This window comes from Macaca fascicularis, chromosome 11 (assembly GCF_037993035.2).
Source record: "Macaca fascicularis isolate 582-1 chromosome 11, T2T-MFA8v1.1".
Taxonomy (NCBI): Eukaryota; Metazoa; Chordata; class Mammalia; order Primates; family Cercopithecidae; genus Macaca; species Macaca fascicularis.
The window spans coordinates 59,911,854-60,033,749 of NC_088385.1; the positions used below are offsets into that span (position 1 = coordinate 59,911,854).

At 49.4% G+C, this 121,896-nt stretch overlaps 4 protein-coding genes, 1 non-coding gene and 1 pseudogene across 67 annotated transcripts; 2 read left to right on the plus strand and 4 right to left on the minus strand.

Moving 5' to 3' along the window:
• The first annotated feature begins 6,270 nt into the window (after nt 1-6,270).
• Nucleotides 6,271-7,230, plus strand: LOC102122894 (vesicle transport through interaction with t-SNAREs homolog 1B pseudogene; annotated as a pseudogene).
• A 5,344-nt stretch (nt 7,231-12,574) lies between these two features.
• LOC123567850 (U6 spliceosomal RNA) lies at nt 12,575-12,681 on the minus strand. The gene has a single exon (XR_006690941.2). It is a non-coding gene; the product is annotated as a U6 spliceosomal RNA (small nuclear RNA).
• A 17,287-nt stretch (nt 12,682-29,968) lies between these two features.
• CSAD (cysteine sulfinic acid decarboxylase) lies at nt 29,969-63,336 on the minus strand. 44 transcript variants are annotated; one of them, XM_005570981.5, is made up of 17 exons: nt 62,526-62,726; nt 61,589-61,637; nt 46,659-46,701; nt 46,276-46,407; nt 45,462-45,588; nt 45,286-45,376; nt 44,822-44,928; nt 44,267-44,382; nt 43,378-43,457; nt 43,026-43,080; nt 33,886-34,002; nt 33,740-33,804; nt 33,378-33,459; nt 32,736-32,935; nt 32,495-32,546; nt 32,250-32,339; nt 29,969-31,315 (listed from the first exon to the last, which is right to left on the minus strand). In XM_005570981.5, exons 4-17 carry the CDS (start codon nt 46,399-46,401, stop codon nt 31,142-31,144), a joined length of 1,482 nt encoding a protein of 493 aa, XP_005571038.3. In that variant the 5' UTR covers nt 46,402-46,407; nt 46,659-46,701; nt 61,589-61,637; nt 62,526-62,726; the 3' UTR covers nt 29,969-31,141. The 44 variants fall into 44 exon arrangements, 26 of the variants coding, with proteins under 26 accessions (XP_005571038.3, XP_045221258.2, XP_073863055.1 ...); XR_012420296.1 differs by lacking the exons at nt 46,659-46,701; nt 61,589-61,637; nt 62,526-62,726 and adding exons at nt 53,767-53,802; nt 62,366-62,444 and having other exon boundaries at nt 32,846-32,935; XM_045365323.3 differs by lacking the exons at nt 46,659-46,701; nt 61,589-61,637; nt 62,526-62,726 and adding exons at nt 53,767-53,802; nt 62,366-62,444.
• On the plus strand, nt 62,494-72,741 carry ZNF740 (zinc finger protein 740). 5 transcript variants are annotated; one of them, XM_074006964.1, is made up of 7 exons: nt 62,494-62,635; nt 63,476-63,989; nt 66,900-67,049; nt 67,395-67,484; nt 67,960-68,083; nt 68,396-68,514; nt 69,505-72,741. In XM_074006964.1, the coding sequence occupies exons 2-7, from the start codon at nt 63,981-63,983 to the stop codon at nt 69,592-69,594; spliced, it is 582 nt and encodes a 193-aa protein (XP_073863065.1). In that variant the 5' UTR covers nt 62,494-62,635; nt 63,476-63,980; the 3' UTR covers nt 69,595-72,741. The 5 variants fall into 5 exon arrangements, with proteins under 5 accessions (XP_073863065.1, XP_015286455.1, XP_005571032.1 ...); XM_015430969.4 differs by having other exon boundaries at nt 70,538-72,741; XM_005570975.5 differs by having other exon boundaries at nt 63,476-63,791.
• Nucleotides 72,742-73,251: 510 nt separating this feature from the next.
• Nucleotides 73,252-91,711, minus strand: ITGB7 (integrin subunit beta 7). 14 transcript variants are annotated; one of them, XM_065524244.1, is made up of 17 exons: nt 91,662-91,711; nt 83,354-83,401; nt 82,936-82,961; nt 82,443-82,646; nt 79,947-80,148; nt 79,690-79,860; nt 78,776-79,017; nt 77,917-78,075; nt 77,514-77,609; nt 77,263-77,352; nt 76,125-76,271; nt 75,620-75,813; nt 75,056-75,279; nt 74,615-74,834; nt 74,254-74,462; nt 73,787-73,947; nt 73,252-73,567 (listed from the first exon to the last, which is right to left on the minus strand). In XM_065524244.1, exons 3-17 carry the CDS (start codon nt 82,957-82,959, stop codon nt 73,487-73,489), a joined length of 2,424 nt encoding a protein of 807 aa, XP_065380316.1. In that variant the 5' UTR covers nt 82,960-82,961; nt 83,354-83,401; nt 91,662-91,711; the 3' UTR covers nt 73,252-73,486. The 14 variants fall into 14 exon arrangements, 11 of the variants coding, with proteins under 11 accessions (XP_065380316.1, XP_065380317.1, XP_015286451.3 ...); XM_065524245.2 differs by having other exon boundaries at nt 73,252-73,662; XM_015430965.3 differs by having other exon boundaries at nt 83,325-83,401.
• A 3,569-nt stretch (nt 91,712-95,280) lies between these two features.
• RARG (retinoic acid receptor gamma) lies at nt 95,281-116,571 on the minus strand. 3 transcript variants are annotated; one of them, XM_074006962.1, is made up of 10 exons: nt 116,357-116,571; nt 115,552-115,615; nt 111,793-112,118; nt 100,338-100,486; nt 99,985-100,126; nt 99,141-99,301; nt 98,754-98,930; nt 98,191-98,395; nt 97,778-97,936; nt 95,281-96,583 (listed from the first exon to the last, which is right to left on the minus strand). In XM_074006962.1, the coding sequence occupies exons 3-10, from the start codon at nt 111,974-111,976 to the stop codon at nt 96,396-96,398; spliced, it is 1,365 nt and encodes a 454-aa protein (XP_073863063.1). In that variant the 5' UTR covers nt 111,977-112,118; nt 115,552-115,615; nt 116,357-116,571; the 3' UTR covers nt 95,281-96,395. The 3 variants fall into 3 exon arrangements, with proteins under 3 accessions (XP_073863063.1, XP_005571045.3, XP_045221263.1); XM_005570988.4 differs by having other exon boundaries at nt 115,552-115,618; XM_045365328.2 differs by lacking the exons at nt 111,793-112,118; nt 115,552-115,615; nt 116,357-116,571 and adding an exon at nt 104,585-105,017.
• Nucleotides 116,572-121,896: the final 5,325 nt, after the last annotated feature.

The following is a 121,896-nucleotide window of genomic DNA, read 5'->3' on the forward strand; positions in this document are numbered from 1 at the left end:
GACTGAAGGAGACATAAGGTCAGAATACTTCTATTCAAAGATGTTTCAGAAACCAGACTGTGTGGTCTGCCCTCCCTACACTGATTCCCTGCCTGATGTGGCTCTGGGGAGACATCTGTGTAAGAAAAGGGGGAACATTAGTGTCAGGGGAGCTGAGGACCAAAAAAACCAGGGTCCCTAAGAGAGAGAGCTGGGGTATTTTTTTTTTTTTTAACATTTCAACAGTATGCATAAGACATCTTTTTATGTCAATAAATATAGATCTATTTTGTCACTTTTATTTATTTATTTATTTATTATTTTGAGATGGAGTCTCGCTCTGTCACCCAGGCTGGAGTGCAATGGCATGATCTTGGCTCACTGCAACCTCCGCCTCCTGGGTTCAAGCGATTCTCCTGCCTCAGACTCCTGAGTAGCTAGGACTACACACCACCATGCACGGCTAATTTTTGTATTTTTAGTAGAGATGGGGTTTCCCCATGTCGGTCAGGCTGGTCTCGAACTCCTGACCTCAAGATCCACCCGCCTCAGCCTCCCAAAGTGCTGGGATTACAGGCGTGAGCCATCGCACCCAGGCTCTTTTCTCCCTCTTTTTATGCCTTCTTTTGAATAAATTATGATTCCACAAGTGGAATGAATGGTACATTTTTATTTCATTTCTGTTATCTTATTGTATGTTCTTTACCCATCCCATGATTTAACTTTTTAGCTCATGTTGCTATTCATTTCATTTTCCCTACCCCATTGTTATTTTAGATGTTCTATATTTTTCCATTCTTCTGTTAGTTACTTTCCCTTCCCAGCAATAATAATAAAACACACATTTCTTTATGATTATTTGCAAATATGCCAAATAGGTATTCCATTAAGATGTTTCATGTCCTGCACTTCTACCAATAAGAGAGACATTTAGAATCCTTTTTCTTTTTTTTTTTTTTTTTTTTGAGACGGAGTCTCGCTCTGCCGCCCAGGCTGGAGTACAGTGGCCGGATCTCAGCTCACTGCAAGCTCCGCCTCCCGGGTTCACGCCATTCTCCTGCCTCAGCCTCCCGAGTAGCTGGGACTACAGGCGCCCGCCACCTCGCCCGGCTAGTTTTTTGTATTTTTTTTTTTTTTTTAAGTAGAGACGGGGTTTCACGGTGTCAGCCAGGATGGTCTCGATCTCCTGACCTCGTGATCCGCCCGTCTCGGCCTCCCAAAGTGCTGGGATTACAGGCTTGAGCCACCGCGCCCGGCCTAGAATCCTTTTTCTTACCTCTCTCACTCTGCTTCCAACTCCTAGGTTTTTCTGAGATAGGATAGTACTTTTGGTTGTAGATATAGTTAGATGTAGGTCAAGCTCCATGAACATTTAACTGTATAATATTTTTCTTTCTAAGTTTGTTGCTCACTACTTGTTCTTTCTTCTCTTCACCTTCCTCTGTCTTGATTTCTCTGTTCTGTTACCAAACCATTCTTTCAGGTGAGGTATGAGATTGATATACTCTCTGAATCCTTTGGATCGCCAAAAAGATTTATTTTGCCCTGACAGGTGAAAGTTTTCTCAGCTGGGTATGAGATTCCTGTGTAAGGCTGGGCGTGGTGGCTCACACCTGTAATCCCAGCACTTTGGGAGGCCAAGGTGGGTGGATCACTTGAGGTCAGGAGTTCGAGACCAACCTGGCCAACATGGTGAAATCCCATCTCTACTAAAAATACAAAAATTAGCCGGGCATCATGGCAGGTGCCTGTAGTCCCAGCTACTCGGGAGGCTGAGGCAGGATAATCACTTAAACCTGGGAGGCGAAGGTTGCAGTGAGCCGAGATTGCACCACTGCACTCCAGCCTGGGCGACAGAACAAGACTCAGTCTCAAAAAAATAAAAATAAATAAAATATTCCTGGCCAGGCATAGTGGCTCACGCCTGTAATCCCAGCAGTTTGGGAGGCTGAGACAGGTGGATCACAAAGTCAGGAGTTTGAGACCAGCCTGACCAACATGGTGAAACCCTATCTCTACTAAAAATACAAAAAATTAGCCGGGAGTGGTGGCGCACACCTGTAATCCCAGCTACTCAGGAAGCTGAAGCAGGAGAATCACTTGAACCCGGGAGGCGAAGGTTGCAGTGAGCCGAGATTGCACCACCACACTCCAACCTGGGCAACAGAGCGAGACTCCATCTCAAAAAAAAAAAAAGAAAGAAAGAAAAAGAAAGATTTCTATGTAGTCATCTATTTCTCTCAGTTTTCCCACTTTGAGCTTCCAGTGTTGCAGATGAAAAGTCCTATACCAATGTGATTTGTTTCCTTTTGTAGATAACTTGCTCTTTCTGTCTAAAAACTTGAAAATGTTTTTCTTTAACCTTGAAGTTTGGGAGTTTCATGCCTGTGTGTATGTCTTTTCTTGTTGTATCTTCCTGTTTCCTTTCAGTCTTTAAGCTCAGATATTTCTTCAGGTCAGCAAAATTTTCTTCTATTCTTTATTGCCTCTCCTCCATCTATTCCTTTTCTCCCTTTTGGAACTAATATAGTTGAATTTTAGGACTACTGGATCTATTCTCCAAGAATCATATTTTCCTTGTTATTTCCATCTCTTCATATAATTTGCTCCATGCTTTGAAATATTATTTCCGTTTGTTCTTCCAAGCCACTAATTGGAGTCTCAGCAGTGACTATTCTCTCTTTCAATACGTATACTAATTCTTTTGTTGAAAATAATGTTTTTTAGTTCCAGAAAGTTGTTTCTTGTTTCTTTCTTTTTCCTTTTTTACTTTCTTTTCTTTTTCCTCTTTTTTTTTTTTTTTTCATACTAGTTGAATCTCTTCAAGTGCTCCTAATAGTTTAAGTTGTCGTATACCTCTTTCAGTGGCTGCTGTGCTTTCTGGTGGGCAGGGAAACCAGCTCTCATAACCGCATCCCTGCAGGGCCAAGGCCCTCTGAGTCACATTCTTCCAGTGTTCCCATGGTTCTGATCTCTCTGCTTTGGGTGCTTCAAAGCTGGTCTCCATGCAGTGAGAGTGAGGAAGCTCCTCACCAGGTCTGCACACCAGGACTTCCCCCCTCTAACCCTAAGTTAAGCCTTTACTTGGCACCCTGCAGCCTGGCTCCAGCAGCAACATGGCTGTTTGGAGATGAGGGTGGAAAAAAGTGGAAATTGCCTTAGAACTGTAGTTCTCAAACTCCAGCGTGCATTAGAACTACCTTCGGAGTTTGTTAATACGGAGTTTCTGATTCATTAAGTTTGGGGTCAAGCCTGAGAATGTGCATTTCTAACAAGTTTCCAGGGCAAGCCCTTGCTGCTGATCTAGGGACCACCACTGTAGCACACACCAAACCAAGCCCTCTTTCTTTTCCTCCTCTTTTCCCTTTTTCTTCTTCAAAATTATCTTTCTTTTTTTTTTTTTTTTTTTTTGAGACAGAGTCTCGCTCTGTCGCCCAGGCTACAGTGCAGTGGCCAGATCTCAGCTCACTGCAAGCTCCGCCTCCCGGGTTCATGCCGTTCTCCTGCCTCAGCCTCCCAAGTAGCTGGGACTACAGGCGCCCGCCACCTCGCCCGGCTAGTTTGTTTGTATTTTTTAGTAGAGACGGGGTCTCACCGGGTTACCCAGGATGTTCTCGATCTCCTGACCTCGTGATCCACCCGTCTTGGCCTCCCAAAGTGCTGGGATTACAGGCTTGAGCCACCGCGCCCGGCCAAAATTATCTTTCTTACTTTTCTTTTTTCTTTTCTTTTCTTTTTTTTTTTTTTTTTTTTTTTGAGACAAAATATTGCTGTCATCCAGGCTGGAGTATAGCAGTGCGATCTCAGCTCACTGCAATTTCCCCTCAAGAGATTCTCATGCCTCCGCCTCCCGAGTAGCTGGCGTTACAGGTGTGCTCCACTGCACCTGGCTAATTTTTTCTATTTTTAATAGAAATGGGATTTTGCTGTGTTGGCCAGGCTGGTCTTGAACTCCTGGACTCAAGTGATCTGCCTGCCTCAGCCTCCCAAAATTCTGGGATTACACGTGTGAGTCACTGCGCCCAGCTCAAAAATATACTTTCTTTTTATGGTAAGGAAATTAACCCAACGTCAGGGAATTATCTCTTAGTTTTATGTTTAGTCTTCCTACTAGCTCACAGTACTGAGACTTGTACATGACTGAGCTCCATCCAGGCCTCCTCCACCGAAACGCTCATGGGTCTATCCCTGATGAGCCCAGCTCTGTCTAAGCGGGAAGCACCGGCAGGGTGCCGAAGGCACTCCAGGCAGGACACCACCACTGGGCTCACCTGAAGATGAGTAAAGGTGGGTCAGACCAGAAATCACCATCTGTGCGTGGCCTCAGGACCCCTTCCTCTTTGGACGCCCTTTTATTATTAGCTTTGTGCCCACACAGCCCTCCCTTCAGGATCCTTAGGGATAAGAGGGCTGTGGGACAGGAAGTACCTAGGGTGGCGGTGGGTGGTAAGGCTGCTGCCCAACAGGACTTTCCTGCCCTGCTGGGAGCCACCTTTCTTCCTGTCTAGGATCTGCGAGTGTTGTCCCCTGTGTGTCCCCAGACTGCACCCAACTGCTTGTTCCAGCCACCTTCCCTTCACCCCTTTGATTTTGCCCAGTGTTTTCTCTTCTCCAAATCACGTTGTCTGTCCTGGGACCCTTACAGCACTCGCTCTGCTGTCCTATAGTCCCCTCCTGAATCTATGCTGGCCAGTGTCTGTGACCTCTGCAGCACCCCACACCTTACTATCCACGCTCCTCTCGTGCTTTACCATGCGGAGCCCCTCTTCCATAACACACACTCCACCGTTCTACAACACAGGCTTCAAATGGGCATTTCAGCGAAGTCCAATGACCCTAATCTTTATCTGCATGCAGGATTTCCCTTTTTTTTTTTTTTGACAGAGTCTTTCTCTGTCTCCCAGACTGGAGTGCAGTGGTGCAATCTTGGCTCACTGCAACCTCCGCCTTCTGGGTTCAAGTGATTCTCATGCCTCAGCCTCCCGAGTAGCTGGGACTACAGGTGCATGTCACCACACCCGGCTAATTTTTGTGTTTTCAGTAATGACAGGTTTTCACCACGTTGGCCAGGCTGGTCTTGAACTCTTGGCCCCAGGTGATCCACCCACCTCAGCCTCCCAAAGTGCTGGAGTTACAGGCATGAGCCACCGCGCCTGGCCAGGATTTCCTTTCCATTCTCCAAAGAAACTATTTCATTGGTTCTCTCTCCTCCCATCATCCCTCTCCAAGCCCACAGAACTCCCAGCAGTTCTCCTCTGCCCCAATTCCTTCCTGTTGACTGAAGGAATTTGCCCTCTTCCCTCTCCTCCTACCATCTCGCTCAATCATATCAGCAGCTCCAGCACCACCTCTCCATTCTCCCTTCTACTAGATCGCTCCCAACAGCAGCCAGCTATGCTCCTAATCTACTCTCCCCATGTCTAACTGTCCCTCTCCTCACCCACAGCTGCATCAGGCTGCTGTCCCACTTCTCAGCTCCCTGTCACAGCCACACTTCTCCAAAGAGGTGCCTGTCCCACTGTTGAGGGTTTTCACCTCACATTCACTCAAGTGTCGATCATGGGTCTGCAAAGGGGCCTCTCATATTTTAATATTTGCTCCAGTATCCAAACCTTCCTGTTACTTCCCTTCTCGTCAGAGGGACCCACTCTAACACGTGACAAATCTGTATGGAGTCTTGAAAATATGGTGTTTTATTGTACCTTTTAAATTTAGGTAAAGGGTTTGGTCAGCTTTATTCAAATATAATTCACATATCATGCAATTCGTCCACTTAAAGTATGCAAGTCAATAATGTTAGTATATTCAGATTTGTGCAACCATCACCACAGTTAGTACATTTTCATCACTGGCCCCCAAAATCTCATACCTACTAGTAGTCACTCTCCATGTCCCAAAAACCTCCCAGCCTTGGGCAACCACTGATTTACTTTCTGGATATTTCTTTTCTTTTTCGTTTTTCTGTTTCTTTGAGACAGGGTCTCATTCTGGCACCCAGACAGTGGTTTCTGAGTGCAATGGTGCCATGATAGCTCACTGCAACATTGAACTCCTCACACAAGCGATCCTCCTACCTCAGTCCCCTGAGCAGCTGAGACCACAAGTGCTCACCACCACACCCAGCTAGTTTTTGGACTTTAAATTTTTTTTTTTTTTTTTTTTGTAGAGATGAGTTTTGCCATGTTGCCAGGCTGGTCTCGAACTCCTGTGCTCAAGTGATTTGCCCACCTCAGCCTCCTAAAGTGCTGGGATTATAGGCATGAGCCACCATGCGTGGCCTGTTCTGGATATTTCACATCAACGAAATCAGGCATCAGTGGTGGTGATGGTTACAGGCCAGGGCTGCTGACTGCCAAGCTAGGAGCGGGCCCAGCGCCCAGAATCTTGATGGGCGCTGCTCAAGCACCGCCTGCGCCATGCCCCTCTCCACCACCTCCTCGGAGCATTTTGAGCAGCTGCACGAGATGTGCCTCTGAGGGGTGTACTAGTGGCTGCTGGATATGGCAGGGACCCAGGAGAAGTTGATCAGAGATTTTGATGAAAAGCAACAGGAAGCAAACAAAATGCTGGCACAGATGGAGGAGGAATTACATTTTGTACCCCTATCTTTCCATAACCCCATAATGTCGAAGCTTCAAGACTAACAGAAGGACCTTGCCTAACTCCACCTGGAGGCAAGAAGTGTCTTTGCAGCCATGCTTGGGGACCAAGGAGTCATGAAATATGGCACATATGCTGTAGAGATTGAGCATATGAATAGGCTACAGTCGCAAAGGGCAATGCTTCTCCAAGGCACCGAAAGCCTGGGCCGGGCCACCCAAGAGACTGACCAGATTGGCTTAGAAATGTCAGAAGAGCTGGGGAACCAACAGGACCAGCGAGAGCGTACCAAGAGTACACTGGGAAACACAAATGAAAACTTGTGCAAAAGTCAAAAGATTCTCCCTTCAAGGTCCAGAAAAGTGACAACCAACAAGCTTCTGCTTTCCATCATCATTTCACTGGAGCTAGCTGTCCCGGGAGGCCTGGTTTACTTTGCATTCCTTTGCAAGCATGGGGCTTGCAATAGGGAAGGGTTGTAGACCAGAACTTTGACCTTGGGAATACATGGTGTTAGGGATGTGGATGGAATAAGCATGTTGCTCCTGTGGGCTAACAGTTTAAGGATGCACTGTGTAGCCAGACTATGGGAGAAGGGAGGAAAGATGGAAAGCCAGTTAAATGTGAAGTGACAGCAACAAGACCAGTATGATATACCAAGGTAATAATGCTATTTATGACTTCTTTAAAAATACAAAAGCCTGGCCAACATAGCAAGAACTCATCTCTACCAAAAATAAAAAAAATTAGCCAGGTATGGCAGCCACATCTGTAGTCCCAGCTATTTAGAAGGCTGAGGCAGGAGAACTGCTTGAGACCAGGAGTTTGAGGCTGCAGTGAGCTATGATAGCGCCACTGCACTCCAGCCTGGGTGACAGAGTGAGACCTTGTCTTCAAAAACAAAATTAATTAATTAATTTTTAAGAATATGCCAAGGTCGGGCACTGTGGCTCACACCTGTAATCCCACCACTTTGGGAGGCTGAGGTGGGGAGTTCAAGACCAGCCTGGCCAACATGGCGAAACCCTGTTTTTACTAAAAATACAAAAATTAGCTGGGCATGGTGGTGCGCACCCATGATCCCAGCTACTCCAGAGGCTGAGGCAGGAGAATCGCTTGAACCCGGGAGGCAGAGGTTGTGGTGAGCTGAGATTGTGCCACTGCACTCGAGCCTGGGCGATAAAAGGAGTCTCTGTCTAACAACAACAACAAAAAAAGGCGCGGTGGCTCACACCTCTAATCCCAACACTTTGGGAGCCTGAGGTGGGCAGATCACCTAAGATTGGGAGTTTGAGACCAGCCTGACCAACATGGAGAAAACCCCGTCTCTATTGAAATTACAAAATTAGCTGGGCATGGTGGCACATGCCTGTAATCCCAACTACTCGGGAGGCTGAGGCAGGAGAATCGCTTGAACCCAGGAGGCAGAGGTTTTGGTGAGCCGAGATCGTGCAATTGCACTCTAGCCTGGGCAACAAGAGTGAAACTCTGTCTCAGAAAAAAAAAAAAAAAAAAGTGCCGCGCGTGGTGCCACATTTTGGCAGCACTTTGGGAGGCCGAGACAGAGAGATTGCTTGAGCTCAGGAGTTCAAGACCAGCCTGGCCAACATGGTGAAAATCCGTCTCTACTTAAAACAAAATTAGCTGAGCATGGTGGTACATGCCTGTGGTCCCAGCTACTCTAGAGGCTGAGTGAGGGAGAATCACCTGGGCCCAGGAGGTCGAGACTACAGTGAGTCAACATTGGGCCTTGCACTCCAGCCTGGTGACAGAGTGAGACACGGTCTCAAAACTGACAGTCAACTAATAAATGAAATCATACCTTATGTGGTCCTCTGAGATGGCCTTCTTCTTAACCTGTTTTGAAGATTCAATCATGTTTTAGCATATACCATACTTCATTTATCTTTCTGTTTTTCAAGATAAGGTCTCCCTCTGTTGCCCAGGTTGGAGTGCAATGGTCTGATCATGGCTCATTGCAACCTTGACCTCCCAGGCTCAAACTATCCTCCCACCTCAGCTTCCCAAGTCGTTGCAACTAAACGTGGGCACCACCATGTCTGGCTAACTTTTTTGTATTTTTTTTTTAATAGAAAGAGGTCTCACTATGTTGCCCAGATTCGTCTCGGACTCCCCAGCCAAGCAGTTTGCTGCCTCTGCCTTCCAGAGTGTTGAGACTACAGGTGTAAGCCTATGGAAATAAAAACCGCACCCGGTCCTTTATTTCTTTTTTCGACTCACAAGCGCTTGGATGTTCCTTCTTATTGTCAAATTCTACTCCATTGTATGGATATACCACATTTTATATACCCATTCACCAGTAATGGAATTGAGTTTTTTCCACTTTTTTGTCTATTCTGAATAAAGCTGCTATGAATGTTTGTGTATAACTCTTTGCCTCAACAAATGTTTTTTATTTCTCTTGGCTATATACCTGGAAGTGGAATTACTGGGTCATATGATAATTCTACATTTAATCATTTGAGGAACTGCTAGACCATTTTCCAAAGTGGCTGCACTGGTTTATAATCCTGCCAGCAGTGTATGAGAGTTCCAACCTCCCACATACTCACCAACACTTCGTTATTATCTCTTTTTTATTATAGCCATCTTCATGTGAAGTGATATCTCATTGTGGTTTTGATTTGCATTTCCCTCACAACTAATGATGTTAAGCATCTTGTCATGTGCTTACTGGCCATTTGTATAGCTTCTTTGGAGAAATGTCTATTTAAATCCTTAGCCCATTTTTAAATTGGATTATTTGTCTTTTTTGAAATTGTCTTGAAACTACTGTAGTTTTACAGTACATTTTGAAATCAGAAAGTGTGAGTTCTCCAAGTTTGTTCTTTTTTTTCAAGATTGTTTTGGCTATTAAGGGTGTCTTGCATTTCCATATGAATTTCGGATCAACTTGTCAATTTCTGCAAAGAAGCCAACTGGGGTGGTGATAGAGATTGTGTTCATTCTGTAGATCCACTAACATGAAATGTCCTTCCATTTATTTAGATCCTTAATTTATTTCCACAATGTGTTGTAGCTTTCAGAGTATACATTCTGGCCAGGCATGGTGGCTCACGCCTGTAATCCCAGCACTTTGGGAGGCTGAGGCAGGCGGATTACAAGGTCAGGAGATCGAGACCACCCTGGCCAAGATGGTGAAACCCTGTCTCTACTAAAAATACAAAAATTAGTTGGGTGTGGTGGCATGTGCCTGTAATCCCAGCTACTTGGGAGGCTGAGGCAGGAAAAGAGCTTGAACCAGGGAGTTGGAGGTTGCAGTGAGCCAAGATCGTGCCACTGCACTCCAGCCTGGCGACAGAACAAGACTCCGTCTCAAAACAAAACAGAACAAAAAAACAGAGTATACATTCTACATTTGTTTTGTTAAATTGATTCCTAAGTATTTTATTCTTTTTGATGCCCTTGTAAATAAAATTATTTTATTAATTTCATTTTTAGATCATTCATTTCTAATGTGTAGAAACACAACTGATTTGTATGTTGATCTGTTATTTATTTATTTATTTATTAAAAAATAGAGACAAAGTCTCACTATGCTGCCCAGGCTGGTCTTAAACTCCTGGGCTCAAGTGATCCACCCATTTCTGCCTCCCAAAGTGCTGGGATTACAGATGTGAGCCCCCATGCCCAGCTGTATATGAAATAAATTTCATTTTCTTACCTAATTGCCATGGACAGAACCTGCAGTACCGTGTTGAATAGAAGTAGGGAGAGCAGACATTCTTGTCTTGTTCCTGATCTCAGAGGGAAAACATTTAGAATTTCACCATTAGGTGTGACATTAGCAGAGGGTTTTTGTAGCTACCCTTTATCAGGTTGAGAAGAATCCCCTTCTATATCTAGTTTGTTGAGTTTTTTCTTTTCTTTTCATTTCTTTTTTTTTTTTTTTTGAGATGGAGTCTCACTCTGTCGCTCATGCTGGAGTGCAGTGGCACGATCTCAGCTCACTGCAACCTCCACCTCCCAGGTTCAAGTGATTCTCCTGCCTCAGCCTCCCGAGTAGCTGGGATTACAGGTGCTCATCACCATGCCCAGCTAATTTTTTTTTTTTTTTTTTGTATTTTTAGTAGAGACAGGGTTTCACCATCCTGGCCAGGCTGTATGTATTGAGGTCATCAACAGACCACATTGAAATGTGGTTTTTGTCCTCTATTCTATTGATATGGCATAATACATTAATTGATTTTGGATGTCAAACCAACCTTGCATTTCTGAGACAAATCCTACTTTGTCATGGTATGTAACTCTTTTTTTTTTTTTTTTTTGTTTTTTGTTTTGAGACAGACTCTTGCTCTGTTGCCAGGCTGGAGTGTAGTGGCATGATCTCGGCTCACTGCAACCTCCACCTCCTGGGTTCAAGTGATTCTCCTGCCTCAGCCTCCCTAGTAGCTGGGAGTACAGGCGTGCACCACCACACCCAGCTAATTTTTTTGTATTTTTAGTTGAGACAGGGTTTCACCATGTTGGCCAGGATGGTCTTGATCTCTTGACCTCATGATCCGCCTGCCTCAGCCTCCCAAAGTGCTGGGATTACAGGTGTAAGCCACTGTGTCTGGCCAACCCTTTTTATATGTTGCTGAATTTGGTTTGCTAGTTCAGGATTTTTGCATCTAAATTCATAAGACATATTGGTATATAGTTTTCTTCTGATGTTTTTGCCTTGTTTTGGTATCAGGATTAATACTGCCCTCATAGGATGAGTTTAGAAGAATTCTCTCTTCTGTTTTTTGGAAGAGTTTGTGAAGAATTGGTGGTAAGTCTTTAATGTTTTGTAGAATTTACCATTAAAATCTTCACTTTTCTTTGTGAAATGCTTTTAGATTACTAATCCAATTACTCTTTCTCTGTTTATTATAGGTCTATTCAGAATTTATATTTCTCCTTGAATCAATTTCAGTAGTTTGTGGTTTTCTAGGTATTTGTCTATTTCATCTAAGGTACCTAATTGGTTGGCATAGTCATTTATAGTATTCTCTTATAACCTTCCTTACTTTTGAAAGTTCAGTAGTAATGCTCCCTCTTTCATTCCTGAGTTTAGTATAATTTGAGTCTTCTCCGTTTTTTGTTTCTGTTCTTGTTTTAGAGAGACAGGATCTCATTCTGTCACTCAGGCTGGAGTGTGGTAGTGTGAGCTCACTGTAACCTCGAACTCCTGGACTCAAGCAATCCTCCTGCCTCAGCCTCCCAGGTAGCTAGGACTACAGGTACATGTCATCATAACTGGCTAATTTTTTTATTTTTCATTTTTTTGGAGCGATGGACTCTCTCTCTCTCTCTCTCTATATATATATATATATGTGTGTGTGTGTGTGTGTGTGTGCGTGTGTGTGTGTGTGTGTGTGTATTCAAGTGATCTTCCCACCTCAGCCTCCAGAGTAGCTGGGATTGCAAGCATGTGTCACCACATCCAGCTAAATTATTATTTTTTTATTATTATTATTTTTTTTTTTAAGGCAGAGTCTCGCTCTGTCGCCCAGGCTGGAGTGCAGTGGCATGATCTCGGCTCACTGCAAGCTCTGCCTCCAGGGTTCACACCATTCTTCTGCCTCAGCCTCCCAAGTAGCTGGGACTACAGGTGCCCGCCACCGCACCCGGCTAATTTTTTGTATTTTTAGTAGAGACAGGGTTTCACCATGTTAGCCAGGATGGTCTCAATCTCCTGACCTCGTGATCCACCCGCCTCAGCCTCCCAAAGTGCTGGGATTACAGGCATGAGCCACTGCGCCCAGCCTTTTTTTTTTGTATTTTTAGTAGAGACCATGTTTCACTATGTTGGCCAGGCTAGTCTCAAACTCCACCAAGAAATCCACCTGCCTTGGCCTCCCAAATATATATACATATTTTAATGTTATAATTTTTATATATATATATATATATATATATACACACACACTTTTTTACAGGTATATATGTATTTTAAATTTTATAATTTAGATATATACATATACATTTTCTTAATTTTAAAATTTCAAAAAATATGGAACACTTCAAAAGTTTACACATCATCCTTGTGCAGGGGCCATGCTAATCTTCTGTGTATTGTTCCAATTTTAGTACATGTGCTGCCAAAGAGAGCACACCCAGGCTGGTCTTGAACTCCTGGCCTCAAGTGATCTTCCCACCTCAGCCTCCCAGAGGACTGGGATTACAGATGTGAGCCACCATACCCAGCCTTTCTCTGTTTTTGTCTTAATCATTAGTCTAGCCTTGTTGATCTTTTCAAAGGACCAACTATTCATTTTGTTGATTTTCTTTAGTGTTTTTCTGTTGCCTGTTTCATTAATTTAAACTCTAATATATGTTTTTCCTTCATTCTTCTTGCTTTAGGTTTAGTTTGCTCTTTTTCCAGTGTCTTAGGGTAGAAGGTTAGTTAATTGATTTGAGATCTTTCTACTTTTCAAATACAGGTGTTTACAGTTGGAGATTATTGTTTTGTATATGCTCCCATGAGGTTGAGAAAGTTGCCTTCTACCCCCGAGTTAGCCAAACCCAGTCCTCCACAATACTGTCCTTACTTCTGAGAGCAACTGCAAGTTTGGGGTTTTCCCAAAACCACCCTCTGGTCACATAATTCACTGAAGAAGTGACAGAACTTAGGCCAGATGTGGTGACTCACGCCTGTAATCCCAGCACTTTGGGAGGCCAAGGCAGTTTTAGATTTTCCTTCTTCAGGAGTTCGAGACCAGCCTGGCCAACATGGTGAAATCCCATCTCTAATAAAAACACAAAAATTAGCCGGGCGTGGTGGCACATGCCTGTAGTCCCGGCTACTCAGGAGGCTGAGGCAGGAGAATTGCTTGAACCCAGGAGGCGGAGCAGTGAGCTGAGATCATGTCATTGCACTCTAGCCTGGGCAACAAAGTGAGACTCCATCTCAAAAAAAAAAAAAAAAAAAAAGGAGTGAGAGAACTCAGTGAAAGCTACCTATTATTCTCATGGTCACAGTTTATTCCAGGGAAAGGATACTCTAAAATCAGCCATGGGAAGGGGCACATAGAGCAGAGTCTAGGAGGATGCCAAATGCAAAGCTTTCATTGTCATCAGGAGATGTTATCCTCTCAGCATCTCGATGTGTGAAAGTACACACGGAGTGTTGCAAATCCAGGAAGCCCGTCCTAACTTCAGTGTCCAGAGTTTTTATTGGAGTTTGCATTATACAAGCATGATAATGGTTGAACTCAGTCTCCCATCTCCCTCCCCTATCCCTGGAAGTTAGGATGGTATCATGGTGAGATCCACCAAGGAGCCCATCTTGATTCACCTCATTGGCATAAACTATCAGATGTAATCTTAGGGGCCCACATGAATAACAAAGATATATATATATCTTTTTTTTTTTAAGAGACAGGGCTTCAGTCTGTCACCCAGGCTGGAGTGCAGTGATGTGATCAGAGCTTACTGCAGCCTCAAACTTCTGGGCTCAAGTGATCCTCCCACCTCAGCATCCTGAGTAGCTGGGTGCACACCACAGTGCCCAACTTGAGAGATATTCTTACCACTTTGGGAATTCCATGGGTTTAGAGGCTACCTCTCAGGAACCAGGGACAATGGCCAGGCCTTTCCTTGGGCAAGGCCAAATCCTTTATGCTTTCTATTCCTAGACAGCTGAATTTTTTTTTTTTTTTTTTTTTTTTGAAACAGAGTGCTGCTCTGTTGCCCAGACTGGAGTGCAGTAGTACAACAATAGCTCACTGTAGCCTTGACCTCCTGGGCTCAAGCAATCCTCCCATCTTAGCCCCCAGAGTAGCTGGGACTACAGACTTACACCACCACACACTGTTAATTAAAAAAAAAATTTTTGATAGAGATGAGATCTCACCACATTGTCCAGGCTGGTCTTGAACTCCTTGTCTCAAGTGATCCTCCCACCTCGGCCTCCCAAAGTGCTGGGATTACAGGTGTGAGCCACTGCCTGGCCAGCTAAATGTTTTTACATGTTTAGTATTTCTTATCCAAAATGCTTGGGACCAGAAGTGTTTTGGATTTCAGACATTTTTTGGACTTTGAAATATTTGCATTATACTTTATATGAGCATCCCTAATCAGAAAATCAGAATTCCGAAATGCTACAATAAGCATTTCGAGTCATGTCTACTCAAAAAGTTTCAGATTTTCAGACCAGTCAGCGTATGATAAGAAAAAAAATAAGTTTCAAATGTCAGAGCATTTCAGAGTTTGGATTTTGGATTAGGAATGCTCAACCTACATTAAGAATGGATACTGGGCGCAGTGGCTCAAGCCTGTAATCCCAGACTTTAGGAGGCTGAGACGGGTGGATCACAAGGTCAGGAGATCGAGACCATCCTGGCTAACACGGTGAAACCCCGTCTCTACTAAAAAATACAAAAAACTAGCCGGGCGAGGTGGCGGGTGCCTGTAGTCCCAGCTGCTCGGGAGGCTGAGGCAGGAGAATGGCGTAAACCTGGAAGGCAGAGCTTGCAGTGAGCTGAGATCCGGCCACTGCACTCCAGCCTGGGCAACAGAGGGAGACTCCCTCTCAAAAAAAAAAAAAAAAGAATGGATACTGGGGCTGGGCACAGTGGCTTACACCTGTAATCCCAGCACTTTGGGAGGCCGAGGTGGGTGGATCACCTGAAGTCAGAAGTTCGTAGACCAGCCTGGCCAACATGGTGAAACCACATCTCTACCAAAAATGCAAAAATCAGCCACGTGTGGTGGCACGTGCCTGTAACACCAGCTACTCAGGAGGCTGAAGAAGGAGAATCACTTGAACCCGGGAGGTTGCAGTGAGCCAAGATCATGACACTGCACTCAAGCCTAGGTCACAGAGCAAGACTCCACATCAAAAAAAAAAAAATGGGTATTGGATTTTATTAAATGTCTTTTCTGCATCTATTGAGAGGATAATGCAGTTTTTAGTTTTTAGTCTGTTAATATTCTGAAAGGAAAATAAATCTTAGGACACCAAACACACTACGCCAAAGGGAAAAGTCAAGCTGGGAATTGAGTCAGGCAAACTTGTCTCCCATTTTCCCATTTTGTTCCTAAATAAGATAGTTACAAAGATTTTAGAAGCTACATACTGGCCGGGCGCTGTGGCTCACGCCTGTAATCCCAGCACTTTCAGAGGTCAGGAGTTTGAGACCAGCCTGGCCAACATGGTGAAACCCCATCTCTACTAAAAATACAAACATTGGCCAGGTGTGGTGGTGGGCACCTGTAATCCCAGCTACAAAGGAGGCTGAGGCAAGAGAATCTCTTGAACCCGGGAGGTGGATGTGAGCCAAGATTGTGCCACTGCACTCCAGCCTGGGCAACAGAGCAAGACTCTTGTCTCAAAAAAAAAAAAAAACGCTGGGCGCGGTGGCTCACGCCTGTAATCCCAGCACTTTGGGAGGCCGAGGTGGGTGGATCATGAGGTCAGGAGATCAAGACTTTCCTGGCTAACACCGTGAAACCCCGTCTCTACCAAAAAAATACAAAAAATTTAGCCAGGTGTGGTGGTGGGCGCCTGTAGTACCAGCTACTCGGGAGGCTGAGGCAGGAGAATGGCGTGAACCCTGGAGGCGGAGTTTGCAGTGAGCCGAGATCGCCGAGATGGTGCCACCTGCATTCCAGCCTGGGCGACAGAGCGAGACTTTGTAGGGACATGGATGCAGCCGGAAGCCATCATTCTCGGCAAACTATCCCAAGAACAGAAAACCAAACACCACATGCTCTCACTCATAGGTGGGAACTGAACAAGGAGAACACTTGGACACAGGAAGGGGAACATCACGCACCCGGGCCTACTGTGGGTGGGGGGAGGGGGAAGGGATAGCATTAGGAGATATACCTAATGTAAATGATGAGTTAATGGGTGCAGCACACCAACATGGCACATGTATACATATGTAACAAACCCGTATGTTGTGCACATGTACCCTAGAACATAAAGTATAATTGAAAAAAATAAACAGTATTGCCAATTAAAAATCCAATTTACGGCCTGGCGTGGTGGCTCAAGCCTGTAATCCCAGCACTTTGGGAGGCCGAGACGGGCGGATCACAAGGTCAGGAGATCGAGACCATCCTGGCTAACACAGTGAAACCCCGTCTCTACTAAAAAATACAAAAAACTAGCTGGGTGCGGTGGCGGGCACCTGTAGTCCCAGCTACTCGGGAGGCTGAGGCAGGAGAATGGCCTAAACCCGGGAGGCGGAGCTTGCAATGAGCTGAGATCTGGCCACTGCACTCCGGCTTGGGCGACAGAGTGAGACTCCATCTCAAAAAAAAAAAAAAAAAGAAAGAAAAGAAGAAAAATCTAAAACCAATGTCCTCAGCTTCCACCTTAACAAACTAGAAAAGAAGAGGAGATTATACTCAAAATAAGCAGAATAAAGGAAATAGTAGATTAAAGCAGAAATCAATTAAGTAGATAACAATGAAGACAGTGAAACCAAGGCTGGTTTTTTGAGAAGATCAATTGCAATTGTATTAGTCAGGATTCTCCAGAGAAACAGAACCATTAGGATATATGTAAATATATAAGAGATTTATCGGCCGGACGCGGTGGCTCACGCCTGTAATCCCAGCACTTTGGGAGGCCGAGGCGGGCGGATCACAAGGTCAGGAGATGGAGACCACGGTGAAACCCCGTCTCTACTAAAAATACAAAAAATTAGCCGGGCGCGGTTGTGGGAGCCTGTAGTCCCAGCTACTCGGGAGGCTGAGGCAGGAGAATGGCGTGAACCCGGGAGGCGGAGCTTGCAGTGAGCCGAGATCGCGCCACTGCACTCCAGCCTGGGCGACAGAGCGAGACTCCGTCTCAAAAAAAAAAGAGATTTATCATGAGAATTGGCTTGCACAGTTATGGAGGTCAAGAATTCCCATGATATGCCATTTGTAAGCTGGAGAATCAGGAAAGCTAGGGGTGTTATTCAATCAGAGTCCAAGGGCATGAGAACTAGGGCAGCCAGTGGCATAGCTCCCAGTCTGAGGCCAAAGGCCTGAGAACCAGGGCAGGAAATAGTGTAATCCCAGAGTCCAAAGTCCTGAGAACCAGGACCTCCGGTGTCCTTGAGTGAGTGTCAAGGGCGTAAGATTGATGTCCCAGCTCATGATGAGAAAGAATGTGCCCTTTCTTCACCTTTTTGTTCTATTGAGCCCTCAGTGATTGGATGATGCCTGCACATTGATGAGGACAGATCTTCTTTCCTCAGTCCACCAATTCAAATGCAAGCTCTTCTAGAGACAGCCTCACAGACACACCCAGAAATAACATCTACCAGCTCTCTAACCTAGGCCAGTTGATATATAACATCAGCCATCACAGGCCAGACATGAGGGCTCATGTCCTTAATCCCAACACTTTGGGAAGCTGAGGCAGGAGGTTAATTTGAGCCCAGCCTGGCCAACATAGCAAAACACCATCCCAGGCCAGGCATGGTGGCTCAGGCCTGTAATCCCAGTGCTTTGGGAGGCTGAGGTGGGCAGATCACTTGAGGTCAGAAGTTCAAGACCAACCTGGCCAGCACAGTGAAACCCCGTCTCTACTAAAACAAAATACAGAAATTAGCCGGGTGTGGTGGCATGCGCCTGCAGTCCCAGCTACTTAGGAGGCAGAAGCTGGGGAATTGCTTGAACCCAGGAGGCACAGGTTGCAGTGAGCCGAGATCATGCCACTGTACTCCAGCCTGGGAAATAGACAAGACTCCATCTCCAAAAAAAAAAAAAATTTTTTTTTAAATAAATAAAACACATCATCCCTACAAAAAAAAAAATTTACCATCACAGCAATAAACCTCTCACTAGGCCGGGCGCGGTGGCTCAAGCCTGTAATCCCAGCACTTTGGGAGGCCGAGACGGGCGGATCACGAGGTCAGGAGATCGAGACCATCCTGGCTAACACGGTGAAACCCCGTCTCTACTAAAAAAATACAAAAAACTAGCCAGGCGAGGTGGCGGGCGCCTGTAGTCCCAGCTACTCCGGAGGCTGAGGCAGGAGAATGGCGTAAACCCGGGAGGCGGAGCTTGCAGTGAGCTGAGATCTGGCCACTGCACTCCAGCCCGGGCTACAGAGCAAGACTCCGTCTCAAAAAATAAAAAAAATAAAAAAATAAAAAAAAAAAAAAAATAAACCTCTCACTAAAATGAACAGGAAAAAAAAAGGGAGAAAACACAAATAATTAATATCAGAAATGAGGAAAAAGGACAATATAGGTTCTATAGAACTAAAAGCATAATAAGGAAACAAGTTTATGTCAATAAATCCTGAAACTTAGATGAAATAGACAAATTTCTGGACAGGTTTGGTGGCTCACGCCTGTAATCTCAGCTCCTGGGAGAGTTAAGGGGTAGGATCGCTTAAGGCCAGAAGTTGGAGACTGGGCAACAAAGTGAAACCCCATTTCTTTTTTTTTTTTTTTTTTTTTGAGGCGGAGTCTCGCTCTGTCGCCCAGGCTGGAGTGCAGTGGCGCGATCTCGGCTCACTGCAAGCTCCGCCTCCCGGGTTCCCGCCATTCTCCTGCCTCAGCCTCCCGAGTAGCTGGGACTACAGGCGCCGCCACCACGCCCGGCTAATTTTTTTGTATTTTTAGTGGAGACGGGGTTTCATTGTGTTAGCCAGGATGGTCTCGATCTCCTGACCTCGTGATCCGCCCGTCTCGGCCTCCCAAAGTGCTGGGATTACAGGCTTGAGCCACCGCGCCTGGCCGTGAAACCCCATTTCTAAAAAAAAAAAAAAAAAAAAGCCAGGCATGACAGCATGCTCCCGTAGTCTCAGGTACTCAGGAAGCTGAGATGGAAGAATTACCTGAGCCCAGGAGTTTGAGACCAGCCTGGGAGACAGAGTGAGACCCCATCTCAAAAAAAAAAAAAAGGAAAGAAAAGAAACAGATTTTTTTTTTAACTGCTTCTTATGGAACAGGGCTACCTCATAGGCAGTATCCCCAAAACAAATTTCTTTCTTTTTTTTTTTTTGAAACAGGATCTCATGCTGTCACCTACGCTGAAGTGCAATGATGTGATCTCAGCTCACTGCAACCTCTGTTTCCTGGGCTCAAGTGATTCTCCAGCCTCAGCCTCCCGTGTTGCTGGGATTACAGGTATAAGCCACCAAAGCCTGACTAATTATATATATATATATATATACATAAAATTTTTTTTTTTTTTTTTTGTAGAGATGACGTTTTCCCATATTGCCCAGGCTGGTCTCAAACTACTGAGCTCAAAGCAATCCACCCATCTCAGCCTCCCAAAGTTCTGGGATAACAGGCATGAGCCACCGTTCTGGGCTGCCAAAACAAATTTCTTAACAGACAAAAACTACCAAAGTTTACTCAAGAAGAAATAGTCCTAAATAGCCATTATCTTTTTTTTTTTTTTTTTTTTTCTTTGAGACAGAGTCTCGCCTTTTGGCCAGACTGGAGTGCAATGGCGCGATCTTGGCTCACTGCAAGCTCCACCTCCCGGGTTCATGCCATTCTCCTGCCTCAGCCTCCCTAGTAGCAGGGACTACAAGAGCCCACCACCACGCCCAGCTAATTTTTTTATTTTTTAGTACCATGTTAGGCAGGAAGGTCTCGATCTCCTGACGTCGTGATCCGTCTGCCTCAGCCTCCCAAAGTGCTGCCATTACAGGCGTGAGCCACCGCGCCCGGCCCTGAATAGCCATAATCTATTAAAGAAATTGAATTTGTTATTTAAAATCTTCCCCTAGAGAAAATCTCAGTGTCAATACCTGCTGTACATAATCCTCAAGTCTATTTACCTTGGTAGATGGGAACAGCACCCAAACCACCTCCATTTGACATTAAAAAACACTTCAACTCCTGAGCTAACTTAAAAATGTATGTTGTTATAAGAAAAGCTAAAAATAACATGCTACAAATTAAGAAAGTGTGCGAGCTAATTATGTTGGCACTGGAGAATTTGCTAAAAGTGAACTCCAGGAATATTTTCAAAAGTGGGTCATCAGACTGACTGGACCCTGTAACATGTAGAAACTGGATCTGAAGAGCTGTCAAAGTTGCCTAGAAAAGAAAATACAGAATGATTGCATTTGTTGGGATGAAATAAAGAAATGTTAGCTGGACCTGGTAGCATTCACCTATAGTCCTAGAGCTACCTGGGAGTCTGAGGTGGGAGGATTGCTTGAGCCCAGGAGTTGGAGGCAGCAGTGGGCTATGATTGCGTCACTGCACTCCAGCCAGGGTAACAAAGCAAGACCCTTTCTCTAAAAAAAAGCAAAAAAACCAAAAACAAAAACAAAAAGGCGGAGGGGTGTTATGACACAGAGTTTCGCTCTTGTTGCCCAGGCTGGACAATGGCATGATCTCGGCTCACCGCAACTTCTATCGTCTGGGTTCAAGCGATTCTCCTGCCTCAGCCTCCTGAGTAGCTGGGATTACAGGCATTTGCCACCACGCCCGGCTAATTTTGTATTTTTAGTAGAGATGGGGTTTCGCCATGTTCGTCAGGCTGATCTTGAACACTCTACCTCAGGTGATCCACCTACCTCTGCCTCCCAAAGGGCTGTGATTACAGGCGTGAGCCACCACACCTGGCCTAAAAGTGGTGTTTTTTGGGGTGTTTTGTCTTGATTTGTTTTGTTTTGCCACCCAGGCTGGAGCACAGTGGTACGATCTAGGCTAATTTTTGTATTTATGGTAGAGACGGGGTTTTACCATGTTGACCAGGCTGGTCTCGAACTCCTGGCTTCAAGTGATCCACCCGTTTCGGCCTCCCAAAGTGCTGCGATTACAGGCGTGAGCCACCTCGGGCTCCCAAAGTGCTGCAATTACGGACGTGAGCCACCTCGCCTGGTGGTTTATACAAACAAATCATTTTCCTCTTTGAAATAAAATACATCTTTTGCTTAAGAAACAGACACTTTTGTGACCTTGTCAAGAACCTTAGCTTTGTGCAGCCTCAGCTGCCTTACTTGTAAACTACGCGTTGAAAAGTTGCCTAAAGGCCAATATTATCCCAGAGAAGTACTTGTGCCGGCCTGTCAACTCCACAGGCCATAATTCTATGAAACTTGTAATGCTAATGCTAAATCAGGGGTGGAAAATGAAAATCATTGTGAAAACACTGCCATCTTTATACAAAACCCAACCTCCAGGCCAGTGCGGTGGCTCACACCTGAAATCCCAGCACTTTGGGAGGCTGAGGTGGGCGGGTCATCTGAGGTCGGGAGTTCGACACCAGCCTGACCAACATGGAGAAACCCCGTCTCTACTAAAAATACAAAATTAGCCAGGCGTGGTGGCACATGCCTGTAATCCCAGCTACTCAGAAAGGCTGAGGCAGGAGAATCACTTGAACCCGGGAGGCGGAGGTTGCAGTGAACCAAGGACACTGCACTCCAGCCTGGGCAACAACAGTGAAACTCGGTCTCAAAAAACAAACAAACAAACAAAAAAACCCAACCTCTAAGTTCCTCCACTTAACATTTTAAAACTCTAGAAAGGAGGGTGGGTCAGCTGGGCACAGTGGCTCATGCCTGTAATCCCAGCATTTTGGGAGGCTGAGGCGGGCAGATCACGAGGTCAGAACCATGCTGGCTAACACAGTGAAAACCCATCTCTACTAAAAATGCAAAAAATTAGCCGGGCATGGTGGCACATGCCTGTAGTCCCAGCTACTTGGGAGGCTGAGGCAAGAGAATCGCTTGAACCCAGGAGGCAGAAGTTGTAGTGAGCCAAGATCGCGCCACTGCACTCCAGCCTGGGCGACAGAGCGAGACTCCTTAAAAAAAAAAAAAGAAAGGAGGGTGGATTAATCAGGCACCGCAGCTCTGTGCCTCATCCCCCTCCCCACCCCTCTGTTATCAGCCACTCTCCTTGCGGCTCCTCTTCGAGTCCCAGGGAAACATCACTTCCTCCTTTTTAGGCTATGGCCCATCATTTCCCTTAGCATAGCTAAGATGGGTTGGGAGATCCAAAAGGATGTTAGTTTAAATTTTAAAAGTACTGAACATACTCAGTAGCAATGAACACATCTGGTGCCTAGATTGTGTTTTCTAAATACTGTTCTCTGCTAAAAGGAATCAGAGCTTTCTGAAGACCTGGTTGATCTCAAGACTGGGGCAGACAAGGAGAAAGATTAGCCTGAAACATTTTTGTTGTGCCAGGAAATAAGGCAGTGCTGGGAAAAAAAAAAAATAATGTTGGCTGGGTGCGGTGGCTCACACCTGTAATGCCTGCACTTTGGGAGGCCAAGGTGGTTGGATCACTTGAGGTCAGGAGTTTGAGACCAGCCTGGCCAACATGGTGAAGCCCCATCTGTACTAAAAAATACAAAAATTGGCCAGGTGCGGTGTCTCACACCTGTAATCCCAGCACTTTGGGAGGCCGAGGCAGGCGGATCATGAGGTCAGGAGATGGAGACCATCCTGGCTAACACGGTGAAATCCCATCTCTACTGAAAATATGAAAACAAAAAATTAGCCAGGTGTGGTGGTGGGCGCCTGTAGTCCCAGCTACTCGGGAGGCTGAGGCAGGAGAATGGCATGAACCCAGGAGGTGGAGCTTGCAGTGAGCCGAGATTGTGCCACGGCACTCCAGCCTGGGTGACAGAGTGAGACCCCGTCTCAAAAACAAACAAACAAGCAAAAAAAAAAAAAAAAAAAATTAGCCAGGCATGGTGGCGGGTACCTGTAATCCCAGCTACTCAGGAGGCTGAGGCAGGAGAACTGTTTGAACCCAGAAGGCAGAGGTTGCAGTGAGCCAAGATCGTGCCACTGCATGTCAGCCTAAGTGACAGAGCTAGACTGTGTCTCAAAAAAAGTAATAATAATAATGTCAAAAGACATGGAAGTGCCAGGTGACTCATGCCTGTAGTCACAGCACTTTGGGAGGCCAAGGTGGCAGGATCACTTAAGGCCAGGAGTTGGAGACTGGCCTGGGCAACATCATGAGATCCTGTCTTCACACACACACACACACACACACACACACAAACACACACACACACACACATTTTTTAAAAGACATGGGCCGGGCGCGGTGGCTCAAGCCTGTAATCCCAGCACTTTGGGAGGCCGAGGCGGGCGGATCACGAGGTCAGGAGATCGAGACCATCCTGGCTAACACGGTGAAACCCCGTCTCTACTAAAAATACAAAAAGAAATTAGCCGGGCGTGGTGGCGGGCGCCTGTAGTCCCAGCTACTTGGGAGGCTGAGGCAGGAGAATGGCGTGAACCCGGGAGGCGGAGCTTGCAGTGAGCCGAGATCGCGCCACTGCACTCCAGTCTGGGCGACAGAGCGAGACTCCGTCTCAAAAAAAAAAAAAAAAAAAAAAAAAAAGACATGGAAGCCAGATTAAAGGGGCTCCCTCTGGTCAAAACTGGAATAATTTGAGCATTAAAATAAGAACTGAAATTAATTATAATCTATTGAATAAAACCAGAGTCCATATTGATAATACACATGAATCAAAAAGGAGCGAGGAGGGCTCTTTTTTATAGTCTAACGCCAAATGATAAAAACAGAGGGAATGCTGGAGTTAGAAAATCACCATTGTGCAACAATTATGATAAAAATTGGCCAGGGGCCGGGTGCAGTGGCTCACACCTGTAATCCCAGCACTTTGGGAGGCCGAGGTGGGTGGATGACTTGAGGTCAAGAGTTCGAGACCAGCCTGGCCAACATGGTGAAACCCCATCTCTACTAAAAATTAGAAAAAAAAAAAAAATAGCCGGGCATGGTGGTGCACGCCCTCAGTCCCAGCTACTTCGGAGGCTGAAGCAGTAGAATCACTTGAGCCCGGGAGGCGGAGCTTACAGTGAGCCGAGACTGCGCCACTGCACTGCAGCCTGGGTGACAGAGCGAGACTCTATCTCAATAAACAAACAAACAAATACATAAATAGTTGGCTAGGGCAAAATCATGAATGGATACTGATGCAGGGCAGGCAAGTCCCATAGTAGGGCTTAGCCCATGAGGGTCTGTGGCTTCACCCAGGAAAGAGGGCAAGCTGGTGGTAGGGTAGAAGAAAACAGCCTTATTGAAGTGACAGTGTTACAGCTCTGTGACTGCTCTGCAGAGCAGGGCTACCCCATCAGCAGTGTGCTGAGAGTAGCAGCTTAGGGCAGCTCTGCAGTCATATTCACACCTACTTTTAATTACACGTAGATTAAGGAGTGGTTTATGCAGAAATTTCTAGGGAATTAGTAACTTTTGGGTCATCGGGTCGTTACCATGGGAAAGGGTGGTAACTCCTAGGTGTTGTTGCCATGGCAATGGTAAACTGACATGGCACACTTGGGGGTGTGTGTCTTATGGAAAGCTGCTTCTGCCCCATTCCTGTTTTAGCTAGTCTTCAATTTGGTCCAGTGCCCAAGCCCTGCCTCTGGAATCGAGTCCCGCTTCCTACCTCAATGCTAAATCTAGGTGGGGAAAGCTGAACTGGGCAGGGTTATTTGCATGATCTCAAAGCGTCTCCCTACAGATTATTTACAAATTGTTACAAGTTCGCAAGTTACAAAATAGTAACTATATATCATGGAGAAACCAGACAACATCATTAGCAAGTTCGACCTTGATTAAATTAACATCACCAGTAAGGAGCAGGTAGACATTGTAGGGCTTGGGTTGGGCTTTCCCTTAAAAGAACACAACACAATTTATGTCGTATTTCAGGTCAGATGCATAACTTAAACCCGGTCATGAGCAAACATCAGGAAAACACAAATTGATGAACATTCTATACAATAGCTGGCCCGTATTTTTTTTTTAATGTCAGTGTCATTAATGACAAAGAAAGGCTGAGGAAGTATTTTAGATCAAAGGAGACAAACAGCAATGACAACAAAATGCAATCCATGCTGGGGAACTGGGCCTTGTGCTGGAGGGGGAAGTGCTACCAAGGATGTTATTGGGACAGTTGACAATGGTGGAATATGAACTTTATAATGTCAATGTTAAATTTCCTGTATTTGATCATTGTACCATAATATATATTTTGTTAATTTTAGAGACAGGGTCTTGCTCTGTTGCCCAGGATGGAGTGCAGTGGCTCAATCATAGCTCACTGCAGCTTCAAACTCCTAGGCTCAAGGAATCCTCCCACCTCAGCCTCCCGAGTAGCTGGGACTATAGGAGCATGCCACCATGCTGGGCTAACTTATTTTTTATGTTTTTATAGAAATAGGGTCTTGCTGTGTTGTCCAGGCTGATTTTGAACTCCTGGAGTCAAGGGATACTCCCACCTCAGCCTCTCAAAGCGCTGGAATTGCAAGTGTGAGCCACCTTGCCTAGCCTGTACCATGATTTTTTTTTTTTTTTTGAGACAGAGTCTCACTCTGTCGCCCAGGCTGGAGTGCAGTGGCGTGATCTCGGCTCACTGCAACCTCCACCTCCAGGGTTTAAGGGATTCTCCTGCCTCAGCCTCCCAAGTACCTGGGATTACAGGAATATGCCACTACATCCGGCTAAACCTGTACCATGATTATTTAAGAGAATATTCTTGGCCGGGCACGGTGGCTCAAGCCTGTAATCCCAGCACTTTGGGAGGCTGAGGCGGGCGGATCACAAGGTCAGGATATCGAGACCACAGTGAAACCCCGTCTCTACTAAAAATACAAAAAATTAGCCGGGCGCGGTGGCGGGCACCTGTAGTCCCAGCTACTCAGGAGGCTGAGGCAGGAGAATGGCGGGAACCTGGGAGGCGGAGCTTGCAGTGAGCCGAGATCGCGCCACTGCACTCCAGCCTGGGCAACAGCATGAGACTCCGTCTCAAAAAAAAAAAAAAAAAAAAAAAAAAAAGAGAATATTCTTGCTATTGAGAAATAGGCATTATAGTATTAAGAGATAAAGGGTCATAATATATGCACTGACTCTCAAATGATTCAGAAAAAAATGAGTATAATGCATTTAGAGAAAGAATGACAAAGCAAATTTGTCAAAATGTGAGAAATGGATAAATCTGGGTAAAGAGTATATGGGAGGTATCTGTAACTAAGAATAATTACAAGAATGCAACTTTTCTATAAGTTTGAAATTATTTCAAAATAAAAAGATGTTGACTATAGTCCTCTGCTGTACCAGCTGAGCTATTGAAGGATGCTATAAAAAAGGTTTTTAAAAGGCACATAAACAGAAGAGAAAGAGCCAAATGAGGACTAGGGTGTATAAGGACAGTTCCAAGTGTCCAGTCAAATTCTGACTTTAGCTTGTTCTCTTTTATCTACTTTTTTTTTTTTTTTTGACAGAGTTTCGCACTTGTTACCCAGACTGGGTTGCAATGGTGCGATCTTGGTTCACCACAACCTCCACCTCCCAGGTTCAAGTGATTCTCCTACCTCAGCCTCCTGAGTAGCTGGGATTTATCTACTTTCTTAAAAGGGCTCTTACTCTCAACCTCAGAGAGCTGCTATGACATCATAGGTACCCCACCCAGCTTCTTACCTTCCCAGGTCCTGGCCTTCCACCCTGTGAAGGGCACCATCTTCCTTCCCCAGGCAAGGGGAGGCTGGTCCCTAGGTGCTAGAGACTAGGATACTTTGATGCCTTTGCTCTTACCGAAACCAAAATCAAAACCAAACGACAACAAAAAATAATTCTAACATTGCAACCCACTCAGGCGTTTCCAATGCCTTTATTTTCCTATTTGAGGGAAATATCATTTCCCCAGACCAAGGGCAAGATGGGTGACTAAACCTGGGAATGGCCTCAACCTTCCTGCAAGCAGTAGATCCACAGCACATGGTTAATAATTTATGCTATTAAGGTTAGGCTACTAAGGCTATTAAGGTGTACAGTCCTAACGGACACACCTATGAATTAGATACACCTGTCAACAGAAGCTGGTCAGATCCATAGTTAAGAACCAGAGCAAGATGGTCTGAGTTTAGTTTCTGACTCCACCACTTACAAGTTGTGTGAACGGTTGGGTGCAGCAGCTCTGCCGGGAATCCGGGCCCTTGGAAGGTTGAGGCTGGAGGGTTGCTTTGAGCCCAGGAGTTTGAGACCAGCCTGGGCAACATAGCCAGACCCTGTCTCAATTTTATTTTAGTTTTTAAAAAGTTGTATGACTGAGAGCAAACCAGCTAGTTTCCGAAGCTCATGAACCATTCACTCAACAAAGCAACCACCTCGTAAGCACCAGGCAGTATTTTGGGAGGTAGCAAAATGTAAGCTCTCTGCTCTCAGAGCTTACATTCCAGTTAGATGAGACAGAAACTTTAAAAATAAATAATTAAAATATAGAGTGTAACTTTATTGAATCCAGAGAGTCTGAGGCTGAATTTTGGGAAAGGAGAAAAGAAACATCAGTTTTATAAAGTTGAAAGAAAGAAAAAAAAAAAAACAAGTGATTAACTGATTTTATGTTCTGTTCTTCTGGCCTTCTCTTTAAAATATTTCTCAAATGGAGATGATTCAAGGAATTTGAAGATTTTATTTTTGTTTTTGCTTTCTGGCTTTGCTTCGAGTAAGGCTTTTTTTTTCTATATTTGAGACATTTTGCAGATACACAGAATCCTTTAAGAGTAGAGTTTGGAGTTTACATTGAAGGTGTCAAAAATTCTACTATTAGAGGAAATTAAAATACCATTCATAATGAGAATAACAACTTTATAGGGGAATTACTAGCAATTTATGAAAGGCTTTTTTTCTCCAAATGGTCAAAAGAATTGCGTCGGAGATTTGGATGTTCTTTTGCTATGGTTCGTACAGTCTGTATTTGCTCTTCAAATAACTTTGGATGACTTTTACATGGCCACATTACTGTTTCCATAAATGATATTTTTAGGAATTGGAAATAACAAAAAGTTCTGGTAGACTTGCCACTTGTCCTTAATAACTTGTGTAGCTAAATGTCTCTTTCCCAAAAAGTGATTGAGAAACAGTATCAGCTAGGATTTTAAATGTTAAATGGATGGGTTGGGCACGGTGGCTCACGCCTGTAATCCCAGCACTTTGGGAAGCCGAGGCGGATGGATCACTTGAGGTCATGAGTTTGAGACTAGCCTGGCCAACATGGTGAAACCCCATTTCTACTAAAAATACAAAAATTAGCCGGGCATGGTAGCATGCACCTGTAATCCCAGCTACTCGGTAGGCTGAGACCAGAGAATCACTTGAACCCGGGAGGCGGAGGTTGCAGTGAGCAGAGATCATGCCATTGTACTCCAGCTTGGGCAACAAGAGTGAAACTCCGTCTCAAAAAAAAAAAAAGTTGGCTGGGCTCAGTGGCTCACGCCTGTAATCCCAGCACTTTGGGAGGCCGAGGCAGGTGGATCACGAGGTCAAGAGATCGAGACCATCCTGGCTAACACGGTGAAACCCTATCTCTACTAAAAATACAAAAAATTAGCCGGGCATGGCGGCAGGCACCTGTAGTCCCAGCTACTTGGGAGGCTGAGGCAGGAGAATGGCGTGAACCTGGGAGGCGGAGCTTGCAGTGAGCCGAGATTGCGCCACTGCACTCCAGCCTGGGTGACAGAGCGAGACTCTGTCCCCTGCCCAAAAAAAAACGTTAAATGGATGTTTTTATGTAAGACAGTAAGAAAACCACAGGACATGCAGTGGTTTGGTTGCTGGTTAGTTGTCATTATCATTAACTTTTCTATTGTTTAAATTTCAGAAGAAAAATCTTTGTGTGCATGTTAAGATTTTTCGAGATTGATAATTACATAAGGCTCTGGTCTCAAGATCCAATCCGTGTCCATTTTGTTTCAATGTCACCAAAGTAAAATTGATTATAGGGTGATTCTGCTTTTTCTCTCCCATTAAAGGTTTTCAGGGGAAAAAAAATTGTTCCTCTCTTACCATCTTTTTATTTCACTTTTTTGAGATAAATTCTCACGCTGTTACTCAGGCTGGAGTGCTGATGCAATCACAGCTCACTGCAGCCTCAACCCTCTGGGCCCAAGCAATTTTACCACCTCCTCTGAAACAGCTGAGACCACAGGTGTACACCATCATGTCTGGCTAATTAAAAAAAAAAATTTTTTTTTTAGAGATGGGTCTTGCTATGTTGCCCAGGCTGGTCTTGAACTCCCGGGCTCAAGCGATTCTCCCACCTCAGCCTCACAAAGTGCTAGGATTATAGGCCTGAGCCACCATACCCGGCCATATCTTGTTTAAAAAAAAAAAATAAAGTTCTCCATTATTTGATTGAATGTTTTGTTGTGCTTCGTTTTTTGAGACAGTCTTGCTCTGTTGCCCAGGCTACGGTGCAATGGCGTGATCTCAGCTCACTGTAACCTCCATTTCCTGGGTTCAAGCAATTCTCCCACCTCAGCCTTCCAAGTAGCTGGGATTACAGGCACCCGCCATCATGCCTGGCTAATTTCTGTATTTTTAGTAGAGACAGGGTTTCATGCCTCGGCCTCCCAAAGTGCTGGGATTACAGACGTGAGCCACCGTGCTTGGCTGGTTGAATGTTCATAAATTTCAAAAACATACCAAAAGAATGCACTTGAAATTTTAACTTTATTATTTTCCCATTACAAAAGTAATGCATATTGATTACATAATAAAAGGGAGGGAGCTCAAAACATATAAAGGAGTCTATGCTTTTTTCTTTTGTTTTTTTAAAGGAGTCTGTTTTAAAATTGCCTATTACCCTATTCCAAGGAAAACTATTAACATTTTGCCATATTTCATTTTATCAGTCTTTTCCTATGTATTTTTGAACATAGCGCAAATATTACTGTATATAAAGTCTTATATTCAGCTTTTTCAACATAAATTACATTAAAGTTATTTTTTTTTTTTTTTTTTTTGAGACGGAGTCTAGCTCTGTTGCCCAGGCTGGAGTGCAATGGCCGGATCTCAGCTCACTGCAAGCCCCGCCTCCCGGGTTCACGCCATTCTCCTGCCTCAGCCTCCCGAGTAGCTGGGAGTACAGGCGCCCGCCACCTCGCCCGGCTAATTTTTTTTTTTTTGTATTTTAGTAGAGACGGGGTTTCACCGTGTTAGCCAGGATGGTCTCGATCTCCTGAACTCGTGATCCGCCCGTCTCGGCCTCCCAAAGTGCTGGGATTACAGGCTTGAGCCACCGCGCCCGGCCCATTAAAGTTATTTTTATGTCAATAAAAATTATCTTTGTAAACATAATTTTAATGGCAAAATGACATTCCATCATACAGACATACTATAATTTATTTAAACACTCTCCTAAAATCAAATATTTAGTTAGGAGAAGGAGTTAGTAGGTCAAAGCATATAAACATTGTGCAGATCACTGTGGCCTAGAAAGGCTGTTCTTTTTTTTTTTTGAGACAGAGTCTTGTTCTGTTGCCCAGCCTGGAGTGCAGGGGTGCGATCTCGGCTCACTGCAACCTCTGCCTCCTGGGTTCAAGCAATTCTGCCTCAGCCTCCCGAGTAGCTGGGATGACAGGCAAATGCCATCATGCTCGGCTAATTTTTGTATATTTAGTAGAGACAGGGTTTCACCTTATTGGCCAGGCTGGTCTCGAACTCCTGACCTCAAGTGATCCACCCGCCTCGGCCTCCCAAAATGCTGGGATTACAGGCATGAGCCACCGTGCCCGGCCTCAAAGGCTGTTCTTGAGAGCACAGGGAGGAAATGCAGCGACTCTGCGGGTGAGGGGTGGTATCAAGGCTGGCAGCAAGGAGAAGGCTCACAGGTCCTGGCCTAGTCGCTCCAGCTCGTTGAGGAGGAAGTCCATATCAGCACAGGTCAGCGCAGGGTTGGCCACAACCACACGGAAGAAGTTACCCCGGGTTCCCTGGGGCTGGTAGCCAATCATCATGGAGCCCTCCTTCACCATGCGCTCCTTGAGCACGGGGGCCACCTGTGGGAGAGTGGAGAGAGATTCCAGTTGCAGCCTGGGGTCGGCTGACAGGTAGGCTGGCTTCTTGTCCTGCCAGGCTTTCAGAGGTGCTTTCCCCTCCCACCCAGCCACCTTCTAGGGGTAGCATACATTGGTCAGACCTTGACCTTGGCCTCAGTTTACCTTTTCTGTCATATCTAACCTGCTTGACCTTCTCTATCTTCTGCTTTTCTCCCCATTTCTCCCATCTCCAACAAATCTGTCATGTGGGCCATTTTCTGCCAAATCTTGACTTTCTCTTGATTCCTAACACTGCTTTAGTCTAACTTCAAGCCTTGGTCATCTAAGGCTTAGTCAACACCTTCTTCTCCCCTCTCTTAATTCCTGTAATATTTTTGATAATATTAATCTGTGCCCTGTGATCTAGCAAGTAATTTACAAAATTGCCTTGAACACATTGCTTCCAAATAGTAACTCTTGTTTTATAATAACAACTCCATCAGGGCAAGAACATTTGTCCTTTCGGATCATCTGCAGCACCTAGTACTACTCTATCTTTAGGGACCAGGATATAACACAGCTCCTTGCCTCCAGGTGGCACTTCTAGACTGGCCTTCCCGGGTTGCTCTGTCCCCAGCACGGGTGATAAAGCTCTTCCATGATCTTTCTGCCTCATATCTGTCCTGGGCCTGAGTTCCCAGCCCAATTGCCAGCACAGGGCTCTGTGTACTGCACACTGGTAACTTCTCTGACTTCTCCTGTAACACCCCTCGCTTCTTCTTACTTACCAGAAATATACCTTCCTCCCCATCCCCAACCCTACCCCTACCCAAAAGAGCGTCCGTGCCTCAGAGCAAGAGATCAGCAAGGGGACCTGCCATGCCACTCCCAGCCAGCAGGGGGCAGAAGCGCATCAGGTCCCTAAGGGGAAAGCAGAGCGGCAGAGCACGCCTACCTTGGACAGCCTCTCGTGGTAATCTGGACTGTCCTGCTTCCCTCGCAGGCTGGGGGGTACGAACCAGAAACACACATTGACAAACTCAGGCTGAGAGGAATGAGAAAGAGGAAGGTGTATGCTGAGGAACGGGGACCGTTTTCCCTCTCCCTGCCCTTTTTCCTCCACTAGGGCTTTAGTTGGGGTTAGGGAGCTGCAAAAGAGCTGGGCGGGGGCAGGTGCCACAAAAGAGAAGGGGGTCCTACCTCCATGACTAGCTCCAACCCTTCCCGCTTCTTTATTTCCTCTACCAGGTACCTGTGAACAGTGAGAAACCATAGGCGGGGAGGAAAAGCAGAGATCCAGAGACAAAAGAGGCCTACTTAGAATGAGCCACAGAGAGACCGAGAGAAAAATAATCCCGGGGAGCAGGAAAGGGGGAGGGGCAGTGACCCAGGAGAGGGGAACAGGGACGACCCCCCACACACCCCCACTCCACCCGCCTACCGGGCAAGGGCAAAGGCCTGGTCGATGCGCCGTTCCAGCCCTTGATCGCCCTGTGCCTTCCACATGAGCCACAGCTTCAGACAGTCCACACGGCGGCCACACTGCACTACCTTGTCTCCCGTGTCCAGAGCCACATCGTAGAACTTGTCCTGCTGGAAAAGGTAGCTGGCCTGGGACCCATGGCAGCGCTTGAGCAGGTTCTGTGTAGGGGTGAGGAGACTGTCAGACCCTACCCTCTCCACCGAGGCTTTCCTCCAGGGCTGCACTGTGGGGGTCTTAGCTCAGGATACCCTTTTCTTTCCCTGGAACCAGGCGGCACTGCTGGGATGGCTGCCTGCTGGCTCCAACCTTCTTTGGGTTTCCTCTCAGTACCCAGGGTTCTTCCTAAACTCTGATGGCAACTTCAAGCTAGAAACTCCAGGATACCTCTGACTCCAACTTCAAACTGGAACCTTTTCCCTTTGAAAACAGGACCCTGGGGGAGTGAAGGAGCCTAATACAGGATAGGATGGTAGCAGAGATGCAGCTTCAGAAGGGATGGTAAGGAGAATAGAGAAAGGCCTGAACTTTATCTAAGGTAGGATAGAGAAGGCAGAGCTCCAGAGACAGGTGGGGCTGGTGCAGGGGCAGGGGCAGACCCACCGAGGTATCCTGGAGAAGAAGTGCAGAGCATTGCAGGCCTGCGGCGAGGAGCTTGTGGGGATTCCAGGCCACAGAGTCAGCCCTGGATGGGGTGGAGCAAAGGCAGGTCAGTGGCTCCTCCTCCAGCTGCCCAACCAGAGCCCCTCCTCCTTTTCCAGGACCCCAGTAAAGGTGCTTTGGTCTCACCCTCACCCCGGCATCAGGAAGAATTGCCACGTCTGACCTCCCAGCTCCAATCAATCCTCTCCAGTCCCCCTCCCCTCAGCCTCCTTCCCCAGCCATGTTAAACTCCCTAGTCCATGATGATTCTCTGGACCAATGGTTTGAAGGGTGGGATTTGGGAAGAAGGGGACTGTATGCACCTCTGGATCCCATCCAGGAGATGCCTGTGTGTCTGTGACAGCAGGACGCTCCCACCCCAGGCAGCCTGTGGAGCAGGAGGAACAACGTGGGCCTTGGCCTTGGCTCAGCCCACCCCACCGCACCCCCAAGCCCAAGTCCCACTCACATCCACATGCAGCCAGAGCCCATGACGCTGGCACACATCAGCAATTGCCTCCAGGGGGTCAAAGGCCCCTAGCACAGTGGTGCCAGAGGTGGCACTGACCAGGAACGGCACAGCACCCTGTTGCCAAAATGTAGAGGGAGAAAGATGTAAAGTCATCTCAAAAGCAACTCAGAGCCTGGTGCTGGGCCCAGCTCTAAGCTCTTTGCATGCCTAAAATGGCCCATTTCAACCTCACAACAATGTGTTACTGTCCTTTTTAATGTGCAGTCAGGGACACTGAGATTCAAAGATCCAAGCAGAAGCTCCAGAGATGGACTTTGAACCTAGGTTTTTATTTCCAAAGCTCATACTCTCAAAAAACTTGAATGTTTTACTGGCAGATCCAATGCTACTGAAAAAGGCATAGTGGCTCACACCTATAATCTCGACACTTTGGGAGGCCAAGGCAGGATTGCCTGAGGCCAGAAGTTCAAGACCAGCCTGGGCAACACAGCAAGACCCCACCTCTAAAAAAAAATTTTTTTTTTTAATTAGTCAAGTGTAGTGGCGCATACCTGTAGTCCCAGCTACTCAGGAGGCTGAGATGGCAGGATTGCTTCAGCCCAGAAGTTTGAGGTTACAGTGAGCTATGATTGTGCCACTGCACTCCAGCCTGGGCAACAGAATGAAACTCTGTCTCAAAAAATATAAACAAACAGGCCAGGCACAGTAGCTCAGGCCTGTAATCCCAGCACTTTGGGAGGTGGAAGCCGAGGCAGAGGCATGAGAATCGCTTGAACCCGGGAGGCAGAGGTTGCACTGAGCCAAGATCGCGCCATTGTACTCCAGCTTGGGCAAAAGATCACGATTCTGTCTTAAAATAAATAAATAGGCTGGGCGCGGTGGTTCACACCTGTAATCCCAGCGCTTTGGGAGGCTGAGGCAGGTGGATCATGAGGTCAGGAGTTTAAGACCAGCCTGGCCAACATCTCTACTAAAACTACAAAAATTAGCCAGGCGCAGTGGCAGGTGCCTGTAATCCCAGCTACTCAGGAGGCTGAGGCAGGAGAATCACTTGAACCCGGGCAGCAGAGGTTGCAGTGAGCCGAGATTGTGCCATTGCACTCCAGCCTGGGTAACAAAGTGAGACTCTGTCTCTAAACAAACAAACAAACAAACAAATAAATAAATAAATAAATTTGAATAGTACAAAAGTTTTTTTTTTTTTTTTTTTTGAGACAGAGTCTCGCTCTGTCGCCCAGGCTGGAGTGCAGTGGCCGGATCTCGGCTCACTGCAAACTCCGCCTCCCGGGTTCACGCCATTCTCCCGCCTCAGCCTCCCAAGTAGCTGGGACTACAGGTGTTCGCCACCTCGCCCGGCTAGTTTTTTGTACTTTTTAGTAGAGACGGGGTTTCACCGTGTTAGCCAGGATGGTCTCGATCTCCTGACCTCGTGATCCACCCGTCTCGGCCTCCCAAAGTGCTGGGATTACAGGCGTGAGCCACCGCGCCCGGCTTAGTACAAAAGTTTATGCAGAAATTGAATTAGTAATTTTTAAGACTACCACAGCTTGATGTGGTAGCTCATGCCTATAATCCCAGCACTTTGGGAGGCCAAGGCAGGAGCATTGCTTGAGCCCAGGAGTTCAAGACCAGCCTGGGCAACCTAGTGAGACCTCACCTCTACAAAAGAAAAAAAAAAAAAAAAGTCTGGGTGTGGTGGCTCACGCCTGTAATCCCAGCACTTTGGGAGGCCAAGGCAGGCGGATCACCTGAGGTCTGGAGTTCAAGACCAGCCTGACCAACATGGAGAAACCCCGTCTCTACTAAAAATACAAAATTAGCTGGGCGTGGTGGCACATGCCTGTAATCCCAGCTACTTGGGAGGCTGAGGCAGGAGAATCACTTGAACCCAGGAGGTGGTGGTTGCTGTGAGCTGAGATTGCGGCACTCCAGCCTGGGCAACAAGAGCGAAACTCCATCTCAAAAAAAAAAAAGAAAAAAAATAGGTGTATAGTGGTGCACTCCTATAGTCCCAGCTACCTGGGAGGCTGAGGTGGGAGGATCACTTAAGCCCAGGTGGTCAAGGCTGCAGTGAGCCCTGATCGTGCCACTGCACTCCAGTCTCAGCAACAGAGCAAGACCCTGTTTCAATTTTTTTTAAGTTAAAAAGAAAAGAAACGCCCAGGTCCAGATGGCTTTGCTGATAAATTCCATCGAACATTTAACAAAAATTGGTAACAGATCATAAACTCTTCCAAAAGACAGAATATACAAAAATCAATTGTATCTCTATACACATTAGCAATGAACAATCTAAAAATGAAATTAAGAAAACAATTTCATTTACAAAAACACCAAAAAGAATAAAATACTTAAGAATTGATTTAACAATAGAAGTATAAAGCATATACTCTGAAAACTACAAAACACTGTGGAAAGAAATTAAAGACCTAAATAAATGGAAAGATGTTTCACGTTGATGAATGAGCACAACTCCTATCAAAATCCCAGTTGCCCTCTTTGCAGAAATGGACAAGCTGATCTTAAATTCATATGGAAATTCATGAAACCCAGACTAGCCAAAAACAATCTTGAAAAAAAGCAAAGTTGGAGGACTCACACTTCCTGATTTCAAAACATACTACAAAGCTACAGTTGAATCAAGACAATGTAGTCTACAGGATAGACATGTAGATCAGTGGAACAGAACTGAGAACTCAGAAATAAATCCTCACATTTACAGTCAACTGATTTACAACAAGGATGCCAAGACAATTTATTGAAGAAAGAATTGTCTTTTCAACAAATGGTGCTGGAACAACTGGCTATCCACATGCAAACAATGCAGTTTGAATGCCTTTCTCATATCACACCCTCAAATTAACTCATATTGGATCATAGGCCTAAATCTCAGGGCTCAAACTATAAAACTCTTAGAAGAAAATATAGGAGTAAATCTTTGTGAGCTTGGGTTAGGTTAGATATAACACCAAAAGCAGAAGCAACCAAAGAAAAAGTAGATAAATTGGACTTCAAAATTTAAAACTTTTGTACTTCAAAGGACACTATCAAAAAAGTGAAAAGTCCAACAGCAAAGACATGGAATCAACCTAGGTGCCCACCAACAGTGGATTAGATTTTTTTAAATGTGGCATATACAAACCATGAAGTATTATGCAGCCATAAAAAAAGAATGAAATCATGTCCGTTGCAGCAACGTGGGTGCAGCTGGAGGCCAGTATCCTAAGTGAGTTAACACAGAAACAGAAAACCAAATACCACATGTTCTCGTAAGTGGGAGCTAAATACTGAGTCCACATGGACAGAAAGATGGGAATAAAAGACACTGGGGACTGTAAGAAGCGGGAGAGAGGGGAGAAAAAGTTGAAAACATACCTATTGGGTACTATGCTCACTACCTGGGTGATGGGTTCAATCGTGCTTCAAACCTCAGAATCACACAATATACCCTTAGAACAAACCTGCACATGTCCTTACTGAATCTAAAATAAAAGTTTCAGAAAAGTGAAAAATCAACCTAGAGAGTGGGAAGAACATATCTGAATATCATATATCTGATAAGGGACTTACATCTAGAATATATGAAGAACTCAGTAACAAAAAGACAACGTAATTTTTTTAATGGGCAAAGGATCTGACTAGACATTTTTTCAATAAAGATATATAAATGGCTAATAAGCACATGAAAAGATGCTCAACATCACTAATCATTAGGGAAATGCAAATCAAAACTACAATGAGTTACCACTTCATACCCATTTAGGATAACTACTATCAAAGTAACAGAAAATGGCGGGATGCAGTGGCTCACGCCTGTAATCCTAGTACTGTAAAAGGCTGAGGTGGGAGGATGGCTTGAGCCTAGGAGTTTGAGACCAGCCTGGGTGACACAGCGAAAAGGAATTTTGGTAGAAATGTGTCTCTACCAAAAATAATTTTTAAAATTGGCCACATGTCGCAGTGTGCACCTGTGGTCCCAGCTCCTTGGGAGGCTGAGGTGGGAGAATCACTTGAGCCCAGGAGGTTGAGGCTGCAGTGAACCATGATCGCACCACTGCACTCCAGCCTGGGTGACAGAGCAAGACCCTGTCTCAAAAAAACAAAACAAAGCAGAAAATAACAAGCATTGTCCGGGCGCGGTGGCTCACACCTGTAATCCCAGCACTTTGGGAGGCCAAGGCAGGCGGATCACAAGGTCGGGAGATAAAGACCATCCTGGCTAACACCCCGTCTCTACCAAAGACGTGACACTCCGTCTCCACCAAAACTACAAAAAAAAATTAGCCAGGCCTGGCGGCAGGCACCTGTAGTCCCAGCTACTCGGGAGGCTGAGGCAGGAGAATGGTGTGAACCCAGGAGGCAGAGCTTGCAGTGAGCCGAGATCGCACCACTGCACTCCAGCCTGGGCGACAGAGCAAGACTCCATCTCAAAAAAAAAAAAAAAAAAAAAAAAGAAGAAGAAGAAAATAACAAGCGTTGACAAGGATGTGAAGAAATTAGAACCCTTGTGCACTGCGGGAATGTAAACTGGTTCAGCCACTATAGAAAACAGTATGGCAGTTCCTCAAAACAATTCAATAGAATTACCATATGCTCCAGCAATTCCACTTCTGAGTACACATCCAAAATACTGAAAGCACGGTCTTGAAGAGATTCCAAACAACAACTCAAACAGATAAATGGATAAGCAAAATATGGCATATATGTACAATGAAATATTATTCAGCCTTAAAAAGGAAGAAAATTCTCACATGCTACAACATGGATGAACTTTGAGGACATTCTGCTAAGTGAAATAAGCCAACTGAAAAAGACAAATACCACCAGGCATGGTGGCTCACGCCTGTAATCTCAGCACTTTGGGAGACCGAGGCAGGCAGATCACAAGGTCGGGAGTTCGAGACCAGCCTGGCCAAAACATGGTGAAACCCTGTCTCTGCTAAAAATACAAAAAATTAGCTGGATGTGGTGGTGCGCACCTGTAACCCCAGCTACTTGGGAGGCTGAGGCAGGAGAATTGCTTGAACCCAGGAGGCGGAGGTTGCAGTGAGCCAAGCTGGCGCCATTGCATTCCAGCCTGAGCTACAAAAGTGAAACTGTGTCTCAAGAAAAAAGAAAAGAAAAGAAAAAGACAAATACCGTATGATTCCACTTATATAAGTACTTAGAGTAGTCAAAGTCATGGAGACAGAATGGTGGCTGCCAGGGGCTGGAAGAGGGGGTAATGAGTTGTTGTTTGATGAGTATGGAGTTTCAGTTTTACAAAATGAAGAGTTCTGCTGGATGCAGTGGTTCATGACTGTAATGCCAGCACTTTGAGAGACCAAGGTGGGCAGATCACTTGAGGCCAGGAGTTCGAGACCAGTCTGGCCAACATGGCAAAATCCCGTCTCTACTAAAAATACAAAAACTAGCCAGGTTTGGTGGCATGGGGCCTGTAATCCCAGCTACTCAGGAGGCTGAGGCACAAGAATCGCTTGAACCCAGGAGGCAGAGGTTGCAGTGAGCTGAGATTGTGCCACTGCCCTCTAGCCTGGGGGACACAGTGATACTCTGTCTCAAACAAAACAAAACAAAAAACAAGATGAAAAGAGTTCTGGAGACTGGTTGCACAACAATGTGAATGTATTTAACACTACTGAACTGTACATGTAAAAATGGTTAAGATGGTAAATTTTATGTTACACACACAAAAAAACAAGTAGAACTGGCAGCAGATTCTCAACAGAGACCCTTCTGGCATGTTGGGTGAGTCAGTTCTTGTTCATATAGAGCTATCCCTGTACATTGCAAAAATGTTTAGGATCCCTGTTTCCCTCTCAATAAACACAGTAATGCCCACTGGCTAGTGTCACAACACAAAGCAAAATAAAATAGTTCCACACACTTCCAAATGCCCACTTGATGACTAGGAGAGTGGGGGTGGATGGCAGCACCAGCCCCAAGCAAGTACCTATGGATGAGGAAGGCTATAGGTGGGGTGGAAACAGTCCAGGCAAAGGGGGGAAGCTGCTCCAGCCCCATATCTTCAATTCCAGAAATATCCCATGGCCTCTGCACACACACAGAATCTTCTTGTCTACCCAAAGGGGTACCACCTAGTTTATTTCCTTTCTCCCTTCCAGTCTCAGCTCAACCATCCCTTCTGAGGGAAGCCTTCCCTGACTCCTTCACCTCCTGATTAGGTCAATTCTCCTGTATTCTATGCTCAAAGAGCACAATGTATCTCACCTTCATAGCACATATATATATTTTTTTTTTACATATATTTATGAATATCAGTCTTGCTTACTGGAATAAAAGTTCTATGAAAAACAAAATGGGTGAAGGATCTGAATAGACAGTTTTCCAAAGAAGATATACAAATGGCCAATAAGTACATGACAAGATGCTTAATATCATTAGTCATCAGGGAAAATCAAATCAAAACACAATGAGATCCCACTTCACACCCACTAAATGGTATAATAAAAAAAGATATGACAAGTGCTGGTGAGTATGTAGAGCAACTGGAACCCTCATACACTGCTGTTGGGATTGCAAACTGGTGTAGCCACTTTGGAAAACAGTCTGGCAGTTTTTTAAAAGGTTAGATACAGAGTTACCATATGACCCAGCAGTTTCACTCCTAGGTATATAACCAAGATAAATGAAAACATATTTTCACACAAAAATCTGTACACAAATGTTCATAACAGTATTATTCATAAGAGTCCCAAAGTGGAAACAACCCAAATGTCCATCAACTAATGAATGGATAAATAAATGTGGTATGTCCATTTAATGGAACATGATTTGGCCATAAAAGAAGGGAAGTGCCGATACACGCTACAGCTTGGATGAACCTTGAAGACATTATGCTATGTAAAAAAAGCTCATCACAAAAGGCACGTATAATATGATTCCAGAATTCAGAACTGGCAAATATAGAGAGACTAACTAGGTTACTGGTTGCCTAGAACCGGGAGTTCTGGGAGAATTAGAGACCGATGGCTAAAGGGTATGAGGTTTCTTTTGGGGGAGATAAATGTTCTAATACTGATTGTGATGATGTTTGCACAACTCTGCAAATATGCTAAACCACTAAATAGTACCCTTTCAGTGGGTGAATTACATGTTAGGTGAATTATATGTTATGTGAATTATATATCAATAAAACTATTACCAAAAAAGTTTCTATAATAAAAAGAGAAACATCACTACTCTAATTGCGGCCCTTACTGCTACTCAGAGGTAACATCCACATATCAATAAATATATACTGTTATAAATAACAAAAATGGGCTCATAATGTCCTTTTTTTTTTTTTTTTTTTGAGACGGAGTCTCGCTCTGTCACCCAGGCTGGAGTGCAGTGGCGTGATCTCAGCTCACTGCAAGATCCACCTCCCAGGTTCACAAACATATGATGTGTATGTTCACACATCATACACATAGCCTCCCGAGTAGCTGGGACTACAGGGGCCTGCCACCACACCTGGCTAATTTTTTGTATTTTTAGTAGAGACGGGGTTTCACCATGTTAGCCAGGGTGGTCTCGATCTCCTGACCTTGTGATCTGCCTGCCTCAGCCTCCCAAAGTGCTGGGATTATAGACGTGAGCCACCGCACCTGGCTCATAATGTCCATTCTATACTGCAATTTGCAATATATATTTACTATATACAGTGGAGATACTTTCATGTTAGTATATATAGTCTCATCTATTCTTTTAAATGGCTACCCAGTACTCTAATAATAGTAATAAATAATAATAACAACAATACCAGTAGCTTGTATTTATACAGTGCATCTATGTGCCAGGCAATATTCTAAGTGCTTTACATATACTGATTCATTCAATCCTTACAATAACCCTATGTGGCAAGTTCTATATTCTGTCCATTTTACAGGGGATGGAACTAAGACACATAGATATACCATAATTTATTTTATCTACTAATGGACATTTAAATGTTTTTTTTAAACATTTGTGGCCAGGCATGGTGGTTCACGCCTATAATCCCAGCACTTTGGGAGGCCGAGGCAGGTGGATCACCTGAGGTCAAGAGTTCAAGACCAGCATGGCATTGAACCCCATCTCTACTAAAAATACAAAAATTAGCCAGACATATTGATGCACGCCTATAATCCCAGCTACTCGGGAGGCTGAGGCATGAGAATCACTCGAACCCAGGAGGTAAAAGTTGCAGTGAGCCAAGATTGTGCCATTGTACTCCAGCCAGGGTGACAGAGTGAGACTCTGTCTCAAAAAAGAAAAAAAAAAAATGGCCGGGTACAGTGGCTCACACCTGTAATCCCAACACTTTGGGAGGCTGAGGCAGGCAGATCACCTGAGGTCAGGAGTTTGAGACCAGCCTGACCAACATGGAGAAACCCCGTCTCTACTAAAAATACAAAATTAGCCAGGCCTGGTGGCACATGCCTGTAATCCCAGCTACCTGGGAGGCTGAGGCAAGAGAATCGCTTGAACCTGGGAGGTGGAGGTTGCGGTGTGCTGAGATTGCACCATTGCACTCCTGCCTGGGCAACAGGAGTGAAACTCCATCTCAAAAAAAAAAAAAAAAAAAATTTACATTTATATTTATTTATTTATTATTTTTGAAATCACACCACTGCACTCCAGCCTGGGTGACTGAGTGAGACTCTGTCTCAAAAACTATTAAAAAATAAAAATAAATAAAATTGTACAGATGGTGCCAAAATGCCCTCCAAGGTGGCTGTAGCAGTTACATACCCCTCAAAGTGGAGGAGTGTGCTAATGTCCCCTCATCCCCACTACTCACAGCCTTCACCAGTGCCTCTCCCCTCCTCAGCCTCTCCCTGCACAGACCCTTGCAGCCCACAGGAACCTTCTACACTACAGTGCAGGCCCCCAGCACCCTCCCTGTGGTGCTGCCTGGGACTCGCTCTCACTCAGTCCTGCCTCTCAGAATCCAACCCGGCATAGGTGTCTGGGCAGAGCCCCAGAAAGCAATGTAGCGTCCTCACCCCCAGGTTCCCCACAGTCACTTCAGCCCACAGGGGAAGATGGGCATGGAGATGAGAGGGATGAAGGGTGCCTTGAGCAGGGAGAGCCCCAATAACCCTCCAAGAAGGTTGGAGGCTCCATCACCCCAGCGAGCCTCACTTACTCACCTCAGCCTCAGCCATACCAATCTGCCTCTCCAGATCCTCGGGGACCATTTTCCCTCTGAAAAAGAAAATGCAGAGGGTACAGCAGGGACAGGTTGTCTGTTGAAGGCAGGGTAAGGTGGGGTTAGCAATGCAGAGATGACAGTGCTAGTTTTTCCCTCAGGGGTTGAAACAGATCTCAGGGCAGAGGTGGGGGACGCTGGCAGGCTCTGGTAGACCAGAACAGCAATTCTACTGAACAGCGAGGGGAGAGAGGTCCACCAGCGGTAAAGGGCCCGATGCCAGAGCATTCTGGCAGCAGGAAGGTACTCTGTGCCAAGCTGGGTCACAGCCATGTGGGCAGAAGGACCTTCACCTCTCATCAGCCTTGACTACTCGGACACTGTCGGTGCCAAGTCCCAGAAACGCAGCTCCCTTCTGGATGGAGTAGTGACACTGCGGGGGAAGGCAGAGGGCAGGTTAGCACAACTTGATTGGGGAGGGGAGAGAAGGTAAAAGTCAAGTGTGAGCTCCAACAGATGGGATCCTATAGACAAGGGCTTCTCAAATGTTAGCGTGCATACGAATCGCCTGGATGTCTGGTTAAAATGCAAGTTCAGGTCCACTAGGTCTGAGGTCTGGGGTGAGGCCCGAGATTCTGCATTTCTTTTTTTTTTTTTTAGACAGAGTTTCCCTCTGTTGCCCAGGCTGGAGTGCAGTCGTGCCATCTCAGCTCACTGCAACCTCCACCTCCCAGGCTCAAGAAATTCTCATGCCTCAGCCTCCTAAGCAGCTGGGAATCCAGGTGCCCACCACTATGCCTAGCTAATTTTTTGTATTTTAGTAGAGAAGGGGTTTCACCATGTTTCCCAGGGTGGTATCAAACTCCTGAGCTCAGGCAATCCGCCCACCTCAGCCTCTCAAGTGCTGGGATTATAGGCGTGAGTCACCGCGCCCAGTCAGATTCTGCATTTCTAACAAGCCCCAGGTCATACCAATGCTGCTGGTCCACAGACCACACTCTTGAGTAGGAAGAGTATGGACTGTGTCCACTGTACTCACGGCCCCTCCTCTGCCCCCAAACAGAAGGCAATGTGAACAGGAGCAGTTACTGGCCTCCTTGACTGGAAGGAAGCACATCCGCCTGGGGGCAGGCTGGCCTTGCAGGATGTGGGGAGGGCAGGGAGAAGACCTGGAAGGTCTCTACTTAGCTGGCTGGAGATTAGAATCAGGAGCCCAGGGTTGGGCCTGTGCCTCTTCCCCACCTCCTTCGATGTGAATAGTGCCAGGGGCGGCAGTGTGCGGAGGCCCCTCTGCTTGCAATCCGGGTAGCGCTGATAGCGGGCCAGATTTACAGCATACATGTTGGAGATGGAGCCACCTGTCATAGGGAGGGGGCGATGGCAAGAGGAAGGAGCACTGGGTCAAGACTGGAGCTTGCCTCCCCTTCCCTTTCCACCAGAAGAGCTCATCAAAGCAGCAGGTATGACTGGCTCCGAGGCCACAATTCCCAGGATCATGCCATCTCAGAATGGATCCAGGATCAGATCCTCTTGACCACACCCCTCCACACCTGGGGCTGCCCCCAAGAGACAGCACCCATCCAGAGACAGCAGGAACTAGACCAGTGATCCCAGGGAATAGTGACAAACATGAGCAGGAAGGGACGAGACAGCCTCCTCCCTGGTCTGGCCTGGGTCCAGCTGGAGAGGAATCAAAGAGGAATCATCCCTCCCTGCCAGATGCTTAGAGCAAGAGAACGGTGCAGAAGGAGGAACCCATAAAAAGGGCAAAGAAAGGTCCCCCTCATTCTCACAAACCAGGGCAGAAGATTCCATCCCCAGAGCTCCAGCCCACCAGGGCCCGCAGTTTCCTCAGCACCTCCTCTTCCATGAGCACAAACACGGGGGCGATTTCATATGTGTACCTGCCAGGAGAGAGAGCGACGAGAAAGGAAAGATGGGGAGGGACTGCCCAGACAGGCCCTTAAACTGCACAGGAGTCAGAAAAAGGAGGCAATGAACAGTGAGCGAAGGAAGAGTCCAAGGAGAAGAACAAGTTGGTGACAGAACCAGGGAAGCAAGAAAGAGAAAACAGAGGTCAGGAGGCCTGAGAAAGTTTGGAGAAAGGGGGTCCAAAGGATACAAGGAAAAACTCTCTGCCGATAGGGATTCCTAGAAGCAGTAGAGAGAGGGCAGAACCATTCTCCTCCCCTACCCCTCAGGCACCTCTCCAGCAAACCTAAATCCTTTGTGGGATGGTAGAGGGGCCGTGGGATGCTCACTGGCTGGTGTTGAGGCTCTCAGTGATAATGCGCCCGGCCAGAGCATGGGGATCCAACCCTGAGAAGAGCTGGTTGAAGAACCGAGGGTGACCTGGAGAAGGAGAGTACGCCAGGGAGCTCAGAGCAGAGTTCAGGGCAAACTCCCAAGTCTCCTTCCCAAAGAAGCCAGGGCCCACCAGTCTTGACACTGTAGCGAATCACAGTCCGACACCGCTCCAGGATCTGCTCCTGCGACTCGCCCTGGCACCGCAGCTCCAAATCCAGCAGCTGCTTCAGCTCCTCAGGCTCCTTCCACTCACAGACCTAGGAAGAGAGCCAGGGCTGCTGGGGGCCTGGGATGCCTGTGGACTGACTGTCAAAACACACCTCCACAGACACGAGACACGGCCAATCTGCACTAAAAACAACTTTGGGATATTTCCAAAGTAAAACTCTGAAAATGAGAAGAGTAGTGAACACAGTAAGACTCAGAATGTAAATCCCTGAGGTACCCGGGGGGACAGGGATGAATTCTGGGGAGAAACCTTATCAAAAGGAGGAAAGTTCTGAGCCAGATTTGGAAAGAAAAAGAGAAGGCTTGGGCCGGGCGTGGTGGCTTACGCCTGTAACCTCAGCACTTTGGGAGGCCTAGGCAGGCAGATTACCTGAGGTCAGGAGTTCAAGACCAGCCTGGCTAACATGGTGAAACCCCATCTCTACTAAAAATACAAAAATTAGCCGGGCGTGGTGGCACATGCCTGTAATCCCAGCTACTCGGGAGGCTGAGGCAGGAGAACTGCTTGAGCCCAGGAGACGGAGGTTGCAGTGACCTGAGATCGTGCCACTGCACTCCAGCCTGGCCGACATAGTGAGACTCTGTCAAAAAAAAAAAAAAAAAAAGACAGGAAGGAAGGAAGGAAGGAAGGAAGGAAGGAAGGAAGGAAGGAAGGAAGGAAGGAAAGAAAGAAAGGAGGCTGGCTTGATGGGAAGGAGGAGGGGGAAAGGACTCACCTTCTGGGAGGCACTGGTTCCTTTCTGAATGGCCTCATCCACAACAACCCCAAACACGGCCCGGAGCAAGGCTTCCACAGCCACTGGGTCCCCAGCAAGGGAGGGGAGTGCTTCTGAGTGAGCCATCAGGATCTGTGGCAGAGCAGAGTCATTCCCTACTCAGCCTGTGAACCCTACCTGGACCTACCCAGCAGGAGCCTCATCTTCCAAACAGACCTGAGGCCCAAGTCCTGCAGCTCAGTCTCAGCCTCCAGTGCACAGACAAGGGCAAGTGAGAGTGCCCAGGGAGAAAGCCAGTGGGAACAGGAGGGAAAGAAAACGCAGACAGTGCTGAGCAGGTGGACTCTAGTGGCCATTTCCACCTAAGGCAGAGACAAACTTACCTCTCTGCTCAGGAGAGCCAGAGGCAGGGTGCAAAGGTAGCTCCTCAGAACAGTGGGACCAAGACGGCAGAGGGAGTGGGGTGAAAACAGCAGTCACATGGCCATAATTCTCATGACCTTTGCCCCAAAGAGAACTTTGACAGATTTGGGATAGGGACAGCAGGGTGAGGTGAAGCTCCCTGAATAATCATTAGCTGACAGAAGGAGATGGGAAATCAGATGAAAGGCAAAACCCATGCTGCATTAACCCCACGGTGGCGAGAACCAGAGGGCCAGCGCAAAAGAGGGGACCCGCACTGTGCATCCCAGGGCCCAGCATGGGGGTGTCTTGAGGGCAGACAAGGGCCTGAGAAACTGCCACAGGTGACCCTGGAGACTGAGGCGGAGGGCGCCTGAGAGGCAGGGACGTAAAATCCCCCCACCTTTTTATTTTTTGAGATGGAGTCTCACTCTGTTACCCAGGCTGGAGTGCAGTGGCACAGTCCTGGCTCACTGCAACCTCTGCCTCCTAGGTTCAAGAGATTCTCCTGCCTCAGCCTTCCAAGTACCTGGGACTACAGGCGTGCACTACCACACCCGACTAATTTTAGTACTTTTAGTAGAGACAGGGTTTAGCCATGTTGGTCAGGCTGGTCTCGAACTCCTGACCTCAGGTGATCCACCCGCCTCAGCCTCCCAAAGTGCTGGGATTACAGGCGTGAGCCACCATGCAGGCCGACATAAAATCCTTTAAGCAGGCCTCAGAGGCCAACCTCTTTTGCATCCCAACCCCCAGAGTCTTTTCAGAACTGCCCTGCTTTCTAAAGCCCTCTCCTAGAGCAGGAAGGAAAGGGGTTATATTGAGGAAGCACTTGCTAAACAAGTGCGATCCTGTGCCTTCCGGGCGGGGAGTCCTGTTTGTAGTGAGCACCAACTGTGTTCACCACATGGTGCTGAGGACTGAGAACACCTCCTCACCCCACTGGGAGGACACAGACACATGTGCAACAGTTACAGACCAGGCCATGGCTGGATGCCGACCCTAGGTCTCCTCGGAATTCAGGAAAGAAGGAGATGGATGGAGGCTGAAGGCTGAGAAAGACTTGCAGTGGGAATGCAGATGGATCCTAAGAGAGGGCAAGAGAAATGGGGTGGGTGACTGGAAGGAAGAGAAGCATTCCGGGGTAAGAGGAGGAAAGCCATGAGCTTACAGTGGAAATGAATAGGACTTGTCCTGAGGTCAGTGGCAACACAGGGCTGGCGGGAGCATGGGAGTGAAGGCAGGGTGGGCAGAGTTTTCTGAGCACATGAGGAGTCATGAGTGCCAGGCAGGCCAAGGAATCAACATTTTATCCTACAGAAAATGGTAAGTCACTTAAAGATTGTGTGACAAGGAATAATGTAGTACAATGGATGCTCTCAGAAGACCAATTTGTAGCAGTAGGATGCAGAAGAATTAACAGGCTCTTGCAGTAAATAAGGCAAGAGGCGATCCACACTTGAATAAGAGTGATGATGGTAGGAAATGACAGAGAGAACAATCTGCAGGCGTGCTCATTCTCTGGATTGTGCTGAATTCAACACTTAGGGGAGCTACGTTGTAGGAGAAGGAAGACTCAAAGATGATCCTGGGATTTCAAGCCTGGAAGACTGGAAAAATAATGGCACCCCTCAAAGAAACAGGGATGCAGAAAGGGGAAACTGGATAGAAATAAACTGGTATTGCTTGGAAATACTCATCTGAGTGGAGGTCTTCTGGGACTACAGATGGCAAACTGTTTTCCATACATCCTATGGGAGGGGGTCAGGCCCACAGCTCTGATGAGATGCTAGAATGGAAAGCAGGTTTGAGAGTCAGGGTATAGCTGAAGCCTTGTGATGGGCTCCATTCCCTAAAGGAGAGAGAATTCAGAGAGATGGATGGGAGGAGGGAGCAAACACCAAGGCCTGGGGGACCCTCCAAATGACAGGGCAAGAAGATCAAGAAAATCTGGAAAGGGAGCAACCATCCTCAAAATGGGATGGTCTAATATAATCCACTGCCAACAGTCACTAGACCTCACACATGATGTGTGGTGCACACATCATGCATCACGTAACGACGTTTCAGTCAACGAGGCTGCAGTGAGCTGAGATCGCACCACTGCACTCCAGCCTGGGTGACAGAGTGAGACTCTGTCTCAAAAATAAATAAATATTAAAAAATAAAGTGGACAATTATGTGGTTTTTCATATATTCACAAAGTTGTTGCAACCATCATCACTGTCTAATGCCAGAACATTTTCAGCACCCAAAAAAAACCCTCAATAGCAGTCATTTCCCATTCTTCCCTTCCCCGACCCCTGGCAACTACTAATCTACTTTGTTTCTATAGATTTGTCTAGTCTGGCCATTTCATATAAAAGGTGTCATATAATATGTGGTCTTTTGTGACTGGCTTCTTGTGCTTAGCATAATGCCTTTAAGGTTCATCCAAGTTGCAGCACGTACCAGTATTTCTTTGTTTGGCCAAATAATATCTCATTATATGGATACACCACATTTATCTATTCATTTATCAGTTGATAGACGTTTGAGTTGTTTCCACTTTTTGGCTATTATGAATAATGCTGCTGTGAACATCTGTGTACAAGTTTTTGTGTGAACATATGTTTTCAATTCTGTTGAGTGTATACCTAGTAGTGCTGGAATTGCTGTGTCACAGGGTAACTCTATATATAACCCTTTGAGGAACTGCCAAACTGTTTTCCAAGGTGACTGGACCATTTTACACTCCCATCAGCAGTGTATAAGGGTTCCAGTTTCTCCACAACCTTGCCAACACTTATTATTGTCTTTGTTATCACAGACATCTGCGTTTTTAATTTTTATAGGGATTGCCTACATCCATAAAGGTTGTACCAATGTATGAAAGTCCCTGCATCCTCAGCCTTAGCAACAGAGTATGCTATCAAACTTTTGAAACTGGGGACTAAAAAATGGTATCTCAGGGTTTTAATTTAGTTGAATGCCTGCATTAGTCAGTTTTGCCATTATCAACAAATGCCTTCAGAATCCCACAGAGGTTTATTTCTCTTTCATGGTTTACATTGGTAGTGGTGTTGGCTACAGTTCTGATTCATGTGCCTTTATTACAAGACCTAGTCTGAAGTAACTGCCCTCATTTGGGACACATTGTTTTAACGGCAGGGCAAAAGAACAAAAGGCAGAGAAAACCACCCACTCACTCTTAAAGCTGCTGCTCAGACCTGGCATATGGCATATCTGCTTATACTCACTTGACCAAGACCACACAGCCAAGTACTAGGGAAGTGGGGTGAGGACGTATATTGCTCCCACAGAGGGCACTGCAAAGGGCATGGCAATGGGGGAAAATATAAACTTCTCTTACAAGATCATTGGGCACGAGCCCATAGTAGGATTTTTCGTTGTTGTTGAGACAGAGTCTCACTCTGTCACCTAGGCTGGAGTGCAATGGCACGATCTTGGCTCATTGCAACCTCCAACTCCTGGGTTCAAGCAATTCTTCTGCCTCAGCCTCCTGAGTAGGTGGGATTACAGGCGCAAGTCACCACGCCCAGCTAATTTTTGTAGTTGTAGTAGAGATGGGGTTTCACCATGTTGGCCAGGCTGGTCTTGAACTCCTGAGCTCAAGTGATCTGCCCACCTCGGCCTCCCAAAGGGCTGGGATTACAGGTGTGAGTCACGGTGCCCAGCCCCATAGTAGGGTTTTGCATTGTCTCACCTCAGCCTGCACCGCCCTCCTCCCTCATTTCCAGATTTCTGAGTATGAACCACTGAGTATAAACATCCTTCTCCCTCACGGATGCCCTCTTGATTATCCCTTCTCATTTTTTCAAATCTGCATCCTACCTCTTTCTCACAGCATTTTACATTGTTCAAACCTCACAACACACCCGCCTCCAGCCACCTCCTCTTCACAGCCAATCTTCTTCAAAGGGTTATCTCCAAGTAGCTTCCACCTTCAAGGTCACCAAGAATTTCCCTGCCTCCAAACCCAATGGACACACATCTCATCTTTATCCTGTTTGACACCTCTGGAGCCATCCAACATAGTTTGCCACTACATCTTGAAACATATTCTTTAACTGGCTTCCATATTACTACCCTAGTTTGTCCCCTCTCTCTGGCCATTCCTAGCTTCCCATGAATTTTCACCTTCCTCTGGCCCTCCTTTAAATGCTGGAGTTCCTCAGGGTTCTGTCCCAGGGCCTCTTTCCTCTGCATCTGTACCTACTCCTGGGCAAGCTTATCCATGCCCAGGGCTATCTGCTCGTGACCCCCTCCCTCTCAGACCTCTCCTGAGCTCCAAATCCCTGATGCCACCTGCCTGACCTGGAATTCCCACAGGCACTTCACACTCCAAAAATGAGCTCCTTATCAGCTCTCTGAAATCTGCTCTTCTTCTTGGGTTCCCCAGCTCAGTGAATCGCACAATCTTCTACTGGTTGCTCAAACCAGGGATTTTAACTGATACTGAACTGATTTTCCCATATATATATATATATACACACATATATACATGTACATATATATATATACACATATATACATGTACATATATATATATATATATATATATATATATATTTTTTTTTTTTTAAGAGACAAGGTCTTTCTCACTCTGTCATCCAGGCTGAAGTGTGGTGGCAAGATGTTGGATCACTGCAGCCTCAAACTCCTGGCCTCAAGCAATTCTCCTCAGCCTCCCTCCTGGGATTATAGGCATGAGCCACCATGCCGGGCCTTTTTATTTAACCTTTTTATTTAATCTTCAAAGGTTGTTACATTTTCTCTCTCTTCTCCAACACAACACTGAAACCTGTCAATCAACACAACACCAACACCTGGATAGCTTCACTTTTTTCCTCTGGGGCATGTTCTAATTTTTTTTCCTTAAAAATATAGTACTTTAGGCCGGGCGCGGTGGCTCAAGCCTGTAATCCCAGCACTTTGGGAGGCCGAGACGGGCGAATCACGAGGTCAGGAGATCGAGACCATCCTGGTTAACACGGTGAAACCTCGTCTCTACTAAAAATACAAAAAACTAGCCGGGCGAGGTGGCGGGCGCCTGTAGTCCCAGCTACTCGGGAGACTGAGGCAGGAGAATGGCGTAAACCTGGGAGGCAGAGCTTGCAGTGAGCTGAGATCCGGCCACTGTACTCCAACCTGGGTGGCAGAGCGAGACTCCGTCTCAAAAAAAAAAAAAAAAAAAAAATATATATATATATATATAGTACTTTAGGCCGGACGCGGTGGCTCAAGCCTGTAATCCCAGCACTTTGGGAGGCCAAGATGGGCGGGTCACGAGGTCAGGAGATCAAGACCATCCTGGCGAACACGGTGAAACCCCATCTCTACTAAAAAATACAAAAAAACTAGCCGGGCGAGGTGGCGGGTACCTGTAGTCCCAGCTACTCGGGAGGCTGAGGCAGGAGAATGGCGTAAACCCGGGAGGCGGAGCTTGCAGTGAGCTGAGATCCGGCCACTGCACTCCAGCCTGGGCGACAGAGCGAGACTCCGTCTCAAAAAAAAATAAAAATAAAAATAAATATAGTACTCTAGAGCTGGGTGCAGTGGCTTATGCCTGTAATCCCAAGACTTTCAAAGGCCAAAGCGGGCAGATCATGAGGGCAGGAGTTCGAGACCAGCCTGGCCAATATGGTAAAACCCCGTCTCTACTAAAAATATAAAAAGTTAGCCAGGTGCAATGGCACGTGCCTGTTGCCCCAGTTACTCAGGAGGCTGAGGCAGGAGAATTGCTTGAACCTGGGAGGCAGAGGATGCAGTGAGCCAAGATCACGCCACTGCACTCCAACCTGGGGGACAGAGCGAGACTCCGTCTCAAAAAAAAAAAAAGAAAGAAAAGAAAAATACAAAAATTAGCTGGGCGTAGTGGTACTCACTGTGGTTCTAGCTACTCCAGGGGCTGAGGTGGGAAGATCACTTCAGCCTCGAAAAACAGGAGGCAGAGGTTGCAGTGAGCTGAGATCTCACACCACTGCATTCAGCCTGGGTGACAGTCAGACCATGCCTCAAAACAAAACAAAACAAAACGAGCATTTTCCTTTAAAGGAAAAGTGGTAGCTTTACAGTGAGAAAACCTGGTGGACACCACTTTGCCCAAGTAATCATCACCAATAAGGCAACAGGCCGACATCATGGGCCTCCTGATATGAAACGCTCAACATCACTTATATAGTATTTCTGCCAAAAATGCAGGACCCAAATCTAATTGGGACACAAAATATATATCTAAATTGAGGGTCATTCTATAAAACATCTACTCTGTACTCTTCAAAAATTTCAATGTCATGAAAATTAAAGGGAATATGAGGAACTGCTCCAGACTGAAGGAGACTAGAGGTATTACGACCAAAAGGAATATGTAATCTTAGACTGGCTACTGGATAAGGAAGAAAAATTCCTGCTATAAAGACCATTACTAGGGCCAGGTGCAGCGGCTCACACCTGTAATCCCAGCACTTTCAGAGGCTGAGACAGGCAGATCACATGAGGTCAGGAGTTCGAGACCAGCATGGCCAACATGGTGAAACCCCATCTCTACTAAAAATAAAAAAATTAGCTGGGCATGGTGGCATGCGTCTGTAATCCCAGCTACTCGGGAGGCTGAGGCAGGAGAATCTCTTGAACCTGGGAAGTGGAGGCTGCAGTGAGTCGAGATCACAACACTGCACTCTAGCCCGGTCATCACAGCAAGACGCCATCTCAAGAAGAAAAAAAAAAAATTATTGGAACAACTGGTGGAATCTAACTATGGATGGTATTATAAATATTAGTATTCTACCAGTGTTAAATTTCTTGAATCTGATAACTGTATTGTGGTTATGTAAGAGAACGTTCTTATTCTTAGAAAACATGCTAAAAGAGCATAATGTCTGCAACTTTCAGACAGTTCAGAAAAAGACAACCCTATTTGTATATATGCATAGGCATTTATTTGTAATATGTTTATTGACATATGATTCACATACCATGAAGTTCACCCTTTAAAAGTAATTCAGTGGTTTTTAGTATAAAACTATGCACTGATCACAACTATTTGATTTCAGAACACTTTCATCACCCCAAAAAGAAACTCCATACCTATTAGCAGTCACTCTCCATGCATTTTTGAAAATACTGAAAAAGAAGGAAAAATACTTCAAAATATTCATTTGTGGCTATTTCTGGGTGTTGTTACTATGGATGATTTTTAAGTTTCTTATTTATACATATCTATATATTTATAACTTTATACAATCATTTCACATTGCTTATGGAATTAAAATAAAGGTTATTTTTAAACAATATAAAAATCGGCTGGGCGCGGTGGCTCACGCCTGTAATTCCAGCACTTTGGGAGGCTGAGGTGGGTGGATCACCTGAGATCAGGGGTTTGAGACCAACCTGGCCAACATGGCAAAGCCCCATTTCTACTAAAAACACAAAAATTAGCTGGGAGTGGCAGCAGGTGCCTGTAATCCCAGCTACTCAGGAGGCTGAGGCAGGATCCACTTGAACCTGTGAGGTGGTGGTTGCAGTGAGCCAAGATGGCACCACTGCACTCCAGCCTCGGCGACAGAGTGGGACTCCATTTCAAAAATATATACATATGGAGGAATTAAGGGGGTACAAGAATTCTAAAATATACAAGTCATCAGGCTCAAGGAATGTCCCTTGCACATTATGTGATTTCCCAACTCCTCAATCCACTGTTATCAAAGGTCTAATGGAAGGCAAAGGGAGCCACACACTGCTCATCTCTATTACACAACCCCTCAACCCCCGCTGGCTCTCAGGGAAGGGAATGGGTTCAGTTTGTTCAGCAAACATTGACTGAGTGTCCTCTACTTCTGAGTGCCTGGCTGGCATTACCCTAGGTGCTGCATCTGCCCTGCGGGCTCCAGCTAACAGGCTGGCAAGAGAGACCTGCATGTAAAATAAAGGGAAATTGCCATAAGAGGGAGTTGAGGGGTCACCATGGAAAGGCAGGAAAGTTCAACTGGCCCAGGGCAGGCTTCAAGGAGAAAACACTAAGGCTCTCCTTAAGGCAACAGAGAGCTGGTGCAGGAAAAAACTCAGAAGTAATCATTACAATGCTATTTGAATAAGTGACGGAGTGGGCCTGAGGGAAGAGGGAGTTAGGTAAGGTCACATAGGAGGAGGCCTGCCTGGGGACAAAGGGATCTAGGCAGTTGTCTCCTGAAGCGCTCTCAGCCAGGTTTATGGTTAGAAAGTTAAAGTACTCTGTGCTATCTCCCAATCAACAAACCCCAATGGCTCCACGCCCACATTAAGAGAGGTACAAACTCCAAACCCTCCTATGTATATAATCTTTTCTCTGCTTCTAGACTGTACTTTCCTGGGTGGAGAGAACTAAGTCTTCTCCTTCATTAAGTAAACTAATAGAAAACAGGGACCCCTCAAATGTTAATTTCCATCTTCTTGATTGTCCTCTCCCCTCCCCCAGGGACTTGCACAGAGGCATTACATAGACATTTGTTGAATCAATGATTTACAGGTACTAGAAAAAATGCTGCATTCTACTTACATTTGACTTGTATCAACCAAGAATATGTAGTAACAATAACAGATTTGCAAAGGGGGCTTTTTCTTCTCATTTATTATCTCATTTGACCTTCACAGTAGTACGAGAAATTAGCCTAAAGAGGTATTTATTCATTCTTGTTTTCAAGATGAGGATTTTTGGCTGAAAGAAGGTCAACTAGTTTGCCCAAAATTACAAAAGTGACATGGGAACAAGCCTAGATCGCTGACTTTCTGACTTTAGGCTACCTCTTCCACTGCATCACTGGTCCGTGTGGCATTTCTCACTATTTCTCACCTCTGACAAAAATTAACTGCAGCTAAGATAAAGACAGAAACTGAAAATATACAACCATAAGAATACCAGAAAGGGGAGGGGCGGGCGCAGTGGCTCATGCCTATAATCCCAGCACTTGGGAGGCTGAGGCAGATGGATCACCTGACGTCACCTGAAGTCAGGAGTTCGAGACCAGTCTGACAAACATGGTGAAACCCCGTCTCTACTAAAAATACAAAAATTAGCCGGGTGTGGTGGCACATGCCTGTAATTCCAGCTACTTGGGAGGCTGAGGCAGGAGAATCACTTGAACCCAGGAGGTGGAGGTTGCAGTGAGCCAAGATCACACCATTGCATTCCAGCCTGGGCAGCAAGAGTGAAATTCCATCTCAAAAAAAAAAAAAAAGAATACCAGAAGGGGCTGGGCGCGGTGGCTCATGCCTGTAATCCCAGCACTTTGGGAGGCTGACGGGTCAGGAGATAAGACCATCCTGGCCAACATGATGAAACTCCAGTCTATACTAAAAATACAAAAATTAGCTGGGCGTGGTGGTGCGTGGCTGTAATCCCAGCTACTCGGGAGGCTAAGGCAGAAGAATCGCTTGAACCAAGGAGTCGGAGGTTGCAGTGAGCTGAGATCATGCCACTGCACTCTAGCCTGGCGATAGACAAGACTCTGTCTCAAGAAAAAAAAAAAAAAGAAAAAAAAAAAAAAGAAAAGAATACCAGAAGGAAGTACAGGGAAATATTTAATAATATTGAGGTATCATGTCACAAAAACCCAAGAGCCACAGGTAGATTTGACAATGTAAAACTTTTTAAATTCTGCATAAAGACACCATTAAAGTGGTTAAGGATAATGCCTGGCTTTATTTTTCCCACTCATTATTTTATCCAATCAATATTTTTCAGAATGTTTTTTGCTGTCCTTGCAATTATTCTTTTCCATGTAAATTTTTTTTTTTTTTTTTTTTTTGAGACGGAGTCTCGCTCTGTCGCCCAGGCTGGAGTGCAGTGGCCGGATCTCAGCTCACTGCAAACTCTGCCTCCCGGGTTTAAGCCATTCTCCTGCCTCAGCCTCCTGAGTAGCTGGGACTACAGGCGCCCGCCACCTCGCCCGGCTAGTTTTTTGTATTTTTAGTAGAGACAGGGTTTCACTGTGTTAGCCAGGATGGTCTCGATCTCCTGACCTCCTGATCCACCCGTCTCGGCCTCCCAAAGTGCTGGGATTACAGGCTTGAGCCACCGCGCCCGGCCTCCATGTAAATTTTTAAATCAGCTCAAGTTCCATGTAAAATCTTGTTTTAATTGGCCGGGTGCGGTGGCTCAAGCCTGTAATCCCAGCACTCTGGGAGGCCGAGGCGGGCGGATCACGAGGTCAGGAGATCGAGACCATCCTGGCTAACACGGTGAAACCCCGTCTCTACTAAAAAAAAATACAAAAAACTAGCCGGGCGAGGTGGCGGGCGCCTGTAGTCCCAGCTATTCGGGAGGCTGAGGCAGAAGAATGGCGTAAACCCGGGAGGCGGAGCTTGCAGTGAGCTGAGATCCGGCCACTGCACTCCAGCCCGGGCGACAGAGCGAGACTCCGTCTCAAAAAAAAAAAAAAAAAAAATCTTGTTTTAATTACAGTTTGCTTTAACTTAATCTGTAGCAAAAACTGATGTCTCTACAATATTAAGTCTTCCTATTCATGAGCATAGTAAAACTCTCCATTTAATCAAACCCTTTAAATTTTTTAAAAAATTTATTTATTAATGGCAGGGCACGGTGGCTAACGTCTGTAATCCCAGGACTTCGGGAGGCTGAGACGGGCAGACCACGAGGTCAGGAGATGGAGACCATCCTGGCTAACACGGTGAAACCCCGTCTCTACCAAAAATACAAAAAATCAGCTGGGCATGGGGGCGGGCGCCTGTCCCAGCTACTCGGGAGGCTGAGGTAAGAGAATGGCATGAACCTGGGAGGTGGAGCTTGCAGTGAGCCAAGATCACGCCACTGCACTCCAGCCTGGGCGACAGAGCGAGACTCCGTCTCAAAAAAAAAGAAGAAAAATCATTATTTCAGAGATTAGGTTTTGCTGTATCACCCAGGCTAAAGTGCAGTAGCACAATCATGGCTTACTGCAGCCTCAAACTCTTGGGCTCAAACAATTCTCCCACCTCAGCCTCCTGAGTAGCTAGGACTACAGGCACGTGCCACCACGCCGGGTTAATGTTTTAATTTTTTGTAAACAGGGTCTCACTATGTTGCACAGGCTGGTCTTAAACTCCTGGCTTCAAGCAATCCTCCCACCTCAGCCTCCCAAAGCACTGGGATTACAGGTGTGCGCTACCTCGCCTGGCCAAAATAGAATGTTTTTATTGTGAATTGGATTATTTATTCTATGGCATTTTAGTGTTGGTTATATTCTTTTTTTTTTTTTTTTTTTTTGAGACGGAGTCTCGCTCTGTCGCCCAGGCTGGAGTGCAGTGGCCGGGTCTCAGCTCACTGCAAGCTCCGCCTCCCGGGTTCACGCCATTCTCCTGCCTCAGCCTCCCGAGTAGCTGGGACTACAGGCGCCCGCCACCTCGCCCGGCTAGTTTTTTGTATTTTTAGTAGAGACGGGGTTTCACCATGTTAGCCAGGATGGTCTCGATCTCCTGACCTTGTGATCCGCCCGTCTCGGCCTCCCAAAGTGCTGGGATTACAGGCTTGAGCCACCGCGCCCGGCCGGTTATATTCTTATATTTTATTTATATAATTTTTGTTCATTAATCTGACATCTGGTCATGTTGCTGAACTCCACAGTTCTGATACATTGTCAATCGTTTCTCTTTGTAAGATGAATATATAGGAAACCAAGGAGGCTTTAGGGTGACCAGGAGCTCTCCTAAAATATTAGTTTTAATAGTAAACATCGGCCGGGTGCGGTGGCTCAAGCCTGTAATCCCAGCACTTTGGGAGGCTGACATGGGCGGGTCATGAGGTCAGGAGATCGAGACCATCCTGGCTAACACGGTGAAACTCCGTCTCTACTAAAAAAAATACAAAAAATAGGCCGGGCGCGGTGGCTCAAGCCTGTAATCCCAGCACTTTGGGAGGCCGAGATGGGCGGATCACGAGGTCAGGAGATCGAGAGACGATCCCAGCTAACACGGTGAAACCCCGTCTCTACTAAAAAATACAAAAAAAAAAAAATAGCCGGGCGAGGTGGCGGGCGCCTGTAGTCCCAGCTACTCGGGAGGCTGAGGCAGGAGAATGGCGTAAACCCGGGAGGCGGAGCTTGCAGTGAGCTGAGATCCGGCCACTGCGCTCCAGCCTGGGTGACAGAGCAAGACTCCGTCTCAAAAAAAAAAAAAAAATAAAATAAAATAAACTAGCCGGGCGAGGTGGCGGGCGCCTGTAGTCCCAGCTACTTGGGAGGTTGAGGCAGGAGAATGGCGTAAACCCGGGTGGCAGAGCTTGCAGTGAGCTGAGATCCGGCCACTGCACTACAGCCTGGGCGACAGAGCGAGACTCCGTCTCAAAAAAAAAAAAAAATAGTAAACATCCCTGACTTGTTCCTATCAAAGATAGTAATGTTGCAAATATTTTCCCATAAAGCATGACTTTTGTCTCAAAAGCTGAAAGATAAGTGAAAAACAAAGAGAAAATATTTTATATGCAGATGACAAAGAATAGCTATTAACCACAACACGGACAGGATTTCTACCATCAATAAGAAATATACAAATGATCTACCTTTTTTAATGGGCAAAGGATATGAACAGACAGTTTACAAAAACAATTAAAAAGGTCAAAAAGCAATAAAATAGTCCCACCTATTTGGAAGGACGAAGTGGGAGGATCACTTGAGCCCACAAGTTGGAAACCAGCCTAAGGCAACAAGGCGTGGAGGCCCATCTCTTTATGTATGTATTTATTTATTTATTTGTTGAGACAGAGTTTCACTCTTGCTGCCCAGGCCGGAGTGCAATGGCACGATATTGACAGCCTGGGCAGCAAAAGTGAAATTCCATCTCAAAAAAAAAAGAATACCAGAAGGGGCTGGGCACGGTGGCTCATGCCTGTAATCCCAGCACTTTGGGAGGCACTCTCTGCACTCTACCCTGGGCGACAGAGTGAGACTCCATCTCAAAAAAAATAAATAAATAAATAAAAATAAACATAAAATTTTAAAAATTTTATCCCATCTACAAATCCTTACAAATGCAAAAGGTAACTTTTTTTTTTTTTTTTTTTTTTTTGAGACGGAGTCTTGCTCTGTCCCCCAGGCTGGAGCGCAGTGGCCGGATCTCAGCTCACCTCAAGCTCCGCCTCCCGGGTTCAGGCCATTCTCCTGCCTCAGCCTCCCGAGTAGCTGGGACTACAGGCGCCCGCCGCCTCACCCGGCTAGTTTTTTGTATTTTTTAGTAGAGACGGGGTTTCACCGTTTTAGCCAGGATGGTCTCGATCTCCTGACCTCGTGATCCACCCGTCTCGGCCTCCCAAAGTGCTAGGATTACAGGCTTGAGCCACCACGCCCGGCCTTTTTTTTTTTTTTTTGAGACAGGCTGGAGTGCAATGGCACGATCTCGGCTCACCACAACACTTGCCTACCGGGTTCAAGCGATTCTCCTGACTCAGCCTCTCGAGTAGCTGGGATTACAGGCATGTGCAACCACGCCCGGCTAATTTTGTATTTTTAGAAGAGACATGGTTTCTCCATGTTGGTCAGGCTGGTCTCGAACTCCCGACCTCAGGTGATCTGCCCGTCTCAGCCTCCCAAAGTGCTGGGATTACAGGCATGAGCCACCTCGCCTGGGGCAAAAAGGTAACTATTTAAGGATGTTCACTATTGTATTGTTTACAAAGAAAAAAAAATCTGAAACCTTAATGTTCATCAAGATGGAAATAAACAAGGCACACAAATAAACTGGAATACTGTGCAACAATTTTTTAAATGTTAGCTGACTTAGATGTCTAAAATACACTGTATGGCGCATTACAGGTGCTCAATAAATACTGGATGAAAATATTTTTGTATGAACACAGAAAAAAGCCTAAAAGCATATACACCAAACTGGTAAGAATGATTTCCTTCAGGAGCATGGGATAAGTAGATGAGGAGAATAACTACTGTGTGTCTTTTATACTTTTGCATTGTGACGATTTGTAAAATAAGTAGGAGCTAATTTTTTTTTTTTTTTGGTGAGACGGAGATTTACTCTTGTTGCCCAGGCTGGAGTGCAATGGCCTGATCTCGGCTCATCCCATCCTCCTCTTCCCAGGTTCGAGCGATTCTCCTGCCTCAGCCTCCCGAGTAGCTGGGATTACAGGCATGTGCCACCACACCTGGCTAATTTTGTATTTTTTTTTTTTTAGTAGGGACGGGGTTTCACCGTGTTGCCCAGGCCGATCTCCAACTCCTGACCTCAAGTGATCCACCCGCCTCGGCCTCCCAAAGTGCTGGGATTACAGGCGTGAGCCACTGCGCCCGGTCTTGAGCTAATTTTTTAAAAAGATTTTTTTAAAAGACATTCCTGGTGATGTTTCTTTTTCTTTCTCCATTTTGTCTCTATTTTAGAGTGATCCTAAAACACACAAAAAACATACTTTCAATGGCCCAAATCATGGAGTGGCTCAGGGAAATGAAATCTGCCTAAAATAAATAAATAACTAAATAAATAAAAAGTTGAGAATCCTTGTCTTTTTTTCATCACAAAGAGTTTTTTTTTTTCCTTCTTTTGGCATCACCATTACTTCTCCTAAAGTCATGACATATCACCTACAGCAAATAATGAGGACTTAAATGGAATTGACATCTCCTTCCATCAAGCGCATTTGCAGTCCATCTTCAGCAGGACCTCTCTTTTTTTTTTTTTTTTTTTTTTTTTTTTTTTGAGACGGAGTCTCGCTCTGTCGCCCAGACTGGAGTGCGGTGGCGCGATCTCGGCTCACTGCAAGCTCCACCTCCCGGGTTCACGCCATTCTCCTGGCTCAGATCCCAAGTAGTAGCTGGGACTACAGACGCCTGCCACCGCGCCCGGCTAATTTTTTGTATTTTTTTTTTTATTAGAGACGGAGTTTCACCGTGTTAGCCAGGATGGTCTCGATCTCCTGACCTCGTGATCCGCCCGCCTCGGCCTCCCAAAGTGCTGGGATTACAGGCGTGAGCCACCGCGCCCGGCTAGCAGGACCTCTCTCTAATGGCTAAGGCTAGGCAGAAGAATTTGAAGACAGTATGGTTTCCATTTTCCTAATGCAGCCTGGCCCAGGAGCCAGGTCTCCCATAAGACTAGTCTACTGGGGAAGTCAGGGTCTTTTCCACGTGTGGAGGCTAGTGTTCGATGCTGGACGGCCTGGAATAAAGGAGGAAAGTGAGAAGGTAACCAGGCTGGCCTCGGGATTCGCAGACCATGGGGGGGGCTTTGACTTCTGCAGGGAGGTGAGCAGTGTGGCCTCGGGCTACTCAAGGAACGCTTCTGCGAGAACACTCATTTTCAAACTGGTTGAGCGCACAAGGCAAGAGTGTGCAAAGAAAAGTTAACGCCTCTCCCAGCTGACCCCAAAATCTACTGATCTGGGCTTGATAGAAAAAGTTTGGAGAAGAACCACCTCGGACGAGTTACGTGAAAAGGCTGGGTACGAACTACTTTGGCTCTACTTGGGGCGCCGGCTCAGAGAGATGAGGTGAACGTCCGCGAGGAAGACAGAGTGACGACGATTTTTCAAGGAGTCTGAACCAGCTCACCCAGCAAACCCTCTTCCCATCGAGCACCCAGCGCACAATTATTGCAGGGCCGAGGCTCCTACCCTCAGTCTCGATGGCGACCGGGGCGCGCCCCGGCCACGGCGCACGCGCGGGCCTTGGCGCCCCCTCCTCCAGGCCATCCGCGCACGGCACCGCCCACTCACCAACTGCACCTCTCCGTGCGTCCCCAACCTCACCCGCTCTGAGGCTGCCCCCGCTCGTCTAGCTGCCGAGCCCGGAAGTGGATGCAGCAGCTCGGCGGAGAGGACGAGGGGGAGGGGGAAGTGCTTCCGGGGAAACGGGCCGGGGTTGGTGTTTGTAAACTTGCCTCGGTCCCGGTGGGGGCAGCCGCGGCTGCGGCGTTGGCAGGGTGTGCTGGGGCCTGGGGGAGGCGCCGCGCGGCCGGGGAGCCAGCGGGAGGCCGCGCCTGGCAGGTAGGAGCACGCCCCAGAGAGCGCAGCGTCGTCCGTACAGACGGCAGCGCTTCAGTACCTCGCAAGCCGTGGGGCGCCGCGCGGGAAGGGGGAGGGGAGGGGAGGAGGGGCGCGTGGCGAAGGGAGGGGGTTCTCCGGGGAAGGGAGGGGAAAGGCCGTGCGCGCACACCGCCCCCTGCCCGCGCGTCCCGCCGCGTCCCCGGCCCGGGAGAGGGCTCGCTCGGAGGGGACGCGGGCGCGAGCACGCACCTCGCGCGCTTCTCGCCACTCTCCGGCTCTGCTCCCGGTTGGTGCAGCGGGTGCAGGGGCTGGCTGGCCGGAGCGAGATGGGCAACACGCCGCGCCGGGCTTCGCCTGCCTGCCCTTCACCTCCGCAGCGAGTTTCCTTACCTTCGGGCTGACGCAGAGAACGCGCACGTGTGGGCACTGCCAGTCCCGTTTCTGCCCGCCACCGAAGCACCCAGCAATGGCCCTTGAGTTTTCCTCCACCCTAGTCTGTCCGCCTCTGTAAAGTGCGAGCTTTTCGGGCCGGCCCATTGGGCACAAAAGCCCCAAAGGATCTCCGCCCCCTTTTTCCATTCCTGAGATGGCAAATCCAAGCAATTGCCCTTTTGGCAGAGTTCCTCCATAGGAGGCCCCAATTACTTTTGCTCCTGTTGGCTTCCCCTCCTTGCCCAGGAGACCAGTTCCTCCTATTGACCTAGAAAGAAAACTCTTCTTGACTCATGTCCTGGTTCTGAGCTTCACAAAGAGCGCCCAGCAAAAAAAAGTTCACGTCGCACGTAGTAATGGCCTGAAGATCTTGCATTTAGCAGCCCCCTTCGTCCTTTCTGGTTTTAGGTTTCTGGAACAGATCGTGAGCTTCATCGAGACAATTCAACTGGAAAACCAAGACTGGTAGACACTCTTTTTCTTCAGACAATAGGCAGGAGCCAGGCAGAGTCCAAGGATTCTTGGAACACCTATCTTTTCTTTGGAGGACACTAAGTTCTATTTGAAGACAAAGTTCAATATGGCAACAGGACTGATGGGACACGAAGGAGTCGTTACCGTGGTTTGGTGACAGTTGTTCAAAACGACAGTGTCTTAAGGAAAGGTGGACCAAGGAACTCCTGAACTTTTGGGTTGCATTAAGTGAAAAATCAGCATGGCTCAGGTAAAAAAGCTCTAGAGTCCTCCTCCAAGATCACTGGGAAGCCTGTTGCAGTTTCACTCTTGAATGCTGCTCTAGTCAACATATTGACCAACCCCAGTGATCCAAGCTCTGTATTAAGCACCAGGGGGAGATCTAGAGGAAGGAAAGGAGACAGGCCACAGCCCCTGCCTTCAGGGAGCTTCCAGTCAAATGAAGGAGGTAGGCTATCCTGCATCACAGGCACTGATGGGACATTTGCAAAGCAACGTGTACTCAGTTTACTTTTGGTACATTAAGTGCTGAGGGGTGTAAGGGAGTGAATAGTATGGTGAATGCTTCATTTGTTTTTTTTCAACAGGAATTTATTGAGTTCCTGTTGCATGCAAGGCATTGTGCTGGGACTACAAAGATGAATAAGATTGTCCTTGTCCCCAGTGAGCTTCCAGGCTAGTTGGAGTCGGGAGAGGGATGGAAAGACATTTATTTTTATATTCTCAATGCCTTGTATAGTGGCTAGGTAGTAGTAGAGACTCTGAATCTGTTGATTGAGGAATGTGCAGTAATAGGGGTATGTACATAGGAGAGAACAGTACTTCTGCTTGGACAGAAAAAGAAAATGAAGGTTGACAGATAGAAGGGCGTTTGGACAAAAGGAACAGCATGGGCAGGAGCTTAGAGTCGTGGGAAAACGTGATGAGGTTCTGGGTACTGCAGGTAGTTTGGTAGTTATAGACTAAGGGATTTAAATGGGGATGGTTATGGAGGTAGCATTGACAGTGATAGGTGAGGAAGTTGTTCCCTGCAGTAAGCAGAGTGTAACCTAAAGCCCTTTTATGCCTTGCTAAGTTAAGCAGCGGAGTAGCATCAGAGCAGTGTATGTAGGTCATTATCATTGTGGAGGTAGAGGATGGATTGGAGAGACAGAATGAGCAGATAGGCTGTTGTAGTCATCTGAGTAGAATAGCTGTGTGCACATATCTCCAGAGCTTCTCCCAAGCTTTCTTCTAGGGAACCTTCCCTACCAGTCTCACCAGGATGGCAGTCTGATTGTAGTATAATTGGCTTTCCTCCAGCTGCTTCTGAATGCACAGCTTCCTCCTTTCCATATAGAATAGGGGCCCATCAGTTTCTTCTTCCTTTGTCTTTTGCAACCCACTTCTCAGCATTGTATTCACTCTTCTGAGAAGGCTGCCTTCCACTAGGGACTCAGCTTTGTGCTGGACACTGCTAAGCATTTTACATCTTAGTTTACTTTTCATCAACCGTGTAAGGATAAGCATTATGACAGGCATTTTTCATGTAAGGAAACTAAGGCTTGCAAAGGTGAATAACTTGCCCGAGATTATTATACAGTGCAAACAGCTAAGCTAAGATTTTTAACTCTGGATCTTTCATTCCAGAGTCCTAGAAGTTGGAGGGAGGGGTCCTAGAATATACTGATCATCCAAAAGGAATTTCTTCATAAATTTGGGCGTTTGCTGACCAACAATTTCTTAAAAGTTTTTTTTCAGTAAAGTATTTTCTTTCATGCTGGCTAACCGAAGTCAGCCTGAAGAATGTAGCAGTGGAATGAGGAAATGTACTTAAACATACCTTACTTAAGTAATTTTTTAAACTATATGTGGAGCAAGGAATGTGAAAAAATGTGATCATACATGCACACATATAAATGGCCTAAAAGGTCAAGAGAAATAAGAAAACCTTCCAAGTGGTTTAATTTTTCTATCAGTTGCAATTGGTAATACTTAAGGAGTTTAAAATCTAAAGGGAGAAATAGCCTGTAATCCCAGGACTTTAGAAGGCTGAGGCTGGAGGATTGCTTAAGCTCAGGAGTTCCACACCAGCCTAGGCAACATGGTGAAACCCTGTCTCTATAAATGCAAAAAAAAAAAATAGCTGGGCGTGGTGGTGTTCTGAAGTCCCAGTTATGAGATAGAGGTAGAAGGATCGCTTAAGCCAGGGAGGTCAAGACTGCAGGCCAGGCGCGGTGGCTCAAGCCTGTAATCCCAGCACTTTGGGAGGCCGAGGCGGGCGGATCACGAGGTCAGGAGATCGAGACCATCCTGGCTAACACGGTGAAACCCCGTCTCTACTAAAAATACAAAAAGAAATTAGCCTGGCGTGGTGGCGGGCGGAGTAGTCCCAGCTACTCTGGAGGCTGAGGCAGGAGAATGGCGTGAACCCGGGAGGCGGAGCTTGCAGTGAGCCGAGATCGCGCCACTGCACTCCAGTCTGGGCGACAGAGCTAGACTCCGTCTCAAAAAAAAAAAAAAAAAAAAGACTGCAGTGAGCCGAGATCATGCCACTGCACCCCAGCCTGGGCAACAGAGTGGCACCCTGTCTCAACCAACAAACAAAAAATGAAACCAATAGAAAATACAGTTGGCACCAGTAAAGTCTGCCAATCGAAAGTGGGCTCTGAAGCTAATTTTTTTTTTTTTTTGGAGACGGAGTCTCGCTCTGTCGCCAGGCTGGAGTGCAGTGGCGTGATCTCAGCTCACTGCAGCCTCCGCCTCCCGGGTTCAAGCAATTATTCTGCCTCAGCCTCCCAAGTAGCTGGGACTGCAGGTGCGTGCCACCACATCTGGCTAATTCTTGTATTTTTAGTAGAGACGGGGTTTCACCTATTGTCCAGGCTTGTCTCGAACTCCTGACTTTGTGATCCGCCCACCTTGTTCTCCTGAAGTGCTGGGGTTATAGGTGTGAGCCACCATGCCTGGCCCAACTGAGGGCTGTTGAGAGAGGAAGGAGGAAGGTCCTGAAGGAATCTCCCATGTCAGTGGGTTAGCAAGATGGAACCTCATACCCACTCACAGTTAAGGCCTAGAAATACCTTCAAAGAAACATGTAGTCACACACACTGCCTAGTTCTGATGACAAAGGTGTCGGTAATACTTGATTATTTACTTGATCTGTATTTAAATGCTGAGAGATGACAAGTCGTTCCTGGTGAGATGACTTAGGGAGGACTCTTGAAGGAAGCAAGGCTTTGGCAGTGAGGAGGGACATTCACTGGAGCGAAGCAGTGTGTAGCTGGGTGTAAAAGGTAGTTCTATAGAGAATGGCAGTCTATTTTTGCCCTGCCCTGCCCTGCCAGGTGACCTGACACCTCATCTCCTTTCAACTTAGGCAAGTCTCCTGGCTTGTGAAGGCCTAGCAGGTGTGAGTTTGGTTCCCACTGCAGCCAGCAAGAAGATGATGCTGAGCCAGATTGCCGGCAAGCAGGCCGAGAATGGCGAGCGGGCAGGTAGCCCTGATGTGCTGAGGTGCTCGAGTCAGGTACAGCGCTTGAGTCCATTGTGGCACCTGGGGATTGGGTGGCCCAAGCTCTCTGCCAGGAGATACCAAGCTCTGATTCCTTGATGCTTCTGCATAGGGAAGTGGGGCAAGGGGATCCAGCTGGGGAATGGATGAACATTGGTATTTCAGAAAGCTAAGGAAGGTCTTTTGTGTACCTTCAACTCTTTAAGACCAGGTGATTGGAGAAGAAATAGTTGTATACTTCCTCTAAGCTTTCGGGGCAGGTGGTTTACTCTCATTTATGAATTTTGTCTGAGAGCTGCACTGGGTCTCATCTCATCTTCTGAGATGGGCTGTGAGTTTAGATTTGATTTGTCTTCAAAGGGTCACCGAAAAGACAGTGATAAGTCCCGGAGCCGCAAAGATGATGACAGCTTGTCTGAGCCCTCTCATTCAAAAAAGACTGTTAAAAAGGCAGGTAATGGGGTGGCCCCCCAACTCATAAAGTTTGGTAATGGGGTAATATTCCTCCTCCTTCCCTCTACCATGTAACCTGGAGCTTTCTCTAGATGCTTTGATCTCTGATAGCCAGTGAGTGAGTCACCCAGATTTCATCTAGAGACTACCTTGGTAGTTGATCTCTAGCCTTGCTGGAACAGTAGAGTACAGGTTGGGGAGCATGAGATCCCAGATCCCGTGGCATGGGGGCAGGCAGGCTCCAGCTCAAGTCATACTCAGACTGCTGGGTTTGACAGGATAGACAGCTTACCCACTCCACCTCCTTCCCCAAAGGGTCTCTTACCTCCATGGAGTACAGGAGATGGCAGCACCTTTAGACAGCATCAGAGAGGTTCCTTTCTTCAGCAGCTGGAAGTGGACCCAGAGTAGAACAGTCTCTCCAGGAAGAGGGCAGTGGTGGCCTCATGACATGCCTGATTATTGCCCCCAGGTGGTGGTAGTGGAACAAAATGGTTCTTTTCAAGTAAAGATTCCCAAAAATTTTGTTTGTGAACACTGCTTTGGAGCCTTTCGGAGCAGTTACCACCTAAAGAGGCACATCCTTATTCACACTGGTAAGTGTCTTGCTTACATTCAAAAGAGGGAGGATAGTCTATCGCTTGTATTCCATGTCTGTTTGTGGCTCTAGTTGGGTTTATTTTAATGGGTATTAGAAATGAAGGAAGAAGATGAGTCAGTGAAGCAGAGAGATTGCATGGCTTTGTATCTGTTGTCACTGAGACCAGCACCTTTGGGGACCCCTCCCCATTTATGATCACTTAGGTGTCTACATATTACTAATAGCTAAAGTTTCTGAGAAAATAACTGGAATGAGGTCCCTACCATACATACCTCCCCACATTCACTTCTCTCTCCACTTGGGCCAGGTGAGAAGCCATTTGAGTGCGATATATGTGATATGCGTTTCATCCAGAAGTACCACCTGGAACGCCACAAGCGTGTGCACAGTGGTGAAAAGCCTTACCAGTGTGAACGGTGTCATCAGGTAAGGCTCATCCCTGCTGCAATCCCCCACACACTTTTCCTTCCCCAAGAATCAGGGCCACCCTCCCCTCCTGCCTGACAAAAGAGCCACCAGCATTGCTCGCCATATAATAGTTGGCACATCAGGGTGAGGTGCATCTGTCTGGCCTTATGCAGCTGATCATGGGGAGGAGCAGTTACAAGATTGTAATAATAATAATAATAGCATTTCATGATCACTTACTCTGTGCCAGGCACTATGAGAGCATACTTTACACAGATGATTTTATTTAATCTTCACATGACTCCCTAAGGTAGCTGTATTGTCCTTATTTCACATATGGGAAAATTGAGATTCAGAGAAGTTAAGTTTCCCAAGGACACAGCAGATCACGAACAGAGCTGGGATTCAGTCCAACTTCAGAGCTCATGCACTTTGGAGGAAGAGATACAATCTTTGCCCTGGGGGTCAGTATCTGATCTGATGAGAATGTAAGAGCTGGGGCCAAAACAAGACAAGAACAAGAGATGAGAAATGATAATAGCTAACACTTCCTGGATGCATTGCTAGGTCCCAAGCTTTGCTCCGCACTCTTACATTGAATCTTCAGACACTAGAATAAAAGCTCTATGAGGGCAGAGACTTTGTTCCTCTGGTTCTCTACTCTGTATCTGCCTTGAGATAGATACTCAATAAATCTTTGATGACTAAAGCAGCTGTGCTGTGAGTAGGTACTTTTAGCCTCGCTTTACAGTTTTGTAGATGAGTGTACAGATTCTGGGCTGTTAGGTAACTTGCCCAAGGTCACACAGCTGCTGAGCGATAGAGCCAAGATTCAGCCCCAGGCGCTCTGGCCCGAGAGCTTGCATTCTCCACCACCGTGTGCTCTTGCTGTCTGCGCGCAGGCTGAGGGGATGGAGAATGTGGTATCTGCCTCCTGTGAAAGGAATGAGGTAGCCAACAGGTAGCTGAGTTTCCCCCTCAGGCACTTAACCCTCCCTTTCTTCTCAGTGTTTTTCTCGGACAGATCGATTACTCAGACACAAACGGATGTGCCAAGGGTGCCAGTCCAAGACTTCCGACGGGCAGTTTTCTCTATAGGCGCAAGGGGCCCCCGGGTGGTGGGAGTGATCAGAAGAACCTGCCGAAGAGCACACCCCCTCTGGTCTGATGGTCCCACCAACGCCCCATGTGAACCTGTCCCACTCCTGGAGGAGTGGACCCAGGAGACCAGAAGAATGCATCAGGGGACAGTGGCCCCAGAACCTCAGCTCTGTAAATAATCTGAGACTATGAGTATCTCGGGGAAGTTCTTACAGCATTCCTGGGTAGGGGAGCTAGTCCCTGGACCCTTGGCTGAGGTCATAGGTGGGGACTCAAGGTACAGGACCAAGACTGAAGTGTGGCTCCCACAACCTTGGACTCCAGCTGGCAGCTGAAATGGAAAAGATTGGGGAAGGGGATTTGTTTGTTCTGTTCTTGTTTTTGTTTATCCAAAAGCAACTTCAGCAGGTACACTGTGGACACAGGTAATCCAGAGGTATAAGCGTCCTGGTCCAAAGTAGGGACTATAGCTGGTCCAGCTCTCCCCAAAAATTGGGTTTTTAGTTGTAGCAGCTCCTCAGTGTTTCACAGTCCTGCACTTCACCTCCTTTTTGAGGAAGAATAAGATCAGGAATGGCAGCTGAGCTTACTTTGGCTTCCTTATACACTGTAGGGATAAAAGGAAAAACGGGGTGGAGCAAACGAGGACTGGATCCAAAAAGTGGATGGCACCTCTTCCTTCCTCAAGGGAAAAGGAAGAGTTGTGCCTGTGGGTGTTGTCATGGCCCATGTCACATTGGCACCTGATGGCATCAGCTCAAGTGCCTTTAGGAGGAAACTTGGGTGAGAGTGGCCCGTGAAGCCCCTTTCTTCTTTTCTTGGGGAGTTGGTCTTGGAGATGGTTTGTGGCTACCTCGCTGCCATTGACTCCTAAAGTGAGACGTGTTGAGCAAGGAGTCATGGATGTCAAAGTGGGTTCTCTCTCCTTGTGCCCTCTTAGGAACAACCCAAGACTGGTCCCAAGTTGGCTAACAGCTGCTCAAGAAACAAAGGAATCTGGGGTCTTCTGACATGCCTGTTGAGCAGTAGGAGCTGTTCTCCCTCCCCAAGTCCTATCACTGTATTCAGGTAGAGGAGGTTGGGAGGGGTCTGTCCTTTGGTCCCAAAAAAACAAGATCTCAGCTTCCTTCCTAATGGCCATCCCTACCCAACAGAGTGTGGGGGATGGGGGTGGGGGTGCTGCAGAGAAAAGACTAAAGAAGAAACCTAATGTAGGTTCCATTCTTAACCATATTCTTTGCTCCTCTCTGCTCCAATACCACCACCTTGTCCACTCCCAAAAAAGTAATCAGGGGTGTGTGTGTGGATGTGTGTGTGAGATATGAGTGCGTGTATTTGTATGCTTGCAAGAGATGGCATAGTAATGAGCCAAACACTTCTCTGGCCCTCACCTTCGGGGAGGATGAGTGGAAAATAGCCTCCTCTTGCCCAAACATGAAGGGTGCTTGAGGTCTCAGCAGGAGCTGAAGAACACAATTTAGGGAACAGAAGGGCTTTTGTTTTGGAGGGGTTTTTTTTTTTTTTTTTTTAGATTAAATTCAACAGCCTAGTGGTTAGGGTGTTTCTAACCCAAGCCAGGGCCTGTGAACATGAATTTTCTAAGGTGAAATAAACCTTTTCTTTCTGCTAAAGAAAGAATCCTTATGGGAAGTTCTGGGGTTTGGTTGACCCCCACTGTAACCTGACCTGCCCTGTGGCGGGTAAGGGAACTATGTTAGTAATCATGGAGACTGGGTGAACCTGAGTACCAAGCTGTCAGTAGGGTCTTTTTTTCCCAGAAAACTTAAAGAATGGGATGATTCCTGGCTGTTACCTATTCTGGAGGGGTGGGGTTGGGGAGGGGGTTGTCCATACCTCTGTGGTATGAGTATTTCACGGAAAAAGCAGGCATGGCACCCATTCGATTTTCCCTGACAGCATCTGAGATCCTTTTGGGGAGACGCTGAGGAGTGTGTGCTGCCGTGTACTCATTGCTTTATGCTGACACTCCCATTTGATGTGGTCCAGAACTTAGACCTCAGTCCTTGGATCAGCCCTGTGGTCCCTGCAAGCAGGGGCATCTTTCTGCATGTGAGCCACCCCCTTCCTGTTCAAGGGTTCTGCTGGAGCTGGGGTTTTCGTCCTTCTCTTCTGGGATGATTCACCCCACATCTTCCAGCACCCTGTAAACCATTTTAAAATGTTTAGAAAACTATCCTCCCAAAAATGCTTATGAAAATGAGAGGCCTTTCTCCCTGCCACTTACAGCTAATCTGTTTGGCATAGGGGTGTATGTGGAGAGACTCACATGAGTGACCTATGCCCCTATGTGTACTAATGTGTGTACTGGGTCAGAAGGTGCCCTGGGTTCCCACAGACCTTGGTTTCCTGCCTGGATGGGTGGGAGCGAGGGAACTTCAGAGAGTATGTGCGAACAGCCATAGCAGAGCCACCCCTGCCAGGGACCCGGTGAGGGAAACTCAGGAGCAGGTGGTTGGTTCAGTTCCCACGCCGATATCTGGGGTAATGGATGTGTGAGAAGAGAGAAGCAAAGCAGTGAAAGGAGTTATTCCACATCCAGAGGGCCCGGGAGTCCCACAGATACCCCAGGGAAGCCACTGACTCAGACCGCTGCAGAGGCTCCTGGGCCCAATGCCTCACCCCTGCTGGCCAGCATGGGGCCTAGCACTGGAAGATGCCTCAGGTGTGTTTGGAGTAGGGGAGACGGAAATAGGGCAGGCTCTCAGAGACCAGGACGGAGAGTCAGGGAACCTGGGAAAGAGTAGTGCCAGTTCCGGGTAGGCTGCTGCACCAGGCCCTACCAGCCCAGGCTATAAAGAGTCTGCTTTGCCCCAAGTCTTTTCCGTCCACCCCCAACAGCCTCGTCATCACTTAGCTACTGATCGCGCCCATGGCTTGACATTGGAGGGTTACATTAGTGGAGTCTGCCACAGCTTCTAACCCTCTCCCCAGATGCCCTTTGCCTCTGCTGTGGCCCTGGGGTTTTATCAACTGTCCCCTTCCTATCCTCCTCTCCACCTTCTTTTTTTTTTTTAAATAATATACTTATTTTGCTATGGGGGAGGGGAATATCAAATGGACAAGATCACTTTTAAATGGTAGTTTTTATAAGATGTTATAAACTTGTATCTTTTTACCATTAAAGTGCAGTGTATGTTCCTTCGTGATACATTTAGGATATTTAAATAAAAGGAAAATGGGGCTTTTCTACTACCTCCTCTTTGGGGAAGCTTTTTCATACTGGTTTTAGTTGTTTTCCTTCCTTTTTTCTCCCTATATAATCACCCCACAACTTCCAGCACCCTATAAGCCATTTTAAAACCCCTTCTCCACAGAGGAGCAAACAAGTAGGAGCAAAAACAGGGCATCAGTTCTGAGCAAGAGGAAAAAAAGCACACGCAGCAGAATGGAAGGGGGTTAGACACCAACAGATGCAGTGTCTCTGGTCTGGGACCCACGTGCATCCGCAGAGGCCCTTTCCAGACCTGGCTTCCGGGGTCCCAGGGCGCACCTCAGGATTCTCCTGCACATTCACGCTTGGGCCCTCTCCCTGCCCTTAGGTGGCAGGAGGAAGATGGACAAGAACTTTCCCGAGGCCAGGCTATAAACAGCCTGCTTTGGCCTTGATGAGGTAAAGAAAAGTGACAGCTGTGGTCTGAGGTAAGACTCTTTATTATATACTTGGGTGGGGTAGCCCAGGTGGATGCAAGGTTGCAGGGATGGGAAGCAGCCCTCTTGGGTGTCACTCTGAAAATGAAGTAGGGTGGTGGCCGCTCCTCTTCAGTGAATTAGTCCCCTACCAAGGTCTTACAGACCCACCCTTCCTTTCACCCTTCAGTTCCCACTGTCCTCCAAGGAGAGGAGCCTTGGGTGAGGGTCCCTCCCTCCTTCAGAGAATGGGACTGTCTGCCTCTTGAAAGCGAGGATTGATGGTGGTCGTGATGGCACTTTTGTAGAGAGGATTACTGTCCTGAGGAAAGATGTTGCAGATTATGAGCAAAAATCCCAGGATTCCTTGTCCCCTTTCTAGACCTAAGAGGCCAGTCTTGAGCCGAATCCTAGGAGCTGATGGAAGTTAGCAGAGGGATTGGTTACATGTGCCAGGCGCTGGGGGAACCCAGTGGGAGGAATCAGGGATGGGCTTGTGGTGGGGAGACAGCTAAAAGGGGGCCTAACCAGGAAGTTTCACCTGCTTCCAGTTGAGTTGTTGCTGCTCCTTCTCAAAGCGACTGTATTCCCGGCGGTCATAGATTTCCACCGAGAGCCGGTAAGCCAGGACCAGCCCCAGCCCCACTGCCACGATGCCCCCTACGCAGCCCAGCACAATGGCCTGGGTGTGGTCTGCTCCCTCTGTGAACAAGAAACCAGACACACTTGTGGGAGCTGGAGCATAGGGACAGATCAACAGTTGTTCATGGTGTGTCCAGCCTGTCCAACCCTGTCACTGAAAGCAAAGGGAACCCAGCAAGGTCCAGGGTTATTCTCACTGCCCAGGGCCTTAGCCTTGTCCACTTGCTCAGTCGCCTCTGCCTTTGTTCTGGATTCACAGTTCTGCCTCAGCCCCCATCCTGTTTCCCATTATCTTCACTCTGCATCCCCAGAGTTGAGACCCTACCCATCAAACTTCCAGGGTTTGTGGCATCCCTGACCACTTACTTTCTTGGGGTCTCACTCTGAGCACGACCCTGCCTCTGGCGTCATCCTCCACCAAGAAGAAGAACAAGTGGTTGTCCAGGGTCCTCTCTTTGCACCAGCCATCATCCAAGATAGGGGCCAAGACCAGGGTCACATTGGTATGGGCACAAGCTGTACTGCAATTGGTGGCCAGGAGGCCAGTCCCAAAGGCCCCACACTCTGCACAGTCCCTATGGAGTAGATGCCAATAAGTTACCAGCTGGGTAGTTGTCACCCAATGCCCTTTACCCAGCTACAAGCAGGAAGGAGAGTAGGCAGATGGGAGTGGCTCAACAAGCCCCACTGTGCCCCTGCTCCCAAGATGCAAGACCTGAGGCCTCACCGGTGTCTCTCACATGGTGTCTTGCAGCCTGGGCATTGGTCACATAGAGCACCGTAGTAGCCATCCGAGCACTGGCAGCGGTTGCATTTGCAGCGTCCATGCCCACTGCAGAGCCCTCCCTCGGGACTGATGCAACTGTCCATGTCCCCACTGCATTCGCATGCTCTGCCCGTGCGGTTGGCATGACAGTGACATACTCCACATTGGCAGCGACCAAAGCCTGGGGTAGAGCCATGCAGAGGGTGACAACCATACTCCACACACACAGTTGGCCATCACATGGCACCACAAGCGCATGCATCCAGTCTTTTTCAAGTATGCCAAACACACTCTCTAACCCATACACCAGAATCTTTGACATTTGCCTTCCATGCCAGGAGACTCCCAGAGCCTAAGTGCCTTGGGAAGGCCTCTCAGACCCTGCCCTTCTCCCCAAGGTACCTCCACAGAGGATGCCCTCATGTCGCTCACAGCTGGCATCGTCACACTCGCACAGATGTCCAGAGCTCTGTCCATTGCAGCTGCAGTGTCCACATTGGCACTGACCCTTTCCGCTGCATAGGGGCCCTGTGCCATTGGGAGCCCGGCACCCAGATTCCAGATCTAAGGAGGACAGCTCAGCCTCAGAGCACTCACAGAGCCGGCCTAGGCGGCCGGGGGCACAGCTGGGAGGGGAAGGCAAAGGAGGGAAGTAGGTCAGAGGGTTTGATCACCCCTGACTTGTCTCTCCCAGGAACCTCTAAACCCAAGTTCTCAAGAGTTGGAGAAAGACAACTGAAGGAATAAGTATAGTGGAACACCGACGAGGGGTGAGAGAGTGGAGGGAGCCGCAGTCAAGAGGAGGGCCTGAACATATCTGGGAAGCTTCAAGGGATGAAATTGAGTGGGGAGTCTAGGGATGTCAAGGATACTCCTGTGGGGGGAATGGAAAGCAGCGGAGGAATACGGGCCAGGGTTGGTCGTTTGTTGTCAGCCAGCTGGGTGAAGGGAAGAGGAGGCCCTCACCTGCATACCCCACATTGTAGGTGTCCCTGGCCATCACTGCAGTGGGGAGCCTGGGCCTGGGTGTCACTGCAGTTACAGTCACACAGCGTGTGCAACTCCACAATCAGCTCCTCTGAGAAGCCAAGGGCCCGGAGCCTCAGGAGATGGGGCTCTGGGAGGCAGTGGGTGGCTTGGAGGGAAACCCAGAAAGTCACCTAAGAACAGGGTAGGCAGGAATCAGGCCATGGTTATACAAACACACCAAACTCACCCAGAACCTCACCCCTTAGATCATCCAGAACCTCACCCCTTAGTAAATGAAGAGATGGGGTCATGGTAACACCCAACTCCTAGAAACTTTACCTGAGGAAGCCACTCAGACTACTTCAGGAAGGATGGATGGAGGATTACCCCAGGCTCTCCCATCACTCCCCATTCCTGCCCCCCATCTTTCCCTGCCTGCTTAATTTCCCACTCCCACCTCCCCCTGCCCGCCCGCCTTCTGCCTGTGCTTGCTGGCTCTCACCGTCTGGTTGATTTGGACATGGTTGCACTGTCCTCGATCCTCAGCCTTACCCTCCGTCTTCTCAGGACCCTCACACTGGGATTCGTAAGAAATGTGGACCCCAGGAGGGAGTGAAGAGTGTTCAAGGGTCACAGTGGAAGACAGGCTCTATGGGAAGAGAGCAAGTGGATAACCACGTGAAGGCAGGAAAGGACCGCACCCCCACCTTATGTCCTCTCCAGGTGTTCCCAGTTCTGCCAGCACCCTGCCCTCTGCCACCTGGGGCTCCTTACATTCTGCCCAGTCGAGGCATTTCTGGAGGGAGGACCCATGAGAACCTTGCATAGAATATACAGGATCCAGAGGCCTCTAATACAGCATTTCAGTGCAGAGACCATGTTTGTGAAGCCCCACATCAGGACACATAACCTGGGTGCATGCCAGGTCTAAAGGGCAAATTCATTACAGAGTTTGTCTTGGGAAATTTGATACCGTCTCAGATTTTTTTGCCATAGGTTTAGGAGATGCTCTGTTATCAGGAAGCCTACAGCCTAGTTGCAGAGATAAGACCTAAACCACTAAGAGTTTTTATGGTTCCTTCTACCTGTAAAATTCTATGGTTCTTGTGAAAAATAGCTCTGAATTATTTATAAACATAGTGAAAGCAGGCTCCAGATCTCACATTGTTTATGTACAGACTGGGGAAAAATGCCAGCCCTTCTGTTTGTTATCTTTGTGACCTTGGACAAGTCACTTAGCCTTGTGTGGGTTTCCTCCTCTGTAAAAGAGGGATGATAACAGTTACGAAGCAAGGCTTTTGGCAGGGTTAAATGAAGTAGAAACAGTATGTACACCTAGGATGGTGGGTGTGTGAAATAAAAGCTCAGTGACTGAAACTTTCCTGGCAGGCTGCACTCTGCCAGGTGAGGAGGTGGGGCGGGGATCTGAGCTCCATGCTCTCTGCACGTCAGATGTTTAAGATTTATGAATGTAAGATTGAACAATTAATGACAGCCACATGCAGACTATAGGTAGGAGCTGTGGAATGTTAGACCAAAAAGTGACCATTTCCCCTTAGTTCTGCCACCCCACCCAAGGACCCCTTTCCACCTTTCCCTAGTGCCCACCCTCACCATCTCCCCCTCGTTTGGCCCCTCACATTATAAGCATCCATGATGAGCTGTACCACATTGCTGGAGTCCTCACTCAGCTCCCCAACCGCAGACTTAGGAATCAGCTTACTCAGCTCCTGAGTTATGGGGAGTTAAGGGAAATGGTAGGTCACAGCTCTAGGAAAATGGGCTCCTGGGGGTCTGGAAGGAGGGCATATGGGGGACAGAGAATGGATCTTTGGGGGAATTGAGAAAGGCGGGGGTGGGGCTGGGGATCTGACATGTAGACAGCTCTCACCTGGTAGACAGGCAGTGCAGCACTGGTGACAGCAAAGATGGGCTGGATGTTTGCTGCAGAGAGGGCCTGGGCTACCTGACCCACAGAGGGGTAGTCCTAGGGCAGGGAGCAGGGACAAGGTGAGCCCCACAGGTCTCCCCCACAACATGCAAGGTGCCCTCAGCCTGGGGAATCCAGGAACCAAGGTTCCACCAGCTGGAGGAGCCCTGGAGGCTTGCTATGGAATAGGAAGGAGGTAGGGAAAGGTGTCCTGTCTCCACAGCTGAAAGGAGGAACTGCTGGGGAAGATGGCAGCTGTCTACAGGGTGGTTACTGGTGAGGACTGTAAGGCTGGGAGTGGGAGTCCTGGAAGGAAAGAGGTATGGCTCAAATGGGGAGAGGCGGGGTGACTATAGGGACTCACAAACTCTGTGCTGCGACTGTAGAGGCCATTGCTGTCCAAGTGGCAGTGCCCATCACTGGGCATGAAAATGCCACCCAACTTCCCGTCCCCAGCCGTATGGAATGTGTCATCTGAAGTGAACACCAGCAGCCGGGACACATTTCTCCAGCCAATCTGCTCCTGAGGCACAGTGGGGGTGGTAGGCTATGCACCTGGGCATGGCCCTTGAGCCACCCCAGCCAGCTCTGTGAGCCAAGAATGTGGCAAGCCTCACTCTGAGTCAGCTTGTCCATCCCCTTGTCTCCAGTACCTTGCTTTCTCCTGCTCTCCCCAGTCCCCCAAAGAAGGCTGCTGCTAGTGGAAGCTTACTTGTGAATTAGAAAAACATGCCTTCTCCTCAAGATACTCTCCTCAAGATATTTTACTCCAGGCCGGGCGCGGTGGCTCAAGCCTGTAATCCCAGCACTTTGGGAGGCCGAGACGGGCGGATCACAAGGTCAGGAGATCGAGACCATCCTGGCCAACACGGTGAAACCCCGTCTCTACTAAAAATACATAAAAAACTAGCCGAGTTGGCGGGCGCCTGTAGTCCCAGCTACTCGGGAGGCTGAGGCAGGAGGATGGCGTGAACCCGGGAGGCAGAGCTTGCAGTGAGCTGAGATCCGGCCACTGCACTCCAGCCTGGGCGACAGAGCGAGACTCTGTCTCAAAAAAAAAGATATTTTACTCCAACCCACTAGGTAATTGTTAAAATAAGTATACAAACTACACCTACTATGGTATGAATGGCACCCCCTAGAATGGTGCACTATACAACCATAAGGGGCAGTCCCATTCCCAAACAGACCTCCAGGCTCAGATCCCCACCCCACCTCCTCACCTGGCAGAGTGCAGCCTGCAGAATGGCATCGAAGCCACCTTCAGGCGAGTCCAGATTGCCGGACACGCTCTGGCGCCCCACCTCCCGCTCGAAGGCTTGCGCATCCCCCGTCAGGGACAGCACATGGTGAAAGCTGAAGGGTGACTGGCAGCGCTCCAGCCGTGTGGGGCAGGGGTGGCGCAGCTTGGAGGGCACTGTGCTCACAAAGGGCAGCACCGTTTTGTCCACAAAGGAACCAAAACCTGGGAGAGGAGAGGAATGAAGGCTGTGCCAGAAGTCGCAGGGCAGCAACAGAGGACCCACGAGAGCGCTCTATGGGAAGTGGGGTGGGGAGGACGGTCATGGAAGAGGTGATGGGAGAGGGTGCACCCGGGAGCAGGGACCTGGTAACTGACAAGCAAAGCAGTGAGACCACTGGCTCAGGGAAGTGGCAGGTAGAGGACATTAAGAGGAGGACACAACTCCCAGGGCAAATGGGAACTTCCAGAAGGCGGAAGAAGGCCCGGGTATAGGATATGGTAGCAGCATGAGGCAAAGGAAGGAAATTTGAATAGAGGAGAGTTGGCACAGAATGTGGTGCCAGGGACAGTGGCATCTAGGCCTTGCCCAAGGAGACTTGCATCAGGGCAGGTTCCAGGCTGGTAGGCTCAGGGCAGTTGTCCAGGCCCAGAGTCTCCAGACGCTGGGTCTCAGCTAGACCTGTAAAACGGACTGTCTCTGGAGTCCTCTCCAGCTCTGACCTAGAAGATGGGTGTCATTAGGGAAAGATGGAGGAATGAACCTGTGGCCTGGCTAGGCCTGTCAACAACTGGGAGGGCAAATTGGGGCCCTTGTGAGTCCAGGATATTGGCAGAGGCTAAGGCAGTAGTTGAACAGGCAAGGGCTAACAGCGCGAGAGGCAGCCCTCGGCTCACCAATGCGCACAGAATGGGTGACTTCCTGCAGCCGGACCAGCAGAGCGTGCCCAAGCTGGCGCACGCGTTCCAGGTCGTCCTTCATGGAGTAGCTCAGGTCCATAAGGTAGTACAGGTCCACCGGGTATCCCTCAGCACGAAGGAAGCGGACCTGGAGCTGCTGGGGCTCTCCTGGGGGGTGGGTGGCGGGCGGGTCAGCAGAGCACATTGGAACGCCAGCCTAGACCTCTGGCCTGGCCCCGCCGCCCCTAACTCACCAGGCCGTAGCGTGATCCGGACCCGCTGCGGCGCCAGCTGAGTGGCACCCTCTCCGCGGGCGCCCTGGCTGAGCGGCTGGTCCTGCAGCACCTCCTGCTGGCCGCGGGGCTCCTCCAGCTCCTCCAGCGGGCAGCCTCGAGCCAGCAGCTCCTCTCGTCGGGCGCAGCGCCGTGCCTCCGCCTCCCCCGACGCGGTGAAGTTCTGCTCAGCAAGAAAAGGCGCGTCGGGACCGGTCCTGCACAGGCCCTAGGCCCCGCTACCAAAAACACCCTGCAAACTCGGCCCCCTCTAATGCCCCCACCTCCAGTCCATTCCCTGAGTCCCTGATTCCCTCTCTTCCTCCTCGCCACAGCTACCCTTGAACTCTGGTCTTTTTTGTTGTTTTGTTTTGTTTTTGAGACAGAGTCTCACTCTGTCACCCAGGGCTGGAGCGCAGCGGTGCTATCTCTGCTCACTACAATCTCCACCTCCCCGGTTCAAGTGATTCTCATACCTCAGCCTTCCAGTAGCTGGGACTACAGGCCTGTGCCACCACACCCAGCTTTTTTGTATTTTTAGTAGAGACGGGGTTTCACCATATTGGCCAGGCTGGTCTCAAACTCTTGACCTCAAGTGATCCTCCCGCCTCGGCCTCCCAAAGTGCTGGGATTACAGGCGTGAACCACCACGCCTTTTTCTTTCTTTCTTTCTTTTTTTTTTTTTTTTTTTTAACCAACTGTAAAGACAGGGTCTTGCTTTTTTGCCCAGGCTGGTTTCGAACTCCTGGGCTGGAGAAATCCTCCTGCCCCAGCCTCCCAAAGTGCTGGGATTACAGGCATGAACCTGTGGAACTCTGGTCCTTTCTTCCTTGTCACAGCCCCACTTCCTATAGTAGTCCCCCACCCCTCCGCTTATCTCAACTCCCCCTTGCCCCAGTCACCTACCCCCTCTCCTCCCCAATAGAGCCACAGACTTCCTGTTGAGATCTTAGAGACTTCACTACCACAAAAAAATGGGGGCCTTGCCTCCTAGGCCAGCCTTCCCAGCAAGCTCACACCAAAATGGGAAGGTGGTCAGACTAAGACCCACAGCTCCTTGGAAGGGAAAGGATAAGAACAGAAGAGGAGGCGTCCTACCCCCGTAATATGTCTGGTACCCCTAAGACTGGATGGGAAGCCACAGGGGAAGGAAATGGTTAGAGCGGCTTCTCAGCTTGCCCTGGGTGTCAGCTCCTGGTCTGGGGACTGGAGAAGCCAGACACAGACCTGACTACCTCAAGAGCTCCAGCTTCCCAGCTCCAGCCTGGCACCTCTGCCTCTGCCTTGTGCAGACTCAGTATCTACCCTTCTTGTCCTTTCAGAGTCACTGTGTGCCTTTCTCCTGGGTCCTCTAAGCATCTGTAGCTCTGCTTCCATGTGAATTTGCCCTCATCTCTTATCTGGGCTCCCACACTGATCTAACCCTCCATCTTCCCCTGAGAGAGGCAGACCTGCCCCTGTCCCAGCTTGGGCGCCCCTCCTGCTCTGCTGCTCCATGAGCTCTGTCTCTTTCAAGCATAAACAAACAACAGCTTTGTTTGAAGAACCAGGGAGACACCTGCTCCCTAGCATCCTTCTTGGCCACTTAGGTAGCTTAAGCCTTTCCAGTCCCCCTCAAGCCCATATACTTCCACCCCTCCCCTTTCTACCTGTCCAGTCATAGGCTACTACACACCCAGGAACAGAATGCCTCCACCCAAAACACAGACTTAGAAATCTAACTACACACTTTCTGCTATGGACTGAACTCTGCACCCCTACCCCACCCCACTCCCAACCCATTCTATATTGAAGCCCTAACCCTCCATGTGATGGCATTTGGAAATGGAGCCTTTGGGAGGTACCTAGGTTTAGATGAGGGCCTAAGGGTGGAACCCTCATGATGGAATTAGTGCACTTACAAGAACAGAGGCAGTTCCCACCCCCCATCCTCCAGCCCCCTCCCTACGATGTAAGGACATAGCGAGAAGGTAGCCAGTCTGCAAGCCAGGAAGAGAGCCCTAACTGGGGAACCAAATCGGTCAGCACTTTGATCTCGGACTTCCCAGCCTCCAACATTAGGAGAAATGAATTCCTGTTGCTTAAACCACCCAGCCTATGGTATTTTGTTATGGCAGCCCTCACTGGCTAGTACCTTTCTCACATGTTTACATACACAACAGCTCCCTCTACCTATACACAAGCATGAATTCCCACAAGTACATACTTTCTCCCAATTCATGGTCACAAATTCTCTCCATATATACACAAGCAAATGGATACAGACATAATCCTAAGTGCACAGGAAACTTGCATGCATGTGTATGCACACACATATATCCACACACAGGAGTCCTATGTGCACAAACTCAGTCACACATGAGACTCTGGAGTGTTCCTAGAAAATCATACATGTGCCCACACAATCACACACATATATCCAGGCTGCACATACACATACACATACACATGGTTCAAAGGCCATAGGCCCATCTTTACCAGTTGCTTGCACCATGCACAGCTGGGGTGTGAGACGATGCACTTCTGGCAGGAGGGGGCTGGCTGGCAGGACCCCAGCAGGGACAGGTGAGGATTCCCCCATTCTGTGGCCTCCCCTGTGGATGGGGTCTTGGCGTCCAACTCACTCTCACCTCTGCTCAGGACCAGCAGCAAAACAAGGACCACTGGCAAAGCCACCATGCCCTGTAATAGGATATAAAGGGGGACATGTGGGTCCTCAGGGAGGACCCTCAGCTCTCAGTCCTCTAAACTTAGCTTGTGGTTATCACTCTCAAAACTCTACCCCAACACTTTATCTCCCCTCACAGTTTCACTTCCCCCTGTGGATTCAGCAGTTTCTTCAAAATGATGGGAAGGAGCAGGTATCAGGCAAAGGTAGGGGCCTCCAGACATGGTGGCTCATGCCTGTCATCTCAGCACTTTAGGAGGCCGAGGTGGGTGGATCACTAGAGCTCAGGAGTTCGAGACCAACCTGGTCAACATGGCAAAATCCCATCTCTACGAAAAACACAAAAATTAGTCGGGCATGGTGGCGTGCACCTGTAATCTGAGTTACTCAGGAGGCTGAGGCAAGAGAATCGCTTGAACCCGGGAGGCAGAGGTTGCATTGAGTCAAGATCACACCACTGCACACCAGCCTGGGTGACAGAGCAAGAATCTGTCTCAAAAATAAATAAATAAATAAAATAGGGACCTCAGAGGAGATCTGTCCTTCCTGTGTGCAGACTTCATGTGACCAGGGTGGGCAAAATGGCCTACTGAAGGATCTGGGGACTGGCCTGGAAGCGCTAAAGTCTGCACCCAGTTCTATTTACCGAGATCCCAAGCCGTAATGGTAGTAGAACCAAACAGAAAACAGACCGGATTCTGGTACTGCTGCAGTCACTCACTGGCTGTGTGGCAAGTCAGACTTTCTCTCTGGGCTTTAGTTTCCACATCTGCAAAGTGGAGGAGTTGAATAAATAATCTGACATACTTTGCAGCTTTTACAATCTTGGATTCTAAATAAGAGAAGAGGGTCAGTGAGTGGGAATTAGAGAAAAGAAAGCTGGAACAGATGAGGGAGTGTGTGAAAGTGTCAAGGAAGAATAGTTCTACTTGGGTGACATGGTGGCAAGAGGAATGAAGATTAGACCACAAGAACTCTCTGCAGGTCTGGGATAAGGGGAGAAACAAGGCCAGTGTTGGCAAAAAAAATAATAATAATTCTATTTTCTGTACTTTGCACAAAGATAATCTAGATTGAAGAAAGAGCCTGGAGGCAGGGTAATTCTTCGAGTGACATTTTGGAAAGCCAAGCAGATTCCTGATTTTAAAAAACATGTTAATTTTTTTAAGTGAGCAGGTAATTCGTTTACCATGCTTCATAAGTCAAAAAGTTAAATCCCATTGGCCCTTTTTTTTGCAGAAATGGAAAAACTGATCCTAAAATTTATATGGAATTGCATGGAACCCCAAATAGCCAAAATAATCTTGTAAAAAAACATACTGCAAAGCTACAGTGATCAAGACAGCGTTGGCTGGTCACAGTGGCTCATGCCTATAATCCCATGGTGGGAAGACAGCTTTAACCCGGTAGTCTGAGGCTGTAGTGAGCTATGATCGTGTCACTGTACTCTGCCCTGGGCAACAGAGTGAAACCCTGTCTCTTAAAAAAAAAAAAAGGGAAGACAGTGTGGTACTGGCATAAGGATGACATAAGGATACACATATATTATACATCAATGGAATAGAATTGAAAGAGTCCAGAAATAAACTGTGCTTCTGTGACCAATTGATTTCCAATAAGGGTGCCAAACCATTCAATGAAAAAAACTGTCTTCAAAAAATGGGGCTGGGACAGGGCACAGTGGCTCATGCCTGTAATCCCAGCACTTTGGGAGGCCGAGGCAGGTGGATCACTTGAGGTCAGGAGTTCGAGACCAGCCTGGGCAACTTGGTGAAACCCTGTCTCTACTAAAAATACAAAAACTAGCCGGGTGTGGTGGTGTATGCCTGTAATCCCAGCTACTCAGGAGGCTGAGGCAGGAGAATCACATGATCCCAGGAGGCAGAGGCTGCAGTGAGCTGCAATTGCACCACTGCACTGCAGCCTGGGCAACAGAGTGAAACTCTGTCTTATTTTGTTTTGTTTTGTTTTTTTGAGATGGAGTCTCACTCAGGCTGGAGTGCAGTGGTGCCATCTCAGCTCACTGCAACCTCTGCCTCTGAGGTTCAAGCAATTCTCCAGCCTCAGGCTCCCAAGTGTCTGGGACTACAGGCATGCACCACCACACCCGGCTAGTTTTTGTTATTTTTAGTAGAGAGAGGTTTTCACCACATTGGCAGGGCTGGTCTCAAACTCCTGACCTCAAGTGATCCAACCGCCTCAGGCTCCCAAAGTCCTGGGATTACCGGCGTGAGTCACCATGCCCAGCCGAAACTCCATCTAAAAAAAAAAAAAATAAGGCCAGGCATGGTGGCTCGTGGCTCATGCCTATAATCCCAACACTCTGGGAGGCCGAAATGGGCAGATCACAAGGTCAGGAGTTCGAGACCAGCCTGGCTAACATAGTGAAACCCCATCTCTACTAAAAATACAAAAATTAGCCGGGTGTGATGGCACACGCTACCACTTTTTCTTAAAAAAAAAAAAAAAAAGTGCTTTCAACGTGCAAAAGAATGAAGTTGGACCCTCCTGCCTCACACCACATACGAAGGTTAACTGAAAAGGGATCGAAGGCCTAAATATAACTGCTAAAATTATAAACTCATAGAATAAAGTATATGGGTAAATCTTCATAATCTTGGACTTGGTAATGGATTCTTACCTGTAATACCAAAAGCACAAACAACAAAAGGAAAAATAGATACATTGGACTTCATCAAAAATTTAAACTTTTGTGCATCAAAGACAATGTCAAGAGAGTGAAAACAACATACAGAATGGGAGAAAATATTTGCAGATTATATATCAGATGAGTATCCTTAATATATAACGAACTCTTACAATTCAACGACAAAAAGACAACCCAACTTTTAAAATGAGCAAAAGACTTAAAAAGACATTTCTTCAAAGAAGATAGACAAACAGCCACCCAGCATATGAAAAGATGCTCAACAGTATTAATCATTAGGAAAATGCGAATGAAACCCACACTGATCTGGGTGTGGTGGCTCACACCTGTAATCCTAGCACTTTGGGAGACCGAAGTGGGTGGATCACTTGAGATCAGGAGTTCAAGACCAGCCTGGGCAACATGGTGAAACCCCCATCTTTACTAAAAATACAAAACTTAACCGGGCATGGTGGTGCATGCCTGTAGCCCCAGCTACTCGGGAAGCTGAGGCACAAGAAGCGCTTGAACCTGGGAAGGAGAAGCTGCAGTGAGCCAAGATCGGGCCACTGCACTCCAGGCTAGGCGACAGAGTGAGACCCTGTCTCGAAGCAAAAGAAAGAAGGAAGGAAGGAAGGAAGGAAGGGAGGGAGGGAGGAAGGAAGGAAGGAAAACCACAATGAGATACCACTTCACTTCTACTAGAATGACTATCATCAAAAAATGAAAAACAGCGAGTGTTGATGAGAACGCGGAGAAATTGGGATCCTTATATATTACCGTGTAAATAATGTAAAATAGTACAATCTCTGTGGAAAACAGTTTGATTCCTCAATAAATTGAGCGTAGGATTACCCTATAACCTGGCAATTTCACTCTTAGGTATATACCCAGAAGAATTGAAAACAGGTGTTCAAACAAAAATTTGTACAGAAATGTTCACAGCAGCACTACTCACAATAGCTAAAAGGTGGAAAGAACCCAAATGTCCATTGGCTGATGAATGGATAAAGAAAAGGTGGTATATCCATACAGCAGAAAGTTATTTGGCCATAAAAAGCAATGAAGTGGGGCGGGCACAGTGGCTCACGCCTGTAATCCCAGCACTTTGGGAGGCCGAGGCAGGTGGATCACCTGAGGTCAGGAGTTCAAGACCAGCCTGACCAATACAGTGAAACCTCATCTCTACTAAAAATACAAAAATTAGCCAGGCATGGTGGTGGGCTCCTGTAACCCTAGCTACTTGGGAGACTGAGGCAGGAGAATTGCTTGAAACCGAGAGGCAGAGGTTGCAGTGAGCCGAGATTGCACCATTGCACTCCAGCCTGGGTAACAAGAGCAAAACTGGGTCTCAATAATAATTTTAAAAAAAGGCCGGGCGCGGTGGCTCACGCCTGTAATCCCAGCACTTTGGGAGGCCGAGACGGGCGGATCACGAGGTCAGGAGATCGAGACCATCCTGGCTAACACGGTGAAACCCCGTCTCTACTAAAAAAATACAAAAAACTAGCCGGGCGAGGTGGCGGGCGCCTATAGTCCCAGCTACTCCGGAGGCTGAGGCAGGAGAATGGCGTGAACCCGGGAGGCGGAGCTTGCAGTGAGCTGAGATCCGGCCACCGCACTCCAGCCTGGGTGACAGAGCGAGACTCCGTCTCAAAAAAAAAAAAAAAATAATAATAATAATAATAATTTTAAAAAAAGCAATGAAGTACTGATACATACATGCTACAACATGGAAAACATTGTACACTAGCAGAAAACATGCTCAGTGAACAAAACCATTCATGAAAGATCACATATTGTATGATTCCACATATGGAACATATCCAAACTAGAAAAATCCACAGAGACAGAAGGTAAATTAGTGGTTACCAGAGCTTGGGGGAAGGGGAAATGGGGAATGACTGCTTAATGGGCAGTCTCATTTTTGGGGTGATGAGTAAGTTCTGGAATTAGTGAAGGTACTTAATGCCACTGAATTGTACACTTAAAAGTGGTAAAAATGATAAATGTTTGTGTATCTTACCATTTTAAAAATCAAAAAGTTAATCCTACCCCATATGCCATACCCAGTTTCCACACCTACCTTAAATGAATATCATTTATTACTATTTTTTTTCTTTTTTCTTTACTTTTTTTTTTTTTTTTTTTTTTTGAGGCAAAGTCTCACTCTGTGGCCCAGGCTGGAGTGCAGTGGCATGATCTACAGCCTCCGCCTTCTGGGTTCAAGCGAGTCTTGTGCCTCAGCCTCCTGAGTAGCTGGGATTACAGGTGTGAGCCGCTACGCCCAGCTGATTTTTGTGTTTTTAGTAGAGAGAGTTTCGCCATGTTGGCCAGGTTGGTCTCGAACTCCTGACGTCAAGTGATCCGCCCACCTCAGCCTCCCAAAGTGCTGGGATTACAGGCATGAGTCAACCTATCTTTGTTTCTTATAATCTTTCTAGAGATTGTTTTATGCATATACAGATTAACATGCATATGCTTTTTAAATGGTAGACTCAAATGGCCCAATTCTTTAAATGGTAGAAAACACAATTTTTCACTTTTTTTTCCTGTAACTACTTTTCTTTTTTTTTTTTTTTTTTTTTTTTTTTTTTTGAGACGGAGTCTCGCTCTGTCGCCCAGGCTGGAGTGCAGTGGCTGGATCTCAGCTCACTGCAAGCTCCGCCTCCCGGGTTCCCGCCATTCTCCTGCCTCAGCCTCCCGAGTAGCTAGGACTACAGGCGCCCGCCACCTCGCCCGGCTAGTTTTTTGTATTTTTTAGTAGAGACGGGGTTTCACCGCGTTAGCCAGGATGGTCTCGATCTCCTGACCTCGTGATCCGCCCGTCTCGGCCTCCCAAAGTGCTGGGATTACAGGCTTGAGCCACCGCGCCCGGCCTCCTGTAACTACTTTTCTTGAAGATCTTTCTACATGAGAAAATTAAGAACGTCCTTGTTCACTTTTACAGCCATAAAGCTTTCCATCGCATGGATACCTCATATCACAGTTAATCAGTACCAAGGATGTGCATTTAAATTGTCTCTTCTTTTTTCTTTTGAGACAAGGTCTCACTTTGTTGCCCAGGCTGGAGTGCAGTGGTGCCGTGATGGCTCACTGCAGCCTCCACCTCCTGGGCTCAAGCGGTTCTCCCCAGCTCAGCCTCCGTCGTAGCTGGGACCACAGGTGTACATCGTCACGTACAGCTATTTTTTATTTTTTTGTAGAGACAGGGTGTTGCTATGTTGCCCAAGCCGGTCTCAAACTCCTAGGCTCAAACTCCTAGGCTCAAGTGATCCTCCTGCCTCGGCTTCCCAAAGTGCTAGGATTACAGGCATGAGCCACTGTGCCTGACCTTAAATTATTTCTAGTTCACTATGACAAACAACGCTGAAATGAAAAGTAATGTATTTATTTATTTATTTATTCATTCATTCATTTGAGAGATAGGGTCTTTCTCTGTCACACAGGCTGTAGTGTAATGGCGCAATCATGGCTCACTGCTGCCTTGACCTCGCCGGCTCAACTGATCCTTCCACCTCAGTCTCCCGAGTAACTGGTACTACAGGCGCATGCTACCATGCCTGGCTAATTATTTTTGTATTCTTTTGCAGAGATGGGGCTTCCCCATGTTGCCCAGGCTGGTCTAGAACTCCTGAGCTCAAGTGACCCACCCGCCTCGGCCTCCCAAATTGCTATGATTAAAGGCGTGAGCCACCTCCCCCAGCCAAATGTCATGTATTTACCATTTCACTCGTGTGCAACTGAACCTGTAGGATAAATCCCTAGCAGAGGATGTGCAGGATAAATAGATAGATATCATTTTCAATGTTGGTGTGTATTTCATCTACATTCTCATGCTAAGAAAAGTATATATATGTTGGTGGGTATTGCCAACATAAACTCCTCGGTGCTTGTACTGGTCCACATTCCCATCAGCAGTGTATGAGAAAGGCCAACTAACTCCTCGTCATAAACCATTTGCATCTTCTTCAGCCTGGGCCAGAGTCAGTTCCAGATACTCTGCACAGAGTGTGGGAAAGGGGTGGGGTGCTGAGTTCTTGAACATCCTGGTGCTGCTCCCCACCACCTGTGACCTCAGGTGCCATATATAACGGAGGCTCCACCCCTCGGGGAGAGGCCGGCCCCAGTTCAGCCTCAGTGTAACCTCAGCCCTGCTTGCTCTGCGTGCCTGTGGTCAGGGAGGCTGGAGATGCTGCAACCCAAAGCCCGGTTTTGACTCATTTCTCTCAAGTGGAGCCCCAGCTGCCACATAGGTTTTTCAGAGATCTCAAGCCCACTCTTCTCCCCTTAAAAGGGGCCCTGGGACTCCCTGGACAGCCGTTTTCTACCTTTCTTCCCAATTATCCTCTCTTCTCCCCTCCTTGGGAATACATGTTCTGCCACCTGTTTCTTTGCTTCTCTGTCTCTCTCTGGCTCCTTTCATTTCAAAACTTCTATTGCATCTCTCTGCTGCTTTTCTCTGCTCCACTTCTTCATAGGGCTGTTTTACTTCCTTTTCCCCTCTGTTCCTAACTATAGAATGGCTGAATCTTCACTCCATCCCACTCTTTTCACAAATGGAAACCTAAATTCCATGAGGCCATGAAGGGGTCGCCTGCCCCTCCACACCTGTGGGCGTTTCTCGTTAGGTGGAACGAGAGACTTGAGAAAAGAAATGAGACACAGAGACAAAGTATAGAGAAAGAAAAAGTGGGCCCAGGGGACTGGCGCTCAGCATACAGAGGACCCGCGCCGGCACAGGTCTCTGAGTTCCCTCAGTATTTATCGATCATTATCTTTACCATCTTAGAAAAAGGGAAGTGGCAGGATAATAGGATCATCGTAGGGAGAAGGGCAGCAGTAAGACATATGAATAAAGATCTCTGTGACATAAGTTTAAAGAAAAGTGCCGTGCCTTGATATGCATATGCAAACATCTCCATAAACCTTTTTAGTGCATAAAGAGCAGCATTGCTCTAGCAAGTCCCACCTTTCGCCCTAAGGTGGTTTTCTCCCATCTTAGTAAATAGAATATATAATCGAGTTTTACACCGAGATGTTCCATTGCCCAGGGATGGGCAGGAGACAGATGCTTTTCTCTATCTCAACTGTCAAGAGGCCTTCTTTCCTCTTATATTAGTCCTCTTCAGCACAGACTCTTCACGGGTGTCAGGCTGGGGGACAATCAGGTCTTTCCCTTCCCACGAGGCCATATTTCAGACTATCACATGGGGAGAAATCTTGGACAATACCTAGCTTTCCTAGGCAGAGGTCCCTGCGACCTTTGGCAGTGTACGTGTCCCTGGGTACTTGAGATTAAGAGAATGGTGATGACTTTTCACAAGCATCCTGCCTTCAGGCACTTGTTTAACAAAGCACACCCTGCACAGCCCAAAATTCGTTAAACCTTGAGTCACCACAGCACATGTCTCTTGCAAGGACAAGGTTGGGGGTAGGGTCACAGATTAACAGCATCTCAAATGCAGAACAAAATGGAGTCTCTTATGTCTACTTCTTTCTATACAGACACAGTAACAGTCTGATCTCTCTTTCTTTTCCCCACAAGGCCAGGGTCACCCAGTGAACTAGGGGCAGGGCAGGACAGGGCAGGGCCAGACCTCTGCTGTGCTTCCTCCTTTCCTCCCTCCAACCCGGGTACCATCTCCATCAAAAGTTGTGTTCTGTCTCCGCTAGCCCTGATGGGCTCTGCCTAATCCCATTTCTCTTTCCTTAGGGGTACTCTGCAGTCTTCCCTTCTCTTCCTGGGACCAAGTGGTTATTTCCATTTTTCTGGACTCCATTCTGACTCCAATACACACCATGTGGCCCCCCTCAGCAGCTGAGAAACAGAGCCTCTTCCCAACCCATCCATACCTCCCAAGTCAAGCAGAACCCTCTGCTGCCCACTGGGAGTCACAACAAGGGAACGGAACTGAGCTGCTGGGCCTCAGTGTCCCAGGAGAGTGAAGTCTGTGGCCAAGGTGCCGATTAGGAAGAAGTTTGAGCTGAAGGCAGAGCATTAGGGATGGCAGCTGGGGTGGTGTTGGGAGAACCTTCCCTCAGTATAATCGGTATACCTACCCTACCTCAGTATAATCCTTAGCACATGGCAGGCACTCGAATGACAGCACTCGTACACATCCCTGCCTCCAGACCCACTGTTGGGAAACTGATGCAAGAGAGATGGGCTTTGGGAGAAGTGGGGGTGGGGGGGCTGTGAAACTGGAGGAGGGAAGCAGGTCAGGGGATCTTAGGAATGCAGAAAGGAGTTCAGAGCCTTTCTCAAGTCTGGACAGGACCCTCGATATCCAGGTCAGAGCCCTCTTCCCAAGAGGTTGGGACCAGGTGGGCCTGGGCTTGTAAGGAGAGGAGGCAGAAGGGCTGGTGCCCTGGTACTCACAGGTGCGTGCAGAGCAGCCCTTCCTCTGGCGGCGGCAGCAGCCTTTGTGTACTGGTCTGGGAGACTGCAGAGGAGGAAGTGACACTCCCTGGGGTGGGGAAGATTTGGGGTTGGTGGGGGTGACTGATCTAGAAGGTGGAGCAGATTGGGGTGGGGCTGAGCCAAGGGAGTGGATGATACAGAGATCTGGAAGAAAGAAGCTCATTTATTGAACTCCTGTCGTGTGTTGAACGTAACATACTATAATTAACCCTCACAACCACCTCATAAGATAGGGGTTAATATTCTCCTAAGTCCCAATTTTACAGATGCAGAGATTGAGGCTTAGAAGCAGGAAATATAGAATTTTGCCCAAGGTCCCACAGCTAGTAAGTAGCTAGTCTAGGATTTAAAAAAAAAAAAAAAGGCCGGGCGCGGTGGCTCAAGCCTGTAATCCCAGCACTTTGGGAGGCCGAGACGGGCGGATCACTAGGTCAGGAGATCGAGACCATCCTGGCTAACACGGTGAAACCCCGTCTCTACTAAAAAAATACAAAAAACTAGCCGGGCGAGGTGGCGGGCGCCTGTAGTCCCAGCTACTCAGGAGGCTGAGACAGGAGAATGGCCCGAACCCGGGAGGCGGAGCTTGCAGTGAGCTGAGATCCGGCCACTGCACTCCAGCCTGGGCGATAGAGCGAGACTCCGTCTCAAAAAAAAAAAAAAGAAAAAAAAAAAAAAAGAAAAAAGATTTTTATTTTAAATTTTTGTTATTTTTTGATTTTTAATTTAATTTAATTTAATTTTTGAGACAGGGTCTTGCTCTGTTTCCCAAGCTGGAGTCCCATGGCATGATCTCAGCTCACTCCAAACCCCGCCTCCCAAGTTCAAGCGATTCTCCTGCCTCAGCCTCCCGAGTAGCTGGGATTACAGGGGTGCACCACCATGCCCGGCAGCATTCTATATTCTTAGTAGAAACGGAGTTTCACCGTGTTGGCCAGGCTGGTCTCAAACTCCTGACCTCAATTGATGTGCCCACCTCGGCCTCCCAAAGTGCTGGGATTACAGGTGTGGGCCACCGTGTCCAGCCTATGTTTTTATTTTTGAGACAGAGTCTTGCTGTGTTGCCTAGGCTGGTCTGTAACTCCTGGATTCAAGCAATCCTCCCACTTTGGCCTCCTGCATAGCTGGGATTACAGGCACACCCGGCTGGTCTGGGATTTAAATCCAGGTCTGCCTGCCTCCAAAATTCATGATCTCTCTATTAACTTATACAGGAAGGAACATGATAGGAGGGAATAGAGGCAATAAGTACTGTAGAGAGGCGGGAAGTTAGAGACTCGTTCATTTTGAAAACCCAGGATACATTGTATTAGTGTGCTTGACTACATAGGCTCTGGAGCCAAGTTGCTACAGTTCAAATCCTGGCTCTACTACTTACTTGTAGTAAGGATCTTAGCTGAATTACTTAACCCCACCTGCAGCTGTTTTCTCATCTGTCAAGCAGGACTCACAGGATTGTCGGGAGAATTAAAAGAGATAATTCATATCAATTGCCTAGAAGACTACCTGGCCCATACTAAGTAAGGGCTTGATAAGAGAATTAGTAGGGATGAGAAGTGACAGGTGAGAAGTGAAGAGGCTTTGAGAAATTCAAGGTCCAGACAGCTGGAAACTTGGAAGAGAGAGGCACAGGGCCAGGCTCAGAGCATGTGATTGGGGAGCCAGGAGCCAAGACAGTAGTGGAGCCTGGGAAAGGGGTGGAGGATGTGAACTGGGAGAAGCAGAGTGCAGGAACAATAGCTGAAGCCAAGGAAAGGATGAAGCCTGTAGGGAGAGTAGGAAAATATTAATGGGATTTGCTCCTGGACCATACAGATCACTAAGAGCTTTGAGAGGGAACTAGACATGAGATCTGTGTTCACAGGTTGATCTCCCCTACCAGAAGGAGCACTCCTTGTGGGCAGGGACTGGCTCTACCAGGCTTCCCTGCTGGCGCCACCACACCTAGCCAAGTGCCCATCTTACAGTAGGTGCTCAATGTCAGATGGATTGCAGAGGTGTAGCTGCTAGGAGGGGACAATTGGAGAGGAGGGGCTCTTTCTCTGGGTGGGCTTGGCCGGCCTCAGGCTATGGGGTAGCCAGAACCCATACCCTTCCCCCACAACCAGGGTTTACCACGGCAATGACCCTCCTTCCCCACAGGCCCTGTGGTTTCCTCTAGAGCTTCTTTCACTTTCTTCTTCTGCTTTCCGCCCTCCACTCTTCTCTCCCCTACTCCCACATCCTCAACTTTTTTGTCATATCCACAGGTCACCAGTGAAGAGAGCCAGGAACAAGGTAGGCAAGGCACTGTCCCAGGGAAGGTAGAACACGGAGGCAGGGCTTGAGGGGAGTCACAGAGGGCGAAGGGAAGAGTACAGGGTGCAACAGTAGAGGCCAAAGACACTGCAAAGGCGTGCTGCAGAGAGGTGTGTGGGAGCAAGGACAGATATTCGGAGAAGGTAACAGTGCAGGGGGCGGTGAGTGGAGGTCATGGGGTGAAGAGTGGGAACAGAGAGGGTGGGGGGAGTAAGCTATAAGGTGATAGCAGGGTGGGTGGGGACAGAAGGCCAGAGGGCTCCCTGGGTGAGGGGCTGGTGTAAAACAGAAACACTGTAGCTTAGATGCAGGTTGTGGTTCTTCTCTTCTGGGGCCAGGAACCCTCATAAGAACTAAATGAAACTTCAGGCCAGGCACGGTGGCCCACGCCTGTAATCCCAACACTTTGGGAGGCTGAGGTGGGTGGATCACTTGAGGTCAGGAGTTCGAGACCAGCCTAGCCAATATGGTGAAACCCTGTCTCTACTAAAAATACAAAAATTATCTGGGCATGGTGGTGCACTCCTGTAATCCCAGCTACTCAGGAGGCTGAGGCAGGAAAATCCCTTGAACCTGGAAGGCAGAGGTTGCAGTGAGCCAAGATCACGCCACTGCACTCCAGACTGGGCAACAAGAGTGAAATTCTGTCTCAAGAAAAGAAAATACTCCTTCCCCAAAGAAGAGCAGATATGCACATATGCATAATTGGAGGTGGGGACAGGCTTACAGACCTGTGAAGTCCATTCATGCCCTCCCAGAGATCCACAGGATCCAACATAAGAACCCACACCAGGCCAGATGCAGTGGCTCACGCCTGTAATCCCAGTACTTTGGGAGGCCAAGGCAGGCGGATCACCTGAGGTCAGAAGTTTGAGACCAGCCTGGCCAACATGGTGAAACTCTGTCTCTACTAAAAATTAAACAAATTAGCTGGGTGTGGTGGTGCACCCCTGTAATTCCAGCTACTCGGGAGGCTGAGGCAAGAGAATTGCTTGAACCTGGGAAGTGGAGGTTGCAGTGAGCCGAGATTGCGCCACTGCACTCCAGCATGGGCCTGAACCCACACCTGGTGGTTGTGGGAAACCCGGTCACTCAGGGTGAGTCCCCATGGCTCCCTTTCCCCCATCCTGTCCCCACCGCAATCCAGGCACATTTCATCCTGTTTTCTTCTACCAAGAAAGCTGCAAAGTCCAATCAATTACAAGCTCTCCCTACTCACTCAGCTTCCTCACCAGGTCAGCTGATCATTTCCCTACCACCTCCTAAAGGGAGCCACATCCCATGAGTTTCCATCACTTTATTTTGCAAAAATAGAAAACTCAGCAATATGCAATACAGCGGGGTACAGGGGAGATGTAAACAGAGGGGAGGGGACAGTACCCTGACCCCCCAAGAGAACACAGGGAGCCAATGGGAATCTTATTTGGCAGCTAAATACAAACTGGGGATTGGAGGAAGAAGGGAGGGGTCACAGGGGCCCTGGGCTCCCCCACCCAAGACCCCTGGAGGAAAGGGTCAATTCCAGGGTGTAAACAAAAGCTAATAAATAAATAGAGGCTTCCTCTGGGTCAGGGCAGGATCAGCTAAGCAGCATCCCCCCTCCCTGGGCCAAGCTGCTCTGGGGGGTAAAGGGTGGAAGGCACTAGGGAGAGAGGGATCCCCTGGCCCCTCTGTAGTGTAGGAGGGTCCCTGCCCCGATGGCTGAGATGGAGGGCAGGAGGAGCCCAAGGCACATGACAGGGCTGGGGGAGGGACTTGTAACGGAGGGCACAGGGTGAACTCTGCACCCGAGCCAAGAGGTGCAGAATGGACCTGCATCTATCTGTCCCTTTCACCCTCTGTTCCTGCCCCAGAAATGCAGGGCCCAGCCTGCCCCCACCTTGACCTGGCACAAGGACGGGGCACAGAGGCTAGCACACACCCTGCAGGTGCATCACACAGCATTAGGCACCAAGGGTAAGGGCAAAAAGGTGGGCTCAGCCCTTCTCCTTTGCCCCCTTTTTGGTCTCTAGTGTTCCTATTTGCTCCCAGAGAGCCAAGCACCTGGCAGAGGAAGGGGCTGTGGAATGGCAGGGTCTTCCTCTTGCCCTGGGGAGCCTAGGACCCTGGCACCTGAGGGGCAGTGCTGAGATTTTAGAGTCCAAACTCAGGCTCATCCCTCTGCCCTCTCTCCTGGTGGGAGCAGGGCAGGCCCCCAGGACTGGCGAGGGAGCCGGTTAGATCGGGAAGGGGATGAACACAGAGGCACCCCTGGAAACTTTGGCAAAAACAAGGAGCTCATTGGAAGGGGTGGGGAGAGGGCAGAGCAGGTCCTCCCCCAGTCACTGGCAGTCTGGGAGATGGTCAGTCTGCTGCCTGGAGCCCCAACCCCCACAGCGGAGAGGTCAGGGGCCCTGGTCAGGCTGGGGACTTCAGGCCCCCTTTGCCCTGGCCCCCGGGAACCTCATCCTCGCTAGAGGCATTGGGATGGGGACCAGGCTGCGAGGAGTCATCCTCAAACATTTCAGGGTTCTCCAGCATCTCTCGGATTAGGGGAGGCATCGGGCCTGGAATCTCCATCTTCAGGGTAATAGCCCTTTCAGCTCCTACAATGGAGAGGCAAAGAGAGAGGCTCAGGAGGACAGAGGCACATGGCCCTTCAGGCCATCTCCCTAACCTTTCTCAACTGCCTCTGACTCCCCTAGGGGGCGCCCAGCACAGGCCCACCACCTCTCTGTCCCCAGCTCATCCTCTTCTCACTAGGCTTCCTGGGTGCCACTCCTCTGCCTGGAACCTCTACCTGGCCTTCTCTACCAGGCCTGCTGCCTATTCATCCCATTCTTTCAGGCTGTCTCTTCAGAGAGCACAATGCACACAACTTCCAACCCCACTCCCCAAGTACCCCACTCTCGAATGTCCAGAGCTTGCCAGTTGTTCCTAGTCCTGTTCTCTTAATAACATTTATTACAACAGCTAATATTTATCAAACACAATGTTCCAGACATCCTTCTAAGCCTGGACTGTCCAATAGAACTTTGCAATGATGGGAATACAGTAGTCACTGGCCACATGTGGCAATCTGAAATGTGACTACTGCAACTGCAGAATGGAATTTTTAATTCAGCACAATTCTAAGTACACTGTATGTGTTATGGGGTTTTTTTGTTGTTGTGTTGTTGTTGTTGTTTTAGAGGCAGAGTGTTGCTGGGTTACCCAGGCTGGACTGCCGTGGCTATTCACAGGTGCAATCATAGCTCACAGAAGCCTCCAACTTCTGGCCTCAACTGATCTTTCTGCCTCAGCCTCCTGAGTAGCTGGAACTACAGAAGCGCACCATGGTGCCTAGCTTTACATTGTATATTAACTAATTTAGTCCTCAAGACAGCCTTACAAGGTGTGTGAAGAATAGCCCAGTTTACAAACAAGATAAAAAAAAAGTAAAGCAATTTGCTGAAGACTTTGTGTGTATAGATATATAGATATATGTACGTATATGTACTTGGAATTGTGCTGAATTAAAAATTCAGTTCTGCAGTTGCAGTAGTCACATTTCAGATGCTTAAAAGCCACATGTGGCTAATGACTATTGTATCCCCATCATTGCAGAAAGTTCCATTGGACAGTACTGGTTTAGAAGCAATTTGCCCAAAGTGTCCCACTACTATGTGGCAGAGCTAGGATTCCAGTGTAGATTGCCTGGATCTCGACTACTCTGTTCTAGTCTCTGCGTGTCCACCTGTCTGACCTGGGAGACCAACAGCCCTGGGAAGACAGAGAGGGGACACCCACTCATGACTCACCCTTAGTGCTGATGCCCCGGAGGTCGGTAATTTTCATGAGCATCCTTGGGAACATGTAGGGCTGGCTGGGCCGCCGGCGCCGGGCATATAGCCTCAGGGCTTCCAGCAGTGGCTCCTGCAGCTTGTCCACTTTTTCGGGCTCCTCCAGGTCCATGCGGTCTATGGGGACAAGTATAGTGGAGTTAGAGGGGAAGGAAGAGATGGGGAAGATACAGTGACAGATGGCTGATCCCCAGCGGGCCTTTTGGGAAGCCTGTACAGGGTTTGAGAACTCTGTGGATGGGGCCTGGTGCAAGAATTACCAGGGGAAGAGACTGCTGGGTCCTCCACGCCCCCTCCCAGTCAGAGATCCCGCATGGAGTGGTGGAAAAGGAGACTGAGCACTGAGCAGACGCCAGGGGGCGCCCCCGCACCTCCGCAGATGAGGCAGATGGCGCTGAGCAGCCCTGTCTCGGTGTCATCCATCTCCAGGGGCAGGAGCTGCCCAGCAAAGGCAAAGACAAGGTCTGTGAGGGGCCCGAAGCCGGCATTGTGCATCTGGGTCCGGTTCAGGGTCAGCCCGTCGGAGAAGGTCATAGTGTCCTGCTCTGGGGTGTACCTTGTGCAGATCCGCAGCATCTGAAGGTGGGAGGTGGAGGAGGGTTAGTGCTGTTTCTGAGGGATGGGGAAAAGAGGGAATGAGTGGAAAGTGAGGAGGTTAGGTCCCCAGTGAATGCAACCTGAAGCAGGCATGGAGAAGGCAGAAGTGGAGGATCTGAGGCTTGGCAGGGGTAGTCCTGGGAAGTCAGGAGGAGACAGGGCATCCAAAAGTCTAGGATCAGGTCATAGAGGGAGGGGCTAGGACAAAAAGAGAGCAGAGAAGTCCCCCATGTGTGGCAGGGAGTGCAAGGTAAGGAAATCTTTGCATGGATCAAGGAATTGTTGAGGGCCCCATATGAGGGTCGGGCTGTGGCAGGACCCACAGGGCCTAACTTACCAGGATATCTAGGCAGGCAGCCTTGAGCAGAGTTATCTGATCAGCAATGCTGAGCCCTGTAAAGCCAGGCAACCGCTTGGCAAACTCCACGATCTTGATGATGCACTTGGTGGCCAGCTCACTGAACTTGTCCCACAGCCCCAGATCTAGCTGCACGCGGTGGTCTGCACTGGAGTTCTATAGAGGGGAGGGGTAGGAGGTTGGAAGGCAAGCTAAGGTCCACCTCTGGAGACTGCCTTCTCCCTACCAATATCCCAAGCTCTCTCCTCTGCATTCTGATGCCTTCCTTGTCCTCAGCACCAGTCGATGATAACCTCCAACATAACCCAGCCCCATTCCCCGAAGTGAAGAGTGCCCTGCCCTCACTGGGCTCTGCCCATTCCTTACCGTGGTATACTTGCCCAGCTGGCAGAGCGAGGGGAAGGTCTCCTGATGGGCTTTGCTGACCTTGGTGATGAGCTCTTCTAATTGGGGGCTCAGCTCATAGCTGTCAGGTGACCCTTCTTCCTTCACCTCCTTCTTCTTCTTGTTCCGGTCATTTCGCACAGCTTGTGGGTGGAGGCACAAGGAGAGAGTCAGGACCCTCAGAGCCTCCCTTTGGGTGTCTTCTCTCACCCTAATTTAATGTGCTCAGTCCTTATCATGAATATCTATTCTCTGGCACTGTAATTAGTGCCTCAGTTTCCCTATTGCCTATATTAGCTCCTATTCCCAGGCTGGTTCTCCCCAGCCCCACCCAGGGCCTGCGGCCCCTGCTCCCTCCCCAGGCCATTCGGCTCCATCCTGCCCTTCCTGTCACCCTGCAGGAGCTGGGGGAGGGGGGGCAGGATATGCAGGCGGCAGGATATCCACTTATAGCCTTGGCAGCACAATGGTGGGGGGGGGGTGGAGAGGAGGAGCCACCCCATATCCATCTCTGGCTCAGTCCAGGGGAGGGGAAGGGACTGGCAAGCCCACCGGCTTCATTTCCCCCATGAAACAGGGGGAATGTGAGACCCTACTTATTCACCCATTCAGAGGAAGGGTCAAGCTCCCTGAGAGGGAGAATGGGAAACAGTGGGGCCTCCTGGGTGAATGGAGCTAATCAAACAAGACTGGCCTGGGAGAAGGCAGCACCCCAGGGCAAGCCAAGTCTCAGAGGTCAGGGAAATGGGAGTGGCCAGAGGAAAGAGGGCCACAGCCATAGGGTAGGAATGGAGTGCTCCTGCCCAGGCCAAGGATGGGAGCCTACCTTCCTTGGACATGCCCACTTCGAAGCACTTCTGTAGCCGGCAGTACTGGCAGCGATTCCTGGTCACCTTGTTGATGATACAGTTTTTGTCGCGATGACACGTGTACACCATGTTCTTCTGGATGCTTCGGCGAAAGAAGCCCTGGAGTTGAGGGAAAAAGACAGGGTCTCTGAAGCACAATGCTGGGAGTACCATCCTCTCACTGGCCTTGCAGGTTGCCCCAGGCCTGACATAATCTATTAACCACCTATGTGCAAAGCAGTGCTGCTCACACACAGCATCTGTGTGCCTGGTCTCTCATCTTATTCGGGTAACTGGATCCCCCGTCTGCCCACCCCCACCACGTACACACCTTGCAGCCTTCACAAGAGCTGACCCCATAGTGGTAGCCAGAGGACTTGTCATTGCACACGAAGCATGGCTTGTAGACCCGTGGAGGCGGAGGGGGCGAGGGCGAGCTGGGCACCATCTCCTCTGAGCTGGTGCTCTGTGTCTCCACCGCTGGGAGGGAAGCAGTGATGTGAGGGTCAGGGGAGAAGGACCCCACAGATACCCAGGCTTCCTCATCACACACACCCCATGTGCATTTGTTCCTTGGCCCACCGGTGAAAGCCATGACTACCACAGTGCACTAGTCCCAGCAGTAAGCACTGTCAGAATCCTCTAAACGACCACTGTTACCACAGCTTGCTGTGACCCCTAGTCCGCCCTCCACAGTCTAACCAACTTGTTCACAAGAATGCCAGCCCTCACCCTGTATGACATGTTTAATCCTCCAAATTCCAGACCAAGGCCATTCTGGAAATTGACTTCTCTGGGTCTGTTTCCCTAACTACAGGAGGTAGATAGAAGGGTTAAAGCCCTGCAGCTCTGAGCTCTCTAGTCACTCTCTGTCTCTTTGGTAGATCTTTGTCGGGTAGTCTACCTCCCACTGTCCTCCCTGTGGGGCAATAACTCTGGGGGCAGGTAGGCAATGACAGGCTTCCTGTAGCTGGCACTGGCCAAATGACCTGCTGGGATGCTTAGCAGGTAGACCAGGACCTCATTTCCTCTCCAGTAGTTCGGGGGGACAACTCCTCAGGCTTCTCTCTCACACCACCCCTGAATAACTGACAGCGGAGCAAACGGGGCACAGGTCTCAGGGGAAGACACACCACAGCCTTGGTTCACGCTTGAAGAAACTGAGCCACAAGAGGGGAAGTGACCAGCTCAGTGCCACACCACCAGCGGATCCAAGTGGCTGTTGAGTCAGAGAAGCTGGGGAAACGGAGACTGAGGTGTTTGCTCAGTTTCTCAGGTCTGGAAGCCATTGGAGGTGTAGCAAACTGGAGAAGTCAGGTGACAGTAGGTAAATGGGACTGATGGGGGAGGGGACCTGTTTCTGGACCCTCTCTGAGCTTCTGTCTTCACTCTGAAAATACCCAATTGCAGCTCAAAAGGGCTCTCAGCCCCACAGTATGGGGAGGACATGCTCTGCTCTGTTCAAAGGCTGCCGGTTAAGTGTGTGTGTGTGGGTGCGTGTGTGGTTGGTCTTCAGAGATTCCAAAAATTTGTAAATTATTCACCTGTACGACCTGTTGCCCAAACCTGGAGGACCCAAGTTAATGCAAAAAAATTCCTAAGACCCTCCCTAAGGTGTGTCCCATGCACCCACCTCATGAACACCTTCTCCCCTCTAACCCTCTGCAGCCCACCTAGTCAGAAGTCCACCCCAATGCAGCCAGAAGGGCGGAAGGAATGCCCAGGATGCCAGGGTTCCAGGCTAGCTCCACCCACCCCACAGGAGGGAAGCCCTCCCCACCCCCAACACACATACATTCAATTAGCATAAGAATCCTGCCAGAGTGAGATTCCCCAAAGGAAAAGGAGAGAGGAGAGGGGGAAAAAAGGGTGCCTGAAGTCTATTCAAGACTAGGGACGGGGGCTCCAGGAAGGGCTAGTGCTGAGAGATGTGGGGAGGGCTGGAATGCCTTTCCCAACCTCTCACTCCTCAGACCCACCACTGTGTCCTTCGAGGGCACATGTTCTACCCAAGGCCTGTGCGTGGGGTGGTGCTCACTCTGGCGCTGACGCCCTCCCTGCCCGCAGAGCGCTGCCTCATTTCCTCTCTTGCGCAAGGGCCTGGGTGTGGTCAGACTGGCATGGGGCAATGCCAGCCAATTATAAGACTGGGGGCCTTAGGGAGACAGGCCCGGGGGCAACTTTTTCCGTCTAAGTGATACTGTCACATCCCTACCCCCTGAACCCTAAAGTGCAGCCTAGTGGCTCCGAGGTCAATCTGCGAGGTCAAGGCCCCAGAAAGCTAACTGGGTCTACTCCAATCAGATCCCCTCCCCAGCCTGGGGCTTGGACCCCACCGTAGGGATGCTGCTCCTGGGTTAGGCAGGGGCCCCTGCTGGGGAGGATGGGGGTGGGCTCTGGGGTTTTCTCCTTTTAAAGCCCAAATTGCTGAAATTGAGGAAATTCCTGACCAGGCTGCGCGGAGCTTCAAACAAACTCTTTATAACCGGCTGTAAACGCTCCCAGCTGTGAGGCCCAGAGCTGAGCAGCCCGGACTCACAATCTAGCACACACCTCCTTGGAGACACACATACTCACAGGTTAACAACACGCAGGGCACCAAAGCAGGCATATTACAATGGGCTTCTAGAACCCTCACTAGATTCTGGCACAGACGCAAAGTCAGAATAGAGACACACTCACTCCAGCCACACCGTGGAGGTAGATGTACCAGTCACAAGGCTGACACACAACACCCAGCACTTGGCCACACAAGGGAACAGCTCTACCGCCAGACAAACACCCCAGCCTGTGCACGCAGCACCAGGACACCAAAGCCTCCAAACAGGCACACACACACACATATCCAGCCCACCCCCACCTCCCAAGCAGCCTTCCCTCTGAAAGTGTGTGGGGGCAGGCCTGAAACTGGCTTTGTGTGTCCACCAGGATCCCAAAGGCCAAAATTATTGGTCCAAATTAAAACGCAAAAACCTACTGCCAGTCAAGCCCAAAGGGCTTGAAGAATTCCATAGGCCTGAGAAAAGACAGGGTCTCCGCCCAGCCCCCAGAAGCCCTACCTGGAAGATTCTTTCCATCTCAGCACCCCTACAACATACAACATACCCCAACTCCCCGTTCTATTGGGCAATGAGAAGAAAGTTAAGAATTCACAGGGATTTGCTGCAAAGCAATAGTTCCATGTTTTCTCGTTTCTTTAAATGACACGCTTTTAATTCTTCCCCCACCCCACCCAAAAGTAAAGTAAAATAAAGTCCGGTCTCCTTGTTTGCCATCTCCCTCTTCCAGCTTCCCAGTTGTTAAATTTGAGCAGCTCTGCTCAGGAACCAAAAAAAAAAAAAAAAATCCGAACTTGTAAACAGCGCTGCCTGGTGCCAAGGAGCGAGGCGCGTTGGCGGGGGCTTGGTGACCTGGCGTGCGCACTCCCCCAGCGCCCGCCGCCCCGCCCGCTGCCCGCCCCTTCCCACCCTTCCCAGCGTGCCCCCAAACCCCTCGTCCCCGGCCGTCCGCACCCAGGCTTCGAGCACATCCCAGCCCAGGGTAAATTTGGGGGGTGTTCCAGGCTCTGCTCCTGGCCCCTCCCCACACCCCACCCCCTCCAGGCACTGTGGCCCAAGCTTCAAAGCCGCCTCTCATCTGGACTTCATTTTTACTGCTTCTCAGTCCCCAGCTTTTTATTACTGCTCTGGAAAGGGGTTCCATCTCCCATTTCACGGAGGGGGAAGATAGATATATGGGGACCCAGCAATGGTACTCGCCCTGCCGCTGTCAACTTCAGGCCGCCCCCCACCACACACACAGACTTTGCTTTAAACTTTTCGCTTCCTGCTGAAGTTGTGTGTGTTGGAGCCATAGGAAAAAATCATCTCTCTGCATATAACCGCATACACGTTTCCAAACATTTCTTTTTTTATATGGAGAGTGGTGTACAGAACTCAGCCTTCTCCCTCTTGTGTGCACAACCTTTTCCACCCGGCATAACACACAGGATGCACTCTCGAACACAGCACTTTCCAAAACCGCCCCCGCAGCCACGCAGGGGCACACGCCCTCCCGGCCTCACGCCATAAACATCCCCTCACAGGCCATGTGGACCTGGCAGCTGTCGCAGGCGACACTGGTGGAAAGACCCTTGCTCCCACACCCACACCACCTAGGCAAGGCGCTGCACACTCCAGGGATTCACACGCTCTGCAAACAATATTTTTAACACTGCCAGCTTCCCACATGGGCTTTACAAACGCCACCCACTGTCCTGAGTGTCATATCCTTCCAGGGCCACGGACCTGAAGGCGCAAACTACCCACACACCTCGGTCTCCCCCTATCCCCAGGAACTCTGGAGTGGCATCAACCACAGGTTCGAGCTAAACACCCACCATAAAAACCACACACACTCCAAACACTACTGCACACACGCAAAGGAGACGCTGAGGCCCCCACGTTTAAAGGGCCAGTACCTTACATAGAAAGGACCAGAAGCTCCTCCTTGCACCCCAGTTCCACTCTTTACACACGGAAAGAGTAAATCCCAGCCTCTCCTGCACCCTACACCCCAGCCCCGGACTCGGGTACCTACATTGCAGGCTGGTGGGTTGCGGCCAGGCAAAAGACTCAAGTCCGGCGAAACAGGAGCCGCCGGTGGCTCTGCGCAGCAAGCCGGTCCCAGGCCCGGCCGCCCCGTACAGCCGTCGCGGACCCGGGGAAAACGTTTCCATACAGTCGTACATCGCGACCCGGCTTGGAGGGAAGCTGGGTGCTAGAAACACCAAGGACCCGCAGCCGATTCCCCCTCCTCCCCCGGCGGCGCCCCGCTCCAGCAGGGGGGGAGGGGGAGGGCTAGCATAGGGCGCTGGGCTGCATGCGGGGCAAGGGGTGGGCGGGGAAGAGGGGGATCCCCAGCAGGGGAAAGGGACTGGGCGGGGCGCGAAGCTGGGGCTGCCGCTTTAGCCTCTGTCCAGCTCTATCTGGGTGCCTCGGCAGCTAGCAATGGGGAGACCTTTTTAAAAAGCGAAGCCCGGAGGGGTGGGGGGTGGGGCTTGGAGAGCGAAGGGGGCCGGGCACCGAGATGAGCAGAGCTGAGAGTGGAGCGCACACATACACATACGTACACTAGCTCCGCGGCGCGCGCTTGCTTAGACACACATCCGTGCATGCATTTATCTCATCAGGCACCAAGAATTTGCAAATATGCAAGAGTGCACATACATGTGAGCACGCATATAAAATCATGGGTGCACACACGTTTGTGCAGACACCTTGCTCGGGAGAATGTTTGCAAGCATACTCTTCACAGCTTATAGGCTTTGCACGCATTTGCACTGAGGCGCGTGCCCAGGTCGGGGTTGGAGAAAGGAGTGGAGGAACCAAGCATAAGCATTTCCTTTCAGAGTTTTTCCCCTCCTCAGACTCTCCCTTTTTCACGCTAGTCAATACAGGGGTGTTAAGGATGATTGGGAAGAGGGGAAAGTGGAGGTCCCCGCGCGCTGCTGCTCTCCTGAGGCTCGGGACCTGCACTACCTCCACCCCTCTCATTCCCAGGCCTGGCTCCGCCCTCCCCCTCCGCGCGCCCGCTTCAGGGCCGAACAGTGCATTCCTGCGGCTCGGCGCGCGCTGCCTCCTCCTTCCTTCCCGTCTCCCCACCCCCGGTCCGAGGGCCGGAGCGCGCTCCCGCCGTGAACTCTCCGGGAACCCCCCTCGGGGCGGGTGGCCGAGCGCGCTCACCTCCTCCTGACCCGGCCCCGCCCCACCCCGCCCAGGCCGTCTCCACCGCGGCCGCGGAGTCCCCCGCCCCCTCCAGCGCAGCCAGAGTCTACCCCTCCTAGCCCGAGCAGTCCGCCCTCCACCGCGGCCCGGGCCGCCTCCCTCCGAGTCCCCGAAGCCCTATCCTGCAACTGACGCTCCCTAAGCGCCTCGACTGTCTCTCTCGATGCTCCTTCCTCGAACATAAGTTCACTTTTAGAGCACAAAACTACCCCCTAAGCTGTGCCTGCCGTGCCAACTGCGCCTCGATGAATCTGCCCCTGATGGCCAAATCCCCTCCTCCAGTGTCTGAATGCCAAGGGCTCCCTCGGCAATAGGGGCGCTTCCGGTCACTGACTGTTCTCAGGGTCTTTAAATACCCCCAGCCTAGGCATAAGTGCCCTCCCTTCGGTCCCACGCTAGTGCCCCTCAGCTCTCCAAGGGCCGCCACACTGTTCCCTGGGTTGCCCCTTCCGGCACTGAGCGCCCTCGCCCGGCGGAGAAGGGGGTGAGGTGGGCGGGGGTTTGGCCACGTCAGAAGTTTGCCCTGGCCCGGCAAGGCCGAATGGGGGACCCTGGCCCCGGACAGCGCCAGCGGCGGCGACTCCCGGAAACCGCCCCCTCCCCCGCGCCCCGCCTTCAGCCGCCGGGTCGCCCGGCCTGCCTGCCCAGCCGGCTCTGTCAGCGCCGCTCACACGGGCAGCGCCGCGGAGCGGGAGCGGCGCCCGGCCCAGCCCTTCCCCCGCCAGGCGGCTATGGCTGGGCCAGGGCGGGGCGCGCTTTTCTAAGAATCTGTTGTACCGGGTGGGGGGCGCACTGGGGGTGCTGCAGGAGTGGGGCGCCTGTTGGAAGAATAAAGGGCAGGAAGGGGTGCCAGAGTAGGCGAGGGATGGCGGGCGCGGGGGAGGGGTAGGGGCTGCCGGGACTGGGAATAGGCCTGACTTGTGGATGGCGGGGAACCTCGGGGTGGCAAGAGTGACCGGTGGGCTTGAAGCAGGAATGGGGAGGGAATGCACTGCTCTTTCCAACCCAGTGTAAGCTCCCTCCTGCTCCCCCAACCCCAAATACCCATTTCTGAATCCAGTCACCCCCACCCCACAAAAAGAAGAAACAAAGAAAATAAAGAGAGAGAGAGAGAGAGAGAGAGAAAGAAAAGAAAGAAAGAAAAGAAAGAAAGAAAGAAAGAAAGAAAGAAAGAAAGAAAGAAAGAAAGAAAGAAAGAAAGAAAGAAAGAAAGAAAGAGAAAGAAAGAAAGAAAGAAAAAAGAAAACTTTCTGAATCAGAATCTGTCCAGCGACAAACAACAAAAACAATCAGTTAAGTGCAAAATAGGGAGTACCCCCGAAAACAAGAGGGAAAGAGCCTTGATTAGTCAACTTCAAGCTGTCAGTACCCCCCTTCCCCCTCAGAAATCTGAAAGGTCCCAATTAAGTCAGGCCTGCCTGGTTGGTAATTAGAACCAGAAGTGGCCAGGCCACAGGGAGGGGGTTGGGAGGAGGGCACAGGAGGAGTTGGGGGAGGGCTCCAGGAAGCCATGAGTCCTCAATAGCCCCCATTTCTCTTCACCAGATGCACCCCACTCCTCATCACCCCATCTGTGTGTGCATCCCAGGCATTGCATGGAGGGGGTCCTTAGGACCAGGCATTAGGGCATCAGGCCCTCCCTCCCCATCAACCCTGACCCCCCCATTCTAGACAGATTTAGTACAGCCTTGGGGAGAAGGTAAGAGGATGGGGGATCTAGTGCCCCCTCTTTTCCCCAAAGTTTCTCCAGACCTTATTGCAGCAATTAGACCCATTAGCCTTCTAGCATTTCATGGGAACCAGATGTTCTCCGCCATCCTGGTGGGAGTATGAAGGGGGGCTGCTGCCTGACTCACCCTCTTCCCTATGATCCCCACCACCAGGGCACACCCCCCTCCCAGCTAGAGCCCCACAAAGGCATAGTCCTAGAGGCAAAGAGGAGTGTACCCCTCCCCAACTAATAAGGCCATTAGCACTCAGATTCTTTCGGGGTCACCCCTCAGAGCCCCTGCCACCCTGGCAAGGATGAGTTTGGCCAGGAAGAGGCAGAGCAGGGACAGCTAACTCCTTATGCACCCCGCCTTTCCCTTCTTGCCACCTTCTGGATGGGGCTTGAGGATAACTGGCTCTGAATTCTTCACGCTAAATTCTCCCTTTTTTCTAAAACCCTCCCTCGAAAAGCTGAAAAGGGGGCATTTCAAAGTAAAGCAGGCCCTGCCAGAAGGGTGAGTCCTGAGGTAGGAGTCCCACCTGAAGGGAAATGGGAGGGGGTCTCTGGAGGAGGGGGCAGCAGAAGAGCAGAAGAATAGGGAGGTGTGAATGAGAGTGGGGCCCAAAGCAGGGATGTGAGGCGCGCTGGGCAGGATGGGGGCTGGGACCGGGTAGGGGGCCAGGAGAGGGGGGTGCAGCCTGGGCCCTGGCGGCGGCGGCTTGCCCGGCTCCCCCCGCCAAAGAGGTTTCCTGTTGCAATCAAAGCCCCGTTTGTGTCGGCCTGGAGCTGGAGCCTGTGCCGGAGGAGGAGAGACCAGGGAGGGGAGGGGAAAGGAGGCAGTTGACTGGGGTTTTTTCCTGGAGGAGGCCTCACTGCTCACTGCCCTTACCCGCCTGCTTGTTCTCCTTGCTTCTCTCAGTGCCTGGCTTCTCTGTGTCTGCACCTTTGCGCCTGGGTAGCTGTCCCTTGTCTTGTCTGTGAGTCTCTCTTTTTCAGTTTCTTTTAAGCAAGACTCACTCTCTCTCTGTGCCAGCCTGTCCTCAGTTTCCCCATGTGTGGTAACTTAGTGTGGTGAAGTCTGGGGTTCTTGCCCCAGGGACAGTGGCCCCATGGCCAGGGCAACATCGCTAGGTTCAGAGGACAAACTGGGCTAGGTCGTCAGGACCACAGCTATCTGCTCAGGAGTGGGAGGAGGGCAAGGCTTCTGTTCTCTCTCATCAGACTCTGTTCCCTGTAGAAAGCAAATCTAGAACACACTAGGATTCACAAACATAGAGATACATAGGGACACAGACACCAGGGGTTTCATGCACATGCATGAACACACACGCACGCACACACACATACACACACCCCTCTGCTTTCCATGAGCACAGGCCTGTGCTTGCCTCAGCAACATGTGCTCCCCTGAGCCTCCCATCCACCACCATGCAGTTCCGAGACGCCTGCCTCACCCGCTTCAGACCCCGAGACAGCCCCAGGAAGTACAGCAAGACTTCAATTCTCAACAAGGATGTCCCCAAGGTGCCAGGGACCCAGTAATATCCAAGAGCCAGCCTCAGGGAGAAGTGCCAGACCTCTTCAAGGGCCACCTCTCTTAGTCTGTGTGTGAGAGAGAGTGTGTATGTGTCATCCACAGAATAAGGGAGAGGGTGATGAGACGCACAAACTCAAGGTGAGTATGCCTTTGGCATCAGATTTAGGCCTCTAAACCCTCTCCACTAGATGCGCCCAGCCAAAAAGGGACAGCAGGTCAGAGAAATGAGAGAGGACACTCTGTCACCCTTCTGCTACTCTCCCACTCTGGAAGATTTCCCAGACTCCTGGGTCTCTTCCTCTCCCCTATGTCTTCCTCTCCCCTATGTCTTCCTCTCCACTACCACTAGGTGCTGCATGCCCCACCCCCAGTTAAGCCACGTAGGGACCCACCCCCAAGCCTTCCCCTCCTCCCTCCTCCTGCCACCTCCCTGCCCAGGCCTGTCCCTCCACGCTAGCCGCACCCTCCCCAGCTACCTGCCCTGGCTCTGGCTCCTCCCTTGGATTTCTCCTTTCAGCCCCCTCCTTCAGCATGGCCTTCGAAGATGGAGCCCAGTCTGACCACTTCCCTACCTTGACCTCACTTTGAACCCTGACCTTGATCTCAGTGTGTCCACAGCACAGGAGCACAAGGGGGACGTCACTGGGGACTGGCTACTAGCTCTAGCGTTGTCCCCACTACCATTCTCTCTCCTCTCCCTCTCCACTCCATCTCCTTTACTTGCCTCTCCCAGGACCTGGGAAAATCAAGTCCCAAGAGGCTGAGTTGTAGGATTCGCTGCCAGAAGTACATTCATGTGGGGAGGGTGGTTCCTTCCCACTTCCCCAGGTCCCTAGGACAGATTCGTGGGGTGAAAATGAAGTCTGGGGAAGCCCAGCTGAAGTTTCCAAAAAGGGCACTTTGTGCTCTCTTGTTCACCTACATGCCACTCAAATAACCCCTGTTGGACTACAGACATGCCACCAGCAGGCTTCACCAAACGCCAGCCACAGCGTCAGCAGCACTACGAAATCCCTCCTCACTCCTCACACTGACTCTTTGTTGCACACACTGGAATTCTTTACATGAGCAGAGGCTCAGGGAGATGCTGTGCACACACAACTGCATCAAGTCTGGAGGCACCACACACTCACCCCTTCTCCAGATGAACACACTCTTTCCACTGGAGCTGCCAGCCCAGCCTAGTCGCCCCTTTCACATACAGACACACAACCCTCTGCATGCCCCCTCCTGGAAGCAGGGCGCCTTCTCTTCTACCTCTGTCTCTGCACTTGTGGAGCCATGAAGGATGTGCCTTTATCTTTTTGTCTTTTTCTCTCCAACTCTGTCTCAGAAATTGCCCTTTCCCCCGCCCTTCAATCACCTTCTCTTGTCCCCAGTTGAAGCCTTCTCTTAACCAGCTTGGCACCCCCACCTGTAATGTAATGGCCTGGCCAGGAGGAATGACTACCAACTGGGAGGAGAGGGGTCCCAGAGGGAGGAGGAGAGGAGAGGCCCAAGCCTTGCCTGCTGTCAGCACTCAAAGGCTTAACCCAAAGAGGGCAGGCCTGGGGAACAAGTAGGGATCTGCACAGCATGCAGGCTCTATGCCAGACCTGCAGGGAGGGGAGGAGCCCAGACCCACACCGATGGAGGAGAGGATGCTTCTGGAACACCCCCCTCTGCCTCTGGATTACTTATGGTACAAAAGCTACCTTCTTTGCAGTCGTTTCTATCCTCCCCAGAACCAAGAAGCACAGTCTCCTGTCCCCACACATCTTTGGGGACCTGGCACAGGATTTCTTTCCCCTTTCTGCAGCCTCCACGTAATTCAAAGCAATTTCACCTTTTTTTTTTTCCCTCTTTGAGACAGAGTTTTGCTCTGTTGCTCAGGCTAGAGTGCAGTGGCACGATCTTGGCTCACTACAACCTTTGCCTCTGGGTTCAAGCGATTCCCTCAGCCTCCTGAGTAGCTGGGATTACAGGTATGTGCCACCACACCCACTAATTTTTGTATTTTTAGTAGAGACAGGGTTTCTTTTTTTTTTTTTTTATTTTTTTGAGATGGAGTCTCGCTCTGTTGCCCAGGCTGGAGTGCAGTAGCATGATCTCAGCTCACCGCAACCTCTGCCTCCCAAGTTCAAGCGATTCTCCTGCCTCAGCCTCCCAAGTAGCTGGGATTACAGGCACACACCACCACACCCGGCTAATTTTTGTATTTTTAGTAGAGACGGGTTTCACCATGTTGGCCAGGCTGGTCTTGAACTCGTAGCCTCAAGTGACCCACCCACCTCGGCCTCCCAAAGTGCTGGGATTGCAGGCGTAAGCCACTGCGCCCGGCCTAGTTTCACCTCTTGATCACAGAACCAGGTGACTATCCTCCCAGACTCTTCTGCTTCCCATTCTGGCTCCCCACAACTCCCAACTGCATGCAGGCAGCAGCTTCACCCTGCACCAGACCCACCCCCAGCTTGCCCACACAAAGGTGTGCCCCTCTACTACTTGACTGACCCAGGAGGCAGTTTTAGATACCCGCCCTCCAAGTTTTAGGCCTGCTACCTCCCTATCCTATTTGAACAGGAGAACTCTCATTTGCAAACACTTCCATTGAGTCCACATCCAAACTCCTTCCTCACCACCACTGCCACCCTCTGTTACTCACTACTACTCCATTAGGCCAAACCCCTGTCCCCTGCCTGTCTTCCTAACTAGGGTGCCAACTCTTTTACCATCCACCCTCTAGATGCCCTCCTGTTTCCATTTGCCCTCATTCCCCAAGATCCCTGAGACTCACACAGAGAGGCCATCTCCTTGGGGAGGTCAGGCTGGCCCAGGCCCCGGAAGCTAGGGCTCAGCATCTCGAAAGGCGGAGACCCCCTGAGTGCCCCTGGGAAGGCGAAGGGGAAGCCTGCCCCTGGGTAGCCAGATCCAGGCCCCAGGGCACCAGCCGCAAAGAGTCGCTCCTTATTGGTGGCCATGGCAGCTGCGGTGTGGGAGTCCCCTGGGGTCTGCAGTGGGCGGGGGAGGTCTTCAGCCACAGCCCCTGCCCATGCCCACTGCCCCAGCCTGGGAGGCTCCGTGCCTGCCCTGCCTGGCCTGCCCACTGGGCCTCCAAGAGTCCTAGGGAGAAAGAGAGGGAAAGGAGAGATGAGAGAATGACCACTCTGAGGTTCCAAGCCCCATGACCCTCTCTCAGTTGCAGTCTTCTCCCTCTGTGCTGCTATGGTTTATCCTGCCCTGGCTCAGGGCCCTCGCAGTGTGGCAGAGAGGGCAGGGCAGGGGGTTATGCAGGCTCTGAGAAACTCCAGAGGAGCTCCAGGAAAGGGTAAACGGAGGTCCCAAGGTGAATGATGGTCTGAAGACTTCTGGTGGAGAGAACTCCTAGACTGGGAAGTGATCATGAATCACCACAACTGGGCTAAGCGTTTGACCTACCCCTCACATCAGTCCTGTGAACTGGGAGTTAGGATTCCCATTTCACATATGAGGAAACTGAGATGAAGTGACTGGCTTAAGGTCACATGGCTGCAAGTGGGGGAGCCCAGATTCAAACTCTTTACCATCCTGGAGAAAACAAACATAACTCTGTTATTACCTGGGAGCCCTACAGCTCTCTGGAGAGGAGTACAAGGCAAAGGTTGGGGGACAGACTCTAGAGCCAGACTACCTGGACTGTACCCTACCACTTGCTAGCTGTGGAACTTCAGGCATGTTAATCTCTCTGTGCCTCAGTTTCCTCATGCATCACTTGGGACTAATAATAGGGCCTACCTCATATGGTCGTTGTGAGGACTAAATAAATTAACCAATGTCAAGTGTTTGGCATGATGTAGGGCACATAGGGAATGCTATGTAAATGTCTCATATTAGTTCTCTTTGTACCTGATTTTCCTCCATAGCTCTGCTTTAGTAAGCACTTCCCTCTCTATTTAACACTCCCTCTTCCAGTTTCCCTTCCCAATTCTTCCTGTCTCTAATTTTTCCTCACCCTCTAAGCCCTCTTGTACCCACTGCTTCAAATCTAAGGATGTTGATGGAACCACACTTGTGCCAAATGTATGATGCCAAGGAGCTGCTTCTTGGTCAGCTGACTTTACTTCTCTGCCTCCTTTTCTCTCTCTCTCTCTCTCTTTTGAGATGGCTAATGTTTGTATTTTTAGTAGAGATGGGGTTTCTTCATGTTGGTCAGGCTAGTCTCGAACTCAGGTGATCCGCCTGACTTGACCTCTCAAAGTGCTGGGATTACAGGCGTGAGCCACATGCCCAGGCATTCTGCCTCTTTTTCTTTCTTATCCCTGGGCTCCCTATTTCTGGGACGTTCTCCCTGCATCCTCTCCTCCCCCAAAGTAGGCTTCCCTCTAAGAGTTTAAACCTGAGCCCAGGGGAAGGGGAGGAGAAGGAGGTAGACAGAAGATGGGAATCCTAGTGCTAAGTAGGTGGTTCCTATCCTGATCCTCTGACAAAGGAAAAGGTTGGCTTTCCCAGGAGCCCCAGAACTTCTCGCCTCTCTAGGCAGTCAGTGGGCTAGGGAGGAAGAGTCACCCCAGCCTGGGTATCTCCACCAGCCAGAACCATAACAGACTGCTGTGAAGGGCAGAGAAGGGCCAAGAGACTAAAACGCAGAGAGACCACGGGGTGGGCAGGCCCAGAGGAAGGGGATGGATATATCTGCCTTTCTTTCCATCAGTATTTGCTTCTAGGATCGATAGCTCTCAGTCTTTATACCTCTGGTTTTTATTTTTGTTTTTGCTTGTTTTTCTTTCTCTCCTCTACCTTGGCCTTCAAGCCCTTGAGGGTAAACTGTCATGGAGGTTACAAGAACCCAGACCCCAATGCCATCACACTTCACTCAGCCCTTATGAATGAAGCATCCCCTGCCCCTCACCATGGCACCACCCATACACCCAGCACCCTCAAACTCTTTAACCCAGTGTTTTCACAAGCCCTAAAAGTCTGAGCTCCAAGCCTCCAGGGTCCCTCTCCTTTTCCTTCTCCTATTCCCCTCCGAAGTTCTCACCCCTAGTTAAGCCCAGATGGAGCCAGGAGTTCGGGGCCCCTGAGGCCCCTGGGCCACAGCTCAACTGGCCAGGCCACATTCCAAGTGGATTAACCCCTCCAATGACAAGGGTGAGAAGCTACTAGAGGACTCCCCCATCCCCATGTTCCCCAGACTTGGCTTAGACTGGGAACAAGGCTCTCTGCCTTAGCCCTCCTTGTCTTTGCTTCTCAACTACCAATGGGAAACACAGGCCTGCGGGGAGGGCAGTGGGGGGTTCCCACAGAGGGATGCTCAGCTCCTGATCCTCACCAAGGAATGATGCTGCATGTGAGCCAAGGAGAGTTGTCCCTGGCCTTCCTCTTATTTTGCCTCAGAGAAGGGACTTGGGAGTTGAGTGAAGAGAGGAAGGGGACAGAGATTCCTCCCACTTCTGAGCCTTGATTCTCTCTTGGCTGGGAAGAGAAGGGGAGGGTCTTAAATCTAGGGTAGAGGAATGGACTAAGGAATAGAAGGCAGTGCAGAGTAAAAGGAAATCCTAAACTGAGGCCCCAGATGCCTTGGTTCTTTGGGGGACTCGTGGAAAGTAGAGAACATTCTTCCTCTACTAAGATGCCATCTCAGATGGTGGGGCAGGGGGGATGACGGACTAGGGGAGAGGGGCTTTTACAAAGCTGCTTCTCTTAGAGCTGAGGTGGAGTTGAGGGGAGGGCATGGATGAAGGGGGCTGCCGGATGGAGGGGGGTGCGTTTCCCTGCTGCCCTGCCCGCTCCAGAGCCTGGAACAAAGCTGCTCTTGTCGGCCACTCTCCACCCGCTGCCCCCCTCCCCTCTGTATAAACACGACCACCTTTTTCCATGACCCCATCTCCAGCCTGGGCAGAGAACCCAGGCATCCTCTGCTCTAGCCTGGGCCCCCAGCCTGCTCCCCAGGAGGCAGCAGTGGGCCAGGCTTCCTTGGCCTCGTGCCATCCCTGGGGGAGTCCAGACCCTTGAGTCTCCACCTCTCATCCCCAGGTGCCCTCCCTCCACCCTACTAGCCCCAGGGAGGGGCAGTGCCCAGGAGGCAGGCAGGCAATGCCAGTGGAATGTGTGTGGGCATCAGAGGGCATGGGCAGGGTGGGGCAGAGGGGGGAACTGGAGGTGCCAGTTAGGTGGCTTTCTGAGCCAGGGGTGGGGGTGTGCCGGGATGTGGGGGGGCGTGCCCCATGCTGCCTACTAGGCTGTAGGCCACAGTGCGTGTGTGTGTGTGTATGTGTGTGTTTGTGTGTCTGTCTATATGGGATACCCAAGCTCCAGGCACCCTGCACACACTATCCCCACTCCCCTGTCTTCTCTCTACTTGCCTCAGGGATATGAGACGCTGGCTGTGGTCCTTGACCCCAACTCAACATCTGACACTAAGGGCAGAAGCCTCAGACTTGAGGACTGGGATTCCAGCTGCCCAGGACCAGAGCCCTAAAGCAGGACAGTCATCTCAGTTTTTTGCCCTGAAGACCTCCTACTCAGGCTCCCCTGCCGCCCCACCACCACCACTAACAACCAAGCATCTTCTTACCGGCTGGCCGCCTGCGGAGACTGGCTCCTACATACTGGGTCAGGTTGAGGGAACTGGGCCGTAGCTGCTAAAGACAGAGAGGCAGCGTCAGTGGAACTCTGGGACCAGCACTCCTGGGTCCCTGTCCCGGTCTTCCTGCTCTTTGTTTGTTCCATTTGGGCTTCCCTCAAGAGTACTCCAGAGGTGCCCCCCGCACCTTGGCTGGAGGGAGCCAAGGCTCGCACCTGGGCTGGGAACGTGTCGGAGGGAATCCAGAGCTTCAAGGAAAGTTCACAGATCCCTATCCTATGCACTAGTCCCTCGGAACTGCTGGACGCGGAGGGCCAGGCTCACTTGCCTCTGAATGTTTTCCTTGCCTTCTGATGTCCAAGGTGTGCCATTCCACTGGAGAGGGAGGAACTTGGACCAGCATGGAACATCAAATCTACCCATCAGAGCCCGGGGGTAAGGGGGTGGTAGTCTTTCCCCGCAAGAGAATCCCTGTCTTCTCTCACATTCCCAGCACAAAAATATAAGGAGGAATGCCCCCGGCTGAAGACTTCCCCAAATGCTCTCCTCTGCTATGCACCAAAATGCAGGGCAGATGACCCAGCCCATCCTCAGCCTGTTAAAATCTTCCCCATTCCCTTCCCACAGCAGGGCTGGCCCGGGTCGGGGCAAGAAGCCCCCCTCAAGCCCGGCGGCCAGCCTGGCCAGCCTCTGGAGGACATTCGCCCGTGCGGCTCCTCCGCGCCCCTTCCCCCAGCCGCCTCGTCGGAGGACCCAGGCGACGGAGCGGGCGAGCCTCCTTCCCCGCCTGACTCACCTGGAGTGGGAGGGGGAAGGGAGGCGGCGGAGCCCCGAGGTCCCGGCGTCGGGCGGTCTCTGGGATGGAGCGTCGCAATGTCCGGGGCTCGTGGTACTGGGGGGCTCCTGGGGGGGCACGGCTTTAGGCTGGGACTGTCCCGGGGCCTCTCGGAGCCCGCCCGCCCACGTGACCGCCCCAAAATATCCGACACATTTTCTCCCAAACCGCACACTGACTCTGCAGGCGGGGACACGGAAAATATTTTCTTTCTTTTTCTCCCTCCCCACCCCCCCCACCTCCCTCCCTGCCCAGCTCCCTCCTCCCCCTCCCGCCCTCGCTCCTCCCTCCCCTGCCTGCCCCTGCCCGGCTCCCTCCTCTGTGCCCTGGGGCTGGGGGGCGGAGGGATGGGTGGGCGGGAGGGGGACAGGGCGGGGCGGCCCGGGACGCCTGGGTCTCTGCCCCTCCCATTTGCTAGGCTTCCGTGACTCCATCCCCTGGGAGGCCGGGCACGGCTGGCAGAGGAGGTCAGTGTCCTGGCCCCGTGATGCCAACCCTTTCTCTCTGGCACTTTTCTCCTTTCTGCGTTTTGGGGGGACTAGTTGTCTGTGGCCAGGCTGTGACTCTTCCGAGGCCAGTCTCTGGTGCCTCCCCAGGGTAGGCAACGGGGCGCTGGAATGGCCGGGCAGAAGTATGCCAGATCTAGAATAGATGCTTCTGCCCTTATTCTTTGCTCAGCCTTCACCTGCAGGTCCAAGTAGCCTCTCCCTTCCCCTAGCCCACCTCAGTCCCTTGGTCCCAGGAGCAAACTGGTTGACTAGTGGCTGTTGTTGGGGGTGCTGAGGCCAGGGTTCACAGACATCTTCCCTGTGGAGTTAGGGCGCCTAGGTCCCTGGCTGCCAATGTTGTCACCACCTTTAGGCCTGGATTTGGAGGGGGAGAGGCTGGAGAGGAGGGCAGGAGGAACTGTGACTGGGAGTGGGAGGAGCCTTGGGCTGGGTGTGAGAGAGAAAGCACAGGCAGAGGGTGTGTGTCTGCCCTAACCAGCACCGGCCTGCCTGCCTGCCTGCCTGCCTGGTAGATGTGCCATGAATGCTTTTGACTCTGGGTGTGTGTGTGTGCGCGTGCGTGTGTGTGTGCGCGCGCGTGCGCGTGCCAGTGCCGAGAGTCAGTGTCTACGTCTGATGGGGGCATTCTCTGCTTCAACATAGACTCTCAACCCTAGAGTGCGAACCCAGTGGTTTCACTCTCCATTCCACTGAGGACAGGGGTAGAGAAAAGAAGGGGTCTGTAGTCCAAGCTGTGTGCATGGATCCCAAACATTCCCATGGGGACTGGAGTTGGGAGGGAGAAAGAGGAGGAGGGGAGGATCTGAGCTAGGCTGGTAGGCTGGACAGACATAGCCAAAGTACTTTCCCCAGCAACGCTCGCAGGGTGGCCAGGACCCGGGACACAGACTTCTGGGTCACGTCACATTTTCCGTACTGGAATTACTTGGCTCTCTCCTTGCTCCCCTCTGGGGGCCAGGTGTCCTCCCTCCTGGGAAAGGCTGCTTTTGGTAGCCAAAGTCAGGTGAAGGAGAGGGGGAAAGAAGAGGCATGCTGTGGCTATCTCAGGAGAATGCGAGACGGCAATGGGGGTGCAGACAAGCCCTCCCTTTCACTCCAGGGATAGGAAGAGCTGGGAATAGGTACTCCAGGGTCCCGTCCCCAGGTGGCCTAGCAGCTGTTGACTTTGCTTGGTTACCCTGGGAGCAGCTCTCAGCAGTGTGGGAGAGGCGGGTGTCAGGGAGTTGGACCCAGGCGTCCAGGCTGGGGTGGGATGGCGCCCCGCCTGTGTGGCAGGGATCCTGCCAAGAGGCTGCAAAGTTAACCCCTCCTGCCCTGCCCTAGTGGTGGCTGGCGGGAGGAGGGCGGGCCGGGTTGTGGTTTGGGAATGTGGCCCTAATTTTCCCCTCCCCCTTCCAGCACATCTGTACTTGGTTTACAGTGAATGAGCCTCCTGTCCTCATGAACCAGGCGAGGGCACCACTCCCTCCCTGGCCGGGCATTCTGACACAGAACCAGGCACCACCCGTGACACTCTCCTCTCCCTGCTGAGTTATCATCTCGCTGAACTCTTCCCTTCTCCTCCTGTGGAGGGGCTTCGGATTGGTCCCAAAGATCAACAGCTGGAGCTCTGACACAGTGCATCTAGGTAGCATATGGGGCCAGGGAAGCTTAAATCGGGGGACAAAACACTTGGGGTAGCCTCTGAAGACAGAGGGAGTCAGAATTCCAACTGTCTCTGCCCTCCCTTTGTCTTGGTTTGTCTGTCTGTCTGCCTGGGTCTTTGTCTCTGGTGGGCGTTTGTCTATCCATCCGTCTTGGTAACTGTAGCTCCTCCCTTCTGGCGGCCTCCTCGTCCCCAGCCGACGACAGCAGCCAAGCAGCGATGCCCAGGAAGACCCGCCCTATGCTGGCCCCTCCCCTTGGGATTGCCACTGCCTCCACCCCCAGCCCCTCTACCGCCCCTCCCCAGGACCCAGTGATTGGGGTCTGTTCACTGCAGCAGTTTGGAAGTCAAACCAAGCAGCAGCAGCAGATTGGGGGACAGGGAAGAAGGGCATTGTGAGGGCTTCAGATTCTTCTCCCCAGCTTGCAACAGAGCCAGCTTTCTGTCCAGAGATTCCAGGAGGAGGCTTGGGAAGAGGGCTACCCACTCTGGAAACTGGTGGAGGGGGCTCCCCTCATTCCTCTTTCCCTTGGGTCATCCCTATTTCTAGGCTTTGCTCGGTTTGTGGCTGCTCCACTCTGTCACCCTGGCAACTTGGAGAAATGATATCTTGGGGGCCCTAAGACCAGGCTTTGCTTGCTCCCCTCATCCCAGAGCAAAGACCAAAAGGAGAGATTATGAGGAGAGGAAAAGGATGCAGATATCTGTCCCACCTGTCCTGAAAGTCATGGGGAAATGACCTGTTCAGTGTCCTGATGCTGGAGGGGGTGGACAGTGGTGAGGATGAAAATTGCCCCACCCTAATTTTCACCCTCACCCCCTCCCAACCCTCCAGCATCAGGACACTGAATAGGTAATTTCCCCATGCCCAAATCTGGTGGTGTGGGGGATGTCCTATGCCATACTCAGAGGTGTCTGGCAGATGTCTATGGGGGGTGGTGGGGGAGCTGTGTTGCAACCCCCAAGGACATCATTAAGGCATGGAAGTGCTCTCAGGGCTTGGAGACCAGGGCACCCAGGGAGAGCGTGATGAAAACATGTTTTGTACAACATGTGTCCTCTCTTTTCCCTTCTTCCTCTCCTCTCCCACCTCCTCCCCCTAGGCAGGCTCTGTGCCAGTGCTGATGCCAGCCCTGCCTCTGGTGCTTGCTCTACTCCATCCCTTGTACCAGGCCTGTTCTGCTGCTTGCCAGCTCGTTGACTCTCCTGGTGAGTGAGTTTGTGTGTGGAAGGTCCTTACCAGCCCCAGTGCTGCCCAGAACCCCACATAGAATAAGGACATAATTTTGAAGCTCAGGATTTTAGGATTAACCTAAACAGCTCTGGGAATTTCTTCCCTGAACAGGCACCATGCATTAATTCAACAAATCTTTATTAGGCATCCACTATGTGATAAGCACTGTGCTAGGTTCTGGGAATACCCAGGTATGGTCCCTGGCAGGTTCACAGTCTGATGGAGTCAGATGTTAACCAAATAATCCACAAAACTGCAACTGGAATAATCAGTGTGGAGAGGCATGAGGTACCATGAGAATGGAGCAGAGGAGCATTCCCCCCCTGCCAAGATCAGGAAAGTCTTCGGAGAAAAAATGAGGGGAGATTAGAGAGAAGGAAGGGCAGCGAAATATATGTGCTGCTCAAGAGTATGTACAAAGGCCCTGGAATTGAGGTCCTGGCCCTCAGCCAGTTGCTCCCCCAAAAAGAAGAGGGTCTTTTCATTCCTGTGACCTGCTTGGATTTCAATATGCCATAAGGGAGGGATGGTAAGCACCTCCTCGTGGCCATAGCAGGACGCTGAGATACCAGAATGCATTCATTTCCTCCAGAAAGGGAAACAGACACAGAGAGGGAAGACGACTCACAGGCTGAGACTTGAGATTATACTACGGAAAACAAGGCCCCATGCTGGCAAATCCTCCAGGGTGAGGGATTCCTGCATTTGCCCAGCTGGAGCCTCACCAGACAGAAAGGCTTCTCCTCTGAGCCTGCTTTACCATGCCCCAGCCCCCCCTCCCCGATCCAGCCCTGACCTGTCCCACTCCCTGGAGCTAGCATGTCTGCCTCCACAGTTGCCTGGAGTATGTGTGAGGTGAGTGCTACAGGTGTCTGCCAGCCAATGTGTGGGTGGATGTAGCTGTCTGTTTTGCACAGAATCTCCATCCAGGGGATACGGGGTTCTCTCTCCTCTGTCCACTGGAGAGCTTCCAATTCCTCCTACCCAGACACCAAAGTTTCAAGTTTCTTCCTTTCTGAAAAGGAATTGGGGGCCCTTTGAAAGAGGGAGCAGGCTTCTTTGTGGCTGTGCCTCCTCTAGAGCCAGCAAAGAGGTCATGGAACCAATGGGGTTAAATCCCAGCCCTGCTCTGACCCACTTTCCTCCCTGTGCCCACATCCCCTGGGGCCAGGGTGTTGGGTGGGGCCAGCCTGGCACCCCCACACCCACACCTGGGACTTCCCCTGGATGGAAACTCCCAGAACCCAGGCATCCTGCTTCCCCTGCCAACTCCCACCAACTGCCTGGGTTCTATTCAGCTTCAGTTAGATCTCCCTGTCTGCCAGCCTTTGACCAAACTACATCTCTGCACCAGCCCACCCTTTGATGTCTGGCTGCCCCTTCTGGTGGACTCCTTTGAAGAAAAGATGTGGAGCTGGGGGAGGGGGTTGTGGAGAAGCCATCTTTTATTGAGCACCTACTATGTGCCAGGTATTGTGCTAGACATGTACATTATCTCATTTAATCCACAAGTCAGGGAAGTCCAGAGAGCCAGCAATTATCATCCCCACTTAACAGAGCAGGGAGTAAGAACTGGAGAGGTTAAGTGACTTGCTCAATATCACACAGCTAGGAACTGGCAGAGCTAAGATGGGAACCCAAATCTTGGTGGTCGTGAGCTCTCTTCACTATAGCAGCGTTCCTCCACTTCCCCTGCAGCTGCCCACTTCTCTATGGGATGAGAGACTTAAGAAATTCAGTTTAATCCAATTCAGCAAACATTGAGTATCTGTTATGTGCCAGGTACTGACAGGTACCAGAAATAGAGATCACTGTCCTCGAGGTCTGGTGGGAAAGACGAGCATTTGGAAGTCCTCTAATGTCAGCATAATGACCTGAACAAGGTGGCATGGAGCTGAGAAACAAGTGGTACTTTTATTTCCTCCTTCTGTACAGAGCATATAAATACATTATAAACAGTATACAGAATAAATGGAATAAAGTCAATACCTACTTCATTGCCATCCAGGTCAAAAAATTGAGTATTTCCTATACTTTTAGAAATTCCCGGCCGGGCGCGGTGGCTCAAGCCTGTAATCCCAGCACTTTGGGAGGCCGAGGCGGGCGGATCACA

Coding starts and splice junctions, on each gene's coding strand:
- RARG (XM_074006962.1), bottom strand. CDS start 111,976: ATGGCCACCAATAAGGAGCGACTCTTTGCGGCTGGTGCCCTGGGGCCT. Junction 97,937..98,190: donor CATCTGCCTCATCTGCGGAG/GTGCGGGGGCGC, acceptor TTGTCCCCATAG/ACCGCATGGACCTGGAGGAG. Junction 96,584..97,777: donor CCGGGGCATCAGCACTAAGG/GTGAGTCATGAG, acceptor TCTCCATTGTAG/GAGCTGAAAGGGCTATTACC.
- CSAD (XM_045365321.3), bottom strand. CDS start 62,341: ATGGCCTGGAGGAGGGGGCGCCAAGGCCCGCGCGTGCGCCGTGGCCGG. Junction 43,081..43,377: donor GTAGTCAAGGCTGATGAGAG/GTGAAGGTCCTT, acceptor TTTCTTTTTCAG/AGGGAAAATGGTCCCCGAGG. Junction 33,805..33,885: donor GGCTCTGGCTGCATGTGGAT/GTGAGTGGGACT, acceptor CCTGCTCCACAG/GCTGCCTGGGGTGGGAGCGT.
- ITGB7 (XM_065524244.1), bottom strand. CDS start 82,959: ATGGGATTTTGCCATGTTGACCAG. Junction 74,463..74,614: donor ACACCATGTGAGAGACACCG/GTGAGGCCTCAG, acceptor TCTACTCCATAG/GGACTGTGCAGAGTGTGGGG. Junction 73,948..74,253: donor CAGAGTGAGACCCCAAGAAA/GTAAGTGGTCAG, acceptor TCTTGTTCACAG/AGGGAGCAGACCACACCCAG.
- ZNF740 (XM_015430969.4), top strand. Junction 67,050..67,394: donor TGCTGAGGTGCTCGAGTCAG/GTACAGCGCTTG, acceptor TTGTCTTCAAAG/GGTCACCGAAAAGACAGTGA. Junction 67,485..67,959: donor CAAAAAAGACTGTTAAAAAG/GCAGGTAATGGG, acceptor TATTGCCCCCAG/GTGGTGGTAGTGGAACAAAA.